General features: G+C 40.8%; 3 protein-coding genes and 2 long non-coding RNA genes across 13 annotated transcripts; 2 read left to right on the top strand and 3 right to left on the bottom strand.

Moving 5' to 3' along the window:
• Nucleotides 1–7936: 7936 nt before the first annotated feature.
• Nucleotides 7937–8364, bottom strand: LOC145421996 (uncharacterized). The gene is made up of 2 exons (XR_013903361.1): nt 8183–8364; nt 7937–8095 (listed from the first exon to the last, which is right to left on the bottom strand). It is a non-coding gene; the product is annotated as an uncharacterized LOC145421996 (long non-coding RNA).
• Nucleotides 8365–15619: 7255 nt separating this feature from the next.
• Nucleotides 15620–101154, bottom strand: mtcl1 (microtubule crosslinking factor 1). Of its 7 annotated transcripts, XR_013903058.1 has the most exons (17): nt 99783–101154; nt 94832–95056; nt 93967–94125; nt 55868–55927; nt 53844–55232; nt 48029–48169; nt 45368–45469; nt 44433–44657; nt 41322–41492; nt 37022–37189; nt 31416–31688; nt 28203–28544; nt 27614–27693; nt 25590–27165; nt 25361–25385; nt 22321–22378; nt 16831–16879 (listed from the first exon to the last, which is right to left on the bottom strand). XR_013903058.1 is itself a non-coding variant. In XM_026150591.2 (16 exons), the coding sequence occupies exons 1-15, from the start codon at nt 100614–100616 to the stop codon at nt 22340–22342; spliced, it is 5784 nt and encodes a 1927-aa protein (XP_026006376.2). In that variant the 5' UTR covers nt 100617–101154; the 3' UTR covers nt 15620–16879; nt 22321–22339. The 7 variants fall into 7 exon arrangements, 6 of the variants coding, with proteins under 6 accessions (XP_026006376.2, XP_026006373.2, XP_026006374.2 ...); XM_026150591.2 differs by lacking the exon at nt 25361–25385 and having other exon boundaries at nt 15620–16879; XM_026150592.2 differs by lacking the exon at nt 22321–22378 and having other exon boundaries at nt 16740–16879.
• LOC145421713 (uncharacterized) lies at nt 65032–71151 on the top strand. The gene is made up of 2 exons (XR_013903070.1): nt 65032–65718; nt 68816–71151. It is a non-coding gene; the product is annotated as an uncharacterized LOC145421713 (long non-coding RNA).
• Nucleotides 101155–104127: 2973 nt separating the features above from the next.
• Nucleotides 104128–112112, bottom strand: rab12 (RAB12, member RAS oncogene family). 3 transcript variants are annotated; one of them, XM_026150593.2, is made up of 8 exons: nt 111707–112112; nt 110576–110636; nt 107896–107956; nt 107722–107786; nt 107041–107179; nt 106546–106635; nt 105925–106029; nt 104128–104541 (listed from the first exon to the last, which is right to left on the bottom strand). In XM_026150593.2, exons 1-8 carry the CDS (start codon nt 111933–111935, stop codon nt 104434–104436), a joined length of 858 nt encoding a protein of 285 aa, XP_026006378.1. In that variant the 5' UTR covers nt 111936–112112; the 3' UTR covers nt 104128–104433. The 3 variants fall into 3 exon arrangements, with proteins under 3 accessions (XP_026006378.1, XP_080148426.1, XP_026006379.1); XM_080292300.1 differs by having other exon boundaries at nt 107740–107786; XM_026150594.2 differs by lacking the exons at nt 107722–107786; nt 107896–107956.
• A 3013-nt stretch (nt 112113–115125) lies between these two features.
• On the top strand, nt 115126–122080 carry napgb (N-ethylmaleimide-sensitive factor attachment protein, gamma b). Its single transcript, XM_026150595.2, has 12 exons — nt 115126–115304; nt 115479–115546; nt 115654–115738; nt 116635–116652; nt 116738–116768; nt 116874–116983; nt 118087–118153; nt 118239–118309; nt 118520–118598; nt 118919–118998; nt 119236–119365; nt 120987–122080. Exons 1-12 carry the CDS (start codon nt 115249–115251, stop codon nt 121128–121130), a joined length of 939 nt encoding a protein of 312 aa, XP_026006380.1. The 5' UTR covers nt 115126–115248; the 3' UTR covers nt 121131–122080.
• Nucleotides 122081–123487: the final 1407 nt, after the last annotated feature.

Raw genomic sequence — 123487 nt, 5'->3', positions numbered from 1 at the left:
TATGTATTCATGGGAGTATGTTGGTGTGTTAGCAATATGGCCTCACAGCAAGGAGGTCCTGGGAGTCTTTTTGAGTGGAGCTTTCATGTTCTCCCCGTGCCTGCGTGGGTTCTAGGTTGGCTGTGTGAATGGTTGCTTGTGTCGCCGTGTTAACCCTGTGATAGATTGGTGACCTCTCCAGTGTTTACTTCGCCCAAGGACAACTGAGATAGGCTCCAACAGCCCCACAACCCTGAATTGGATAAGTGGAACAAAATGGATGGTTTTATTTAATCAAATATCTCAATTCTATGTTTTTTTTCCTTAATTTTCCTGATTACTGTGTTTTTTTTTCTTATTCTCTGGTTTACATTTTAAAAGGCTTAGATTTTTTGTGTTCTTCCATCATTTAAAAAGCACAGACTTTTTTTTCATGTTAGTTAAATTATATTTTTGCCTGTGGCACAATCCAAATAAACTCCGTCCTTTTGTGGAGAAGAGCAGGAAAACAATAAAAACAAAGAGAAAACAAGTGGAGTACTTACAGTATAAAGTAGAATGCAACAGTTTTTGCTATGTTTTCAAGAGCTGGTTTATCAGTGAGTTTATCTTTTAAATATTTTAAAGTCTCCACCTCACAACAAGGAGTGTCTTTATGGGAATGTTTGACTGTTGTTCCGATGTCAGACACTGATGTTGGACGAGAAGGCCTTCCTCACAGTCCCACCTCTAATTCATCTCAAAGGCGCTATGTTGGGTTGAGGTCAGAACTCTGTGCAGGCCAGTCAAGTTCTTCCACACCGAACACCGTGTCTTTATGGACCTTCCAGTCAAGTTGGAACAGGAAGCAACCGTTCCCAAAGTGTTCCCATAAAGTTGGGAGCATTACCTGTTGCACAGGTGGCATCCTATCACTGTAACTGTAGTTGTTTCTCAAATGTTTGTAGAAGTGACACCACCACAATGATCAATTCAAAAAGATGAAGAATAAATTCAAATTGTTTTAGCAACATCTTTTTTTAATCTATTGCATTTGTGTGCAGCTTCTTTTTCAACATCACCTTGTGTTAAATAAAAAGAATAAATAGCAAATGTGTAGTTATTATGCATTTGTGTTTTCTTCATATATCCATTTATCCATCTTCTCCGGGTCGTAGGGGCAGCAGTCTAAGCAGAGACTCCCAGACCTCCCTCTCCACCAAGGCGTTCCCAGGCCAGATATAATCTCTGCAGCGTGTCCTGGGTCTGTCCAAGGGCCTCCTCCTGGTGGCACATGCCCGGGACACCTCATGCAGGAGTTGCCAGGAGGCATTCTTGTCAGGTTCCCGAACCACCTCCACTGCCTCCTTTCAATGTGGAGGAGCAACAGCTCTACTCTGAGCCCCTCCCGGATGGCCAAACTTCTCACCCTATCTCTTCGGAGGAAGCTCATTTCTGCCGCTTGTATCCGTGATCTTGTTCTTTCGGTCACTACCCACAGCTAGAGCGCTTAGATTGGGCGATCTTTTTCTCTTGGCCACACCAAGGTCAAGGCTGGTTCTCAGAGGCGATCTTGTGTTTAACTAAATGTGCTATATAAATAAATAAACTACACTACACTAAACTAAACTCGTGACCATAGGTGAGCATAGGGACATAGATCAACTGGTAAATTGAGAGCTTTGCTTTTATACTCAGCTCTCTCTTCACCACGACGCTCTGGTACAGCGTCTGCATCACTGCAGCCACAGCACCAATCCGACTGTCGATCTCCCTTCTCCCCTCACTCGTGAACAAGACCCGAGATACTTAAACTCTTCCACTTGGGGCAAGAACTCGTACCTGGCCCAGAGTGGGCACTCCACCCTTTTCTGTCTTCTGCCACTTGGCTAAGCCTAGAAATTCTGTCCATAAAAATTATGAACAGAAGTGGTGACAAAAGGCAGCCCTGGCGGAGCCCATCACCCACCAGGAACGAGTCCGACTTATTGCCAGCTATGCGGCCCAAGCGCTTGCAACGGTTGTATAAGGATCGAATGGCCCGTAGCATAGGCCAGACACCCCATACTCCCCCTTCTTAAAAATGGGAACCACCACCCCGGTCTGCCAATCCTGAGGTACCTCCCCTGATCTCCACGCAACATTTTCTTCATTTAATATCAGCATGAAAAGAATTGGAGCTCATATTAAACACGAAACATATTAATATGGTAAAATGCTAAACATCGCAAAGATGTTTTAACATCTAGAATATGCAGGATTGTTTATTCCTTTAAGGATTATGGTCCAAAAATCTGGCATCATTGTTTCATGTTCTTTTACTCAGACAGGGATTCAGCTATCCTCAAAGTGGGATTAGATGCCATGTGACCCAAAGATTTCATCACCATACATTTCAGTCCGTGTAGAGACAGAGACCTGCTGGGGGAGACACAAAGATGTGAACACCTTCAACGTGTCTTTTAGACCCCATTCCTACAAAACTGCTCAAAGAAGTCCTGCCATTAATTAATTCTTCGATCTTAAATATGATCAACCTACCTCTAATAATCGGCTATGTACCACAGGCCTTCAAGCTGGCTGTAGTTAAACCTTTACTCAAAAAGCCATCTCTAGACCCAGCAGTCTTAGCTAATTATAGGCCAATCTCCAACCTTCCTTTCATATCAAAAATCCTTGAAAGAGTAGTTGTCAAACAGCTAACAGATCATCTGCAGAGGAATGGTTTATTTGAAGAGTTTCAGTCAGGTTTCAGAGCTCATCACAGCACAGAAACAGCTTTAGTGAAGGTTACAAATGATCTTCTTATGGCCTCTGACAGTGGACTCATCTCTGTGCTTGTCCTGCTAGACCTCAGTGCAGCGTTCGATACTGTCGACCATAATATCCTATTAGAGCGATTAGAGCATGCTGTAGGTATTACAGGTACTGCACTGCAGTGGTTTGTATCATATCTATCTAATAGACTCCAATTTGTGCATGTAAATGGAGAGTCCTCTTCACACACTGAGGTTAATTATGGAGTTCCACAGGGTTCAGTGCTAGGACCAATTCTGTTTACATTATACATGCTTCCCTTAGGCAGCATCATTAGAAGACATAGCATACATTTTCACTGCTATGCAGATGACACCCAGCTCTATCTGTCCATGAAGCCAGATAACACACACCAATTAGTTAAACTGCAGGAATGTCTTAAAGACATAAAGACCTGGATGGCCGCTAACTTTCTGCTTCTTAATTCAGATAAAACTGAGGTTATTGTACTCGGCCCTGAAAATCTTAGAAATATGGTATCTAACCAGATTCTTACTCTGGATGGCATTACCTTGGCCTCCAGTAACACTGTGAGGAACCTTGGAGTCATTTTTGACCAGGACATGTCCTTCAAAGCACATATTAAACAAATATGTAAGACTGCTTTCTTCCATTTGCGCAACATCTCTAAAATTAGAATTATCCTGTCTCAGAGTGACGCTGAAAAACTAGTTCATGCATTTATTACTTCCAGGCTGGACTACTGTAATTCATTATTATCAGGATGTCCAAACAACTCGCTGAAAAGCCTTCAGCTAATCCAAAATGCTGCAGCAAGAGTACTGACAGGGACTAGAAAGAGAGAGCATATTTCTCCTGTTTTGGCTTCCCTTCATTGGCTTCCTGTTAAATCCAGAATTGAATTCAAAATCCTGCTCCTCACATACAAGGTCTTAAATAATCAGGCCCCATCTTATCTTAATGACCTTGTAGTACCATATCACCCTATTAGAGCACTTCGCTCTCGCACTGCAGGCCTATTGTTGTTCCTAGAGTATTTAAAAGTAGAATGGGAGGCAGAGCCTTCAGTTTTCAGGCCCCTCTTCTGTGGAACCAGCTTCCAGTTTGGATTCGGGAGACAGACACTATCTCTACTTTCAAGATTAGGCTTAAAACTTTCCTTTTTGCTAAAGCATATAGTTAGGGCTGGACCAGGTGATCCTGAATCCTCCCTTAGTTATGCTGCAATAGACGTAGGCTGCCGGGGGATTCCCATGATGCATTGAGTTTTTCCTTTCCAGTCACCTTTCTCACTCACTATGTATTAACAGACCTCTCTGCATTGAATCATATCTGTTATTAACCTCTGTCTCTCTTCCACAGCATGTCTTTTATCCTGTCTTCCTTCTCTCACCCCAACCGGTCACAGCAGATGGCCGCCCCTCCCTGAGCCTGGTTCTGCCGGAGGTTTCTTCCTGTTAAAAGGGAGTTTTTCCTTCCCACTGTCGCCAAAGTGCTTGCTCATAGGGGGTCATATGATTGTTGGGTTTTTCTCTGTATCTATGAAGCGCCTTGAGGCGACTTTTGTTGTGATTTGGCGCTATATAAATAAAATTGAATTGAATTGAATTGAATTGAACTGTGTGTGTATGTGTGTTTGTGCCAGTGCCATGAAGAAGACTGGGCACATCCAAAGCAAATTACACAGACAAAGGAAGAATCAAGGAGGCACCAAATGAATGGCCTCTTTTTGTTTTTGCTCCTCAAAAGACGGACAGATGGTCTAACTGAACTTGAAGGCTGTTGGACTTTTTTTTCTTCTCAGTTTGTGTTTGCGAGGAAACTTTGAGATAACCTGATTGGGATCAGCAGCAGTCTTGTGTGACACGCAGCAGATGCGATATCTGTACGCATGTGAAAAGAGCTGAATGGCATAGAAAAATCAGATAAACTGCTTAAAGTTACAGTACTGTGCAAAAATCCTAAGTCACCCCTCATTTCTTTACATTTTGCAAGGAAAATGGAAAACAGGTGCAGTGTTTTACTAAAACGCACAAACACAACAATACAGTATAAAAGTCAAAGTTTGTCAGCATTTACTGTAGCATGACCACCTTTATTCTTCAACACAGCCTGAAATCTCTTAGAAAAGCTCTCTTCTAATAAAGTTGTCTTCAGGAATAGCTCTCCAGGCTTCTTGAGGGACATTCACAGGTTTTATTTGGATGTTGGCTGCCTGTTGTTTGCCGAGATAATCCCACACTGCTTCAGTAATGTTTTGGATTCTTTCCATGACCTATATTATTCCATTGTGTGTTTTTTCCATCCAGGTATACTTTTACTGCATTGGCAGTGTGTATGGAATCACTGTCATGCTAAAAAGTTAAGCCTTTGCCAGTAGGACACTTTTCAGGTGGATCAAAATCTGAACGCTGTCTTCTGGGTTCGAAATTCCACAAATTTGATAAGATCCCCAAAACCACCAACTAAAAGTCAACCGCAAACCACAACGGAGCCTCCACTGTGTTTGACAGGTGGCTGTAGACACTGACTGTTTTACCTCTCTCCTGACCTCCACCGTACATATTATGATGACTTAAAACATTTTGCATACCTCCCCATCCTCAAGGCTTCTTTACAGCTGCCCTTCCACTGAGAGCATTTCCGATTAGGCTTCAGTGAACAATAGATGGATCAACAGTACATCAAGGTACAGGTGCATCTCTCAAGTTTTTCCTCAGTGATGATTTTCAGATACTGTTCATCTGCTAAAGATGTTTTTTTACACTTGTCCAGTTTCCTCAGATTTTTTGAGGACACACTGCACAACATACATAGATTGCTTGTAGGAGAAAAGTAGCCAACTTTGAAAGACCTACATAACGTCTTTGGATTTAGACAACCCGAAGCTGTTGAAATGTGCCAGTAAAAACATAATATATGTACTGTTTATTTGATGGGACACTAATTTCTCTGTACTTGTTTTTGAAAGCAAAGGAGTCGCCTGCCTCTTAGTATTAGAAGGAATACAGGATTAAGGCATTTTAGCATGTTTCTGATTAAAGGTTTAAAAGAACAACAAGAGAACGATTGATATTTTATGTTTTAGGAATAATACTTTGTAAACACTTTCACTTTTAGATTATGTTTACGTTTGTAAACATAATGCAGCTGTACTCTTTCACATTTCCTGTAGATGTTTTCTTTGGTGGACATTGTGTTTTTGATTCTGCGCCAGCCTGAGCGCCAGCCCTGCTGCTTCAGTTCAGGGTTCAAACGGTTGTCACACTCCTCCACACAAAGGGTCTGCCTGTTTACTCGTACAATGGTGTGTTTCTTGTGGCGCAAATACCCCCCAAAACTTGACACCCAGCCTCAGCCATGCTGCTTCCCCAGTATGGGCACTACGGGTCTGCGGCTGTAGACGGGAACCTCAGGATGAATAACGATGTAACTGAGGGAGGGAGGAGAAGGGGAGGGCCTTTAAGCAAAGCTCTCGCTCTCCATGAATTCTCCTTGGGGCCAAACCTCTCGCCTGCTCCGAGTGTGGGGCTTTTTGTACTGTTGGCATGACAACCTCTCAGCTAATGGCACAGCCAGGCCCATTGTGTCACTCATTGTCTGTTCGAGGCCTTTGCGCACAGCTGCAAGCTTGTGCAATTTAGGGTCCAATTTTTTGACAGATTGCATGCTGAACAACGCAGCGTGGAGCCCTCAGAAAGGTTAATGCTGTCAGCAGGACACATGGAAAATGAAGGTAGTTAAGTAAAAGTGAATAAAACATGTCTTTTTTAAAGATTGTACATGCTGTCTTAAGTTTCTAGAGAGCATTTCATTTTATTGTTAACAGGTTTAAAATGTGAACAAAGACAGGGAGTTGCTTAACACTGAAGATGAATATATTCTTTGTTTTTAGGGTAACATATTTAATTTAAAAAGTGGCAGATTGTAGTCTTTGGTGCATTAAATGTGGATGCATCACTAAGTTTCAATTTTCAGTTTTCAGCAATGCAACTGGTTTATTTTAAAACAATCCCAGTCATTTAAAGCCCCCCGAATGTAACAGATTCTTATGAAACAGTAGTACTAAGGAAGAAACAAAGTCCTCTAACCTGAAAACAGGAGATTAACACAGTAAAAAAAGTAGTTCCCAACCACCCCAGTAGGATGGCACAGGGAGGATGGCAGAATGCCCACAACAAATCTGAATATTTGATCATAAGTAAATTGTGCATGATTCCGGCACAGCTCTGTGATATAATAGCACCGTAACATATGGTGTAACAGTCACCGAACAGAAGAATACCCAAATCCAGGAGGTTGAGTAAAACCCACAATCCAAAGCTTCAATCTAGAAACAGACCAAAGTCATTAACATACTGTTTATGTTGCAGCAACTTGCCTGGAACATGTAAAAGACCTTCACCTACAGAGGCAAGACATGCACTAGTGCTAAGAGGTCACAAATGTGAGTAAGGAGGAGCAAGCCCATGAAGGATCAATAAAAACCTTTAAGGGTATTCTTAAACATAATGGAAGCCAATGTAAAAGGGCTAAAACCTAAGTGGTGTGATCCTGTTTTTTTTTAGTTCTGCTTTAAACCGTTGCATCTGTGCACTGTTCAATGATTTTCTGTTAATGCAAGTAAAAAGAGTGTTCTTTGCAATGGGGAACCAGCTGATGGAAGAATTTGTTTATCTATGAGCCGTGATCAAATGATAATAACTTAGGGTTCATCTAAACAAAGGTTAGATGATCTAATGGTCAGGAGTACCTGCATTTCATCAGCATAAAAATGAAAAGAAACACTCTGTCCCTGAATTACATGCCTGAACAGAGTGTACATTAAAAAAAATAAAAAGGGTCCCATAAATGACCCCTGTGGCACACCATACTCAACAGATGCAAACATAAAGAAATCTATCCAGTGAGATTGAAGAAATTCAGCTGATGGGATTGTAGAAATCACTTAGCACATAGCAAGACTACTGTGCATACACCTCCATCCTTCACGTCTTCAGCAACACATTTTTAAGGCTTTGTCTCACCTGCATTCAAAAAATTACTTTAGAAATTTGTTGGTCTAATAAAATGTTTACATCCGGCAGCACAGCGTCTCTGCTGTCTACAGTCTCTTAAACACTGGGGATTGTGACACTTATTGTCACGGTCTGGCTGGCAGACCGTGGGGATGTGGGGAAGGAGGACCCAGGCGCGGAGCTCAAAGTTCAAGCAGTGCGTTTATTTACAGAGGGTGATATCAAACAACAATAAATCCCCGTGTTTTTCCCCAGACTCCCGTGTCATGTCCTCCAAGTGCTCTCTGCTCCCGTGTCTGCACTCCCGGTGCTCGCTGCTCCTTAAGCCTTCCACGCTCCTCCTGCGGGAAACAATAGCGGCAGCAGTCAGGACACTGAACAATGGCAGGCATACACTACACGACCAAAACCTAAACTGGGTAACTAACGTGGAGTCCCAAGCAATGATCCCGCGTCGGTGGGAGCTCCAAGACTCTCTTAAGTAGCTCCCCCGACGAGGCCTGATCAGCAGCAGGTGTGTGGCTTCGGGTGTGGCCAGTCCCCTTGCAGGGCCACACCCTCCAGGCCTGACGCCGCCTATAAACAAGTGCTCAGCCACCCACACACACACATATACACAAGCACAGAGAAGGGGAAGCAACACCAAAATACACAACAATAGCACAGGTCCATGACTGCCCAGGGGTCCAGGGTCACCCAGTCCCAGGACCCTGACACTTATACCTGTGTTCTCTGGACTGGCACTGATCTGATCCTCTGCTGTTTTGGGATTTTTTTCCCTCCCTGCTATCAGCTGATGTTGTCTTGCTTTGCTCTGTTTATGACCAGTGGCCTTTGTATTCCTCAGACTTTGCTCTGCCTAATATATACACCATCTCACTGCTTTGGTCTACAATTTTACAAAGCTGTTTTCTATTTTGAAATTCTCCCTCCAGCCGTCATCTAGAAATCCACTACTCTCTCATGTATGACCAATCCATGCAAAAGGAAAAACCTTGACAAGTAGTTATACCTGTCAGTCAGACATATATTTAGTTAACCATCTGAAAAAATAAGGACTCAGCATTAAAGGGGCTCCTTGAGGAAGAAATAGAAAGTCACTGGAAACATGTCTCTCCTGCATCGTACTTTGTTGTTACTCAGACTGTTCATTTACTACACAAACGCTCAGCCATCCTCAGGAGCCTTCGCATAATCAGCACATCTGTCTATCTTCCAGTGGCATAAAATCAGTATCATTGCTTCAGCCCTGCACGTCGATCCCCAGCGCTCAGACTTCTATAAGCTGTCAGCTGAGTCCTCAGACATCAGCTGCAAGACTCCACAAAGGAGAGAGAGCACGAAGCTCGTCTCATCTGTTCAGTGAGATGCACGGAGATTTGAGAACTCAAGGGGGAAATGGCTCTAGACAATCTTTCAGAGACGGCCAGACAGCCGCCGCTGCATTATTCATCACAGCCCGAATGGAAAACGTGGATCTTTTTATCTTTTTCAATCACAGCCAAATGTCAGAGCAAACATTGAAAGGCAGTGTCATTTATAGAAGTGGTTTAATAAACATACACAGTTTTACTTAGCAGACTTCATAGAATAACCTGAACTAATATCACAGCTGCTGGCTGGAAAGAAAGAGAGAGAGGTTTCTTTACAGTATTTGTTTGCAATAAGAATCCGGCTGGAACAGTTACTTTTTTGGTGCTGTGCCATCTCAGTGATAAAATCACATTAGCAGATGTTTGTCACTGAAAATCCTAAAACACATCCAGTGACCTCTTTGATGACTGATTTATTTTTCTTATCAGTTAATTGGAACATTTTCGAGTGACTTTGTAAAGCAGAGTGTCATTTAAGAAAGCGAGGGCAAAGAGAGATACAAACAAAAGCATAAAATCCTGTTTTTACACTAACGTCTGCTAAATATTGCATTTCTGGAGCATAATATCTTAGGAGGTGGTGGCATTAAAATGCAAATCTTAGAAATTTAGCAAAGAATGCTTTATATTTAATTTCTTTGTTCAAGCGGTGATTGCTTTTTTGTTTTTTGTTTTTTCAGAGGAGAAAACTCCCCAAAATAAACAACATCTACAGCAAAATGACCATAGAACAATAAAAAAATGAGCAAATTTTCACACAATGTCTCACTTGCAGCTCACATTACTTACCCAGACAGCATTCGCAGAGGCTATAAATTAACACATGTAAACTGATCAACACATGTGGCAAATGCACCAGAGAATGAGGCATAAATGAGTTACAACACAAAACGAGTTTTCGGATGATGAAAAAGCCAATGAATGCCCATCGCAGCCTTTGTTTCCTGCAGTATGCTCTGTTGGTATCTGCACATTAAGTACATTAGCAGTTCCAAACACAGGATTTCTGGTAAATCTTTTCCTGGAAAACCCATCACACAGGATGCGATGAGTCTAATCAAGCGATCGTCCATCAGTCAAACTTTTTTTTTTTTTTTTTTTAGCTTTGTGCACCGTGCAGCTCAGTAAAACAAGAAAAGAGTTGTTTACATGTAGTAGAGGATGAGTCAGGATACACAAGGGACACAAACAGGCAGAATTCAAGCCAAACGTGAAATGCATAAATGATGAGACTGGAACAATCTGGCAGCGTAAAGATGGCTGAAGGTGAACATGTCGGTGTGAATGCTGGCACTGAGGTTATTTTACAGGGAAATAGAGGAGTTTGTAGCCATCTCATATACCTTAAAGAGTGAGGCAGGACATACCCTTCACAGGCCACCAGTCTTTCTGTGTTAGTGCATCACAGAGCTAAACTAGAGAGACAAACAACCCTGCACTCTCAATCTTAGAATCTCTATTATATATGAAATGAACAATCATGTTTTTAGTCTGTGGGGGGGAAAGTAACCAGAGAGAATCCTACCAGGCACAGGAAGTACATGTCAGGAGGTTTGATTCATGCCAACCACAACCTGACCTAGCAACACAGAAACAGAAATCCATAAAAAACACTTCACTACACTAAAAGCACTAAAAACACTAAAAACACAACACTGATCAGCTATTAGGTCAGCTAGCAGGCACGTGTTTGCCATTACAGCCTGATGTCAGTGGAGCAGACAAGGGAGAGGACAAGTTGGTTGTCTGATCCTGCCATAACTAGTATATGTTAATTCTGAAATCAAGCCCAGTATCTATAGTTCTGAACAGTTAATGTGGAATAAATAAAAGCCTGAATTTTTATTACTTTTACTATCTATTAATAAATAGACTATCGTGTATATACACACAATATCCACATGTTAAATCACACACAAAGACACACAGACAGGTTATTTCTATCTTTGATCTTTGGATACAAGGCACTTTGGTTCAGTCCCGCCACACATTTAATTCCTGCTCCCCTACATACTCAAAAGCACTTAAAATCAGACACTGCATGTGTTGATCTGCCTTTTAATACTGCTCCCAAGAAATAAATATTCTCCTGGTTTGAGTCCAGGTGTTTCATTTATTGAGTCTGTATTGAAAGGGAATGTTTTGAGGTGTTTTTCAGCCAGTGCACGTCACCTGGATGAAATGCACTATATGGCCCTAACCAAACAAATGCGCGACAGTAGGAAAGAAATCCTCTTTGTATATTTTACATTTCTCACCTGTATATTGGTCAGTGTTATGATCGTTCTGCTCATAGACATTAAACTAGGGCGGAAAGAAAAATGCCAAACAGACCATCTTGTCCCCTTCAGCTCATTTCAGCAGTAATGTGCATAATACTGGAAATCGTCCTGCCTACTTCAGAGAAATGCTGATCTCTCATCTGAAATTATCAGCCCTGATCTACACTGAGGATGATGAAAATCTCACCCTACTCTACACAAATCGTTTAAATGAAAGGAAAATAAGGTAATGGCAAAAAATCTAACTGAAATCATAAAAATGTATGAAAAACAATCAAACACAGACTTTCAGCTCACCACCACGATGGTAAAAAGCTAAAAACTTCCTCTTCAGCTTGTAATGGCTTGAATATTTAGTAAAATTACCATCCATTTATATCACATTGACCTTCAAGTGATATAAAATTCATCATATGTCAGTGTCTGCTTCAGGATATGTACTGTATTTGGGTGTTACTTGTATTTTGCAGAGGTCACACCCTTCTTGCCGTGGCCGGTGTTTAGCAGCGTGTCTGTGTGTTTCAGCAGGGACTTCAGGGCTGGAGTAAATTATTCAGCTGTGGTGGATTCCTCTCAGGTGGATGGAAGTAAAAGAAGAGCATCTTCTCCTTCCAGCCGCTGACCCACTCAGTGCCATCAGCAGCTCCCAGCGTGCAGCCGGGACGCTTTAATTATTCATTCTTATAACTCAGTGAAAGGTATACGGAGGCCTTCAGCTCTCTGCTTCTGCCTCTTCATCACTCTCTCTTTCCCCTCTCTGCCACCATCACACGCTGTCCCTCTGAGCCAATAAAAGCCCAGTGTTTTCCAGTTTAAAAAATAAATAAATAAAATTCAGTTTAGAGATTAAATTCTTGAACTTTGTTTGGAATTAAAACATTGAAAAGTAGTCAAATAAACAAGAGAAGAAATAGGACCTTTGTCTGTATTAGCTGCCAGTCAAGTACTTTAAAGAGCCTGTTGCACTGTACAGGGAACTATTAGGCACATTTCCAGCTCCATGTTTGTATTGTAGGACTCTAGGGTAGCTTTGCATGATTCTCAGTGCAGCCCCCCCAATGTTTAAAAGTAGCTGTTTTAAGTCCTCTCCCTTTAACACCACTTAAAGGGTCTTATTACTGATTGGCTCCCCCTCGTGAGCAGGTAAAAGGCTTGAATAGCAGGTGGGTGGGGCTTCTTGGTTCCAAGCCAGAGCTGTGTGCCTCAGCAGACCACATTAGGGTCCCTATGACATCATGCAGAGATGTTTTATCGCTGACAATAAACACGTTTCCTGATCACTTTTCATAAGATGATAGCAAACTAAAAAACAAACTACCAGGCTAATTAACAAAATTTTAGGAATAAGCCAGAGTGACATTTGAGAAGATTACTAGAGCCACAAAGACCCAAAGCTATTTTTACCCTGTTTGTTAAACATTCCTGAAATTATAAGACTTTTTTTTCTCATTTATATATTTTGTTAAATGGGGTTAGGTCCTGTGTCTTTAATGTATGGAAGCTTGTTTCTGTCACTGAAAATAACAAAAATAAAAACAATTTTCTGCCATCCATAGGTGAAAATTTCAGGTTATCTTAATGTTAAAGTTTTAGTTAGTAACAATTATTTTCAGGTACCCAACATGTAATTTTAATATAACTGTTACGGCCGAGACCGTTTTGGACGAGTGACAGGACTCAAACGCAGGACGCCGAACAGCTCTTAAGTAGATTTTAAGAATAATGTTTAATGTTTCCACAAATATTCATAAACAAAAAGGTGAGAGTAGACAAATACGGCGTTCCACCACTGAAACTAAGTAATGATCTGGTCCGGGTCAGAGAGTGCAGATGTTCAGATACGGATTAGGAGACATATGAATATGTTGCTGGTTCAGAATCCTCCTTCGTACTGCGTACTTGCCAAAGGAGGTCGGAGATGACGTAGAGGGGTGAGTAGTCCGGGTGTGAAATCCAAAAAACTCCTGGCGTGGAGGCAGAGAGGCAGGTAGGTAATTCGGGTAATAGCCTGTGGGACTGCCAGATGGTCCAGCATCCAAGTAGGAGCTCTTCGACAGGGGTTGACAGTTGGGTGTAGTGATGTTAGCAGAGAATCTGGCGAAGAGAGATTGAGTACGCTGGCCTTATGAGTCCCCGGCTAAATTACCCACAGGTGTAAGCGATCAGCAAAAACACTGAGGCCCCTCCCCGGGGTGGAGACGCCGGCTCGGAGGGAGACACACTGGCACACACCCGGACCATGACAATAATAACCAAACAATTTGACTTGATGGAGCGCAGACCCATCAAAACTGAGAAAACTGAGTATTCAGTTCAATTAACACAAACATTTTCTTCCTTCTCACTCTCATTTAGGTCATTTGCGCTTTGGTTCTGCTTGTTTAAACTGTAAATGGATGCCCCAGACAAATGTGGACCGGACCCGGAGGTCAGCATATTTGGATGTGGAGTATATAAATATAATGAGAAACCAGAGCTCCCCCTTACATCTACCAACATTTCACCAGTTTATGAATAGGTGATACTGGACACTTAATGAAAAAACGTACATTTATTATTTAGGGATGTTACATCGAGAGAATTTTGGGAGTATTATCCATCCCGTCTATGGAATGTGAGGGAAAAGCACAGGCCTGTGTTGAAAAGAAAACCTTAATTAGGACTGTTCACAACATAAATTCTGCTTGTGTTTTAATATAATTGTTATCCTGGCTTCCTGTTTACTTCCATAGCAGGATGTGGAGCAAAATAAATTACTTAAGAGCCCCTTTAGCAAAACTGAATTTACAGGTTAGGTGAGTTTAGTCAGGGTATTTCTAGTAACCATATGTGCTGCTCAATTCTTTTTAGAAATATATGTAAATATCAGTTCTTTGTGTTTATTCTTTATTTTTTAGTTGGACCTGGTTAATGTAGATATTTAGTTTCTCATTTGGTTATCCAGATACTCACCTGAGGCAGGTAGAGCATAAAAGGAAGTCAGCTGCTTTCAGAGGGGTCGGTGTGTTGGTGAACTCCTGCTTTAATAATACAGGCTATAGGTTGGTGAATTCAGCCTCATGCTTTGTTTAAACCTGAAGCTACTGCTGTCTGCTAACTCTAACTAACCTGATGAGTCAATTACATCCATAAGTTATAATGGTGTAGAAACACATATCTGTAAACTAGTGCTAAATACTAGTGGCCTCTGCTGGCACTCCTCTCCCTCAGAGTGTCTACACCCCTGACTTGAGTTTTTTGCCCATAAGGATGGGTTACACACACACAAGGAAACTATCTTAAGGCCTGAACTGCTCTTAGTCTTCTTCTTCTTCTCTCAGCTCCTTCCTTTTCGACTCACCAGAGTAAATCATCTGCCTCAATCTCACCCTATCCCTAGCATCCTCCTCTGCCACACCGACCCTCTCAATGCCCCCCTTCACTACTTCCATGAATCTTCTTTGTGGGCTTCTTTTCCTCCTGCCTGGAAGGTCCACCTTCATCATTGTTTGTCCAATATTACCGCAATCCCTGCTCTGCACATGTCTAAACCATCTTAGCCTTGCCTCTTTAACTTAGTCTCCAAACTAATCAACCTGAGCCGTCCTTCTGAAACACTCTTCTAATCCTGTCCTGCCGGAAACTCCCTTTTGCAGTCAGTCTGAAGTATTCATACAAGAAACTGGTACGCTGGTGTTGTTGTTGTTGTTGTTTTTCTTCTTCTTTTTTTCAAGTTCTTGAGGTCACCACTTGGGTCAGATATGGTGTGTAGCAGCTTGAATCCCCAGTGTGACTCCAGTGAGCTTGACCGTTACTGTTCTATCTAAATAAGGGCAAAATGTCCAAAAAATAATCTCTTTACAGTGACTGACTCTGCCAGGGGTAGGTAAAACAGCAGATTCGGTCCTGCAGACCTTTAAATAAACTAGTGGGGGTAGTAGTAATGGTCTCTGACTTGCACAATAACCTGGGAAACAAGAGTAAGATGGCACAACGTGATGCAAGAGGATTTGACTTCTGGGAGGACACAATCTTCTTATTCGCATTCTCTCTTGTGTGCGTCCCACCCCGACCCGCTGTAACCCTGTGGTCTGCACCGTAATCCACACGCACACGGTTCAGGATGGCGTGTTTGCCAAGAACGCAAACTTGGGTCTAACGAAACAGCGCACAATCCATCATGTGCTACAGCTAACGTATGTCATGGAGAGATACAAGAAAAGAGGCGGTCTTGGAAATACACATTCATATTTATTACCATTTAGTATTTACATAGGACTATAGCTCGTTAAGACTTTTTTTGACATAGACTTTTCATTTAAAACATTCATGTTTTCCACAATCCCTTTTTCTTGTCAAAAGAAAAGGTTTTTCCTATCCAATAGTAACAACTGTACAAAGCCAGCCTGATAAGTACAATAATTTACTTAAAAACATCTTATTTTCATCAATGCAAATCATGTGACAACAAAACAGTCCCCTCCCCCAAACAGCTGAGCTGAGCAATCACAAATGACTATAGCTCTTTATGTACATGCACTAAAGTGCTAGTATTCAAAAGGCATGCAAATATTTGACCCATATTTATACAACTGCCTTCCAAATATGCATAAGGTTATTATGTTTGTTGTCACCCATCTTCTACATGTCTACAGAGTCAAACATTCATCTCAACGTAAAAATAAAGACGGACACGAGCATCAGAAATGACATCATGTGTCTCCGCTTCAGACCCGGTGAAGCAGAAGTTGTTTTTTTGTTTGTTTGTTTCCTTGTTTTTGTTGTCTTTCCTCTCCTTGAAGGTAAACAGAAAAGTAAAGTGAAGCTTTAAAGGCTGGCAAAATAAAAATAAATAAAAAAAGGATTTAAAAAAAGTTTGCATGAATGTTTATGGGACAGCGATGAAGAAAAATAAAAATGTAAACACAGGAGGAGTTTTTACCTGAAAAATAGGTTCACACACACACACACACACACACACACACACACACACACACACACACACACACACACACACACACACACACACGTGGGTGATGGTTAACTCAAGTATACAGGCACCTCTTATGGAAACCTATTTTTCTGTATGTTGTCTTTAAATACAGTACATTCCAGGTTCTTAAAAAAAAAAAAAAAGGTTCTGGTTCCTTGATGGTCAGCTGGTGCTACTGGTTAGATCCCAACCCCTCTCTCAGGCTCCTCTAGAGGGAGTCCATATGTTTGGAGGGGGTTTTCTGAGGTACTGGGTCTGTTTAGGCAGAGGTGGAGGAGGAGGTAGAGGACGGCTTTACGGCGGCTCCTCACCCTCCAGGATGGTCTTCCGGTGTCCCGGCGGCGGGAAGGTGAACCTCCTCTTCGAGCCCTCGCTCCACTTTGGGGAGGAGGAGGGGGAGCGTGCGGCCCAGCGCGAGGGGGGTCGGCGGTTGGCCGGGCGCGCCGGTCTCAGGAAGCAGGAATCCAGAGGCGGAGCCACCGGAGAGCGAGGCAGGTCCTGCCAACGACAAGGAGCTGTCAGAGAGGAGCAACGGGGCGCCTGCAGCCATTTGCCACCGAGGAAAACAGGAAGTGAGGAGATTCATACAGAAAGATGAAGGGGAGCGAGTGAAAGAAAGCGAGCAAAGGTGCTGATGTAGAAGTGACGTGCACATGAAACAAAAATAAGGAGCAATGTAATGAAAGAATTTTAAATGAAAGCCATTTCATGAGGAACTTTTATGTTTTCACTTGTTTCTTACTTTATTCTTGTTGCAGTTTTCTTTCAGTGGATATAAGAACTTCAACCCCTAACATACTGCTCCTAATGCAGTTTTTAGTCTGACCTGTTCTGCCTGCCTTATCTGAAAGGATTTAACTTAAAACTCATTTTGTTTGCTTGAAGCTGGAGCAAAAACCAGCAGGTCAGCCTTTAAATAACTTAAATAAGTGACAGACGTTTAACCTTCTCACCTAACAGGAATGTGCAATCTGGTGAAAAAGGCAAACAAACCAAGAAAGAAAAAAAGGTTACATAGTTACTGCAGACATTTAGCTACGGAAGCAGACAAGAGTCAATTTGAGCAGCTGTTTCAACCTTCCCTCTGCCACTTAATAGGACTCAGTTACTCAGGGGACACAGCAGCTAATGACCCACACCTGCTACCACCATCACTGGTTGAGCGAGCAGTGCAAGCGCCTAACATCACTTCATTTGACACATTTTAAAGAAGCTTCTGTTCAGTGATTTGTTATATTTGGCTGGTACACTGGCAAAACACAAATGGTATGACAGATATAATTTAAGAATTCTCCGCAATCAAGCATCATAACGTTTGAGTCTCTTGGTGTTTTAAAAACCGACTGAGAAACTGACAGACACAGTACGGTAGAGACTCATTAAGGGGAAAGTAAGGCCACCTTACTGCCCAGTCTATTTCCAGTCTAATGAGGGCTTTACTTTCCAAACTGAACATTATATTATATTCAGTAAAACTTAAAACCAGCAAATCTAAACTTATCAGAGAAGCATTTACTGGGGTCTTAGAGTACAGGAAGTGAAGGTCTATTTTCCCATAGACTCCTATTCAATGTAACTACTTTTTGCAACTGGAGAAGCCACCCCCTGCTGGCCATTAGAGAGAATACAGGCTTAAGACTGACAGGCTTTATAATGCAGAAAACATATACAGAAACACTGAAAAAGCCAAATCCACGGTTCAAAGAAATGTCTCAGGTACACTAGAGTAAAAATCAGATGCCAACCTCCACGTGGAAAAAAACAAGAAAACAAAACCAACTGGTTACCTAGAGGTTGACAATTCTTGTAGGTGACCACTTTCAGTTACGAGGTAACTGCACACAGGTTGCCTGGTAGGAGGCAAGCTGTCTTCAAATAATACATTTGTCCAAATAATCCTACTTGGACTGACTATAGTCGCTCACAGACTTAGCAAAGGTTAGCAAATAATTGCTGTCTAATTTATAAATGTAGACAGATTGCCAACATATTGCAGTCACTCTAATTCTGTGACAGGTCTCATGAGGAACTCAGCTGGTTGCCAACTGGTTGTGTTCTGGTCAGAGCATTAAATCACTGGATTGTCCAACAGATGGCAAAAGATTTATCATTTTCCACATTAAAAAAAACAGAAACTTATAATCTTCTTTCATCTTGACATACAAAAACTGCTTTGAAAATGGCAGCTGACTGCGAGTGGTTGGATACCTGGTCCCAATCTTCAAAGCAACCATTTCAAAGGGAACAAGATCACACAAGTTCATTCCACAAAGCTGGCAATGTTACGGTGGCACTGCTCAGACCACTGTTTTCCTGAGTATGACTGTGGCATAATTAGACCACAATTAGAAGTTTATTAGATTTAATTCAGAATTTTAAACCCTGACTCTGAAGTCATCTCAGTGTTTAAAGAAGTCCTAAACTGCAGATGAATCACTTGCGTGCCACAAATCTGCTATCAGAGGTCACTGCAGGCATCAGGTGATAGAAGTCCATAAATACATGCAGTCCATTTGTGCAATTTTGCATTGATTGTAACGTCTAAATATTTAAACCTGTTAAGTGCTTAATTGGCAACAAAGCTTTATGCATCTGTCCCCTGGATGAAAACAGAAAGTGTAGAAAAAAAGGCCACAAAAAACTAAAACTATGAGTGAGTTTGTTTTCCCCCCTTCGAGTGAAGTCAGAGCATGAATCGAGTGAACGATCACACCACTGGCCTAAAATATTAATAGCTCATCTCCAGGCGTTAGATTTCACTTGAAGGATGGAGGACAAGAAGACCAAAAAGCAACAATCTAGTTCGGCTAAAAATACATGACAGTCAGGCTGCGGTGGTGTGAGAAGATGAACTGGAGGAAAAATAACCGGATGGATGGACACGTGGATGGAGGATGGACAGATGTGCTACACAATCTGCAGCAAGTCCTGCAGAAAAACAGGTCGCAGAGTTTGACAGGAGGCGTCTGCGCCAAACCATCAATAAATCATTAGTTTATGAATACAGCTGATGGGAATACAGACGATACTGCTTGTGCAAGATTTCCCATGTGACGCCAAAGCATCAGATCAAACAATCCCACAAGTCAGGCACCTGTATACAGGAAGTCAGTATACACGAGCGGATATTAAAAAACAGCAAAGTCAACACCTGTACATGGACCACAGCTTCTAAGTTTTTGACCTTAAAAAAAGATCCACCTTAAAACCCTCTAGTGCAAGAATAAACCTAAAATATCATCAGATTTTCACACAAGTTGATAAAAAAAGAGCCCAGATAAAACAATTAAATAAAAATCTTAAAGTCTGTCATTTATTTACTGAGGAAAACAGTCAAGTATTTAATATATGTGAGGGGGAAAATTATGTCAACCTTGAAAATAATCAGTAGTTAAAGCTCAGTGGAATACTACCGTAATCAGGTACTCACATCCTGTGTTATCTAAGGAATCTGGTTTTTACAACTCATTTGTGGACGAGAATCGTGGTACGAGCAAAAGATTCCTGAGGACTTTAGAAAAGTTTTTGCTGCTCAACATCTCTAAGGATTTTGAAGTTATTCAGACAGATTGTGTACAAATGGAGGAATGTGAGGAGCATCGTTTCCCTCCACAGGAGAGGCCGACCAACGGTATTACTCAAGGAGCAATACAGCAGTCTGGGAGCCCACAAAGGTTCGTATACATTTGTCACTGATGATATCAGCTGTTGGGACTTGTGTAAAAATATGATGATTATTTGTTATTCTTACTGAGAAATGGAGAAATGTCTTAACACCCCTCTAAATTTAACCAAATGCTGCATTTCCTCCCTTTGTGCCAGGCCTGCTGTAAAGGATCTGTATTTATATCCATGAAGGCATCTTGTTCACCGACATCACTCAGAGTGTTCTCCACTTTGTTGGATGTTGTGAAGGAGATTTTTCACCACGGAAAGAATTCTGTGATCATTAGTTTATTTGTCTTTTTAAGAATGTTGATTTGGAAACTTCTGAAGGTATTTTTCACCTCTTCTGTTCCTATACGAGTGGTGACAGGACTGTAGTGAGTCTGATGTACCCTCAAGTGGCGATATAAGTGGCGGTTGTCACAACGAACGCAGTGACTATAAGCCAGGCTTACCGATGGCCACTGTTCTTTCAAAAGCATTTGAGAAATATCAGAAGTTACGACCTGCTAACACTTCGTTCCAACACGACATCTGAAATGACCAATATGACATGGTGAGAATAGACACACTTCCCTGCAGTTTCTAACAGTGGATTTTTTCCTTAAGCATGCACAGTGTACCAGAATATTTAGTTCATTTCTACCAGAAATGACACAAAACCAAGACAGTGCAGAGGAAATGGCGAGTGTTAGCAGCCCGTCTTCATTGGTTAATCTTTGTTAGTCTGAGAGGAAATGGTAAGAAGACGTAAGAAAGCGCTGTGTGGACAAACACTTGAGAAAAAAAGTACAATATTACAAGAAAACATCACAGTCCGTCTAGCGGTGCACGTAAAAAGGAGGACCTGGTAGAAACACAGTGTTAGAATAATCCAGCAATGCCTTATGAAGCCCGAACAGACAACAATCGACCTGTGAATGTGTGAAATGTCCAAGAGTCGTCTTTTATGTCATGTTCACTGGCAAACACTTTGGCAGAAATATTAAAATCCACCAGTGATCAAGACCGAAGACTCTTTGGGTTACATGAATTTAAGGACCATACCAGTGTTTTTGCATGACTTCTTTTCCCCCCAATCAGTGGCAAATAGCAGATATTTTATGTTACCACAAAACTATTTAGCTTTTATATTTAAGTGTGACGAGCTACTCGCTGAAGCTTGAATTTTTCTTTAGATACATACTGCAGTAAAAATCCAGCACAGAGAGCAGAAACTGTGTAATAAATCTAATCTCATTTTTATGTCTGCAAAGGTTTTATGAAATGTGTTTACAGCAGGATTACTCAAAAGGTAATGAATAGATTTGCAAGCACTCATTTTTACACCTGTGTTGATCCAGGAAGTTTTTCTGGAAGGATTCTTTACTATTCTGAGGCAAAAATGGGCATGAAAATTACTCCAGGACTATTAGCTGTGCTTTTCAGACATGGGCTCAATTGGACATTACTGTGTAATCCAACCTCCCAACTAATGTCCGATTCAAATGCATCAGAAATGCATTTTCTCACATGCACCTCAACCGAATAGTGTCTAGAAAAGTTTAGGGCTGTAGTGTATGTCTGAAATTGTCTTTATAAACAAAACGGGAGGGCTAATAGTTTCAAACTGAGGAAGTTATGTGTACCAAAATGCACAAACTGCCCGAATGGCTACCAAAACATAAAAAGAAGACACACAGATTATACACACAGAAGGAGTGTGATTTCATTCTCTGCAAAAGATTATTCTTTAAGTGCTAAATATACAGGTAAGAACCTGTAAGGTCACTTGTATGAAGTTGCTGCTCTGGCTGCTTTTGCTGCAGTGGAACTCACTGATTTGTGCTGCTTAATAAACCCCATCTCTCACTTTATGCAAGTCACTTAAACGTGTTTTTTTTTTACAGTACAAAGAGACATTTTTATTAAAATTTTGATAAGCCAAGAACATATAGTATGGTGTTAGTTACAATAGTGGATGGGAATCATGGGTAATGTTCTGCAGCATGCAAAAACACCGGCATGGCCCTTTACAAAAAACTGATGATCCACCAAAAAATATGAGCATGCACTCATTAACTGGGAGAAACAGATGCATGGCCGTCGCACGACTTTTGACACCACTCCAATGGCTTCACACACTGTCACTGTGCTATCCTGTGAAGCATGCATTAATGAAGAGGGAGGAGGTGGGGGGGGGGCTGAGGTCTGCGGGGCGTGAGGTTCCTGTGGTTGGTGAACCCACCGCCAAAGGTCATAGAGGCAAAGTAGGAGGAGGAAGAGGAACTTACATCACGGAGACTAGCAGATTTAGAGTCCCCAAGGAGTTGTTAGTATGACAGTGTGGTTCTGGATCAGAGCACAGAGGACAGGGAGGAGGAGATAAAGCCCAGAGGGGAGGAAAGAGGGAGGGGAAGAGAAGGAAGAAAGATAGAGCGGGAAATGTTAATTGGTAAAAATCAAGCAAAGGGGAAGAGATCAAAGAAAAGTCAGGTATGTCGAAGGCAGAAGGCAGAAATAAGGCGGACCACCCAATAAACACACGCACACAGCTTCACTTAAAACCTGGAACTTCTGAAAGGGGAGGAGGGGGGCAGGCCTAGAGACTGGTTGGCAACCACCTGGCAACCACTGGTTGCTAGGGAGTGGTTGCCTGCTGTTGTTAGGTGAAGTCGGTTGCAAAGTGGTATACATCAAAAACCTCGTTTCTATCCGGTTGTTCAGTCTGACGTCACTAGCCGTGTCTGGGTCTAAACTCTGCTGCAGGTCCATATATCAAACGATCACTATGGCATTACTGAGAGTTGAAAAACTGTCTAAAGTCTTTCATCTTTAATAAAATGATCAGCGTTCTGCTCTACCAGGTGTAACAATTGAGTTTAACATCCAGGCATCCATGAAAACGGAATTTATGACATTTAACGGAGTTAGAAGTTAGCAGGGAGTTAGCTCGCTAGCTTCTATCTAAATACAATATAGCATGTCCTGACTGCGGGGTTTTGGAAACAAATTAAAACGTACAGCTCTGCTATCACTTCCAGCATAAATGAAGACAGAAAACTAAACAGCAGTGACGTTTGTAGGGTTACTGAAGTTGGGCTAGCTGGTATATAATGATGTGCTACGTGACCGCTAGCGACACAGCTATGTTAGCATAATATAAACAAGCTAACTTTTTTTCCACTCGATAAAAGTTACCGTGAGTGCTGTCAGTGGTCAGAAACAAATGTAATCACATGGCAGGATGCTGTAAAAGGACCAAACTTCAGCCAGGAGAACAACTGAGATAATCCATCCACAATACGAGGTTAGTCATTCATATACTGCTGCATGGGCTGGGCTGTAGTTACATCCTTAGGTTTTAAAAACTGAGCTTAAATAAATGATTAGCGGTAATAAAAGCCGAGGGAGGTCAACAGTGATCACTGACTGTTTTAGGAGCTTTTTGAGATCAAATAGAAGAAACGTAGAATACTTTAGACCCGGAAGTAGGATTCGTCGCGTCATCACTGAACAACCGGATTTCTTTAGTTGCTAAGAAAGTCCCCACTCACAAACTACTCACTAAGTGCTCATGAAGAGTGAACATCAAAGCAAGAGTGCAAAGTTAGAACTAGAAACTGAGACCATTTACTTTCAAAGTAAAGGTTGCACCTTTTTCAGCAGCGAGGCACAAGTTTTACTTTGAAGGTGAAAGGTCTCCACAACTTTTCAGGGTTCATTGAAACTTGATGGTTACCTAGCAAGTTGGTGTCTTTAGTGCACATTGTGGGTGAGTCATGGCAATCTGACAAGCAAAGGAATCACAAGGTTTTTGGTGCGGCACCCTCTTTGTGACCAGTTTAACCTACCTACTGCAAGCAGCAAATCTGGAAAGCACAAGAATGCACGGCAACATTTAGGCTGGGAGCACCTTGTTAGTTTGGCAATGTCACGGTTACGGTCCAGCTTCACCACTCGCAGCCCAGAGAGTCAGTTTTATTGCTAACTGTGACTAGAATAGATATTAAAAGCTTACATCTTTAAAAAAAACTCACAAAATATATTTATTCAAAATAAAGAAAGAGGAATAGAAAAGAAATGTGTGAAATTGAGCATTAAAGAGCAGCCTGGATTACTTCCAAACTGTCCTTAACAGTTAAAACTTTGGGTATAATTAATATGAGCATCTACCAGTACATGGCTGAAAATAAGGAAAAGCATAAAAGGTCCCTTTCAAACTCATAAGCTCCTCAGGTAATTGATCGAAATGGCCACATTTGTGCAACAGTCACCAGCAGCTCATTCATATCAGCTTATTTACTGCTACCTTTTATTAATTTCTGAATTATAAGACAAAGGCTGCATTAAGACGAGGTTTGCTCCATACTGCCTGCCACTTCAAGAAATAAAAAGTATTTTCTGTGAGTTTGTTCTTACAAAGCAAACAGAGACACCAAAACGAAATCCACATTCATACCTCTTCTAAAAAATTGACATAACGCGTGGTTACGCGCCATCGCAATCCATTACTTTCGTGCTATTATCATGCTGTAATCATTATCCACAGAGTCACAGTTTTGTTTCATGAATGATCGCACGCTCCAGTGCCATTCATAAAGTCACATATCAGACTGTAATCTTGCTCCTGCACATCAGTGAACAGCAGCAGGTGAACTCTTGATGTTATTAACCAGCATATGTGCGATTATATTGCTCCCTGTACATGTACACAATTTCAAATATACAACTGGTCTGGGGAACACAGATTTTTTTTACAGCTGTAATGCAGCATGACCTGCTTTTCATAGGTTTTAATCGGTTTATGGAGAGTCAAATATGAGGCGTGCCGGCAGATACTGTAATTATTTCATTCAGGACATATATTAATTAATTAAAAGTCTGTCACATTTTTTGCACGGGTCAGAGAAATGGGTGGTGAAAACAGCCTGAACTGATTTCATTGAGTGAAGTTAGCGCTTTCCCAGGTTTATTTTGGTACGCGGGGGCGGGGATCCAACTCCTTTAAAAACCGGAGCCACTTAAAATTCTGCTTGAACACTTGATTGGAAGGCGCTGCTAATGATTAATTAAGGAACTGTGTAATAGTGATCCCACTCAGATCGCAGTTGTTAGACCATTTATTTCACTTCTCCACTTATCAGAGACATAAATCAGACTTCAGTCGGGCCTCAGTGATGGTTTAAGCACAGAGGTAAAAGCCACACTACAAGGAAGCCACTGCAGCAGAGATGAAAGTACAGAAGAAGAAACCTTCAAGAGTTTCTACATGCAGCGATAAGAGAAAGTTCAGTGTGTTGCAGAGGAGGGTTAAATGTTTTATAACATTACCATTGCATCAGTCAGTGCTTTTGATCTGAGGAAAGAGCATGAACATTTTAGTGATTGTGCACATTTTAAAGGTGAATTCTTGATCATCGTTTGTCTGATTAAACACAGATGTCTTCAGACATTACACGGGAACTCCAAGGCGGTACCATAAGTATCACCGTGTCATAAAACATGGGCCCCACATCACATGAATGATGAAGCGATGAATCCAGTGCATCTGTGTATTTACCTCCATGCATCCTGACTGTCCTCTGTCTGACTCGGTCTGCCTGCTGTTGTCTCTGCCGTGGCTGCTCGGTCCTCCCGCCGGCAGCCTCCTCTCCTCCCTAAAGTTCTGCTCCTGCAGCTTCTTGTTGAGGATGCGGGCTGCGTTTTCAGCCAGCGTGTAGCCCGGCGGGGCCGATAGATCCTGCCGAATGCTCACCACCTCTGGGTTCTTGTCGCCCTGCGTCTCCACTATTAGCTGCACAGGGCTTGGTGAGCGCCCGCGAGCAGGCCGCAGGCATTCCTGCGCGTTCCTGGGGTCTGCAGACAGAGGCCCGTGAGCGGGGCTCGGCTCAGTGGTGGAGGGTGGCGTGGGGCGGGAGCGACTTGGGGACTTATTAAATTTCTGAATGGTGTCATAGACTACAGGGGTGTGGTCGATTATGTTGAAGAGGCTGGACAGCCCATCGTTGATGGTAGTGTGCACAGGGCTGTCGCGAGTGGTGGTGGAGCGGGCCCATGCCGACTCGTTGTTCCCTTTCTGGGGCGTTGTGGGCATGGGGGCGCGGCTGTTATTGGGTAGCTCGGTTTTACTGGACGTGGATGGTTTGCGCTGAAGTTTCGGTGAGCCGTACTTTGGGGAGCAGCAGGGTCGCTCGAACTTGCTCTGGACCACAGGAGAGTACTGAACTTTCCTTGTGTTGCGTGATGGGGACGAGATGGGCGTGTTGCCACCTTTCGGGGTGAGGCAGCGGTGGGGGCTGCTGGTCAGGTTCCTCAGCAGGTCTGTCTGCAGACCCACGCTGATGGTTTGGGTGGTCTGAGTCCCTCTTGTGGTGAATCCGTTGGTCTGGCAGGCGGTGTCCCGGACAACAGGCCCCGGTGGAGAGCGGATGGCGTTCCTCACAGAGATGGCCACCTCCTTCATGTCGTCACTCATGTTTCTGGAGAGCTGAAGATCCAGAGAGGATGCATAGCCCACTGTGGGGCAGATAGGAGACTGACTAGGAGAAGTCCGTAGTCCTCCACCCTCCAGAAGGCAAGGCCACCTTGCACTGCTGAACACTTCATCCGGCCCACTGGCACCCACCCCAGCCTCCACTCCTCCCCTTGCTTTGGTCCCCTTTGCATACAGGAAATCGGGATCCTGGGCAGTGGTGTGCTCAGCTGCCCCGGGTCTGGTGGGGCTGTGGAGGATGTGCACCCCGTAGTGCTCCACTCCCACCCCTGCTGCTGCTGCTCCATTGCCTCTCAGTGGGGACTTGTGGCAGTGCTCAGGGCTGCTCAGGGTGCTGGTGGTCAGGGTGGCGCTGGTGGTGAGGAACCAGGAAGCGGGTTGGAATGGACCAGGAACGGCCTCTCCTTCCCGGGCCTCTGTTGATTTGTCTGTCCACACTTCCCGCAACAGTCCCGGACCAGAGGTGGCTGACGGGAAGTCCCAGCCCTTATTGTTGAACTCCTCGATGTACTTGAGATCATCTGGAGACAGAGGCGGGGTGACGTCGTCTTGGCCCTGATCGCCATGACGCGTCTTGTCAGGGAGGAACGGTGAGCTGTCCATTAACCGCTGGAAGTCGCTCATGGAGCACACCGACTTGGCTCTGGACACACGCGCACACACACACACGCACACACACACACACAGAGATCATTAACTACAGCTAAAGTCAAATGTCTCAAACTGATCTTCATAACATCTCCTTTATTTTCCCACAAAAACCCCCCAAAAATCTGTGGCTGCTTTTTTTTTTTTTTTTTTTTTTTTTTTACAAAGGAACTCGGTCTGTGTTTTAAAACTTTGTGAATTATTTAACAGCGTAGTGAGCTGGATCTCATCGCTGCCATAAAAGAACAATCACCAGTCTCCCCGTCACTACAAGTCACACTTAACAGAATCAGCAGGGCCGATCAGTACGTACGAGCAAGAAAGTACTGCAGGAGGCCGGATAATCTGCAGCCAGTTAGTTATTGGTTAAAAATTTACAGCAGACTTTACAATACTCCAGCTTTTTGAACTCAGTTTAACATAATTCTGTCTCTGGTGGTTACCTGAGCAGACTCCCACCCTCCCTCATCTTGTCTTCTGAGTAAGCAGCAGCATCTTCTCTCTCCGAAATCTCATTTAGGGCCTGAAAGGCAACAGACACAACAGTTAAAACATGTTGAGGGAAGGGGGTGCATAACCCTATTTAATCTAAATATTGTGGAATTTTGGCTCACTTGTGCAACACAGTTTAGAGAAGTAAGTGCATCTTCTCCTGGAAACAGACACTGAATGATAAATTTGTGCTTCTTAGATTTTAATATACTTTTAAATATAACCTCTTAAAATCTAAACTGGTGTTTGTGAATAATGTTTCACACTTCATAGCTAAATGAACTAATAAATATAAAACAATGAAAGAAGAAATGAAACACACGTATTAATGAAGATTACGCTATCAACTAAAATGAAAACATAACATAACTTGTTTTTACCTTTATTTTAGATTCAAATTTACATTAAGATGAATTTTCATTAGTAACAGCTCAAAATCTAAGGAAGATGTTTTTTCACATAGTGTAGTTATCACACACATGCACAAATTTTCCTTTGTCTCTTCAAAGGTCATATTGAACTCATACAGATGTGCGTTACCTCCTTCATACAGGGAAACCTCTTCTCACTCTCCAGTCTGGAGGGTGGAGGGACCTCCGGTCCACTCATGGGGTCCAGAGACAGTGCGTCCAGGAACAGGTTGTCTGCTGAGCCTTTGAGCCCCATCGCAGCCCCCTGCTCCTCCAGAATGGCCTCGGAGTCAGAGTGGGAACGTGTGGGGGGCATCAGGACAGGTGTAGCTGTACAGGGGGAGCGGGGGGTGTGAGGCGACCGGGGAGCCTGGCAGGGACTGTCCTGAGGTGAAAACATGCCTCTGTAGGATGTGCTGCCATCTTTAACGTCAGAGCCCTCACCTCGCCGAGAGTTAAGTTCCCTCTGCATCTGCATGAAGTACGACACATGTGCTGGATAAGAGTCTGGGAGCTTATTACCTGTAAATGCAGCGAGCGCAGTCATCAAACATAATAAAACTGTAATTACTAAATGTGTCAGGACAATTTTAAACAAATATAAGCGGAATAAATATGCGAAAAAGGTTTGAGTTGTGTCTCTTTCCTGATGCTCCTTTTTCAGACGCACAGTGTTAAGCGTATATTCATGATGTGCTGATCTCATTAATTTTTATTTTCTTTTTTTATGCAAAAATTAAATTTTTACCACGTGACATATTTTATTTATGGGATAATAAAATCCAATTAAGAAGCTAAACTAAAAGAACAGCTTGATATTTTGGAAAACACTGGCATGTGCTGAGTGTTCAATGAAGAATGACACAGATCTCATGTGTGCATGCCAAGTTTAAACCAACTGAGGTGCCAAACAGTAACACAGACTGGCAGAACCACAGAGACCAGCCGGCCTAAGTTTGTACAAAGGTATAAAAAAAGCAATCTGACTTTTTACTCTATGTATGCTAAGCTAATCAGCTGCTAGTGAAAGTGGCACATTTGCCATAATGAATCTTGAGGTCGATGATTAAGAATTTTAAAAGCTCTACAGCTTTATATCAGATAATATACAAGTTTTTTTCTTTTCATGAGCAGCAAACAGATTTTTATTTGACATCAAGTTCCCTTAAAATTAATTTTGAAGAGTGATCTTTAGACACACCTCTCTGAGACATGAAACATTGCCACTGCGTGGTTTTAACCAAGCTCATCCATTCACCCTACTGGCTCCTTCACAGGTTTAGCACTATAAAGCATGCAAAACCTCTCATGTGGTCCTGCAGTCAAGGGAAGTGTGCAAAAAAGCTCCCATTTTAAAATGCACAACTTTAGTGCAGAAAGTTGTCCGATCACATGTTAGTGCACTCGGAGTGCTGGACCCGTGCCTGGATACAAGGGAGGGTTTCATCAGAAAGGCTACATCTGTACATGGATGCAGCTTGTCTGTCATTATTAGTTGATAGTACACAGCACTCAACTCTCTCATTAAATCTAGCTCAAAAAACAAAACAAAACAAAAAAAAATAAAAAACAGAAATAAGCCAACCTGGTGATGCTATGATGCCTAAATCGAGGCTCCAAAATGGGAATTCCCATTAAAGTGTATCTATCCTTTAATTTAGCTTCTTCTGCTCCTTTTAGGGGTCACCTCCCTCTCACCCTGTCCCTAGCATCCCTCTGTCACACCAACGCTCCTTACCGCCTTCACTGCCTCTGCTCCTTGCACATGTACATCTCCATCTGTTCTTCTCATTCACAACCATGTATTCTCTGATCACTCCTCTTCTTTCCAGAACATATCTCCACCTCTCTCTTTTTCTTTTTTTTTTATTATCCATTTCTGTTAAGCAGAGGAGGCTTTTACCACACACGCACTATATTCTTGTGCTCTGTTACTCCAATGTCACTCGCACAGTAATCCACCTGCAGCACTTGAGGTTAAGCACCTTGTTCCTGGCTTGAAGTTTAAGGAAGAACAGCCACATTACTCATTCACTTTCAGCCTGCCAGTCTGAGCAGTTCAGTGGATGACCTGTGCTTTATAGTTTCCTGCAACATTGCTGAATAATGCATTTCCACCTCCTGCTCTGCATCTCCATTCAGAGGTGCATCAGCAGTTTTTTCCCCCTCTCTGAGCTGGAAAGCGTAAACTATATTCAGAGAGGTGTATTCCTGTCCCCTGGTCTGAATGATAATACGCTCACACACACATCATATTAATCAGTGTGTAGTTCTACTTCCTGCCCTGAACATCAAAACGCAAAAAGTGCAATGCTACAGCTCGTCTAATTAAATCGCACAAAGGACATAAATTATTCAGTTATGCTCAATTATTGCATCTACTATAATCGCCCTGAGTCCTTTGTCTGGGTTTCTTTCTCTCATTCCTTTATTAAAACACTGATGCAGCAAAAGAAATGCATAAAAAAATCTATTAGCTATAATTTTGTTGATTGTCTCCCCTTAAAACTTTATTTCTAAAAAGTTTTAAATACCTTTAGTTTTTCCCTCTTTATCTCCGATGTCTCAGGTCTAAGACTCATGCAAAAGACATTCAGAGCTCACAGAGATTAAATAAAGATTATACGCTGCCATCTTTGCCTAGTCTCCCTCACAAAAGAGGGATATTAGGCAACTCAGATAAACTTTAAGAACTTCTGTCTAGCAGAAATGCCAGGACTCGGATGAATGCAATGATCATAATATAAAAATATGGCAAAATTATAAAAAAAAAAAATTGCTTCATGTTTTCTATGTCAAAGCACAGAAAGCAGTAACGTGACGACGTGCTACAAAAAAAATGATACAAGACCGTCTCTCAAATATGAAGATTTAAAGCTTTTCTCTGTTTTATATCAATGTATAAAAGGAATATTTTGTTTTTTTGCCTGTGAACAAGAGAAAACACGTCTATAAAATGGCATTAACTGTGAAAAATGTTTTGGCTATTTGTAAGAGTTAAGAATTGAAATGTCTGAGTCTTCTTTTAACTTACTTACTGGTCAATAAACTGAACTGCTGATCAGTTATCAGGAAAGTTCGATCCCAGAATGAAACCTGCAACTTCTACTGTTGTTTCTTGATAACGTTCAGCAGGAGGAGCTGCTGAAGTTGTCATGGAGCTGTAAATCTTCACATTTATTTTGGGAAATTGTAGTCCAGTTTAAAGTTAATTTCAAACCTTGTAAACAGATGATTCCAATGATTACATTACAGCAAAGACCTCAGATTGAGTCAAATCTTTCCTTCTTTGCCATTATTACCACTACTATTCTGTCTATTTTTACTCCCGCCCTTCTCTCACCCTCTCCATCTTCCGGTGGAGCTCCCGCATACTGCTGTCCCACTCCTGCCGCTCCCTGTCGAAGTGCTCCAGGAGATCGACCCTCTCCTGGTTCCACCTCTTCTCTCCGTGCTGCAGCTTCCAGCGCAGATCCAGCGACGTGTTGTGGCTCTCGGCAAGCAGACGACGATGCTCCTCGCGCTCCAGCTTCAGGGCCCACTCGGTGTCTGCAGCTGGCTCCCCTTCGCCTCCCTGCGCTTCACCTCGCACCTTACCTTGCTCCTCCTCCTCCAGCTGGTCGAAGATGAGACACAAATATTGAAAAGAGACGATAAATAAAAAACACAGAAAAAGAGAAAATACCAGAGAATAGTAAAAGTCTCTGCAGTGGCAGTTTGCTGTTAAATTTTTGATAGCATTTCTGTTTAATTTGGCTTTAACGTTATTAACATGAAGGCAAAACACTTATTACAAAACCATCCTACTGTTTTGTAATTTCTGTGAAAGACTGCTTTAATTTTAGAGCACAACATTTGTAAATAGAAAGTTTTCAGACAATTAAAAGATCTTCTTCCAAACTTTCTGTCAGTTCAGTAACATACAAACGTGAGTGCAGCCAAGCAGGTCACCAAACCACAAAATAATAAATCAATGTCAAAACAGAACAGAAAAACGAATGAAAAGGCGTTGGCTGAAACAAACGCTCACTCTCACACTACGAATGATCGACACGTGCGGACGAGCCAACAATTAAACGGCTCACTGGGACTGATCGGTGTCATTTTGCAATGCTGAAAATCACAGTGTTATGCCAGCAGCAGCATACGTGTTAGATGAAGATGTAAACAGACGCTGTAGTCTTTAATAAGTAAGAGAAAACTTTTACAATGCAAATTTTTGTTTGAATCCTAATCAACAAAGGAAGATTTTAGGCATGACGTTGGTTCAAAGAGCAGCTTGAAGAAATAAAAGAGTAGTCGATAAAAACCTTTGGGAAATTTAAGAGAATCAATATCACTTTCAGGCTTCTATTATACATACTTGTAGCCAGAAGACGGTTTGCTTAGCTTAGAATAAAACTGAAAAGATAGGGAATGTAGGTTGATCCTGAGAGCTCAGAGCTCAGTGCATTTCAAATTGAAGAAAAAAAAAAAACGAAACAAAAGCTAATTAAGAACTCTTTACCACATCTTCCTACAGGACAAAAATAAATAAAATTAAACAAAACAACTATATTATCATATTTTCAGTGCTTCCTAGAAACATTTTACTCTTGTATGTATCAAAAAAAACTGACGACAGTCTTCTCTAACTTTATATTCCTTGTGTTTTGTCCGTTTACTCGGGCTGTAGCAGCATTCAACAGCCTGTTATCAAAGTTCTGCTGAACTGAGGGTGAAAGTCACCAAACACAGAAGTTAAAAAAAAAAAGGACGAGGCAGAGAGAAAATTAAAAGTAGCACTGCGGCTCTGGGTCCTTCTCCAAAGCATTGCTGCTCACTCACCTAATCAACACAACAAAGCAGCACGGTTCTTGTGCCGGTCCAACTCTTCCCACTTTTCACGCTGAACTCTTTATCGTTACACAATTACTGTGCAGACATGCAGGTGAGAATGATCTTCTTTTATAACTTAAGGGCCAAATAAAAGGGTAAAATGGCACGATAAGCGATAAAAACCATCCACTTTATTGCCCAGGTGAGGCTGGAGCCTAACCCAGCTGTCACGGATCGAGAGGTGGGGGTATCCCCCGAACAGGTCACAGGTCTGAGGGGGGTCCAATCAATCAGTCACTCTCACCTTCACACTTAATTTCAATTTAGAATTGCTATCTAACCTAAAGTAGCCGGAGAAAACCCACATAGGAACAAGGTGGAACAAGCAAACACCACACCTGGATCTGAACCAAGGACCTTCTTGCTGCTAGGTGACTTTTTCCCAACTTAAAACCAGTTCAAATTAATTAAAATGAATTGAATCTCTGCTGTACACAGAGAAATGACAAGAGAGGATGACAAAGCGGTTATTCTGCAGCAGGCAGAGACAGTTCAAACCTGAATTTATATGTCTAACCACACAATAGCGGGGAGGGGGGGAGGAAGAAGAAGGGAATCAGGCATTCTGCAGATTCTTCAAAGCTGCAGAACAACGAGAGGGAAGCTTCTCTTTCTGCAGAGCGGAGCTTTGTAGTCTTCAGACATGCTTTCATTCCAAGACATAATGGTACAAAGTAGAGTCTGCAGCAGGAGAGTCGTGCACACGGACCTCCTCAAACACGAGCTTCCGTTCTCTCATTCACAAATATTTGCCTTGTAGGCTTTTTATCTGTTTTAAACCTGCCTAATTTGACACCGGAGGAGACGATGAGTACACTTAGAGCTGCTGAATGAATTCTATAAGTCAGACTCTGCGGTATTATTAATACAGGCAGCTCTGTAGGGGCGAGCAGGTGGCCAGACCAGAGCATGAAACAGGAGGCAGCGTAAGCAATAACATAATCACTGGTTATGTCCACAGGTGAGAGCAATTTCCAATTCGACTCTGGTCTACTGGGCTGTATAATAATCCTGAATGAGAAGTATATTTCTAAAGTCCTAATAAGTGAAGCAAGTAAAGAACTCTGCACAGTTATCAGAGCAAATAAGTACATTAGTTCCCACTGTGGCCTTCAGCGACCTCTCCTCTGTGGAAGGATTGAACCGTGTAAGAGATTTACAGATTAAAAGCACAAGAGTTAAAAAGATAATCTTCCTCCTTTGACTCGAGCCTCTTAATTGGTTCCCAAAGCTGCAGTTTCCTTTAAAAAAAAAAATCAGCTCAGGCTGATAAGAGACACTTCTCCACCCACCAAGGGTTTCAAATTTTTAGCTCTCAGCAAAGTGGTCAGAGAGGACATTCAGGACCCGGTTCGATTCTCAACGGGAAAGAAAGTTTTAGATTTCCCGCGCGGCGACAGCAAGGTACCCACAGAGACGCACGCAAAGAAAACACACTCAGCAAACGCTGCCAAACAAATGTGCTGCTTCTCAGAATAAAGTTGCTGTTTATTTCGCCTCATGTGAGATTTAAACGATTTAATTATGTTTGACCTTTAATAACAGTTTTTCTTAGAAACACGCTGTGAACACAATCCCGACACTTCAGTCAGAGAACTGCTTTTCAAAATGACAGATTTGTTGCAGCAGAGTTCCCCGCTTCCTTTGAATCTGTTACAACAAAATTTAGGAGTGATTGATGACTAATTATCTCCTCTGAGCCTACAGATGGGAGCTGGGAGGGAATCAAACAACAGGTATCTTAATTAGACCGCCAGACTGTGAGGGGAGTTTTGAAAAATGACATCAGAAGAGTAAGCCATCGATCTAGATACGTATACCTCAAACGTTTCCCTTTTTAAACCCTATAAAGTTTGAACCATGAAATAATACCCAAAAAATTATAATTTCTTGAAACTTGAGTTTTTACTGAATCTTCTGACAAATGAAAAAGAAAAAAAATATCAGTTTGCAAATATGAGTTTTAATTTAGATCTTTTTTTGCTACAGCCAGCAGTTTTGTGTAATTTATTGCTTAAAAATTTGTTGTGCAATTTGTTCAGGTTTTCCAAGGAAAAGAAAATGACACTGATGCTATAGGGGTCTCAAAACCTCACAAAAACACACGGATTAAAACGATACTCGTGGCTTTAGAGCAGGGGTCCCCAATCCCAGTCCACGAGGGCCGGTGTCCCTGCAGGTTTTAGATGTGTCCTTGTCCCACCACAGCTGATGTCAATGGATAAATAACCTTCTTAACATGTCTTGAAGTTCTCCAGAGGCCTGGTAATGAACTAATCATGTGATTCAGGTGTGTTGACCCAGGGTGAGATCTAAAACCTGCAGGGGCACCGGCCCCCGTGGACTGGGATTGGGGACCCCTGCTTTAGAGGGGTAGGTCCATTACTCGCTCTTTTAGCTTCTGCCCTCCACCAAGTCATAAAGAAAATATGTGGCTCACCAATCAGCTGGTTTTAAAAGTGCTTTTATAACAAACCTTTACATTTTTATAAAACACTAATTACCTCCTCTAAGGAAGTGACTGGTTTAGATCAGGGTTGCCAAACTCGTTTTACATCGTGGGCTACATACGGGCCACTTTGATGTGAAGTGGGTCATATCAGTGAAGCTACATGATAAACGTGTAAAGGTAACAGAAAATGTCCTTGTATTTTTGGGTAGTATGGATTCCACTATAAGATGGGGGTCTTTACTAATGCAAAAAGCTGTTAAAAAATATGAAAATACAGTTAAAAGTTCAAAATCTATGCACTCCATATGTTTTTTAAAGCTGTCCAATGGGCCAAATTTGGAGTTGTTGCTGGGCAGATTCTAGCCCTCGAGCTAAACCAGGAGTGTTAACCATCTATAATCCTCCTAACAGACAGATTTACAAAGACTTTTATCTAAGATTAACTTCTGGAAACAATCTAATTTAATTTTGGAAGAATTATTTATTACTTTATTAGCGAGGTGCAGATTTTATTTTCTATTAGGATGTCTCATTATTCAGCAAATATAAAATGATAAATGGACTGGTACTGACATGATGCTTTTCTACTCAATTAGTTTGTGAGAAAGCAGTCCAAGTGCTTTCTTACTACGAGCCTTATCCACCCATTCACACGCTAACACACACGATCCCTTCAATATCTCGGGCCAAGGTACTCCGACATGCAGACTGAGGAGGCTTGTGACATTAGCAGACCTGAGCCACATGCGTCTTTGCTATAATCCACACTAGATTTACACTTACAGATTCGCTAATCCACCACAATCTGGCATTAAAATTGTCAGACAGTCGGTTTCAGACAGCATACAGCACTGTGTAAACGGCTTCCTCATCATTTTATTTATTGCTCTGCCAGACAGCAGCCATGCTATCACACAGGGCTTTGCCAACAACAGTTTTCTTTTTTGAGCCATTTGATTAGCCAAAACTAATCAGATACGTCGATCCGTTACTAAAACTGGTCTTTTTAATAGTTAATAGTTGATGCAGGAAAGCATGCTTTAGCAAATAAAACTAGATGTGTTTGTTATATCAGCAGACTTCAGCATTTATGACACCAACACAAACATCAGGTTACACACAGCCATGTCATTTTTAGATGAGGATGGTATACTTTCAAAGTACAAAGCACTTCTATCTCATTAGGAATATGAATGAGTGCTTTAACAGCTGTTTTCAGTTCTGTAAGATGTGCACAGAGTCACACTGAACAATTAGGCTCAAAGCTGAATTAATTAGTTTGCGCAAAGACAGATTATATCCATTGTGCAGTGCCAAGAGTGTGATTCATCATTATTTCCTTGGATGCGGTTCTTTTTTTAAATTTAATCGGTGAGGAGAGATTATGAATGTTCGTTTGTTTGTCAGATGTGATATGGTTTAAGACACTATTTAGAGTTATTATTCATTCCAGCGCTTTACTTTCAAATCAGAAAACTGGCCAAAGAGGAGCAGTGAGCTCACAGGTAGAAAAAAGGGAAAACAAAACAGGTTTTCTCTGAGTGCAAAAAGGCAAAAAAAAAAAAAAAGCAGATTGTGTCCTGTCCCTTTAAAGGTGGGTGCTGAGACGCCATCTGTACCTGGGCGACATGGCACTTCATCTCTGCCCACTTGACCTCCCAGGCGGCTTTGTCATTGGCGTAGGATTGCTGCAGTTGGCATCGCCGCGCCTCCTCCTCCCGCAGCTCCTCTCGAAACTCCTCCAGCAGCGTCCGCAAGACCTGCAGCACTCGACGTGTCTCGCCGAACTGCACGAACAGGATGTAGACAAAACAATCATCAGAAACACACATTGGGCAAACTGTGAATGAACACACTCAGAATCCTTATCTTGAAAACTGTGATTCGTTCAACCCACGTCCTTTTTTCTCTGAATCACCTCGGGATGAACCTGCTTTGTGAGCGTTTTATAAAATCATTTTTACTTTTCTTCTTGTCTATTCTACTCTATTTTTTTCTATCCTTGTCCTTTTCTTGACCTCGTCGAGTAAAGAGCTGAAAGCTGGGTGAGAATAAAAAACTGTTTAAAATTCCTTCAGAACTTCTGAGCAATGCGCTAATTATGGCTGCAACAAAAACTTTCGTCATCCAGGATCTGGATTCGGATTCGTATGGCTCATGGCTACATGAGCAGCAGCATCCAGTCGAGCACAGGGAAACGAACAGCGGTGCTTGCCTGAGCTGTCTGCTCAGAGAGGTGTTTGCAGAGCTGTTTGCCTCTGGTGGTCCTGCTGTGGAGAGGCTTCAGGTCTTGGCAGGAGGCAGTGAATCACAAAAAGAGTCTGATCACCTCGAGGTGTCAATACAGCGCTGCCGGATCTGAGAACATAACATGAGCGCAATAGTTGCAAACTATTGTTTGCTTGAGTCTTCTATAGTTCATTTTTTTATTTATGTTTTTAGGGTAAATAATACCAAAACAAAGATAAGAGGAAAAAAGTATCCAAAGACTGAGGCACTCATTATAAAAGGAATATAAATAGCTGTGCTTTTACCTTTCTAGCATACTCTATATAACAGAAGTCAAACTCATTTTAATTAATGAGCCACAGGCAGCCCAATATGATTCTAAGTGGGCCATGTCAGAGAATTTCTTGCACAGTAAACTCATAATTTTCCCGTTGCTTTTAGTGTAAAACAATAAAAAATGTTCAAATTTAATGAAGAACCCATCTACGGAGTACATGATGAATGATCTGAGAAAAGAACCTGACATGTTTTTCCCATATTAGCCCCAGAACTGAATTTAAAATCTTGATCTCGACTCCATCATATTGTTAAGACTTACTAGTATCATATTTTCCCAATAGGGCTCTTCCCTCTCAGACTGCAGGCTTACTTGTGGTTTCTGGAGTTTCTAAAAGTAGAATGGGAGGAAGAGCCTTCAGCTATCAGGAACAAACTCCCAGTTTGGATTTAGGACACAGATATCCCTCTCTACTTTTAGGATGAGACATAAAAGTTTCCTTTCTGATAACACGTAAAGTTAGTCCTGGAACTGATTCTGAGTCTGATTTAATCAAGGCTGATCAGCTTTTAGTTATGCTGCTATTGGCTTAGCCTGCTGGTGGATTTCCTGTGATTCAGATTCATCGATCATTTATTTTCTATTCCCCTCTTTTAACTCCCTGTGTGTTCATATCCTTCACAGCTGTTACAGTTTTCATAGTAGTACATTTTCACCCGTACAAGATTAAAAACAAAGGGGCCATTTGACCATTTATATCACTTTCACCAGAAGAGCTCATATCTAGCAGACGTCACAGTCGCAAAAATCATTCAGCCTGGGTTTTGTTTTCTTATGACCTGCTCCTATGCTTCTTCAGACCAGCCACTCCCACCAGTCCTCAGTACATACACCTCCACCTTTGGTAGATTATCTTGATGCCTGACCTTTCAAGCATTCTGTTTTCTTAACCTTTCCTCATACTTTGGGTTCTGCCTCAGCCTGATCCTCCCTGTGCTCCCCGTCTGCCTGTTTTTGTAACCTTGAACCTGTACTATTGAAGTAAAACTCCCTTTCTGCCTTTACAGCCTGCCTCCTGTTGTGCTTGTAAGGCCACAGGATAAAAACAATCAAGGTTTCACAGGTCTCACATTTCTATAACTACAAGAGTGAGCAATCACCTTCACTCAGAAGTCGCTATAAAACACAACAAATTCTACAAGTGAGTTTAATATAAAGAATGAGGACCACAGGCCAAGTTTTAAAGAAATGAATCGGCTCCTATGAAGCATTTCTTTACTTTCCCTTAAATATGTAGGTTGTCACAGCACAATGAGCCACTTTACAACATCATCTACCATTGTGATTTAAAGCTAGTATTATGCTAGCAACAGCAGTGAATTTCTAGCATCAATCTCAGCATCAACAACCAGAAACAGCGATTAAACCTCGTATGAATGACTGAGGAAAGTGGAGTGAATGGAAGATCCTGCCCATGTTTAAGCAGCAACACAAAAACCACAATCTGGTTCAAACGTCGTTGCCAAAACCGGTGACGTCAGTATCTGAGTGCTGTGAAGTCAACGGTTAGACGTCAACATTCAGCTGCTGGAAAAACACCACGTTCACAGACTGCTTAGTCTAATTAAAGGAGGAGCTCTCCCTACCAGAAATGTGATGAAAGTTCACAACGACTGCAGAACTTATCTGCCGTATGTAGGCTATTCATATATGCTTAAGCACTTCAATCATATCAGCCAACTGCAGTACCCGAAGTAATGAAGGATTTCTTCATCACCAATCTGCCTACTTTCTTCTCCGGTTGTCACTGAGAACTGAGAATGACCCTTTCACATCTTAAAATAATCTTATGTCACTAATATCTCACTCTGGCTGCAGGACCTATGATCTGTGCTTGCTCTGCTGCACGTGTGCAAATGCTTACTATATCAAGTCTGCATTTCTGCCCTCACGTTAACCTACTATGCACGCTTGTTCATATACTGAAGCTACAATGTCAGATCATTGTACACACCATTTTTGAGATGCTGGGAAAAATCAAAACACGACAAAGTAGAGCACTTAGTGCTGCTTAATAATGCATTCGACCCAAAATGTCTAGCTGCTTTCTTTACTTTAAGGGGGGTCAGCTGAGGTACTGAAAGGAGATTTCATCACATGAAAGATCTAGAAACTCAAAAAAAGGAAGCTCCTTTTGTCTCCTGATGTTTGCATAAACAAGAAGCATAAAACTGGGTTTACCCAAAATAATTACCGTCTCTAACCAGTTATGTAGGTCAAAATTCCCATCTGCATACTGTGCCAAGCAGCTCCAATGAATATCTGCCAAACACTCATTTGCACACAATGAAAGAGTAAAAAAAAAAGGGTATAACTTTTGATGTGTTTTCTTTTTACAGTTACTGAAGTCTCCATTACATCTTACTGTATTCCACTCTGTTTTACTAAACACAGCTTTGAACCTTTTTGTTTGTGTTAGAGCTCACGGTCATTCTGAAAATATAAATTCATTCATCCAGAAAACTGTGCTGAAGAAAGAACAAAGAAACCGTGTTATCATAACTGCACTAAGGATGATGGAGCTTGAAACAAATAGTAGTAGAACTGCAGCCAAAGCCCTTTTTTCATTCAGTAATACCATCGTACAGTCATCGTGCCTCAAACTTGACATCCTATCCAAGTTTATTACATTTCTGACGCACGTTGTGCTCATATTATACTCATAAGGTTGCCAAATTCATGCTTTTGAACACAGTAAGTGAGAGTCATTATGTGAGGGAGCATTAACAAGCTTTTGCTCTTTAAAGTGCCCAGAAAGACTCCACCAGACGAATGACTCAATTTCAGATCTTTGCCCTAAACGTGCAACAGAAAAAGACGATCTTATCCACACGGATTAAAATGGCAATAAATTAAAACATTATTGGGGCTCAGTTTGGGAGAATTTGCAATGAGTGTCGGATTCAAGATGGGAAGAGGCTCTAACTGGATAGAGATCAGGGCACACTGTGGTCATGAAGGGATGGACATGATACTCAGGTCAACTCTGGCAGGTAAATGACGGTCAGTTGGTACTTTGGGGTCCAAAGTGTGCCAAAAGAAATTCCCCACACCCTTACAGCCCTACTTGCAACCTGATCTATTCATACAAGCCAGGATGGTTTCATCATGTTTACAGTAAATTCTGACTCCACCATCTGAATGTTGCAGCAGAAGTCGAGACTCGTCGATTTCTAAACCAGGTTGTCTTGACCATGCCTACATGACACGAAAGACCAAGTCGCTGCCATATGATTGGCTAATCAACTAATCGTGTTAATGAGCAGCTGAACAGGTGTCTCTAAAACGGTGTTTGCCTTTTTACATTTCATAAAGCGTGTGTGACAGTGGAGCTGCTGTAAGAGGCGCTGTACCTGTCTTTGATGCTGCAGGTGACGGTCAGGTGACGGCAGAGGGATGATGGGTGTGGTGTCGGGGACGTCCCCTGGAGTCTGTGGTAAACACAGTCTGTCGTCTCGGTCTGACTCCCCCTCCGCCTGCTCCATGATCACTCCCAACTCTGGGAAGCCCTCCAACTTCTCAAACTGGAACAGATGATAGAGCAACAAAAAGCCATGTTTTCATTCGTGCGCTTAGTTTGTGGATTTTTTTGTTGTGTACCAACACATTCTGTTTCAGGCTCACAATCGCTGAGCCTTTCCCAGCATGCAACAGACAGAAGCTAGTGACACACCCAAGTCTTTCACCAACACATCTGAGCTATCTAATACGAACAACAAGTCCTGCTCAAAATCCATACCCGTGAGTTTAAACCACACACGTATTCAGTCTGGGTTATTTTGGAGGAAATGAACTCACACTTAAGTTATGCAAAAATTATTATTATTTTTTCCCTTTTTTGACAGCTGGATAATCTGCTCCTTCACCCATTTAATTCCTTAATTTTCCACCTGAAAAACATCCTCGAAATTCAGTCAGTCAAAGCTCCACAACTCTAAGCCCTCAAATGAAAATCTCTGGGCTCCAAGGATAAGAGACACTTGGGAGAATTTTGAAACACAATAAGTCGCCGTCTCCTTATCACCAGGTGACAGTGAGGCAAAACTCCAACGAAAAAAGGAAAAAAGGCATTTTTAATAAATGGGAGCTTTGTAACGCCGCAGATACCGATGTTATTGAACTTGTTCCAAAAAGTCTCGGCTGTAACTCTAATAAATTTGATGCAACAGATAGAAAGCAAAACAAATGATCGAGCGTGGTGTAATGCTCGTCCTATATCGTTGCATGCATGTCAGCAAAGACGTACGTCTGACCGAGGTCAGCAGTGAAGGGAATCATGGAGAACATTTGCAGAAGGAACAGCGTGCACTTACAGATCTTTCCGTATTTGAGGCATTGGACTGTACACACTTAAAATGACAATGCCCCTGCACGATTAAGAGGCGGATAGAGTGCTTGCTGCTTTGTGCTTTAGACGTTACATATCACAGCCTTCTCAGTGTGACTTGTACAGAAGTGTAGTATGGCCTTCCCTGTCAGTTAGAGGAGCTCAGTGCTCTTTATGCTTTCTGTTCCAGGGAAACAGCCTAGAGGCAAAAATCATTCATTGAGGTCTATGGAGTGCATCAATCAGAAGATCCTCAAAAAACCCAAAAGAAACAAGCAAAAGAAATCCAAAATATTTCAAATGTTTCTCGACACTCTGACAGAAAAAACACAGCAGAAGCAACTGAAGCTGACTCATTTGATTTCTTCATGTGTTATACTTATACCATATTAATGCTTTTTAAATTATATTTAATGCTCTTTAATGCTATTTAAACCTTTTATGGTTCACACTACACCCTGCATTCACCAATCAGGGCAATCTGAGGTTCACCGTCTTGCTAGAGGACACTCATTCCTTGGCTTATCCAGCCTGCAGGTGGATGTTCTGATTGAAGGCTGACCCCATCCAGGATTTACAGTTGTGTAAAACTTGCTCAAAGTAAAGTAAACTTATTCACAACTACACCATCTTCTATTGGTGGTGTAAATTTGAGTGTATTTATTATTCTTACTAGGATGGCTTTTGTTTCAAGTGTCCTGACACAGGACAATGTGCAAATGAGATGTTCTCAATACAGAATTGTGAATAAATGAAGTTACTTGAATTTGAGTAGATTAATTATTCTCTCCACGTGATTGGAGAGTTTTCCTCTCCGATCATGTTTAGCGTCAATAAACTGAAGTTATTCTAACAACAAAGCCAGCGCAATCTCAAACACATGGTCTCAGCAGCCTTGAGCCTTTGCAGACTAAACACCAAAATAAGTTCAGCAGCTCTTTCTTTTTTCAACCTTTTTTTGTTTTTTAAAGGTGAGAAGCATCAATTTGCTTTACGGTTTCTGAATCTAAGGACTGTAAAGCTCTTTGAGGGTATTATGATGATTAAAGGATATAAAAAAATCAAGTTTAATTAAGATTTAAGGTCAAGGTAAGATAAGGACGATGTAAACACACAGAAAGAAACCTGCTGGTAACTCGCTGCTCCACCATCTGTACACAAATTAGGCTTCGATGAGTCAGGATAGAAAAAACGAGGGATTTAGAAACAGCAGCACAGAATTATGCAAAAACAGCTCATTCGAAGAAAGAAAATAAATTGTCCATCAGGAGAAAATTAAAGGAAAAGAAGTTATCGCTGCTGGCTGCGGTGCATAGAGTAATCCAGTGAGTGTATTCATCTAAGAAAAACAAAACTAAACACATGAATCTTATAAATTAGGAGTTTAATCAACCAGGGGCAGGAGAAGATAACAAGGAAAACATCGACTGCTGAATCAACAAGGTGAGCAACTAATGGAGTCGCTCAATCAGCCGGCCAACCAATTAACCATCGCAGGTGGGACGTACACACCAGTAAGAGGCACGGGGCTGGAAGTGAATCAGGATGAGTCACTTGTTTGTTGTCGTTTTCCTCGTGTTGTTCCTAATGATTGACTTAAACCACAACCCACCTTATCTGCAGCATTTTTAAGAGATTTGGGTTACTCCGACAGCATATCTGCACTGAACTACAGCTTCCTGGAACTTTATTTATTATTCAGTATATCCACGGTTACCTTTAATTCTCACTGGATGATGAGAGTAATGGAATGAATCCAAAATGCTGACTTCTGTGCACCAGATCATCTTCATGGATGATGCAAAAGGTAAAACCAACAACTGTTTCTGGATTCTGTGCAAAGTCCCCCACAAGAGAGTGAAGCGAAAAATACTGAAAAATTCATCAGACTCAGCTGGCTGCGGGGCAAAAGTTAAAAAAAAGAAGAAAAACTTTTTTTCCCTGCTTTAACTCTTTGATCCTTTCCCTTTCATTCCCTAATTATTATTTTTTTTAACAATTATTTCTTTGCTTCATCATCACTTGTGTCTGGTTTCTGGTGCAATGAAGAGTCAAAGCGCTCAAAAAATGAAGAGAATCATTTCATCGATAAAAGCTTAAGTAAAAAGTAAGTCCACAAAACCCCTGTCGGACTCACCTCTGGGTGCACCGCGTCGTCTCCAGAGTCTTCCTTGCGTCCGAGCCTCCAGTGCATAAGGATCCACCTGAGCTTCATGTAGATGATGATGATGTTGCGTCTATAGAGGCGGACCTCTTGTTGCAGCATGGCTCTCTCCTGAGCCCAGGGCACCTCGTGAGTCTGAAGGCCCTGCAGCTCCAGACCCTCACGCTGGGCCTCCAGACGTAAACGCTCATCATCCTGCTGCAAAAAAACCTCCATTCATATAGTGAAATAAACAAAACAGATCAAATACATACATACATATAAAATCTTTGTTTATTTGGATTCGACCTTCCACTAATATCTTTGTTTTTGTACTCCAGCATGCTAAAACGTATGTTTTATTTTATGGTTTTTATGTTCAATAGTTTTTGAGATCTGTGTGTGTGTGTGTTGGAAATTTTTCAAAAACTATATCTTAAAAAGTATCTGATATATAAAGCCAAAATTTCACACCAATCAGTACATATCATCAAACTCTGGACCATGAAGTTTATATGTAAATTGGTGACAGTTGAGCAGAAAATGGTCAGAAATTTGATGATTTGGAATCAAATTACCCAAGAGACAGTTGGGGATGAATCATAAAGTACCAAGAATACAAAACATAAGAAAAAAAGACAAAATTATGAACAAAAACAAATTTTGTTGCAAAGCTAAGTAGAATTAAACTCAAACTTGAATCAAATGAAGAGCAGTTTCATTGATAACGCATACTGAAGACTGTATCACATCAGTGTTGGTCTAAAACTATTCAATCAATCAATAAAAATACTGAAACTTTCTTTCCCATCAGATGGTGTCGTGCACTTAAAATTCTGCTCAGCCAGCAAAGATAGAAAACCCAGCAAAGAGTGATGCCGCTGCTCCTGCGCTCATTCTCTGAAGGCGTTCAGACTGAATAACCGTACCTGAGGCAGAGAAGCGACGGCCTCCCGTTCCTCCGTTGTCGCCCTCATCCTTCGCTCGTGATCCAGACGAAACTGGATGTCAGAAGCAGGCGTGTCCCGGAGCTGAACCCACAACAGCACAGCAAACAATTATTTAACCATATCCCTGGATAAATTTACACACATACAGATGTCTCACGATCGGTCTTGAAGCTATAATTGAAAGTCAAACAGGGATTTGTGGGCGAGATTATTCTACTTGATCATATTTATAATTTTCAATCCACTGCAAAATAAAAACTCGCCAAGGAAGATGAGGGGGAAAAAAAACCCTCAAATGAGATCCGAGTTTTGTGCAAGCAAAAACCCCATTAAAGCTTCTTCAGCAGCATCTCGAGAAATGATTAGGATTTAATGCTGCTCATTTCAGGCTGGACTGTTTCTTTATTTAGCAGCATCAAAGCTTTATGATCAAATTTCAAGCACTGGACTTTTTCATTTTTTTGTGAATTACCAAAGAGTTGCTTCACGTCTAATCGGGCAGGTGTAGAATGATTTCTATCTCCAAAATAAATCTTTCTAAACATGCGAAAATTGTTAATGCACTAATAAATGGAGAATTTGCAGTTGAACTGATTCTTTTGTGTAAAAGTTTTCTGAAAGCGCATCTTTAAATATGAAAATGAGTTAATATCCAATTAAATATTAACTAACTTGCAAAAATTACCAAGTGATAAAGTGCATTAAAATAATTAAAATGCTGGAAAAAAATGTGGTGCTAAAAAAATTAAAGCTAAAATATTACATGCCAACTGCAAAAGGAATTGGCAAAATTTGTTTAACTACAAGTGAGATAAAAATGCTCTTAGGGAAATGATATGTCCATGTTTATGGTTTTGAATGTGATGATTTGTCTTCGGTCTTCAGCTCTTTCATAAGACATCCGCATCTTTCCCTCTAAAAATACCCCAAACTGCAGACTGACAATTTGGAAATTCCAGCAATTTATAATGCGATTTCTCTTCTCTATCCTTTGCTGGGACTATACTGTACCCTCCAACAGCGAGTTGAGCTGTTCAGCGTGTACTGACCCTGGATCGCCTCCCTGTCAGCCCAATGTCAAATGCAAATCACACAGGCCAACAGTGCACTGCTAATCCTGCCATATCCAAGCTGCTTTCCCCATTCATTCACTGCACCTCGCAGATTATACTGCAGCAGAGAGCGCGGGGATAAAAAGAAATCCACACGAATGTGCTATAACTGTAACTGTAATAGTTGTGTGTCACATCGCTGTCGCTGCTGCCAGTGCTCTGCATTACATAACAACCGGCAATTTCTCTATGAGCACAAACATGAGGCAGCGATTATGAATCACGGTGTCCTGCGATTACACAGCCAGTTTATTAATCAGCCGAGTCACCGAACGAGCTACCAGATCTGAGATGATGTGTGCTGGTAGCGCTCAGGTCTTTGATCTTCTGTGTGTGTGAGGGGAGGGGTGTGGGTATTGTGGTTCCCCTGTGTCAGCTGCACTTTTACATACATTAAATATGCTGAATCACGAAAGTAATACTGGTAGTGATGAACCAGAGCCAGAGGGCATCGTTGCAGAGTGCACTGCCTGCAGATTCAGCTATAATACACTAAATACACACACAGGCCTAACAAGTCATCCTAATGTACTGCAGTTGTACACGGCTGCTGTTTAAAAGAGCAACAAACTGCCCGCCCACCCGCAGATGCATACAGGATCAGCAAATCTGCTGCAATGAATGAGCAAAATGTTTTCAAGCTCCTTTGAACTTTTATCGGTAATCAAACCTACTTCCAGGGGTGATACAAATTTTCAAAGAAAGACGAAAATGTGAAACCAAAGGAGAAATAAAATAAATTGAACATCAGTAGCCGTGGGAGTGGATTTTAGTGTGGAAGTAGAGCGAGTGGATGAAGTGACATCGTGTTCATCAAGAAGTGACCGTGGCTGGAGTGTCACTAGACATGCTGGACTTAGAGGCCTTCTGGACAGTTCAAATTTAACCCACTGTCATTTACAATCAGCCAAATTTGGAGTGTATTTGGATGTAATGTAAGATGCCTTTGTTAGGGATCAACATAACTTATGCTTTTTTTCTTTAATTTATAAGTAATCTGTGAAATCGAACGTTACATTTGACCTGTACCTGTACCTAAGTGTTCAACTTGAGTCAACTCCAAAAATCAACTCCAAACTGTAAACCCCTGACTATCACCAAACAATGTCACAGGTGTAACAGAACAGATATCATCAGCTGGCATGCACAGATCACTTCCATTTCAAAGGTAAGCTCCGCACTCATTGTATCTTAAATACCTGTGTCAGGTTAGCGCTAGAAAAATCTGGAGATAGAGAGCTGCAACTCTCAGGAGAGGAAATAAAATATGTAAATAGGATGTCTCAAAGCTTTGCACATATCAATATGTTGAGATCTAAATGTTTGAGTTAGTTTTGGAGTTGCTGTTTGGAGTTTACATTCATCCTGCAGAGCTGCACTTGACAGTTATTCACCCTGCGGAGCATTTGAATCAGTTGGGAATGGAGTAATATAAAAACAGTGTTCAGGTCAAAAAAAAAAAGAAAAAGAAAAACTGTCCAGATTTATGGTTCAGACTTAGCAGAAGGGAGATGGAGGAGGCACTGACCTCTACTTTTAAAGCCAGGGGCCTGTGGTACCTAGTGAGTCCAGTGGCTCCCCTGCTCTGGGCCTGGCCCCCACCCTGGCTCTGGGGCTCCACGCCTCGCTCCTGTCCTAGACGCCACTCCAGCTCATCCCTCTGACCGGACTGTGAGTGTCGTGGGGTGGGGAGAGGGAAGGAGAGGGAAGGGAGGGGAAAGGGGGTGGGGGGTAGTGTGGATGGTGGGTGTAAGGGATTAGGGAGATGGGTGACAGGTGCGGGATACGGGGTGCAGGTGGTGGTGGTGATGGTGGTATTGGAGAGGGAAAGATGTGTGAGGTGGGTTGTGGACAACAAAGACAGAAGACACCAAACAGTGTGAGGGGGACGAGAAAGCGGGCAGAGAAAAACAAAAACAGAAAATGGGTAAAGAAGATAAGCCGAGGGGGGGGGGTAATAATCAACTAACAGACTACACGATGTGGAGAAGAACAAACGGACTACAGTACGAAGAAGAGCGCAAAGAGGAAGACCAACTTAAAGATGACGGCGTATGAGAGAGATGAGAAGAGAACGAGAATGAGGATGAACAAAATCATGGGCTGAAACATCTGGCGGGAACACAAAGAGGAACAAAGAGAGGGAATCGGGGAGGAAAAGAATGCAAAACACTTGTTATGAAGCGCATGCAATGAGGGATACATGAGTCCAAACCAACAGCTGAGAGATACCGCGCCAAACTGCAGAGCTAGCACGCTAAAGGTTTTCAACACATGCCCGTGCACAGCCGTGTGTGTCGTAGAAGCAGTAAACTAAAGGGAAGTTGCATCTTGAGCCTGTATGATGCACATTGTTTTCAGACAGTACAGCATTGAAAATACACTGAAGTCATTGGAGGCTTCGGTCAAGCTTTTGAAGCAACATGCTAGTTGCCTCCTTTGTAGCAGTGCTCACACATTTCTTTGAGTGTAATATTGCTACTAGCAAGCAGTTAAGTCATCATACCAAAGAGGTAAGGTATTTATCAAAGAAAAAAAAAACAATGGTAAGTTTATATGCTACAACAGAGCGACTTTTATTGTTTCCACCTTGTGAGTCTGTGTCGTCTTTCGAAAATTTAGCGTTGCCAACGAAACTTTAGCAGGAAATCCCCCGAATGCAGCTTTGGGAATTTTGTCATGTGTGTTTGTCTGTTTGGGTTTTGTCAATGCAAAAATGCAGCAACATTGTAAATTGTTGTTCCCAAAAGTTTAATAAATAGGTAGCTGGGGTCAAAAGATAGATGGGATCCATCTTATGATTACTGAATAAGGGGCACCAGGGGGCCCATGGTCCTTTTCCCTCTTTACGCCTCTGTCACAGAGTCTCTCTCTTTTAATGCATTTTATTCTATATATCAAATAAGTTTAGAGAATATTTAACATTTAATATTTTAAATGGCTGCAGTGTGAAATATAATTGGTGTTACAGCTGTTGCGATCCTAATGCAGGATGTGCTCTAATTTCTTATAGTTTTTCTTTCTATATCTTGCAATGTTGACAATATTTTCCATGAGTGTTTGAGAATCATTCAGAAACTATCTTCTAAGTTAAGAACAACTTCTTCAGAGCCTCATAAATAAGTATATGAGGTTTTTGTCATTATTACAAGAATATATTCAAACTAAGCTGTTGTTTTTATTATAACATTTTAATATCATAAAACTCCCATAATCACAAAACCTGCATTTTTCATTTTAAGTGTTTTGCTCTCAATATAATTGAGGTTTCATTATCACAATGTTATTACAAAATTTCAGTACTGCCGAGCCATTTTTGGAATTTGGAAATCACGTTAATAAAAATATTTTCAAATAGATAAATTGTCATAATTATAACTGAGAGAAATCTGAGAATGAGAAAATACCGAGATGGTTAGTTTAAATGTAGGAAAAAAAATCAGTGTTTTTAAGGGTGAATTTATACATATGAATGTTTTAATTGAGAACACGTCTTAAATTGTATAATTCATTAAATATGCTTCTTATTGACACAACATACTTAGTCATAAAGAGACGTTTTAATGATAATTTTCAGGTAGAATTACAAAAAAATTACAAAATAATTACATGAAAATGCCTATTTTTACTCCTTTCTGAATGCACTTTTATAAAGAGCTTCATATTTAAATTTATTACACACACATTAACTACATTAATTACATTCTCAAGCTTAATCCACCTTCAGCAGCTCTCAGTGCTTGAAGGCTTTTTTCTTTTCTTTTTTTGGAACAAGTCAAGGTTGTTAGTTCAGCGGTTAGCTTTAACTAACCCACCCAGCTTCACCCAGACTAACAAGTGAATCCTACAGGCAGAGGAGCAAAGCAGAAACAAGTCCTTGGACAGAATGAGTATGGAGGCAGCTTCACTCTATTATCTCTACAAAGCACACTGGGTTCTTCAAGGGAGAGATGTTTAAAGAGCTGATTGTTTTATTCCATACGACAGTCTGGCTAATTAGAAATGACATCCAAGATGTCGGCCTGATCATGCAGCACAGGAATAATGAACCTGCTTTGGTAGAGTACACTGTATGTTGACATGTTGATTTACACTATAAAACAAGGACGCGATAAAACAAGGACAGAAAGCAGGATGCCAGCCAGCGAGGTTCTTCCACAGGCAACTCACACTGCCATGCAACAACGTTTCAGACTCTTTTTTTGGTCTAGCACAGGTTATTTTAGTGAGTGCACACATTTTTATGGTTCGTCTCCTTGACAACACCATGGAGTATCCAATCCCACGTGTGTCTGTGTATGCGTGATGATATGTTGTGCAAACATAACAGCTACACCATTTTTGTGTCATAATGAGTCACAGTAATGATAGTATCGTGCAGCGGAGCTATAAAGAGAAAAATACCAACTGAACTTCATGCGGCAATTTGTAGTGTCAAGAAAGTCGGGCCAAGTGGAAGAAGCTGCTAAACTCCTTTAGTACTTACTCCATTCACACCAAGCACCCTTTCAAGCACCCTCTTAAGCCAGCCACTCTCCTTTGGCCTTGGCTGACTGAAAGCAGGGCAGCTGCAGACAGTGAGTGCATGGAGAGGGAGGCAGGCAGGCAGGCAGGGCTTCTGGCTATGAGGATGTGCATGAAGATGCAGATGTGAAAGCAGCAGCAACAGCAGCAGCAGGAAGCAATGGTGGTGGCAGTGGGTCTGGGGAGGGGTGGCGGTGGTGCCAGTGTGGTCGAGCTGGGGTGAGTGTGGGGCCTGACGCTGTGTGTTACTAAAGCCCTGGAGGTTTATTAAGGCCCTCAATCTCAATCTTCCTTTAAAGCTTACGGTTCGGATCTTTTCCAGTTTATCTAACCCTTAGCTCAGTTTCCTTGTTGCTGGTTGACCAGTTGAGATGCTTCAAAGCATTTAACTGCCAAACGTCTGTCTGCAACACGCTCATTGTCTCTTAGGTAACTTTTGATATCTCGTGTTTAATCTAAAGAATCAGAGAGCCTGTTTACACTTTGTTTTAAAATCCATCTTGGGCATTTGTTTATCATGTGCCTCTCAGGTGTTTTATTACTGTCCAAGTCATAAACAGGTTGTCAAGGACGGAGGTCCAATTTAGGGAGCCAAGAGCTGCAGTGTAGTGGTTTACATATTTGCCTAACATTTGCGAAAACTCCCCTCACTCTACTTGTAACAAATCATTCCAGAGTGGTGGTTTATGGTTGTAATTACAATTCTTTTACAGTTTTATATTTTTTATTCATTACCTATGGCATTTATTTACATCAACTGTATTCAGGTACCAAGGATTAGAGTGCTATGACATATAAAACAGAACAGTTCAAATTCTCTTAATCTTGTTTTGAATTGGTGTAGTATGACACGAAGCTCATTATTTCCTATCTTGATGCACCAAGCAAAGGCTGTCATTGGCCTACACTTTGTGAATACTGGCACTAGAGGTTAAAGGTCCCTGTACACCAATCAGGTGCCCAATTTGTGTTGCAAGTCCTAGCATAGAAAATAAAATGCTAAACGAACTGTTCCAACTATTGAAATTAGCGGGGAACCTAATTTCTGCCTTGGAAAATGTTGAAGGACGCATTAGAATTAATACGCCAATAGATTTGTGGCCTAGCCAAAACACAAAAGCTATCATATCACAAAGCGTCTCATCTACATCTACACTGGTACTAACCACTGCCCACTTATGATCTGACCTTCCAAGACATATTTCAAAACTAAATGTAAACAGGCCGGAGGATTCAATGATACTGAAAATCAACAAGATAAATACCCAAAGATAGCAGATGAAGGCTTTTGCTTTCCCTACCTCCCGTTTACTACCATTTTAAACCTGCACTAACCCAAACCACACTACAAAAATATAACATCCATTACTCACTCTATGCAAAAAGCTTCAGGAATCAACGTTATCAAATTTAGTCTGTACTGGGTCTTCGTAAGACATTTTTTCAACCAGTTAAAAGTACTCAAATAGTACTTTAATGCAATTAGAGAGAGACACTGTTTCCCCAAATTGGACACTATAGTTCCCCTAGTTAGTATATAAACTATATATACACTGTGCATAGTTTACTAGGCAGACACGTGATGCACTGTATGAATGTTGACAGGGTTTAACAAAGTTCTGCACTTACTGGAAATGACAAGAGAGAACTCTGACCACAACTGTCGTCTAGCGTCATGTCTTGTGAATGTTTGCAACTTGTCGAGCTTCACATAAGAATTAATATTAAATTCTTCTATGGTGAAGGAAACAATTTGACACACAAATATTAAACAATGACTAGCTGGCACTGTCATCTCCTTTCTGAAACCCCACATGTCCTCGGTTTGTCTGATAAATATTTGAAGATTCTCTCTTTTTCCAAATATGCAACCGTGGCGACCAACGCGAGAGTTCCACACAAAGCTTTATGCCGGTCATGAGTACTAGCCACGTACTTTTAGAGCACTTCATGCAGTCTCACTTGTCAGTATGAACATACTTATGCACCCAAGATAGTGAATGTAAAAGTGTCTTCTCTACGACCCATCCTGTGTGGTACGCTGGTGGCAGCTCATTTAGCCTTGAGCCGAGAATATGAAGCAGCCACAGCGGCAGCAGAACTCCCCAAAGTTTTCATGCGCAGTTTCATAAGCAGATTTTTACACAGAACAGGAACTTTTCCTACATTTTACCCCTCATTTCTTATATTGGAGTTGAAAGATTATATTGGGCCTTCACTCTCATAACTCAACATACGAGCATTATATGAAGATAGACAATGAAAAAGTCCGAACCCATCCTTCACGCCGTTTTTCTTTAATGAGATTCCTTTTGACAGGCACGGCTGTGCAGTGTGTGTCCTGCTAAAGATGAGCCGCCAATTAGAGCTGCACCTTTAATTAGAGATGCTTTTTCTGCTGACTTGGACTCTCATTTAGTTTATTTTGGCCATAAATGTGTACTAATGAATGCACACTTAGGGACATTTAACTCAAACCTAAATGAATTCTCACATTTACAATATACCACTGGGTATACTCGTACCCATCTTAATTTTGCCTGCTAGTTAAAGTCATTTTTTGGACAATTTAATGTTTCCTACTGCTTTTCAAGTTAACGAAGCCTTGATATCTGCTTCTCATAAGCTTAAGATTGTCTGGAATAATCAGGAGATTTAATGCTAATTGATGTTCTTATTCACAATTTTTATAGAACACGAGACATTTTTCTTTTTGGACAAACAAAAGTGAAAAGAACATCTCTGTGTACCAAAACATGTCACCTTACAGTACAGAAAGGCATTGAAAAGGTCAGAAGAAGGCTATCCATTGAACTTACCTGGAAGTCGGTCACCAGGTCTCTGCCAAACGTGCCAATGGGAGAGTCACGAGACATGGAGGTGACGGTGGACAGGAAGCTGCTGGACTCTGTGAGGTTTGGCATGGGTGACAGATCATCTGTCCTTTCTCTCAGCCCCTCCCCTATGTGGTCCAGCTTCTCCATAAAGATGTGCAGCTCAGTGCGGAAAGCCTTCATGCGGGTGTTAATGGTGTCCAGGACTTGAGTGTCTGGTTTGGATCCAGAGGCTGCCCCGCCTTCGAGGCTCTCTCCTGTCGTCACCAGGAGCCTGCCCTCAAAGATCAGGCTGTCAGTGTCCGTGATCAAACGGTCCACTGTCTTCCCGAGCCTTTCTGCCTCTCGCTTCACATTAGCGAATGACTCCCGCTCTTCCCTTCTACGATTGGCCAGTTCAGTGGCACTGAGCTCGCTGCCATCTGATGGTTTGATGCTTCCAAACCCCGAGGTGGTCGCTGTTTTCTCAAACAGATCTTCAGAGTCACTCTCACCTCCAATAGGTCCTTCTCTCTTCGGTTGGAGGAGGAGAAGTCGCCCTGCTTCCTCATCCTCCGCAGCTTCTCGCCGGCCCGCATCACTCTCCGCATCGCTGTCTCGAGGGCTGCCGGTTCGCAGGCCCAAGTGTGCAGCCAGGTCACAGCGCTGGACATTAGACATGAGGACACGGTTCTCATATTGCAGCTTCATCACCTTTCCGCTCAGCTCATTGATCTGCATCCTGGCTGATTTAAGCTCCTCCATCAACATCCCACTACTGGAGCCATTACCCGTGCCCCCGTTCCCGGGTTTAAACAGTACCCCCTCACTGCCTTCTTCACCAACGGCCCCAGAGGTGCTGCTTGGACCAAATTTGAAGCGATTGAGTTCAGACGTAAGCTGCCTATTGTGGTCCTCAATCTCTGAGATGGAGCGGCGCAACAGCTCAGCCTCCTCCTCGACAAACTGGAGATGGCGACGAAGCTCACTGGCCGACTCCAGCGCATCGCCGCCATATGGAGACGAGGGCATGCTGGAGAAAGGCTCGCGCCCAAAGCAGTCTCTTTCATACTGACAGCGAATGTCTTCATTCTCCGCTCTTAAGCTGCGGTTCTCCACCTCCAGCTCCACAATCTTTCTGCCCAGAATGTTAGCCTCCTCCTCCACCAGCTTGAGACGCAATCGTAGCTCGGCTTCTCGAGTGGTGTGAGGGCCGCCGCCAGAGCACTCCGCCAGGGGAAGGGGACTGTCCACGTCCCCGTAAACTGATTTGTACTTTTGCAGCTCCTGCTCAAGTTCATCCTTTTCACGGCCGAGCTTGGCCATCTTTTTCCTCATGAGGCCGGACTCCTCTTTGGCAAACTGCAGCTGGCACCTGAGGTCCGCACTGTCCTCCTAATGCAATAAAAATGACAGTAAAGCTGCTGTCGTCTCATACTTTTGTTATTGTCTAAAAACATCCAATAAAAGTTCCAATCCAGTCCAAGAGCAATTTTTTCCTACTATAACAGAGCATTTTATTTTTATTCGTGTTGTATAGTATGTTATTCTATTTTATCTTATTCTATTCTATTGCGGTTTTCGTAACTTTTACTGCCTTCAAATGGACGTATGACTACAAAATGTACCAAAATGACTAAACACAGACTGAAAAAAAGGTTGGAAATCACTGCGATACATAATTTAGCCCAGAAGGCAACAGTACATTTATTGAACTGGATAAAAGCAGTAAGTGGGCTACAGTAAATGTTCTGCCGAAGGCTCAGCTTAAATGTTGCAGCCTGGTTGTTTTCCTGTTATCTTCACTTACGGTTTCTCATTTTAAACTTTTGACTTCACACTTATTTTTCTATTTTCTTTCCTCTTGTTGTGATTTCTTTGTTTCCACCTTCAGGATGTGTTTTTTTCTTTAATTTTATCAAAGCTGCTTTTCTCTTTAAATCTGCTAATCCACGCCTGTAAAGGGTGGAAAAAAGTGCCTTATTCTCTTTCTGCAGAGTGAGTAACACTGACATCTTTTTCTTATTTACCTGACTTGTGGATTTTTTGTCTTTAAATGTTTCCCTGCTACCTCGTCGCCTCAGTGCAGTCTGTAAAAGAGCAAAACAGAAGAAACGCCTCATCAGAAACAAACTTCTTCACTGCTGCACAAAAGGAAAGAAATTTTTAAAACATGCCAACATTAAAGCAGAGTGATAAAGACATAAGAAGGCTATTAGGGAGGATCTCTGCAGCTCTATTGATATTTCCATAAATCACGATGCCAGTGTTTATATAGACAATCATGATGATGGCGTTTGCTAATGTGTATGCCAACTCCCTAATGTGAAGAAGACTCTGGAAAAAAGAAGCGCATTAATCTATCTGCATGTGTTATATAACATTGGCATCATCAGGTCAAAGCTAGATCTAATAAGGAAGTGTTTACTTTAGATCACATTGCACATCATGACATAATTACTGTCAGAGACTGTCCTGGTAATAGCCTGCATCCAAGGCTAACATCTGGCTAGCATGTCACTCTTTCTGTGGTTGAATGGAGCGGCAGATTGAACAGACAATATATATGATTTATATGAATAAACTAAAATGCCCCTTGAGACGATTCTGCTTTTTATTCAACTCAGAAAACTTGAGAATTCAGATAAAGGCGGTTTAATGTCTGTCATGTATAATGCACCAGGGTGCTTTAGATCCCATTCATAGCTCAGTGTGACAGACGTCTTATCCCGGCTCAGATTCAGTGACACATGGTGCATCCACGACGCTCGGAGGGGAAAGCATCTGCCCGTCCAGTGGGGAAATCTGTCCTGTAGCTAATACAACAGTAGGCATCGCACGCAAAGCCTGGATAAAACAGGGCCTTCTACACGCCAGCTTAGTCTTACTGACTAATAAAATCATTCATTTTTTATCAAGTCACTTTCTTACATCAGCTACAGCTCTATCAGACTGGGGCAAGATAAATTATCACAGAGAGGGGGAAAGGGAGAGGAGGAGGAGAAGCGAGAGAGAGAAAGGGAGGAAGAAATCCCCATCTATAAATGCAGAGCCTTTTCCAGGAGCAGACTGCTGCCCCGGCAGGGTTATTTAAAGGTTTGATGATCAGTTGGGCTACGGATGGCTTCCTTTCTAGGAAGCATAACTTGATATTAATATTTCTGATGTCACAGTCATAATCACACATCTCTGTGTAGGTTCTTGTCATCCAGGTCATGGTAGTCTAAGGAGCTCGGAAAGAAAGCGATTTCTCGGATGAGAGGTGAAACGTCTTCATGGGTTTTTTTAAACCAACCCGAGCATCTTAAAGTCTCTCATCAAATAGATTATTACATATTTCGAATATGTTCCAGGACTATTGTGTCAGCGGAGGTGTACGTATGTGTATATTTGAGCCTGTATGTATACTTTTAACCGTGTGCGGATTAGAGAAAATCCAAAATAAATTCAAAAGTTGTGCACCCGTATCTTATTTTCAAGTCAAGTCATCTTTATTTAGCACATTTAAAAGACATCAAGTGTCTCGCAAAGTGCTGAAGTGCTAAACATCTTTAATTTTAAAGTAATTAAAGGTGTTTAAAAGACGATTAAAGCCCACGATAGTCATGCTCCAGATTTTTGACCTTTTGACCACAACTGTAAATGTGACATGTTGTCACAACAATTTTAATACTCCTTAGTCTTCAGAAAGGCACATATTGTATATATACATTATATAGTGCCAATTGTCTGATATAAACCACTGCAGGTCACTGATGAAAAATACTGCACTGGGGTCGAGCTAAGCAGCAGCACAGTCACTCACTGCAGTCGACTGCAACAAGAGTTTTTAAGCATATTGCTTCCTCTTATTCATTTTTTGGGAAAACTGTTTTTGCTTTACTCTGATTGCAAGCTTGAGTGAGATGGTCTGTTAGCTCCACTCATCCACTGCTGATCAAAATCCAACCTTTAGTGGTTTGAAGCACCAAAGCTTGCAAACCATTGCATTAACCTAAAATTAACCAATCGCATATTCATGTCGAATCACGTAGCAGAGATTGAAAGGTGCACGAGGGATGTTCACTGGTGGGATGAACATGTCATTTGAATTGAACGAAACTGATTTTTTTGTCCTGCCCACCAAAGATGTGCAATAGCTCAATGAGCAGAATCAGTGTTGGCTACTCCTCTTTCAGCACACACTCACTCACTCTCATTTCACTTGGCATACAGCAGATTCTTCCCTGCAGAAGCTCTGTTGCCATCCTAAACAGACCAGAAGGACAGTGTGAATCATTCATGGCCAGACGGATGGAAAGTGTGAGGGAGAACCTGTTTTGCCCAGAGCAAGAACGGACCTTGACTCAGTCGCTGGCTCGGCGACAGGAAGGGAGCGCCCGCTTAGAAACGGTGGCGCAAAAATGAGCATAACCAAACTGCAGGCGGCAACGGTTACAGAGAGACGTCTGTGTCTGCTGCTTTCCGTGACAAATTTGAATGAAAATACTGTTTTGATTTGAAACTTTATTTTATTTTATAAGGTTTGCATGCAGAGAAGTTCAAGCAGGGCACAGATGAGACACATTTCTCTGTTGCTGCTCAAAAGAGCTTTATAGTTTTGTTTCATTTCCTAACTGCTGTACGATTCCCTTTATCAACATGTTTCTTTATCTGCTCCCGTTGCTCTCTCCACAGTCTCAGTCCATTTTGACCTCCGAGCTGCTGTTCTCCAAAAAAAAAAAAACATTTTCTCTATAGGCTGAGTAACCTTGGCCTGCTGCCTTTACAAGATCTGATTGTTTGATCGAACTGTGGCACCAACTGTCTGGGTTTCCCTCGGAAAAAAGACAGATTTCTTAAATATGTCCCTAAATTTAATTTGTCAAACTGATTTTTTTAGACACTGGAAAAAGCTAAATGTCAAAATGACTGAAGATGACAGTTTGCCCTTGAAGGAAACTACACCTCTTCTGATCTTTCCCTACAACCAGACCTCAATGTTTCTCAGAAATCCATTTTCTTTAAATACAACAATTACTGACAGATTCATAGTTTACTTTATTTATTGATCAGCTGCATCAAAATTGTGCATCTGCACCCCCACAGCCCCTCGGGTCTCACTTCAGCTTTGTTTTCAGGGTCTCTCCAACACCAGCCGTGGTTTAATTCCCCACCCTGGTGACGGGGCTAATCTCTCTGGGGAGACAGCGGATTAGACAGCATCTTGTACAAAGCTCCTCAGACTGCCATTGTCAGGGATCCCCGTTTATTCTACACACAAGCCAATGTGAGAGTCAGAGAAACAACAACGTGATCAAGTAACTCAAAGACACTCATCTGCGATTCGCTTGCAAATATAACTGCACAAACAGACCTTATATTACATACATTAACAGTGAGTAGTCATTTAAACGTCAGATATCTGTATGGCATTGTTATTCTTCTAATCTAATGACGAAAACTGAAGTAACAGGGTTTGGTTTTTTTTGAGCTGTTAGTTTTTTGGCTTCAAGTGGGTCATAGAAGCGGGAAACTTCAGGGCTGAAAGAAGACAACACTGAAGTACAACTTTAGAGCATAAATAAACATTTTTCGTTAATTCTTTCCTTCATGAAAACTATAAAGGTTGATTTCCTTCTAATAAAATACCCATTTGAATTTTATTACAGCTTAAATTTTGAATTATTAAAGGCATGGCTGTTTTTACTGGCAACTAGGTTCCCACTAGGCAGGTAGCTGACCTCTTGGCTATAACTGTTGTTTTATTGTAGTTATCTGACACTGCGAGCCATGCTCATAGACACAGAAGTTTGGTGAATTAAATTGTAATATTTTATTTATATGTTGCTTCAAAGCCATCAGCAGGTATCAGTATCAATGCATTGCACCTGTATAGTTTATAGGAGCAGTTTGTTAACCAAGTGTCCTATAAATGAAGGCCATTTTCAATCCCATTTCTAACTTTAACTGATAACTTGGCACTCCACTCATGGTTCCATAAATCCGACGCTACAATTGACAAATTGATGTTGCTTCTTCTGAAATTACCAAATCCTCAAAATAACGCCAGTGCAGCTATTGATATGTTTTTGTAGTCACTTTAAAATTCGAGCGTGCAAAAACTTTGTGTTAAAAAATAAAAATAAAAATCGTGTTAAAACTCATATCACAGATCTGTACGTGGACAGGGCAATTTTATGGTGTGTGGAGACCTTTTGAACTGAGATTCAGGTGTGTTATGCAAATAATCACTAATAAAGCTTCAAGCTGCGGAGATCTGGCAAACACTTCTTTCTCCACACCTGCTGATTTCAAACTTTAATCACAACCCGTCACCAGACAATATCCCGACCACACTACAGCATCACGCTAACTCAAAGTTCCCTGCTGAAATTTTCCAGTTATTAAGGATCAATAACATGAAATGAACAACAATACTTCTCCAAGATAGTTAAACTCCTCCACCTGAGGCAGTAATCATTCCCCACCTGGTGTGGGATACGTGGACCGGCAAAGACCAAATATTTAGCTCCAATAATCACCACGTTATTCCATAATGGAAATAATTATCTGCACCTCTAAAAGACCTTTTACTGCTCCCTGATAGTGTGAATGACTGTTGCTCTACTTTTTAAAATTTGATTCAACCACTGAGATTAATTGTGCCTCCTGAAAGCTCTGCCACATTTTCACATCCTCTGTGTGATTGCTTTTCTTCCACTTCAACACACATTCGTCCTCCTGCACGCTCAAAAGCACAAACATGCACACAGGTTCCCCCATCATCATCATCATCATCCACGTGTGGTGCTCTGAACAGCCGGTTAGCTCGGGTTAGTGAGAGTCAGTCATGCAGTCACGCAGGAGCAGCATGCAGTCTGGCAGGCAGATCCAGCTGGTGTGAGAACTGGCTGCATTACTGGTGCTGCTGGTTTTTACTTGGACCTCTGCCAGCCTGCAGGATTAGCAGATTGTAGTTACACAGTCGTTACTCTGGTGGGACCGAGTGAAGCAGTCGCTGCAGGCCCTGACTGACTGACTGCCAGTCTGTATTTCACTGGCCTTCTCATGTACCTCCCTCCTGGACTCCCTAATCCCGTTTTACTCCCTTCTTGCTTCTTTCTTTCTTCCACATTTCCTTACTTTACTCCAGCTCCACATAAATCACCCCTGAATGACATCTGAAATGTATGTGGCAACTAAAGTTATATATGTGTGTGCTCATAGTGGGCCGTTCTATCTTTGAGAAGCACCTTGAGTTTAGATCATCAAAGTGAGGTCAATGTAGCCTCTCAATCTCTTTTAAAGGCTTCACTTGGGTAAGGATTATAAATGAGCACTAAGATGAGATTTAGGATTTGTTTTGGCAGTTTGAGGTCAGATAAAACTTTGATTTGATTTATTTGAAGATGACAGAGTTAGGATAAGGTTTAGCACAAGATATGAGGGGCAGGAATTTAGAGGTGACACTTTAAGGATGTCAGGGAGGAGTTTGGGCGACAGGTTCTTAAAAAGAGAAGACACAAAAAGCTGATTTTTGAAAAATAACATCTCCACTCTTATAAACCCTCAGTGAGTCGGTACACTGGACTGTACAATCCAGCAAGTCCCGAGACATTTCTTTAAATTTTAGTCGACAAATTCTAAAAATTCCCATCATCAGAATTTGCTCTGGAATGTTTTGATTGGTGAATAGAGTCGTCTTGGGATGCAGCCATCTTTATCTGTGGCTTTTTTGATAGCCCCAGCTGAGACAGCGCACTAGTCTGCTGGATTAAGTAACTAAGTAAGGTTCATTAATATAGTGTTTTTCGAGAACAAAGTACACACGGTGCTTTACAATGCCCATGTAGGTACAACCAAATTAAAACAGTATAAAAAAATAAATAAAACTATGATAAACAGTTATGTAGGGTTTGAGTGTTTCAGTTTGATATGTCAAATTGGTGGTTGGACGGGTTAGTATGTTCACATTTCACCAAATTCTTATTAGCCAGATGATGTCTGGCATTAACATTATAAGAATAGTGTTGAAGTTATTCCATAAATATCCTCCCAGGACTGACCCCTGGTTTTTTGCAGGTGGAGAAACAGGCTTCCACAACTTTGAACTTGCAAATTTAACAACAACCACTCGTTCTAACTGGTTTCACAATTAGCGAATGCTTACATAGAGCTGGCTCCAAACTAACATGTCAAATCATCGGTGTAATATGAATATTTTAGCTTGTTGTGTGGTACAGACCATCCAAGAAGTTGTATTTTCAGTTTTAATGAGTGAAATCCTGGTGTTTTACTTGTATCTCACATTTATTTGTGTCCTTGAATGTATAGTTAATGCCTACAGTTTACTAAACTTTCTTCAGCTGAGGGTCAAGAGGCTGAAAACCAATGAGTTGCATCACTGTGGCTAAGGCAATTCTTTTACACAGTCTATGCTCCTCTCTCATTAAAAATGAAAAATGGTATCACACTGGGAACTAACGATAACCCTCGAAAATAAAGAAACGATCAACTGCTACCGTCTGTGTTGTATCCCAGAAGTTGTGTGCGACAGTGTTTATGTTCAACAAGTGTTTATAGCATTTGTTTAGAATTAAAAATGCATCACAAGTTGGCGATATCTTATTTTTTTTTTTTTTTTTAGATGTGGGGCAAAATCCTGACAACTCAATTTCCCTGAGAAAATTTCATTTTTCATGTTGCTGCTGCAGTCTCACTACAGTCTTGGAACAAGTGTTGGAGCACAACAATATGGAGTATTCTGACACGCCTGTTTGCGTAATACACTCGGGCATTTTTGGAACAAGTGCAGACTGACATACACAGTGACATCACCCCAAACATCCCAATGTGGGAAGGGGGAAAAAAAACAGAAAAACATTTTGGGGGTGGAGGATGAGTAAAAATGGGAACACAGCGAGAGTATTTTCAGCAGCATCTGTACTCAACAGCTTGGCCTATTTATGATTTAGCTCAAAGACCGTAACACATTGCAGAGAGGGGCGTCTGGCTCTGGTAATGGGATTTAACAGGAAGTGTGGTGTGACCAGCGAAAGAGGGGGGCGGGATGGAGGGGCTGGCAGGGAAGGGGGTGGTAACGGAGCACAAACGCAGCTGCGACTGCCGCTGGATGCAGATAAACCCCTTCTCAGCCCTGACAGAGGCAGCTAAGACTCCGACACAACAGAATAAATATCGCTCACCCGGCGGGAGAGCTCAGAGAGATAAGTCGCTATGAAATGTTTAGAGGCAGATTATATTACGGAGATCTGGATGAATGAGCCCTCAATCTGGACTGTAATCCGTTTCAATAAATTAATTAATACAGCACACGCACACACACTTGTCTGAATATATTTAAGTGTCAGACGCCCTCTCTTTTTGTCACTTGATTTAATTTTTTTCACCCCATCCAAGGACATTATTCTGATGCACAAGTGTTTTCTGTTGCTGCTCCTGCTACTTCATGATGCACACAGCTGTTTTATTTTTAAACCGGTAATCAATCTGTGACTTGCAGCACCTGCATTAGTCTAAATATACAGCTTCTAGATATGCTCCATCAGCCAAATACGCACCATGCAACCCACTGAAATTCAATTTGCTGCTGAAAATGGTGCACCGCCACCCATTCCTCCTCAAGGCTACAGTGAAGTTGCTGCAAACAGGAGCAGCGGTGATATTTTGAGGAAAAAAAAAACAAACCTTTCACCAATCAAAGCTAAATGAATTAAAGCAATCTAGCAGAGTGGGCTTCCAATATGATGCACGTGTGTGCTCGTCTGCACACGCATGCGTTGTCGAGACATCCATACAGCGTGTTATTGTGTGGGTGCCTGTTTTTGTGCTTTTTGTCTGGGCATCCTGGTGCGTCTGTGGCTGCGACTGCGTTTGTGGCGGTTGCTGGTCTGTCCGTATAATCGGCAGTAAGACAGGCTTCATGCAGCACTCTGAGGTCGTTCCAATGTCAGGGCACCCCCAGCGGATGTGATCTTGTAAACAGCTTCAAGCATCTCCATCTCCCCTTTGTCTTAACATCAGTAGCTGTCCAGAGATTTTGATCCACCTCAGAGGTCTTTATAGCCTGAATGCAGGAGCAGAGCTTAGGAGAGGCAGGTGGAAGAAAATGCACACAACTGCCGTTATAAAGCTGGTAAAATTCCAAGTGGGCATGTTTTGGGCCAAAGGATGGCGCTGGTGTAAGTAAAACCATCAGCTAAGACTTTAAAACTGTACTCAGTGATGCTTTTTAAAGCAATGAAACAAATTTATTTGTGTGTTATTAAAGTAATTGCTTGTAGTGAACTAGATTGACTATACGAAACAGGTGTAGCAAGAGTGAACCTTGAGTTTCAGGGTGGTGTGCCAAGTTATAGGCTAACTTGGTTAGCCATTTTTGGGACTATTAAATGATGAACATTTCTCCAGAAGGTGCCAAAACTACAAACACAGTGCAGAGGTCCAGTTCAGTGACTCAGGTTAGCTGAGACCTGGCAATGCTCTGGTAAGCTGCAGTGACACCATCCACTTGTCTCTCAAAGCATTAAATCCGTAATCATGTATAATTTCAAATGCTTTAAATGGGTGAGTCATATAAAAATTCACCCCATGTACAATTGTCACAAAGGACGAAATTATCTGCAGAGAACAAGCTAGTTTTGAAATTTCTGCTCTAAATTTGGAGAAGTCTGTGGGCACTCACTCATTTTTCAAGCAAACTGCCATTCGGGGAGCTGCCAGTTAATGCCACCTTCTGTGTTGCCTTTATTGTTGCATCCTCAGAGGTTGCCACTTCACGGTGACAAATTCACTGAAAAGTATCATCAAACCCTGCGGTTCCCCATATGGAAAAGATATATATAAATCTTATAAAGTTTGTATCTGTCTTGTGTGAAACTTGTATGAAAAGCATATAAGAGTGAAAACAGATATAAGATCCCTTGAAAAATTATATAATGAAACTTGTATGTTTTGGATACTTACTAAAACAATATATGAAAGTAATGAGAAAGTGGCCACTTTCATGAGTAATCACATATAAGTTTTTACTATTTCTTTTCCATATGGGTCCCCTCAGCCCTGCAAAGCTTTTTAGCATTTTGGAGGCTTAACGTTCAGGTTTTGCATCTTACTGTTTGGTTTGTTCTTTACTCAGTACCATGTTTGGCCACAGACACAGGTGTTTTCAGTCAAAACGCTGATAAACTGTAACTTGCCTGTCAGAGTATTTTTGCTTTTAAAGGTTTTATTATTCATATAATAATCAGCTAAGAGTGTTTATATTTCTGTTCTGTACTCAACCAGCTGCATATTTTAATTGCTGGCTCCCTACTTTATAACGGAAACTGCTTGCCTTCACATTATCAGTCTTTGCCTTCACATTGTCACTGTTTGCCTTCACACTAGCAGGAAACCGCCACCCACGAGTAAGAAACAACCTTGTAGAGAACACGAAGTTTTTTGATAAACCACACCTGTTTTCTTGACAAGATAAGGATGATATTTCCTTTTTTGTATGCTTCATGATGTGTATAAATAAAGCCAGACTGCACCAAGGAGGTGTGTGAGTCTCTCCCTGAGTCTCTCACCCGTGCACGTTTAAAACTGCTCTAAGTGTCTGAGTGATATTTCATTGCATCTGAGTACTTTGATAATAAAATATCTTTAACATTTAATTGGTCCTTCGAGCCGGAGTGGACATTGATATTTTTTCAATGCTCCAATAGGAGACCTTCGTCAAGTCCTGACGTCGTGAGAAGCCCACGCTGTCGACTCCTCTCCAGGCAGAGGATAAAGTCCAGAGACGTGACGTTCGGGTTCTGGCCAGCGTTCTTATAAGAGGTCCACGACTTCAGGGGTTGATGAAGGAAACCAAAGCAACCACACAATAACTCAGGTGAATATTTAGCACTCACTCACATCTTGCGCAAAACGACTGAGGCAACCTGTGGTCTGTACATTAAATAGTTTCCCGTCAATGTATGACAGATTAATTAAGTAACATTCTCGTCTGAAAAAGGACTGGTAGAGGTTACAGCTCGCCTGAAAAAGGGCTCGGAGCAAGTTTAATGTCAAAATACGACAGGATAGTAACATTCTCGTCTGAAAAAGGACTCGTAGAGGTTACGAAGCAGCTCGCCTGAAAGAGGGCTTGGAGCAATGTAGAAAGACACAGTGTTGCCCAGAATAAAAAACTCATTACGCGTATAATCTGTTGTTTTACTGTTTTGTTGGTGGAGTAAGTTGATTTTACAGCACATTAAGGAGGCTGAACTACTCCACCGAATTGTTTACCGTTGGTTGCTCGAGTTCTGGTGGAACGGGAAAAGGTTGTGTTTCATCACATAAAATTGACACCGCTTTCAAGGCTAGCTTGAAAGTAGAAGGCCGTGTCAATAGCCTCTCCCATTCCTCGTGCCAGAGAAAGCACCACGGGTGTGTATGTGTGTGTGTAAACGTAAATATATCTATGAGCTAATAAAAATAATAAGAAAGAAAAATGGGTAATAAATCAACAAAACTCACTGCTGACGAGCAGTGGCTAGAGAAAAAAATGTCCAGGCGCCGGACAAACTGCAGTGACTGATAAAACCCTTATTAAGTGAAAACTAGAGATCAAAGTAGTTTAAAAAGGTTGGAAACAGACCTCAACGAATAGATATAAATATAAGAAGTACAAAAATAAAATAAATAAAGACAAAATTACATTAGAACTTATTTTTAATGTATTGAAACTAATAATAGGAAGGATAACAACCTGTAAACTTATATTAACAATGAAACATAGTTGGCAAGACGTTCATGCCCAGAATGTATAAAATAAATAAAAGGAAATAATTCACACGAAAACCTTTTAAATAAAATAGAGAGATGCATAAGGTACATTAAGGCTGTGTCATTGGTCAGCCAAGGAAAGTGTGTGAAAAGGTAAATGTCTCCAGCTTGGGAAAAGGTGAAGCTGCAGATCACCCGAAGCCCTTGATGGACACAAAATAAAATATAAAATATATAATAATAAATTGCTTGGTTAGACATGCAACAGAAAGAATGAAAGTGACCGAAGGTTGGATCTGAGATGAGGCAAACAGAAGACCAGTCTAAAAAGTAGGCACAAACCTGTTCAGAGAAGAAGCAAATTTGTACAGATTGGATGAATTCTAAGTTATCTGTTTGCTGAGTAAGATGATCCCAACTATTAAATTGGCTCAGTAGTAGTATAGTAATATACACTTTTATATACACTGATAAAATGTTGTAATATACTGTTGTTATTATATGGAAAGAAAAAGATGATAATAATAAGAAGTAACCTAGTCAGTATGATGTGAGATGGACAATTGTTATGAAGTAGTCTGCATCAAGCTTAAGGTTTGCTCAAACTCAGTATAATGACATAGGAGATGAAGAAAATAAAGGAAATATCTAAACTACTTAGGTGCATAGAGGCACTTGACATGCTTGAAAACCTGGATAAAATATTACTGAGATATAGAGCACATCTATAGTAACAACTAATAAGCCAAACCCTGTAGACAACAGCTAAAGTTACAGGATTGTGAAGCTGAATTAAATATGTGGACACCGCTAAGTTGATGAGCATGTTACACATTTTCTTTTATTTTTTTATTTATTTGTTTTTAGAGCAGAAACTGCATAAAAGCCAACACATGCAGCTGTCTGTGAGCTCAGTTTTCCCTCACATGTCTGCTCTGTTTCAGTAGCAGCATTTTTCTTTTTGGGTCCTGACTCATGTATGTTTTCGGTTTTGTTTGATTATTTTATTTTGTTGATTTGGAAACAAATTTGTGACAATACTTGTTTAAAATATGTAAGATGTGTGAGATGTGTGAATTCTTTGAAAAACTAGAAATTATCTAAAAATGCCTCAAGTGAGAATGTAATGTTCCATCTATAGAGAAAAAAAAAAAAAATCTTGCTGGAAGTGATCACCTTGCCAAAACAATTGGCACTGTGCACATGTGGAGCACATCAAAAAGACAATTATATTGTCACAAAAGGAAATAATTTTGCAGAACAAGCAGCAAAACAGGCTGCAAACAATCGGCAGAGCTACTAGAAACCAACTACTGCCTACAAATACCACTTGATGTACTAAAAACCGAACAACAAGCTGCAACAATCACTGAACAAAACAAGTGGCTGAAATGTGGAGTAAACTGAAAGATGACTTAATGGTCTGTGATGGAAAACCTATATTAACAGAGTCATTACACAGGACAGCGGTTGTAGTGACACATGAGGTAAACACCTGTGTCAACAGGAGGGAGATATAGTATAGATAAACAATGCAATACACACTATAAATTTTGAAACTTTAGCGAATAATTTGTAAGAACATGCCTATTCTGTCAAAAAACAAAAAACAAAAAAAAACAACACAACTCACAAGGAAACCCACATGGATTTTATTGAACTTAACGAATGCCAAGCATCAAGATATGCTCTAGTAATTATAGATGTATTCTCAAAATGGCCAGAAATCTATCCAGTAAAAAGAGCAGATGCAATATCAGTGGCAAAGTGTTTATGCAATCACTTCATCCCCACATATGGCATTCCCAGTCTGATAAGGTCAGACAATGGAACACATTTTGTTAATGACATCATCAGCAAAGTCTCTGAAGCTCTAGGATTTAGCATCAAACATCACTGTGCATATCACCCACAAAGCGCAGGATTAGTGGAAAGAACTAACGGCACAATAAAACAGAGATTAAGAAAATGCATGGAAGAAACAGGAAGACCATGGCCTGAATGTCTAGGCCTAGTAAAGATGTGGATGAGAATAACACAAGGTTCTCAGAAACTTACACCTTTTGAAATCATCCACGGGAGAGCGTTTCCATTGCCAATTACCAGTGAACCTATTAATAAATCAATAAGGGAAACTACCCTAGCAGAATGGATGACTAAACTGTTTGAAAATAAAGAGATTGTGTTAAACAACCAACTGCCGAGTGATTTCTCTCCAGTGTCTTGCAGGTTACAACCAGGTGATTGGATCCTGATCAAAGTACTCCAGAGAAAGAATTGGAGTTCACCAAGGTGGGAGGGCCCATACCAAGTCCTACTTACCACACCCACCGCCTGCAAAATAGCAGAAAGACCATCTTGGATCCACCACAGCCACTGTAAAAAAGTGAGTGACAATCCAGACGCTTAGACGCCGGCTCCCCTGGCTTCTAGGTGATCTATTGGTGAAGGGAAGGGCTGATCGGGTATATCCCGCCCTTTTTTTACTTCTCGCCAATAGTCTACTCACCAGAAGTCTAGGTGTGCCTGGTCATCATGAAGACACTTGTCCTCCTAGTGGCCAGCATTGCGCTCCTAGTGAGCCTACTAACACTCACCCAGATGAGAGGAAATAAACAACACCACCTGCAAAAAAGATGGACACATGATAATTCGCATCTACGTGACCTGAACCAAGACCATAACCACCCATGGATGAACAACGCGTGGTATAGATATGTGTATGATAGAACACGCACCGACAACAGCACGGAATGCTATGTATGTTCACATATGCCAACAACAGCCGTACACGCAACAATATATGGAAAGGCACCTGAACTTGACGAAGCGATGTGTGTGTTCAACAAAGCAACAACTGGAAATTGCACACGCAGAGATTTGATGGCAACAGGACTGACCCTAAAAGGTCAAAGCACAAAGAAAGAAGACCTAATTCCATGGTGTAGTGACACAGACGTCAAACGTGTCACGAAACCACTTTCACAACGACGTATCCTAATTGAACAGACAACCCCTTGTGCCTACAATCTGACGAACTGGAACTACACCTGCAACGAAAAACATTGGGTAAACGTCAAAGCCAACAACACAAAAAACAAATCATTCGCCATAGTTTTGCCGCCGGACATACAGCACCCAATGTGTTTCAACTTCTCCGATGGAAACAGGAAACTTGGACGAAACCGCAACTGCACACAGACACTTGACCTGACCCAATCCAAAGGAATACACACCTTCAAAAATTGAACTTTCTGGGTCCAGGGAGCCGCTTGGGCCTGCGGGCCTAAAACCTACTTCATGCTCCCACCGAACTCCACCGGTCTGTGTGCACCAGTACTAATTTCAGACCACACCTTCAAGATCACAGCAGAGACACACACGTCAAGAGCAAAACGTGAAGTTGCTGAAGTCACTGAAGTAATGCCACATGACTCAATCTATGGATCAGATGTGCCCAAGAACTTCAAACTATGGACTGATGGTCAGAAAGTCCTCCACTCCTTGTTCCCTTGGGTAGGAGTTGGGAAAAACATGCTGAGGATCGAGACACTTGACTATCGATTTGGACTGTTCCTAAATGCTTCAATGAAAATCAACAAAGCGCAAAATGAAGAACTCGACGCAATACGCATTGTAGTGATGCAACACAGAGTCGCACTAGACATGATTCTAGCTGAAAAAGGAGGTTTGTGTGTATTGTTTGACACTACATGTTGTACATACATCCCAGACAACATACACTCACAAAACATGACCGACGCTTTGAACACCTTGAGAAAGATTAAAGATGCTGAACAACAAGACTATGTCACAAGCACTGATGATTGGTTGACATGGTTACTAGGTGGTTCATGGAAGTCCCTTCTGATTAAAGGACTTGTTGGAATAGCATGTTTGCTTTTACTGTTATGTGTTTTCACAACATGTGTAGTACCCTGTCTGAAGAAAATGGTATCAAACATGGTGACAACTTCTATCAATGCTTATGTGATGATGTCTCAAATGGAAGAAATTTTGAAAGATGATCCATACAGTAATGTTTAGTTTAATTGAACACAGGACTGTTTTATGACGTTCAAACCGAAAATGTTTAGACAAGAGGTTATGAACTGACAAAAATAACAGTACTGTCATGTGAGAAATCTAAACAACAGGAGGGAATGTCAGAGTATTTTTGCTTTTAAAGGTTTTATTATTCATATAATAATCAGCTAAGAGTGTTTATATTTCTGTTCTGTACTCAACCAGCTGCATATTTTAATTGCTGGCTCCCTACTTTATAACGGAAACTGCTTGCCTTCACATTATCAGTCTTTGCCTTCACATTGTCACTGTTTGCCTTCACACTAGCAGGAAACCGCCACCCACGAGTAAGAAACAACCTTGTAGAGAACACGAAGTTTTTTGATAAACCACACCTGTTTTCTTGACAAGATAAGGATGATATTTCCTTTTTTGTATGCTTCATGATGTGTATAAATAAAGCCAGACTGCACCAAGGAGGTGTGTGAGTCTCTCCCTGAGTCTCTCACCCGTGCACGTTTAAAACTGCTCTAAGTGTCTGAGTGATATTTCATTGCATCTGAGTACTTTGATAATAAAATATCTTTAACATTGCCCATTATCAAACAAACCAGACAAAAAAAATAGGCAGCATTTCTGGTGAATGCACTCTCGCTTTTCACAGGTACAGTCAGATGTTTTCTTTGAGAGAGAGGTAAAAGGAGAACGAACAGCTTCTTCCTCTGACTTGTTGTTACCATCACGTCCCTCTTGTGTGATTTTTGTACAGAATTTTTATTTTTGTTGCAAACTTACGACATATATTCATTTCTATTTATTCTTTCTATAAGAAATATGATAGACTCATTGTATCCGAGTCTTAATGACCCCCCCCCCCCCCCCCCACACACACACACACACTATTATTTTATTTTGCAGCATTACCCAATCTTCTTCAGCTCAAAACACTTGAAACCAGCTCTGTGTGATTTCGGTCGTCTTTTTCTAATATTTTTCAGTGGCAAAGTGTTCAGAGTATTTCCAATCTTTGTCAGGATGTTGGTTTGTTTGCTTTACACAGTATGTAAAGTTATATATTTAGAGAAGTTAATAGATTCCAACACCCAACAAAAACACCAAATAGAGCACCTACAGAAGGAATTAAAAATATTTCTATTGTGGTTCATTTTACAAACTAGAAATCAATTTTTTAGTAACAGTAACCTGGGGGGGACACAGTGGTGTAGTGGTTAGCACTATGACAAGAAGGTCCTAGGTTCAAACCCCTGCAACTGTGAATGTGTTAGCCCTGGGATGGAGATGAAACCTCTGTAGGGTGTACCCTGCACCCTATGGCAGCTGGAATAGGCTCCTGCCCCCCTGCGACCCTGAATTAGACAAGTGGAAGAATTTGGATGGATAGACCATTAAAATGACTGGAATTCTCTGATGCATGTTCCAGCAAAAACACAGGACTTTCAATGTTGCAGACAAATTAAAATATATAAAAAAGAAAAGATCAGGCGATCTGCATGAAGCATCAACAGTGCTGCTATTCCTGGATGCCCACCAGAGATTTCCAGGTCCTACAGCAGCATGTAGACGGGAAAAGAAAGAACAGGCCAGGAATTCTCAAAGGAGTAACCACCGGTAGCTGTAGCAACCTATGCTGACTTGCAGAGTATATATATATATATATATATATATATATATATATATATATATATATATATATATATTTATTTATTAGGGGTGCAACGATATTCGTATCGATATTGAACCGTTCGATACAGTGCTTTCGGTTCGGTACGCATATGTATCGAACAATACAACATTTGTAATTTATTTTATCAATTTTCCTTCTGACGATGCTGTCTGTGTTGAGCGCTCAGTGAATCTGTGTTCGACTACTCCGCCTAGGCTGCACTGTCCTGCGCAGATCCACTGAGCGCTCAACACAGACAGCATAGTCAGAAGGAAGAGCGCAGGGCAAGCTAGCAAGACAGAAGTTAAGCTCTCCTTGCAACATAGACCTAGTCATGGACTAAAGTAAAACAGTATGTTGGATGTGCCATGCAATGCTCAATTACACGTGTGTGAACTAGTGTGTTAGCGCAGTTAGCTCGTTAACGTGTTGGCCGTCTAGCTCCATGCACGGAGCGATCGGCGGTAGCTCGTTAACAGAGATTTGCCGTGTTGTGGCGTTAAGGTCATTTCAACGAGATTAACCTGAAAGCACTAGTGGGAACACAACGAATATGACTGCACATTTACGCCGACATCATCCTAGTGCAAAGACAAGTGGAAGCAGATAAAAAAAAGCAAGCATGCTACTAACTTTAGCCGAGTCATTTAGACAGCTGTTAGCACATGATTCTCCTTATGCTGCTGAGAATATATCCCTGCCCGTCGGGCTATTGTAGGAAAAATATATGTCAATGCTTTTGCATTCTTTCAGAAATGTAGCTGGGTAATTATGTCATTGGCATCGGTGAGCCACTGTCAATATGTGACATATTGAAGTCGCGTTTGAATTTGCGCTTGTTTTTTTGCTTTCACTTTGCAATCGTGCGAACTATGTATAGAGAGCGACAGCACTGATCTGTGAGTGATGATAATTTGTGCACCAATTCCTCTGACATCGTCTTATTAATCGTTAGCTTACTATGCAAACATGACAAGTGAAATCTCCCCCAGCTTAAACATGTGAGAGGTTGATCGCGCAGAGAATCGCTGAGCTTATATATATATATATATATATAAATATATATATATATATATATCCTGCAAAATCCTGCAAGGCAGCAGGAATACAATATGCCTACCTGAGTGTGTGTGTGAGTAAATGTTTGTGGATGAGTGTCTGCAGGAGGTCGCGCGTGAGCAGCGAAGGGTCACTCCCATATTGCTCTCCACTAAGCCGTCCCTGACCTCTGTCTGAGACCCAACATGCAATAAAGAGAAGCACAAAAGAGCTTTTATGGGGCATGTCACTACCGCTCTCGCTCACGCTTTACAAATCTCCCTGAACAACCCGACGGCCTGGCATGCTGCTCGTGGAAAACACGATGCCACTCTGCCAGCTGGCACGATCCAAAGACACAAGTTCGACACAACCTACGGGGGCATTAAGAAATTCGGCAGAAGTTTAGCAGAAACACTCCTGCTAATCTCTTTTACAGAACAGAGGAGTGTTGTCATTTCATGCTGCTTCAAAATAAATCAACAGAAAACTGCAATTAACTGCTAATAATTACCAAATTATGTCAATCACTGCGCGAGTGCTGAAACTATTTAGCAAAACAAAATAACTGTGCAAGAGAGGGTTTTCCTCAAGCAGATCAGATTTCGCAATGTAAGACATGCATTAGTCATTATGTGTGTGCATTTGTGTTGCACGTGTCATACATTAACATGCACGCTGGCTCTCGAATGGCTGAGGTGCAGTGCTGACACTGCAGATCCCACGGTAAGAGGAAACAAGAGAGAGGAGAGGCTTCACTTCAGTGAGTGCTCCCATTAGCATCAGAAGCTTCTCTCAAACGTATAATTACAATCAGCTTCACCTCAAGGTGCCATCATGAAACACAGACAGGCCACATTCATTTGAGTACTTTATTAAGCTTCAGAGACCAAGCATGAAAACTTATAGGGCGCAGAAGAGTACTGTGTTGCACAATGCTGATTTATAAGCAGTATAGTAGGGGAAAAGATATTTAATATAGCAAAGACAGGCAGCAATGATCCCCTGTTATCTTTGTCATGAGGATATAAGAGCAGGTAAAGAAAGATAAGAGTGAGAAAAGGAAGGTAGTCTCCTTATTGTCAACCTCGAGGAGTCTGCAGCATGTACACATAACTGATGAGACTGATAATGAAACCAGAAGCGGGACAAGTAGCTGCTTCTGTAGACACTGATGTTTAATTTCAGTGTAAATTCAGCTTCAAAATGGTCAAGTTACCAAAGAGATCACGTTGTCTACCAACTGTTTAGTATTTTACTCTAAGGATTAAAAAAACCTGCTGTGTCATGAGCTTTGGAAGTTTGAGGTAATAACATAAAGATGTCCAACGTCAGACATGACACATTCTTTAAAATGGGAAATGTTGAAGGATTACAAATTCAACAAACATCTCAGTAACAATTAGAAATGCGATGAAAAGTTTGAGACACTCTGGTTTATCTTGTGGCCAAGTGATGGGATCCAGATCTCCAGGTCAGGAACTAGCGGATCTACATGAGGCGGTTGACATTGAGATTATTGAATATTTACATTATTTTTTACTTTTTCCTCAAAGTGGGCGAATTTTCCTCATTTTCACCTCCACATGTTCTATTCCTTGACTTTACTAAAGTAGCTTTGCATGTTTCACAGTTCAAAATATCACCTGATTATCTAATTTTGAGCCTTAGCATCATCAGCTGTCTGACACTAGACACAGTAGCTCCTCTGTCTTTAAGACCACCAGCTTTAAGAGAGCTTTCTCCTAACTGGCTGCCCCTTGGTAGGGTCAAACAGCAGGTCAGCGGAGCCTCTATGATCTCATATTCAGAGCTCTGTGTCTAAGATGGCCTCTGATTTACACGTTCAAGAGTATGAAGAAAAAAGAAACAGCGCCTGAAACAGTCTGAAGCTCGATCTTCACACACTAATGGCACATAACTGAACTCACTGTCTGAAGCTTTGACCATTTGTAATAAGAGCATCCATCATCATAATACTAAGCAGATAATAAGGAAATGTAGAATTCAAGTCCTCAAAGCATCAAACAAAAATGCTTCCACTAACTCACGGTAAAGATGTCTCAGCTGGCTCACAGTCAAAGGACACACCGCCTGGTTGCCCTGTGAACAGTAGCTAGTAAAGCAAGAAAATCTTCTCACAGTAATTAATGACCCGTGGCTGGCTGTGCTATCCATCACTGGTTGCCACGGTAACGGATAGCTCTAGACAGCCAAATCGAAAAATCTGACCTGGAAATAGAAGAAGTGAGACAAGGAGCGGGAGCTTCTGAACACAGACGGATGTTATAATTACACTAACAGCACCTGCTCTCAATGTTCTGATCAGGTGTTTTTCAACCGATAATGTGCGCTTTTAAAAAGAAGCGCAGTTTTGTGTTATTGTTTTATCTCCGTGAGCACTTTTCCATCCACCTTATTAAGCACATCTTCAGTTTAGTCTCTAAACAGATCAGTGGCTGAGTGGAACATTAAAAGGAAACTCTACGCGATGAAGCTTTTTTTTAAGGTTGGTGGTAAAGTAAGAAGTTCTAATGTATGCTGAAGAGACTCCGTGTGGAGGCTGAAGTTCAAATATCCATCCATCCGTTCGCTTCCGCTTATCGTTATCTGGTAGCTGTGGATACAGGGTTGCTTTTGTAAAGAAATACTTTTGAAAAAACACAGTGGCTTCTGTTGCTGCCACATTGTAACTCGATTTAATGCAGTAACCTGAAGAGTCCATCAAAGCGACCAGTCACACGTCAAAAGTGAGTCGATTCGCGCGAGCAGAATTTATGTCCGAGCGTAGAGAGTTGTGAAACAGCAGCGGCATGTGAAAAGAAGACGCTCTGGCGTGTGGGATGGCGTATTTGTGCACGCTGCTGCCGAGTTCTGGGCGTGGATGTTGCATTTATGTGCGAGGAATTTAATTCCACCCATGAAATGAAACTATTTGCTCAGGTTATGTTTTTGCTCGCGCGTACATATTGACATAAATACCATCCCATAGAGTGAGCATGTGCATTAACTTTTATTTAGTTTTTTGTTGTTTATTATAACTATTATAAACTTCTCTACTTTTGAAATGAAGTAAACAAGTAATAAAAAAGGGTCCACAGGTGAAGCCGCACTGCCATCAGACTTAAACATCTGGGGTGGATAAGAGTCTATCCACAAAAAACTAGTCTGTGCATGAATGACTGACACATTAATAGGTACATTTAGTGAATGAAATGTTCTGGTTTATCTGTTAATTTTACTGTGATATAAAACATGAGTTTGAGAAACACACAAATTAAGTAGTAGGACATCAACAATGAATATCATCACTGGCACAAAAGAAAATCAACATAAAAGAAAAAAAATAATATTATACACACAAAACAAAAACCCCATAGACATCTCCTCCAGCAATGAGCTATCCAAATCTAAAATATTGTTTTAAACATTGCTATTCGAACAGTATTTCTCACAACCAGAGGGGCTCAGTGTAAAAACTTCAAGCGATATTGCTCCCATTCTGTCACTTTTGGCTCTATTTGTAAAGCTCTTGGTGCCATGATTTGTAGTTCTTTGTTATATCTCATGGAAAAATGTTCATAGTTAGTGTGGTATAAGAAGGTACGTTAGTTAGGTAAATATGAATATTTTCATACATTTTAAAACCAACATATTTGCAAAGGACATCTTAAATAAGCCAAGTTTTGTTTTACTTATTTATTTTGCCACGAGCGCTCTAAAGAATCTGAGTTTATTTTTTGGTAAATACATTTTTTTGACAGAGTGCATCACGCTGTCCCACAAAATTTGTATCTGTGAGTTGCCTTAAAATTTCATCAAACACTGCGACTCTAAAAGAGCGAGCTGACAGACTGGATCCAACTAATGATAAACTCTGAGCGACTGCGGGCCTGATTTAGCCCCCTCGCTGCTATGGAAGGATGACAAGTGCAGAACTGGCAACCTCCCCCTGTGGCTCGGTGAGAGAGCTGGTGGTGGAGTCGAACGGGGAGACTGCACCCGACCGCTAAAGGCGAGAGGAGGGAAGTGGTGATTGATATTTCTGCTATGAAAGGCACACAGTCTGGCAAAGTGAACCAGCTTCAGAGAACAAGTGAATTTTGTTCTGAACACATTTCCAGCCTGGAGAGGAGTGCCAAGTCCAAACAACTCGTTATTTTCTTTCTTGTAAAGTCTGCTGCAAAGGTAGGGCTTCTTATAGTTTGCCTGACTATGTCAACACTGCATTTTGAGTAAGGTACAAATGATCTGAACTAAAACTACATAGCTGTAGCTGCATTTGTTTGCTGTAAGACTCAGCTACCAAGCCTAATACCTGATTTTATAATTTAGAAATTATTTAATGTCCTTGTTTGTGCTGACACTATGATGGTACAACTGACATGTTACATGACAGGATTAGGCGGGTGGAGAAACATTAATGACTCACTATGAACTTCCTAATATGATCAACTTAACCTGCTCTGCTGCAGCTCTGAGTCTAATGCGTTATATATGCAGATGTGATGTGAACTATTATGCTGCCATGGCTGATGTCCAGTCCCCATAAAGTCATAAAAATGCATTTTGGCAAATGGTGCTAAAGAGCATCATGAGCTTAATTTCAAACCAATGCTACCCATATGGAAAAGATATATATAAATCTTATAAAGTTTGTATCTGTCTTGTGTGAAACTTGTATGAAAAGCATATAAGAGTGAAAACAGATATAAGATCCCTTGAAAAATTATATAATGAAACTTGTATGTTTTGGATACTTACTAAAACAATATATGAAAGTAATGAGAAAGTGGCCACTTTCATGAGTAATCACATATAAGTTTTTACTATTTCTTTTCCGTATGGGTAGCTATCCTTGACCTAACTTAACAGTAACTGTAGATACCACAGGCTGCCCTGCACTGAATTAGTATCTTTTAAAGTGTCTATTTACAAAAATGATTAGCATTCAATGAAATGTCAGCATGAATTAACCAGATAACAAAATAAACACTCTTGAAAATTCTCTATAACCTTACAGTAACATTTAAAATGCACCTAATCGCCTCCTAGCTCTAACTGCATAACTCATCACTCGTCTTTATTCGTCATTATTCTGAACTTTCAGCTAAACAAAACAAAACAAAAAACTAAACTAAACTAAACTGTGCAGTGTGGGCATCCATCTATTTTCTTCTGCCCTGTGACTCTAAGGCTGGGCACCCCATGATGGATCGCCAATCTGTTTCAATTCAATCTATTTATACAGCGCCAAATCACAACAACAGTCACCTCAAGGCGCTTTATATTGTAAGGTAGATCCTGCAATAATACATACAGGATCATATGACCCCTTATGAGCAAGCACATTGGTAAGGCAAGGCAAGTTTATTTGTATAGCACAATTCAACAACAAGGTGATTCAAAGTGCTTTACAGAGACATTAGAAACAAAAACCAATACAAAGCATGATTTAAAATTGATTAAAACAAGCAAACAAACTAATTAACAAACAAACAAAACAGTATATAAAATCAACACAGATAAAATCAGTAGTTAAAATGTTAGTTTTGAAATTTAAGCTTAAAAGTGTGGATTTGGTGCTTTATTCAAATGCAGCTGAGAACAGGTGAGTCTTCAACCTGGATTTAAATAAACTGAGTGTTTCAGCTGATCTGAGGCTTTCTGGGAGTTTGTTCCAGATATAAGGAGCATAAAAGCTGAATGCAGCTTCTCCGTGTCTGGTTCTGACTCTGAGAACTGATAAAAGACCGGATCCAGATGACCTGAGGGATCTGGAAGGTTCATACTGGGTCAGGAGGTCACTGATGTATTTTGGTCCTAAACCATTCAGAGCTTTATAGGCCAGCATCAGAACTTTAAAGTCTATCCTCTGACGGACAGGCAGCCAGTGTAAGGACCTCAGAGCTGGACTGATGTGGTCCACTTTTTTGGTCTTAGTGAGGACTCGAGCAGCAGAGTTCTGAATGAGCTGTAGTTGTCTGACTGATTTTTTAGGTAGACCTGTAAAGATGCTGTTACAGTAATCAAGCCTACTAAAGATGAATGCATGGACTAGTTTTTCCAGGTCCTGTTGAGACATCAGATCTTTTATCCTTGAAATATTCTTGAGGTGATAGTAAGCTGATTTTGTTATTGTCTTAATGTGTTTTTCTAAGTTTAGGTCTGCATCCATCACTACACCCAAATTTCTCGCCTGGTTTGTGGTTTTTAGGTGTATAGATTGAAGTTCTCTGGTGACCTGTAATCGTTTTTCTTTGGCGCCAAAGACTATTACCTCAGTTTTGTTTTTGTTTAGCTGGAGAAAATTGTGGCACAACCAGTCATTAGTTTCCTCAATGCATTTACCAAGAGCCTGTACAGGGCCTCGGTCTCCTGGTGACATTGTGATATATATTTGTGTGTCATCTGCATAGCTGTGATAGTTTATTTTGACAGTGAGAAGGAAAAACTCCCTTTTAACAGGAAGAAACCTCCGGCAGAACCAGGCTCAGGGAGGGGCAGGGCCATCTGCCACGACCACGTGTGAGAGAAGGACGGCAGGATAAAAGACATGCTGTGGCTTTTGGCTAATGCACAGAGACAGATATTTACACTCACATTCACACCAACAGCTACTTTAGAACCACCACTTAAACCATCCCCATACATCTCTTTGGACTGTGAGAGGAAACCATAGAGAAGCCCGTACAGACACGGGGAGAACATGCAAAGAAGGCCCCAGTCCAGATTCGAACCCACAACTTTCTTGCTGTGAGGTCTTACTGCCGAAGTCTACAAAAGCTTGAGGACAAAAGCAGCAATCCCACAAATATTAGATGACTGTTTGTTTGAGATCACCTGTGAATCAAAGAAAAATGAATGGACACCCTTGTACCCCTTTATAACAAAGCCCGCGGTGAAGTCATGAGACTGTACAGGGCAGCTCCCAGGTGGGAATGTGTGTAACTTAAAATGAGCTGCAGGACAGTGCTTTAAAAAGCCTGCAGACACAGCAAAACTCTTCCCTAGAGACAAGTGAAAAATACACAATACACCTGAAAGGCATTGGCGCTGCATACTACTGCTCTGTCTGGAGGTCATCCAGTGCACATCCAGCCTAAAAAGCCTGAACTCCCAAACATCCCAGAGTCTAAGTGAAGCTACTGTATGGATACATATATAAAATAATAATTTAAAGCGTCACTAGGAGTCAACCCACTAACAGCTATTAGTGACACTGTGGCTCAGACAGGCCAGGAGGAGGGAAGAGCTGCCATGTCAGCTGCCTCCAAACTCTTCAGCAGGTCCAGCGAGTATTCTGGGAAAGCAGACTGGCTGCGTGCCAGTGCTGTGCAGTGTGCAGTACAAAGAAAGCGAGCCATGTGGAGAAGGCAAGGGAGGCGAATGTCGCTCTGCACTCATCAAGATATACAGAGAAGACGGATAAGATCAGCGAGTTACACTCAACCGGAGGCGACCCCGCCCTCGGGCAAATTAATGCTGACAAATCAGAAATGGAAAGAGATACTACATTTCCCATGCTGTTCCTGCCAGAACAAATTTCTCCAGCACAGACATGCAGAACACAAAGATCCTCTCTTATTTTTTTGTGCAACCCATCTTGAACCAGTTGGTGCAGCTGAGATTAAGAATTCATCTTTGAAGGGAGGATAAGGGATAAAGCTGGTGATATTTTACCTTCATATGTATTTGGCAGATGCTTTTGTCCAAAGCAGCGCACAGATGAATCTCTGTTATTATCAACAAATATGATGAAAAGACCAAAAACTCAAACAAATGTAGCCCGTTGCAGTATTTCTCATAGCTGACCCACTTCAGCACCATTCATTACATTGATTCCAAACCTTTGCTTCAATTTGGCATGTAAATCTCCTTTACTTGAGTCAAAAGTGATTATACGCGTGACCTAGACGGAGGCCGCTCAAAATTACATTCCCACTCCCACGCAAGCCGAACAGAGAGGGGGATTCCTTTGATCGAATATATAAAAAGAAGAAAAAGTAGGAAGTCTTCACTTGTCTGAATATCATTAGTGGGTGTTTTATGTTGATAAATTAACAAACTGGGTCATTGTTGTCTTTCTTAATGGAAAACAGAGAAAAACAGAAAGTTGTACTGACATAAAAAAATACATCAAAACTCTTGAAAAGTAAAGAACTACTCTGGAGATCACTCACAACTTCCCAACTCTAGCATCTCAGAACTGAAGTCATCCACGACCTGCTCACTTGTGCAGTTTACTCATGTGTACATGCATACAGCATACATTTAGTGGGAACAGAATCTCTGAGTCATCTCTTTCCACTACATGGTCCACCAATGTAGTGAAATGGTGCCAGATGGTCTAGTCTGAGTATTTTAGAAACTGCTGATCTACTGTGATTTTCCACACAACCAGCTCTAAGGTTTGTAGAGAATGGTCCAAAAAAAAAAAGAGAAATATCCAACGAGCGGCAGCTCTCTGACTAAAAATGCCTTGTTGACATCAGAGGTCTGAAGAGAATGGTTGGATTGCTTCAATGTGACAGGAAGACAGTAACTCAAATAAACACTCATTACAGCCAAGGTATGCAGAAGAACATCTTCAGACTGGCTGCCACTCCTGTCAACCAGAAACAGGAAACTGAAGCTACAATTCATACAGGCTCATCAAAGACTGGAAACACATTGCCTGGTCTGATGAGTCACAATTTCTTCTCCAACATTCAGATGGTAGGGTCAGAACTGAACAACAAGAGAGCATAAAACCAACCACTCAGGCTGGGGATATAGTGGGGTGAGGGACATTTTCTTGGCACATTTTTTGCCCAATTCTGCACCAACTGTGTGAGGCTATTGTGTCAACATGAACCAAAATCTCTGAGGGAGATGAGGATTACGTTTACTTCATCGTGAGAGGTAGCTCTAACACACTTGGACACAACTTCAAGGTTGACTTATGTAGATACCTACTAATAACTACTAACTCATTGAATATAATGTACAGCTACAACTCGTGTACTGGTTTTGTTTATGGCCATCCTCCTTAGTGAGGTCACAGTTTGAGGAAACATCATAGAAACAAGGAACTGGTTTTTCCTCTTTGTTAAAAGTCCAAACATTCAGGCTTGCTTTGTTTTTCCACAATGCCACCAGTGTCTTGCTGATCATCACACCAGTTCATGCTGCATTCCTAATGGGTTGGTTACAATGGTGGAAGTAGGTCACAGTAATCTCCATAAACAGATATCTGCCTATGAATATGTAGAACCTGCAGGCAAAGGTTTTCTGGTGTCATTATGCAGTCAGCTTGAGTTCTGCTGACCAAACACATTTAAGCAACCTTTGATTGTGTGCAGGTAAACACTCTGTGTAAAGAGCAAGGAGAGACTGGGGGAGTATTTGCTGAAATGCAATCTTGAAAACATTGACTATTTAGCATAGAAAAAAAGTTGTGCCCAAAACTGAGTATTTGGAAACAACTATCACTGAATACAACAGGAAGTCATTGCTCAGACACGCATCAGCTCTATCAGGAGCCCTGAAAAATTGCTCCTTGTCTTCAGAGACTTTGCCAGCAGACTAGTCAATGGGTTTCCAAACTTAGGCTATAGCAGCAATGATATTGTGTGATGGACATTTAAACTTTGTTCCAGTTACAGCTGTCCTGTAAAATCAACCAACCAAGCCAAGCCAATTCATCAGCCAATATTAGAGTATTGGAGACATATTGGTATTGGGATATATGTCTAACTTTAAGTCTCAAAAACCAGTAAAAACAAAAAATCTTTTAAATTGGCATTTTAAAAGATCAGTCGATATATAATTTCCTGTTACTAAAAATCCCTTTCTTTGAGATTTGGTGCAATCAAAAGATCAGATACTTCCCTCAAATCTTACTCCAATGCAACAGTGCAAAAAGAAATAAGCCCATTTAGACTTTGGTGCATCTGATTGTTTCTGTAAACAGACTTCTCAAGATAGCTTCCAGGCCCAATTAAGCCCTTATCAGCGGCTTATTATCCTTTAGCCCATGATTATCATGTAGTTAGGAACGGCAGCCTCTTCTCACATCATCTGCAATTCATAATTAGCAGGAACCAAGTTATTTTTCAAGACTGACTCCTCGTTCTGTTACCATCAAGCATGTGTCTATGGTAACAAAGCAAGGATAAATAAAAACCTTACAACCCCATGATCATAAACTTGTGTCTGTTTATCTGGAGCTTTCCCTCAGGCATCAGCCATGTCTCCTCTGCTCACTAATAGGAACCATACACACAGCATACAACAGAGCACTATTATAATCTATGGAAGGAGCCTGAATGAGCGCACAGTTGGAGGGGGGTGTAGGTTAGGGGGGGATGAGGGTCAAAACGATGCGTACGAGTGTCCAGCTGGCTGATAATGAGGTCGGCCTCACCCCCGCGCCACTTTCCCACCACCCAGCACTTCACTGTGCCCTAGTGTGCATCAAAGGTTCACAAAAGGTTGGTAATAAGAAGGAGGGGCTTTCGCCTCTGCACACATGGGAGCTTCGTGGCCAGAAAATGTTAGGAGGGGAACCAATAAAGGAGCAAAGTGAGAGGTGAAATACTGAACTATTATGAAATCCCAGCAGACTACCAAGCTGCCACAGGACATTGTACAAGATAACGAAGTCTGAGCTCAGGTGGCGGCCAAGGAGTGCAGTAATCTACAGAGTTGTTACCCGGACTTGTTATTAGCCCAGATGATGGCTTAAGTCGGGGGGTAGTGTTTGTTTGTGTCATGTCACAGCTCCTGAAGTGGAGCTTTTAACTGATTCTTCTGGGATGACCGCCTTCCTCCCTCAGCTGGGCTGGAGCTTTGCCTTTTCTCAGTTTCCTTAGAGGGGGTCTAAGGCATTGATACGCTTATTTAATTAAAGGTTAACCAGTGTTTGATTTCTAAACACTGTAGTTTACACTCATAACCTGTAACATTTTGCAACTCCAGGGCTGTATTTTAAAACCAACCACGTGAGCCAGCTAATTCATCAGCCAATATTAGGTTATTGGAGATATATTGGTAATTGGGGTATATGTCTAACTTTAAGTCTCACAAAACTAATGTTATCCATGTTATCTAAGCATCAACACAGTACAAACTCCCTAAAATTGGTATTTTAAAGTTCACTTAAAATTAAAAGCCTAGCGGTCAGTATATCCGTTCCTATCACTATAAACATCTATGTCTGAATCACACTTAATTAAGCATAAAAAGAATGGCTCTATCTCAGATGGTTGTTCACAGGCAATGTGCATTATCATGTGAACTGCTGATAGCTTAAAGAGCAGTTTGAAGCTTCAAAAAAAAAAAAAAAAAAACAACTTCATCTAGTACTGAATATCACAGCATGACATGGAAACGACAGGCTTGCAGTAGCTCTCTAGAAACTACAATACCTCGACCTTCGTTATGTGTTGGTATAGTCAAACGGTGATGATGTTCTTCTCCAGGTCATCATTAGTGCAGCGAAATTCAAGGCCAGCAAAGGAGGGCGAGGAAGCTACACTAAAACCCCCTAGGTACTTAACAAAGAGGGGATTGAAAGCAAATAGAAGAGGTAATTAAAGGAGGGATAAGTCACCAAGATTTCACAGCTTTCTGATTTAGTCTCCCTCAGTCTTAACAAGCTATGCAGCAGGTCTCTGTCCATATCACCGAAGTCATTATTTGCTTATGACTGTTTGCGTGCAACATATAACCTCGGAGAGGAAGCAGTGACAGCCTCTGTTTTCTTTCCCAGTCTCATAGTTTCTTCTGTAACAAGCACTGTGGATTAAAGCACAAACAGATCTATAGGCTCCCACAGTTCTCAGACACATGCAGCCCCATCTACTTCAAGTGAGAGACCACACAGTCCCCCCCAGACTAATACATTGCCTGAAATAGATCACTTTAAATATGATAGAGAACTCACTTGGATACTGCAAGCTTGACCAGGCACAGCTCTTTATTTTCTCAGGAAGGTTATACACTCCTGGACTGTAAAAACATAAACAGCTTTGTGATTCTATTGGAGTCCATCTTGATGAAAAATGTGTACATCAAAATGTGCATCGAACTCTTTTTGGAAAGAAACAAGCTATTCTATTTATGAAAGTAGCCGTATATTTTCTGTGCATATGCAATATCCTGAGTTGCATTTTTAATATTCATAGTGCCATATTTTTTTTTAAAAACACTAAGCCTTTCATGTAGAATAATTAAGATTTTGCAGGGAGTGATGAGCACACAGAATAATCAGGAACCTTAAATGATCATGTTAGTTATAAAACTCCTAGCTTTACTGTTCTGGTCACTTTCAGTGCTCTCAGCTGTGGCAGGCAGCTGTTTTCTGTGAAAAACACTATGAAAGACTCACTGTATAAAGTACATATTGAAGCATTTATCAACTAGATATTTCAGCCAGGTATTTCCCCAAGGAGTTTACAGAGACCTGGACAAGTTAAAAGATGTGTTATTATTGAACTTATATTCATCCAGTGCCAGAAATAGGACTCCTAATGAGTGATAATGCTTCTCTGGCTTTACTGGAAATGTTAAAAGCCAACACATTCTTCGAAATGTTACATGTTATATAACAACAAGGAAAATAAGGAAAACATTTTTTTGGATATGATTGCATCTCTATGTGCCTTTGTACTCATTCTGGAAACAGATTCTAGTTAAAGGCCAGAACAGAGCTTAATGTCTTGCACAAGAGTCGTGCTAAATAATATACTCGTCTTTCCCCTGACAGTAGACGTGTTCTTCTGCAGCAGGAGGGCTGCACAATCCTCCCATAAGTCACTTTAGTCTCTTGTAGTTTACATTTATGTTGATGCAGCCTTGTCTCGCCCTGTTGCTGCTGTCGGTGAGGACATGGTGACAGCGCTCTGTGACTCAGGCGATCTCTGACCGCTGCCTCATCAAATGAACTTTTTTAGACTACAGCGAAGCTCACTGACACCACAAAGTCCCTGTAGCCTGATCTATAAACATGGCTACAAGCAGCTTTTGACAGTAGGACTGCAGGTGTGCACGGAACATGTAACTGGGCTTATTTTTGGAGTAAAAGAAATGGAAACTGGCCAGCACAGAGTTGCTGTAAGCATCCTGATAAGATGTAACACTGGGCCACCATAGATCATCTCCTTGTAATGCCTTATGGCAAGAGTTCCTGCTTCATCAGGATCACTCTATATGCCTTTTTCTGCTCTCAAGCTCAAACATCTGGAAACTTTTAGACCTAGTAAGAATATTAGCTCTTCTCCATATAACTTTAAGCTGCATTAGCTCATTGTTTTGGTCACTACGCACCAGAAGAAATTGACCCGTTTGCTCTTCCAGACAACAGAGCTGTTAGAAAACGGCAGATGGGTGTCGAGGGATAATTTTTTATTTATACATGAAATAGGTTTGTGATACACTACAGTTGTATTTATTGTTTTATTCAGGCTGTGGGTGGGAGAATTGTTTGCAGAATCAAAACAAAGTTAAAACGTTCTCACATGATCCTTACAGGATTACAAGAGTCAAACTTAGTACGAAAATGTCTGAATTTAGTTACCAGTGACCCACTTTGCATTACACGTAGTCAATATATATTATTTGTTATTGTGAAAATATGGATTACTGGAGCCTTAACAGGATTATCGCCTTATCTTTTTTTTTTTTTTGAGCAAAAATCTTTATAGTCTGGAAGCATCCAAAACAATTCAGCAGGATAATGTAAATCAGAACTGACATCGTCTCTCTTCATACCCTCAGGCGAGGCCAGAACAGTTTTTTCTGACTATATTTCACTCAAGGCGATGGCCCCCAACATACTAGTGGGAGCTCTATTTTCCTGATGGCTTGTCTGTTCCTTGTGTTTGGAGGAGAGGTGAGCAACACAATGAATCAGCCTGAGTTACAGCCTGCCAAGCTGCTGTCAAACACCCTAAATATAACTGCTAATACCATTTGTTACAGTGAAGAAGAGAAGCATCCATGATACCAACCTTGGATTTCTCCTGCTTTCAGATCTGGGTTAAGCTGAACAAAATACTGTGAGACAATGAGGTGATGTTTTCAGGACACCAGCTTTATTTGCATTTTCAGATGTTTTGTTATATTTAAACTGTATTAAACCACTGCACCTGTATCTCAGCCACGTTTCTGTTGCACCACTGCTCTGTCTTGGACTTGTTGTTTTCATTTCTTTTTTCCCCCTTGTATAGTTAATTTACTTAATCATCTCGCAGCACATTAAATATTCATTCTCCAAAAACACCCAACTGGGCCAGGGTTAACCTACCAGCTCAAAGCACAGATGCAAGATTAGCTTTGCCTTTATAGAGATTTTTCCCCATTTTCAACTATAAACATCAAATGATGGCACCCAAAAAAGGTGGAAACATCTGAATTTTCAACCAGCCATGGCTAGTTGCCAGGTAGCTTCCATAAATACAGATTTAATTTTATAGACATTACGAAAAACTCAGGATACATTTAGTTTAATTTCATCATCAAATATCAACTGTTTTAGATAAAGTATTTTACCAGCTTTGATGCCTGTAAGAGCACTTTAAATGCAAATCAGATGTGAACTACATGCCAAGGCTCACGATTTCTGAAGACTGCACTTAGGATGGCGACAAATATGTTTTTGAATTTCTTTCAAATGCCCCTTCATGTGTCTGAAGACATTTAAAGACACACTTTCATGCTGGAACGGCGAATGCTTCGGGGTGTTTTCTGATTATAAAACGACGGCTTGGATACGACTGCAAATTGAAACATTTGAGCAACACGACGGCGTGCATGAAAAATAAATAAATAAATAAATAGAAAAGGAGAAATTCCATCTTGCAAGGGTTTTAACTTCAAAGGCCAAATGCCTCAGAGTTGTAACACATGACTCCAGGGTTTCATGCACTTGTCGATTTTCCATTACTTGCTTTGGGTCTCCGATAGCTTGCCTATAGGGTAACAATATTGTCTCCTCTAAAATGATTTACTACTCCACAGTTTAGGCATTCATGATACACATTACTGTTGTAAAATAAAAAGCTATGTGTCAAGCACAGCCTTGATTTCAGACGTGCGTTTATGGTGTTATTCTAATGCCGTTCTCATTAAATCGGAGCTGAAGATGTGGTTTCCACCTGAAAACAGCAGAAATGTGCAAGTAATGGCGTCCTCCTCTCAATCACGTCTACGAAGAATTTCTGCACATTGAGCAAACTGCACAGTGGCTGCGCGATGATAAGCTTTATATGGATGTGTGTCACTGCAGCAAATTTTGAGTCCCTACGCTGCTCCTCTCCTCACGCCTGTTCTCCTTCCTATTGGTGGAGTCAGACACAAGATACTAACTAGGTCAATGAGATTCCTTTACACTCCTCCAACAGGGGAACCACAGCAGAGGAGAGGAGAGGGGGAAGATGTGAAAGAGAGAGGTGTGGAGAAGCAAGGAGAACAGAAGGATCAGGAGATGCTTCTTCAAAGCCAACGCTTTTTCCGCCAAGGAAGGGGGGGAACGATGCAGCAGCTCTGACATGAAACAAATGTCTGTGGTGACTCTCGCTCAGATACGGTTGAAGTGACTTATTAAGAATGCAGGCATTTCCCTCTGAAATCTTTGTAGTGGGGAAAACACAGCAACAAAACAACTGAAAGGTTGGAACTTCTCTCGTAGACACCTTCAGTCTTTATTTTTGGTTCTGCATAAGTGAACCCAGTTATTGTGGCTCTTTCATAGTTAAAAACCAGCAGAGTTGTGTTGCATTTAGTTAGTAGTTAAACTGATAATGCACATCAAATCAGTTCATCATTTGCAAATTTTTGATTCGTCTCCACTGCAAACTGCACATGAAACAAGGCAATAAAAGGAAAAAGACACCATCGCTTTGCAAAGATTAAACAAACCCCCCAAAAACACACAAAACAGAAGCTTGCTAATGAGCACAGGTGACGACTCTATGCATCCACAAGCACTTGAAGCAAATCAGCCTTTGGAATACAACCCTTATCGAACAGATTGCATCGTGTAAACAATTTCACTCGAATACATTCTGCCTGCACATGCTCTTCATTTTAATGTATATTTCAGGTGACATACCCTTTTCCACTTCCCAAAAATGGCAGCTTTCAATCTCAAATGATCCTCAGCAGATGTTTTTCTTTATTTATTTAATAATCAATTAGACTGAAAAAAAAAAACCCATTATGCACTACATACTGTACATTAATGCCACTGTTTTGCACATGTCTCAACCAACTCTGTATATTTTTTATATATTTTATTTTATTGTTTAATCTATTTAATTTGTAAAATATGTATACACACACACACATATATAGAAAAACATATTAGTATACACATCCAGTAATGCATATACTATTATATATTGTACATATATTTATTAGTCTCAGATTTAGCCATTCTTATATTTTGCTTGTTTTACGTTATTGTATTTTTGCACAACTCTGTTGCTTGTGAAGCTCGCACACAGGAATTTCACTCACATGTACTGTACCAGTGTACCTGCACATGTGATGTGACAATAAAAAGTGATTTGATTTGAAAAGAAAGTGGCCAGTGTGAAATTAATTTGGGCTGTCTGACAGACCAGAAAGGCTTTCTTGAAACATCACATCAGGGTCTGGGATCAAGTGATTAGAGATTCTTAGTTCCAGATATATTCTCTTTTTTAGGGCTTCGCTATGACTCGATTAAATCAAAATGAATATAGTAGGACCCACTAATAGTGCCTTTATTTGGTCACCTTCCTTTTTAGATATGTCCTCCACTCAAATTCATTAAGAAGATGAATAATCCACAGATACTGCTGTGAACGGCTTTTATTAGAACTCCTTCAGCAGAACAAACGCTACAAAATCACACTTAAATGCTCTCTGCCTACTCCAAAAGAAGCCTCATCTTACCAGCATAACCCTCAATGAGACTTTATTGATCACTGCTTTCATGACATCTGATGTCAAGTTAATGCTTCAATATGAAAATATCTGACGTGCAACATACCTGGGAGTCACTGAGGGGGAAACCACCGCACAAAGGATTATCCTTTGGCCTAATGAAAGATGAGTTTATCACAGCGAAGCAGGAACTGCAGATAAATCACCTGATGCTCGTGTTCTGCGTGTTGGCATTTCATTAGTTCCAGTTCATTACACACATCAGTGGGCCTTTCTTCAAATGTCAGAATGAAAAATCTCCCAACTGATCACAGTTTGCCTTCGTGCTGACCAGCAACGAGACCATAATTTAAAGTGAAGAAGATCCCGTCAGGCAGCTCTGCTAAACTGTTTGATATCAGGGCGCACACGTGGCCTATGGCCGTCTGCTTACAGCCATCCCATACCTCTCTGTCTTTTTCTCCCTCGCTCTCCCCTCCCATCTGAGCGTACGGAAAAACGCCAGGCTGTTTTATAACAGCCCTTCTTGTTGGATTAATCCATGCTGGGGTGCCAATCTCTGGGCCAGCGTCACATTGTGCAGCCTCCAATAGCCAAGAACAGGCGCAGGGACATGAGGACTCGGGTTTTAAAGGGCAGAGATGCACAAACTGTTGGAGATTAGCCGACCTTTAGCAATGCAGTGAAAAAATTCAAACTGATTTTTTTTTCATAATACTTTTTCAAAACAAATTGAGGATTAATGTGTATAAATATAACATATGCCCAACATCAGAATAACTATTAGCAAATACGACAACATTTACTGATGGCTGGATTTTAAGCTGTTAAATGTACACACACAGAATGAGGAAGAAAACAGTTGATTTTGTTTTTTACACACAGAATATTATATCAATGTTTGTGTTTCACTAGAGGTTTTTAGGGAAACGTGTCAAACATGAGGTTTGTAGCACGGCTCTTTAGATCGCCTTGTATAAAAGCCAAATTCAGGTACAGAGACAAAGATGTTTACTCTCAGATTACACAATACATCTCAGTATCTTTTACGCAAGCACAAAAACTTTAATTACAGTAGATCAATTAATATAAAATGCGATTTGATTTTGTAGGTCCCACAAAAAAATGGTAGTTGTTAGTCTCGACTGGTTGGTTTGTTTGTACTATTGTGTAACTTTGGTGTTTTAGGATCAGTGCAGCAACTCCTGCTTTCATAAATACTTGTATGGTTACTAAAAGATGCTTAATGTAACAGATCAATGTATTGATAGAAACGGTAAAGGGACCGGTACTTATATAACATTCACACAGACTCACACACCAATGGACACATCAGAGGCAACTTGCGGTTCACTATCTTTACCAAGGATACTTAAATACACAGGCTGGAGGAGGCAGGGATCCAACCAATGCTCTTTGGATTAGCCATCTCTGCTCTTATTTAAAGTAAATTTTATGTGTATAAAATTTTTAATCTAATTCTTTATTTCTGAAGAGTTCTTTTGAATAGATGGTTATAATGAACTTGAGCTGAACTGGGGTTTTTTTGATCGACAGTATGATTTTATTTGAGAAGCCCACGTTAAGGTGCTTTGTTCATGCAGTGGTGCTCGTCTGCATTTAAAGTGTATGTTAGCATTCAACACTAGTGATAAAGGAGCTGAAAAGATATCCTAAGAAAAGTAATGGGGCTGACTCATACAAACTAGAACAAAACTCAAAGCAGTGCTGGATTATGTGCTTCCCTTTTCTTCTGTAAATTGCGTCACGGTACACCTGAGTCATGGTTTACGAGGTGTAATTAAATTTGAAAAGGAAATGAAGTACTCCTCAATCCAGTTGAGCTGCATTCTTATCAGTAAGTGTGTTGCTCCTTTCCTGTCTATGACTGATGTTATCTCTGTGACTGAGCAGCTCTGAGAGCAAAGGGCAGTTTCTTAGATTCAGTTGCTGAAGCTGATCGCCAAATAAATTGCGTGTAAACACTCTAATAATCTCCTGAAATGGTTATCCTGAATTTTAAAGCAATCAAAAGACTTTATGCGAGCCCACGGAAAAAGAAATGTGGACCAACTCTGAACACATTTGGGGGTGCTGTATTATAAAAGAGCCAGAGACGGTTTATGTTTTTCTGGGACAAAGCTCGGAGGAAAACACAAAAAAATCATTTGGAGCAGCCGCTGTCTCAGCCTTTCTACTTACTACTCCCTCCACTCCTCCTCTTTGAACAAGACAGTCTGTGTCATCTTATGCTCATAAATGTATGCATCGTCCCACCACCACCGAGCTGCATAAAACTGCACCGAGCCACAGTTACAGAGCACGCCCCGCATTACAGATATCTGAAAAATGTCAAAAGAACAATGTGCAGCTTCCTCACACTGCACTCTCGCTCTTTCCCAATAACTTTCTTTTAAAAGGTTATCAGGATTACAGCAACAAGAGTTGCGTTGACTGCATTAGCACATCCATAGTAGACATGAATTCTGCCTCTCAGTCAGTTCCTGATAAGCTGTCTTTGAAAACAGCGATGTTGCGAGCACTGACAGTTAAGGTCAGAAACATCTTTAGAATATAGATTCTGAACCAGTGGTAGACCTTTCTGAAGGGTACGCAGAAGCATGCAAAGTCTCACGGAGACAATGTGGCATGAGCTTAAAATCAAAGCATCTTCAGCAGCGCACATAACGACAGGAAACGAGTAACAGTGTCATCCTGCTGCCAAAAGAAAGCCACATCTCCAGACTGACCGGTCTGGTATTAGCCTAGTTTTTACTTTGTTGGCAGATGGCATGTTACCTCCCGTTGTCAGAATCGATTAGTCTAAGCAACTGAAGCTGAGCAGCACTGAGAATAGCTTCTGCTCATCTCGTTACCTGTGAGACGGCCTTACTTCACAGATGCAGTAAACAGTGATATTGAAGTATAACAAAAGCCTAAATTATACTGATACAGCAGCAAAAATACAAAATTAAAATATTTAAAGAACATGGGTAAATTGGGAGTGTGGGTACACTGCAGTTAAAGTGGGAGTGTACTTCCTAGCACCTAAAGAAGCATGACTTTCCATGATTCAGATTCACCACTAAACTAGAAAAATAGAGCTCAGACATTACTTGGAATTTCCTCTCTGACTTCGTAGCTATCACATACCTTCAGTTTAGTTAGTCTGAAGCTCATAACATCTAGAACAAAATGTTATGTACTGCTTCTTGGGATGTAGCCATTCATTATGTGCCAAACCGTGTAGTGGGAAATGCCATCGAGGTCAAAATGTCTAAACTAAGAGAAGCACGAGAAGCAAGACATCTGGTTTTGACGAGCTCTTTCATTGTTTATTGTTATGAATGTTGGCTAAAAGAAGTTGCTGAACCTCTTTCCTAACGCACATTTATGGGGAACAACTTGTTCACACACCTGAGCTGTGAGTGGGAGGGGTTTTTTGGCCTTATTTTTGAATAATACAGTGAAAGTAACGTGTTCACACATCCTGATGCGAGTGTTTGAGAAAAGATGCTGCACTTAAAGGCAAAATTTGACTGCAGTGACCCTCCTGCTGATCAGGTCAGTGATCACCATTCATCTGAAACATGGTCACATTAACCAAAATTCCTCCTTGTTTATATGTGGAAATCCATATTTACAGGCTGTTCATTTACAGCAAAGCCACAAACTAAACTCTCAACTACTGCATTGTTATTCTCTGACCTCTTTGGTCCTCTCCAGCTCGTTGGCCAGTGCCTGTTTGGCGATCTCCACCTCGATGATCTTTTGTCTGAGCAGCTCGTTCTCGTCCTCAGCTCTGCTGCGTTTGTCCTCCACGATCTCCAGCTCGTTGTGCAAACGTACCGATACATCTTTGGCCACCTAAGGTCACACGGTCCCAAAAGGTTCAAACATAATGCACGTGTTAATATGTTGATTAAGGTACTCCTCTACTGACTTACATCCTAACACATCCACACACGTTTTATTATATAATTTGCTGCCCTATAGGAAAAACTTTCTTTATCATTACTACTATTAAACTGACAGATTAGTTGATAATGACAATGATTATTAGTTTCTCTCTTAAATCAATCTTGTGACACTATCAGTCATTGAACTATTTCAGTTTCCACTTGGACTTCTTGGACTTAAATCTCACCCTCTAGGGAGGTGCAGGTCCACTGTGAAAATAATGAAGGGAAGCTAAGCTAAGGTATATGGGGTTTTTTGGTAAAGCAAACACTGACCTTTAAGTAAAATTAAATGTTGTGCTTTTTTATTGCTATTGATTGATTAAAAATATAGAGCTTGAGGATTGAACTTTTTTTCAGTTTCCCAAATTTTAAAATGCCAGAAAAAGAAAGACTGGCTTAGAGTCATAATGTTGCCACACTGAAAAGATGCTGTGAATAAACTTACAGCTCAGATTATTAATTATCCTAAAGATAAAAATCCTTCTTCATAACTTTGGCGTTATGTGTGAACACATGCAATACTTTGGCATGACAAAATGTCAGTGTAAAAGTGTTGAGTGATGACAGGTGTTACTGCGGTCACTGACAAATACACAGACAAGCTCGCAGACCTTCAGATCCTGCTCCAGACTACGCAGCAGCTCTCCGTCCACGTGTCCGGTCTGAGCAACCCGTAGGCTCTTCTGCTCTGCCTTTCGCAGGCGGTATTGCAGGATTCGGCAGTTTTTATTAGAGCGGTCCAGTTCCCTCCGCAGCTCCTGTACCTGGTAAACCTCCTCCTCCAGATAGCTGTCGCGCACCTCCTCCATCTCAGCCCGCAGCTCGTCCACTTCATCCTGAGAAAGACGGAAAACAGAGGCCGACTATGTTAATAATGCACATTAATGATACTGATATGATTTGAGTGTTCATTTAGAGTAGAAAAGCAGAAAAACGCTATATGAATACCGATCCATTCACCATTTACCAGATGCTTGCTTTTACTGAATTAAAATGCCAAAAAGCACCAAAAATCACTTTGAAAGAAAAAAAATAGCCTTGCTGTTTCTTTCCAGAAATTATAATCTGGTTACTTAAGAGAAAAAAACAAAAACAAAAATGCCTCTCATGGTTTGTTATGGGACTGGCATGGTGGTTTGGTGGCTAGCACCAACACCTCACAGCAAGAAGGTCCTGAGTTAGGATCCAGCTCAGGCCAGCTGGGGCTTCTTGTGTGGAGCATGCATGTTCTCCCTGGGTACTCCCACTTCCTCCCACAATCCAAAGACATGCATGGTGATTCTAAATTGGCCATGCATGTGAATGTTTGTTTGTCTCTATGCGTACAGGCTGGTGATGTATCCAGGGTGTAGCCCGTCTCACACCCTGTGACAGCTGGAACAGGCTCCAGCACAACTGCAATGCTGAATTGGAAAGTTAGACGTACTCCTGAGTTTCTAAAAAAAAAAAAAAAAATTCTGACAGACAAAATAATCTGTTTCAGATGTTCTACAGTTATATCGATGTTTTTATTGGTGAAAACGTTTTTGCAGATAATTCCAATTCCTCAAAAATCCTCTTACACTGATTCCAAATTGTATCCATTATTTTCTTAATCACTTATCCTATTCAGGGTCGGAGTGGAGCTATCCCACCTGTGATGGGGCTCCTGGACAGATTGTCATTGTATTGCAAGACTAACACATCAAGACAGACAACGATTTGCACTCATATTCACAAATACGACCACTTTAGAATAACTAATTAGCTGAACCTAGCATGCATGTCTTTGGGAAGAAGCTGGAGAGAGCCCACACAGGCAGAGTGAGAACATACAAAGTCCTCACCTAAAAGATGTGTATGGACCCAGGATTTCCATGATGCAAGGAACACAATAACTTCCAGTTTAGCATGCATGTGAGCAGCCTGCTGTAAAGACCCAGCTTGACTCTGCATGACTGTCTGATCAGCTGTGATGCTGCTCTGCTACATGTGCTGCAGACAGTGCCAAGAAAACCAGTTAGAGCGACTCCAGCAGACAAACAATATGATCAAACCCTTTCGAAACCAACCTAAAACTCTTTTCCTGCATCATTTTGTTAAACCAGTACCAGACAACATGCACGCCAATAGGAGTACATCTGCGATACAGCAATAAATACATAAATCTGGCACAAGTTATGACGCTGAAATGTAAAACTACAGATCTAAGCTCCTCTACATTATATAACACACATTAAACCTGCAATATGCTGACAGTATTGTATTATCCAGAGGAGGGACTAGAGTTTAAGATTTATCCTACACAGTGGCAAACAGAAGACTATGGGGGATTATTTTTTTAATCGTCTCAAAATATTGTGTTTTTGTTGACTATAAATTAACCACCAACATGTAAGAAAATTGCAAAATATTCAGCCTCAGATGAGCAAGAAAATACTATTAAATTTCAAAGCATATTATTAAAATCTAGCTTAAAGTAAGTCATTTTTCTCTCAGACGGCATCTCAGAACAAAATAAGAGATTTCATCTTCTTGGACTTAAAAAAAAAAAAAAAAGAAGAAAGTTCAGACAAGACAGCTGAAATATCCAATTAGAAAATAGTCACAGAAAATAGTTTGGTTTATTTTTCTGTTGACCAGAGTCTCGGAGTAATAAAAACGTAAGTGGAACACTTGACAAAACCATCAATGAAAACGGAAATTGTTGGTTCTTCTCATTACTCTAAAAAAGATGACGTTTTACAGCTACACGTATTTTAGTCCTAAACTATCAATTTTAAATGGTGTGTGATACAAAAATATAAGAAAGGCGATACAGTCTGCAGTAATATACGGTGGTAGATTACACTAATACTTTTATATGATTACATGAGTTCCAGTAATGCAGGTACTATTAGGGCTGATGATGTAACATTACTAGTTGGTTCTAAGCATCTTATCTTCGGATTGGATGCACTCATATTCTCCAGCTCCTATCAACGTAACATCGCAGTCTGGAAAAAGGGAGATTTATCTGCAGTACCGAGGCACTACTGAGGTTTGTTTGGTGACCACTGAGTTTGCCTCCCATCTCGACGAATCAGTTTGTTCTGTAGATTTCCCCCGAGACGTTTCATCCTAGGACTTAAGCGCCACTAGATGAAAAGACAATTGGACGGAGAAAAAAGAGAGGGAGGGGATGAGTATGTCAATTAATGAAAACTAAATCTATCCTCATTTGGATTGGAAAAGCACACAGTCCATTGTTATACGAGGAGGGCCCCGGAGGAAGCAGCTAATGACCTCGTACGGGGTCGAGCCAATCGATGGCCAGGTTAAAAGAGTCAGAGGCAAGGCAACATCCTGGGAGCATGTGTATAATCGCTGATGTTTATGAAGGGTGTGCATGCTGGGTCACCGGCACTACTTCTTCCTCTCTTGGAAGGGTGGATATTTTGAATTACCAGCTGCTTTAAGAAAGCTGGAGATGTTTGTTTGAACTTGTATTCACGATCAGTGAAGACCTGGAACAGATGATTTTACGTATCAGTTTACCTGACAGTTATTTTATTTGTAATTGATTTATTGTTCAATCCAGAAAGCTGGAGACATATTTAAACATTGACTACCATCATTTTTAGCATGCTTTGTCAAATCAGTAATCCAGAACACTAATGTTATCGATTTACATAAAAGTTAACATGAAGCGAAATAGATGGAAAATTTTATGATCATTAATGAATATATAATTTCATTCTATAAGTTTTAAAAAGCCAGTGGAACTAAAACAATAAGACAACCAATTGATTGACAGACCAAACAAACAGCAACAACACTGATTTTTCATGATCTTAAAGTTGAAATTTTAGTACATTTTTAAAGTAAAATAACTATATTTTTATACTATATAAAAAGGTACATTTTATATGCTTATAAACATTTGAAATACTTATGGATGGGGCTGAAAGTAATTTTGATAGACTAATAACAGACCAAACAAGTAATCTTTCCAGAAGTGTCAGTCAGATAATTAAATAATAATAATAAGATAATCTGTAAAAGGTTCCAGCTATTCTTCTTCTCAAACAGATATATTTTATAATTAACTTTGAATTTATTTTTATTTTTTTTAAAAAGCTCATAAAAAGGTTTTAAAAAACATTTTTTTTAATCTTGTCAACTTTCCAAAATCAAATAATATTGAACGGGGTAGAAAAACAGCAAACCGCCACATTTATGCTTGAAAAACAACAATCAGATCGCTCGCTGATTAATTTGCTCTTAATTAACAATTAATCACTGCAGCTCTAATTAAAAAAACAAAACTCTTTTGTCTTTTGGTAGTAATGTAATGTTGTCATGTATATAAATACCGTATAAACAGACAGATTTTTTATCAAATATCGCTCCCCTATATCTCCCCTGTCTCCCTTCACCCCAATCAAAACTGCCAAACCATCAGAAATAATAAATTCCCAATAAAAATAAATATGTTGAACATTTTTTCCATGAGGATAAGATGCAGCAGAGATGAGGGCTCCCATACATTTTTGGGCCATGGGGGCTGGGGCGTGGTAAAGGACCTCAGAGACCCAGCTGGCAGGCTGACAGCCAAGCAGGAGGGTGTTTGAACCCTGCACACATGGGACATCTGACTGTTATCAAGTCCTGTGGGATAAAGCCATTACAGCGGGAGCCAGTAAAGCTGATTAACTCTCTTGTGTCTCCACCGAGCCAGAGAGAGACGCAGACATGCGTGATCAACTTTGAAATAATACTCTCATCAGTAACATGCAAATAAACATTGAATAAAAATAAAAAAAAGGCTGCAAGAGTGTATGCCGCATTAACTGTTTGCCTCCCCCTCCCCAAATTATGTGGATAACCTACTTAAGGGGGGGGGGGGGGGGGGGGGATTCTGCGTATAATCAGGTCCACTGAAGCTGCAAACAAAGCATTATATACGTACACCCTCTTAAAAACAGAGGTTTCTGAGATCTAACTCTTGGTTAGATCCGCAGACACATGCATTCGTTTGTCATCCACTTATGTTCTGAACACAACTCCAAAAAGTTAAGAAATAGCAGAAATAAGATCTGCACCGCATCTGATTACAGTGTGTTCGCATCATTACGCGCACACACAGATGTACTTATGTATGCCCCAAATGCAACAGAGTGGAAAATGGATGTTGAGACTTTCTGTCAAAACAGACTTTGGTGATTTGACAGCAACAATATGAAACACCTAAATTTTAAAGGGCATACTAGGATAAAAACCACTATCAATGTAATCCTATTGATAAAGGTCAAACCAGCAGGGAATCCCGGGAAGGTTAAAAAAATACGAGTGATGACATGATGAATGGAGAGCGGGGATTTCGTGGGGATGACAGCTGTGCATCATGGGGAAATGTCTTAGGATTGTAATTATGCTTCCAATTAGTGAGCAGGTGGAAGTTCAAGGACACTTAAAAAGAACCCATAGATGTCCTGTGACGGGACCGATTTTGATTGGATAGCTGCTCTGGATGGAATGTGGAAAAATGCACACACAAAAACAGTGATTTTTCTGTAACTTGTTGAAATCAGGCTGTCATACCTTGAGGTAGTCGTTTTCCGATCTCAAGTCCTCAATTTCCCGTTGCAGGTCCTCCTCGGTTGCTTGCTTGGTGCTTGGCAGTTTGGATTGTGCACTTGCGGAGGGTTTCTCCTGCTTGTGTTTCTCTCCGTGCGAGCCCGGAGCGAGCTGAGCCTGAGACTTGCTTCCCTTGGCGGCGGAAGCCTCGGTTGTGCGCGGCGGGGCAGCAGCTGTGGATGCGGTAGCTTCTGCTCCCAGCTGATCCCGGTCACTGGAGCCGGTACCAGACTCGGCGTCGCTACTAGCGGCTGGTGCCAGCCTCTGCTCATCCGATAGCGGCTCGGACGGGCAGTCTGACAGGTCTGAACTGCTGTCGGTCTGGCTGACTCGGCCGAGAGGCGCTCCGGTCGGTACCCGGATCGGGGATCCATGGCTGAGAGGGCCCGGAGAACCGGAGGCTAGTTTTCCCTTCTTGCCTTTGGCGAAGATCGGACTGCTGGTGCAGTCCGGCTTGATGCTGGCGGGTTTGGGCTCAGCTGCGGCATGCTGTGGCACCTTGGTGGGTTTTTTCGCGACGGCAGACTTGGTGTTACTTTTTGCCGTGGCTGCTTTCTCCTTGGCTCCGGCCGGGGTGCGTCTGGAGCTGCGGTTCAGGTGGGCTAAGGGCACTGTGGCAGACTGCTGCTGCTTGCTTAGTTTGGGGGATTTCGGTACGATGGCAGGTGGTTTGGCACCGCGGGTGTGCACGTCTTTGAGGAAAGGTCTGGCCGGTGAAGGCGCTCGGTTCAGTCGCTTCTTCTCCAACTGGTGGTTCTGCGGTTTGGTGTCGCTGCCAGAGCCATTGGAGCTCTCCATTATACACCGACACCGGCAGCAGAAGGCTGATGACGGAAACGATCAATCCACAGCGCCGCGGAAAATCTCTGACATGTGAAAGCAGAATAACAGCCAGGTTTCTCTACCTTCTTCTTCTCCGTCGTCGGGTTGGAGATGCGCATCCTGCGCTGCGCTGGGTGCTTGTATGATTACTCCATCCTGAGCGTGTTCACCAGGGTGTCATTGTAGTCCCCTTTGGAGGAAACGCTGCAATAAACAGGGATTACTGGGACGGATGGGATGACAGACAGGTTGCATCTGCAGACAGGCTTGTAAGACTCAAGTTGGAAAGAAAGGATTAAGTCGGAGTCACACACGCCTCTTCTCTTCTTACACACTCCGGGTTTCCACTCCTCTTTTCCACCGGGCTCGGTATGTTAGACCCCAGTGTCTCTCACCCCTTCTCACTCCTTCCAATCTGACATCAAAAATCTGCAATCGCTGCGGCGAGGCACGACGCCCGTGATTTTCTCCTGGGCGCATGCGCCGCTGCTGCTGCTTCACAAGCACCCAAGCACACCCCTTGTTTTCTCCGGGACCAGGCGGGACCAGGTCTGACACGCTCTGGTGCGCATGTCCTAATGGCACGCACACTATTGGCTATTGAACACCTTCACGCGAGGAGCAAAGATGACCAATAAGTCTCCACGTTTATAATCCTTAGTATTAAGTAAAACATCACTTTTTATAGCATCTTGGACGACATTTGGAAGTTCCCAGACCCAAAATTTAACAGAACAGAGACAGTCAAATAAATCAAGACCATAATCTGGTAATAAATATAGACATCTTTAATTGTATTTCATTAGTTCAAGAATGCCACAAGTTATAAATACCATAAATCTGCTTTAAACATGCCAAAACCTCTCAAAAACAGGTTTAATACAAAGTACAGTCTTCCATCTTAAAAGATACATATTTCAAACAAAAGCACTTTTTTAATGTATATTTTAAACACTGAGTAGTAAAGTAAGGCTTGGGCTATTAAAACAGAGACCACAGGGTTAGTGCGAAATGCAAAAAGTCAAAGGAAGAGGGACAAATCAAATGTTTCCTTCCAAAAAACTCAAGAAATCCTCAGCTAACATTTCAAAACACAACCTTTAAAACCCCAAATTTTCTGATAATTTGTATTCAAAGGTTGTTTTGCTGGCTGATGGTCTTATTGCGAGATGTGCTTGGATGACGGAGACGGTGTCATTAGCAAAGGCATCGCATTTTCAACATCTCCGTTTTGGGATGAACGTTTTCATTTGTTAGAATACATAATGTGCCATTTTATTACCACAAAAGCTCGACTTTAACATAAAAATTCAATCTAAAAACAACAACAAAGCAAGAAAATATTAACTAAAGTCATTCCTTTTGAATCGGTTCATTTGAGCAGTTTTCCTCACCCTCAGACTCGAGCTTTTACTGCAACATCTAACGAAACACAAACACAGCGCTACACTTGAAGTCATATAAGGAAACAAAGACGGAAGAATTAAAGTGGACCTATTATGCTTCTCCACATCTCAACCAGTCACATTGTGGTGATGCTTGCTCAGAAATTGAACTGACTCAAAATTTTAAATCAGTGTATGTGCAATGAGTCAAGTTTAGGCTTCAGACTGCTCTGAATATTCACTTTCAGACCGTTTAAAAAAACAAACAAAAAAAACACGGTTTTATTGCTGAGATTTGAATGTGACCGGATCAATGAAGTGCAATATCTTGTTTTTGAGATATTACACAGAAACTTCACCCATCTGCCATTCAAGTGTTGTGAATGTGATGGGCAACCAATCAGAATATTTTTGGATTAAAGCAGGGGTGTCAAACATGAAGCCTGAGGCCCAGAATTGGCCAGGCAAAGACTTCCATCCAGCCCAATGGACGGCTTTGGAACATCTTAAGGTTCCTATAAAGGTTTGTATGATTTGAATGAATAAAATATGTTTATTCTGTAATTTTACATATTTATTTATTTATGCTGACAGATTTCATTCACTTACTGCAAAATGTCTTCATCGTGTAGAAACTCTGTGATGTACTGTTGACACTTGTTTTTCTTAGATTAAATGGGATTAAAGGTGTAGTTAAACATCTTCACACTGATTGAGAGGGGAGTTTTGCTGGTCAGGCACACTTCAAGCCAATTTGGGCAGTATGTGGCCCACCATGTAAAATTAGTTTGACATCCCGGGCTCAAAGTGAGGGGTATGGGAGCTTAAACGACTTGTTTCAGACGATGGATTAACCGAGGGTCTTCACTGAAGCCCAGTATAAGTGAATCATGCAAAGCTACTCTAGTAGAATCCAAGAATACAAACATGAAAGCATAATAGGTCCCCTTTAAAGGATTTAATCATACACAGGAAGGCTTAGATTATATGCACTGCCTAGTATTTCTGAAAATGTGAACGTAACAGATAATCCACACACTGGTCCGTAACAAACTGCCAAATAAAAATCAAAAGAAAAAAAATGCAAATGACCATTTTAAGCATTTTTTTAAAGAACTCAAAGCCAATCGAGCCACTAGCACAACAGATAGGAACCGACCAAAGATTCCTGAGTCATTGAAATACTAATCAAACCTTCCTGCATTTTTCCCTCCAAAAGGGAAACACATGTTTTTGTCTCTAACCTGTATCTGAATTCAAAGGAAAAGACAAAGCACAAATATTAGTAACAAAAACACAACAAAGGCTGACCCACATATGCCAGTGTACTATCTGCTCTGATATACCCGCCACAAACACAGGGAGAATTCCCTTGTACAAAGACAAATCCCTCAAAGACTACACTACCCATCTCTCCTTGCAGCCCGATCGGGTGTGGAAGCGTTCTGAGCGGCAGTGCCGAGGCCAGATCCATCTTTATTAGTGCTAAGCTACAAGTCGTGTACTTTCCTTTTCTGCATGTCAGCTTAACTAGCGAAGATGGATTGTAGTGCAAAACATTACAATTTATACACATTTGAAACAAGCAGCCATTTTAATACTATTAAGGCAAAGCAATATAAACTGATATGATATCACCACCACACAACCCCTGCTGCTGGCCACAACCACCTGCACCATGTCGTCATTACAGAAACACACTATATTTACACCGTGTGCTTTTGTTTACCTTGAGCCCCTTTGAAATCATACATATTAACGAGCACACAAAAGTACACTAAAACTATGTACCTGCAGCCTCAAGAGTTTAAACTAAGCAGGGAAGCCGTGAGATGTTGTCATCCCTTTTCTGTGAGCTAGTAAATGCAGAGATAACAGACCCAACTCAGACAATGTTAAACTTGGCGTGATGATAAAGGACTACCGGAAGCAAACAAGTTGTAAGGCCCTCAGTAATCGCCCTCCTCAAAAACAAAGCAAAAAAAAAAAAAAAGTGCAACTGCTACCAGAGGACTCTCTACCTGGAAGGCACCTGCGGGGCACAACTAGCCTAACCGTCTGAGCAATGAGGTAGTCTGGGTCAAGTGTTGACAAAAAGGTGGAAGGAAGTGGGTGATTCAGGCCTAAGTGTTAGTGTGAAGCAGGTCATAGTGTACAGTTACAAAACAGGAGAATAATCAAAGGAAGATAACACTGCTTGTTTAAAGAGTCCATGCATTTCAGCAGTCACTGATTCCAAAGTGCTGCTGTGTGCTGCCCCCCAGTGGCCAGATTGGTACTCTGCATGTGTGAGCTGTGTGTGTGTGTGTGTGTGTGTGTGTGTGTGTGTGTGTGTGTGTGTGTGTGTGTGTGTGTGTGTGTGTGCGCGCGCGCGCGCGCATAGGTAGGGTGGGGGACCACTCCGACTCTCAGCAACAGCGCATGCGAGGAGGGGGCAACTCCGGTGGCACTTCCGGTTCAGGCTGCAGAGACAGGACACTGTTGGAAAGCTCCTTGTTGGGAACTTCCAGAGGCATCTGTTGGATCACAGACAAAGTGACATCAGCAGCCGCCAAACAGAGTGTGACAAGCAACACCATCGACAGATAGATTAAAACAAACAAACAAAAGACTAAAGTAATAAAACAATATGATGGAAAAGAATCAGATTCCTTTAACAATTTTCCTGTGAGTGTATTAGGCAAGTTTTTAAATAGCTCTTCCATCATCTAAGTAAGCGAAACAAGGCAAAAAGCAAACACATGACAAGACAAATGTCAATTCAAATTTAATAGGCCACTAAATGAATGGTGCGTTTACACAAGTCATTCCCACACATGTCCTGCAGCACCGAGCTTTAATGGACACTGAACAGCTGCAAACACAGACAAGTGATCACTCATGTTACAGTTCTCTGAAGTAGAGGTAATATGCAAATGCATATTTGGTGCTTTGTAGCATCTCTGCAGCAGAGTATATGTAGTGTGTTACAAAAAAAACAAAACAAAAAAAACTGGCAGACATGCAGATGTGTGCAGAGCCTGGATCTGATTTTGTAATTTGGACCCGAGTGGACTCCCACATATGTACATAAGTGGAAAATATCACACCCGCATAAAAATGAGAACACATATATCAAGCGCAGTCAGTCTTCAACGTTCCCGTATCCCAATACAAAGTCTACATGATGCCCAGTTGAATCAATAATGAGAACAGCACAGATAATAAACCGGTGGTTTGGAGTGGACGTCACATGTAATGACTCCAGGCAGCATCCTCTCCTGAACCTCAAAGAATATTTCCAGCAGAGAGATCGCATTTGAAGCAAATCATCTCCTGCTGTCTGCTACAATTGAAAAAGGGCACCTTTGCAAACATTAAGACATGAAGGCATGATTTTATGGACACTATCTGGAGTTCATGTGTGAAAACAGTCGGTTTGGTTCAGATCAAACAAATTTCGGACGTGTTCCATGCACTTTGGTTCCAAGCACACTCCAGTGTAGCCTTTTTGGTGTATTAATGCACAACTGACAAATCAGATATAATATTAGTATGAATGGAAGAGCTGAAAAACAATAAAATCAGTGTGATGATGTCCACTGTCAAGATAGTGAGTTAATCACTTCACCATCAAAATATATGTATCATTTTTACACTACTTGACTCAGCTGATAAATTACTTCTATATGATAGAAAAGAAATAAGTATTTATTGCTATCAGTCACTAGAATCTGAGCCCCTCTACATGAGTTTGGTTGCGCTATACGATGACATCACCAAAAATGTATAGTAAATGTTTTATGTGTTGATCTACATGACTTCATGTTTACCCGTCTACTTTCATTCATAAAAACTCAAAGTGAACCAAAATGAACCAAACATTGTGTAAAATGTATTTCAGGCGCACTTAACCTCACCTTGCTAAGAATGTCGTCCACAAGCTTCAGGAAGATTTCATCCACATTAAAATTATCCTTCGCACTAGCTTCGCAGAAGCGCATTCCACTTATTCGAGAGGCAAACTATAAAACAAGTGAAACAAAACGAGCTCGGGGTTAGAGTCGGCATGGAAACCCAAACTCAATCCTCAGGAGCACAAATTAAATTGAAGAAAGCTCCAAACACTCTTCAAGTGCACAGTTGATTCACTGGCATATTATTAACTCAGTTTTTAGTATGAAGTACATACCTGTCAAACTATTTGCATTACAGATTTTTTTGTTTGGGTTTTTTGCTGTCAAATAATCTACTGTTTGACCTGTTTTATCTAATCTTAGATGTTTAGATTATTCAGATTTGTAAAATACTGGTGGCTGCCAGTACAACCCCTCAGCGTCCTGGTAGTTCCACCAATGGTATCAATTTCAAAATCTTATGTCATCTTTTTCTCAAGTTATTGGACTCACAAATTTGTGTGTCCAGCCTGCCTGCCCGGCTGGACAATGGCAGCAACCCCATTAACCTTTTGCGGCTGACAGGTAAAACCTGAAGGTGCGGTGCAGTAATAAGACGGTGAAGGACTTTGCTGTTGAACCCACCCTCTCTCCTTGTTGCCTGGAGATGATGCGATCAGTCTCACAGTCCAGCTTGTTCCCGACCAGCAGAAGCTCTGCTTCCTCTGAGGCGTACTGATGGAAAACAGACCACAGCAGACACAAGTCAGGAAATCACCGGCCTACCGTCTCACAAAAGTCAAATCAGATTACTGCAGTTAAATCTTCATCATATCATATCACAGACAGGAAAATCTACAGTAAAAAGACACATATTCCCACACATGGATTTTCAAATACTTATAGTATTATTCAGCACAAATCATTTGAACTGAGGGGCAACACCAAGGTCTAGTTTTTGATCAGTCCCAGTTGGAATTGGTCCCCTTTATAGAAAAAGGCAGAACTGTAGGATAAATATCATGGAATAAATAGATAAACTAAATTCATGTTTCATTTTATAAGAGAAAAGGGAGGAGTTGTAATAAAAAGAAACAAAAACATAATACACACTCTCTGACATGCTGGACTTTAGTTTACCTTGTCAATCATTTTCATCCACTTGGGAAGGTCCTCAAAGGTCTCCTGTTTTGTGATATCATACACAAGCACAATTCCCTTGGCTCCTCTGTAGTATGCTGATGTGATGCTGTTGAACCTCTCCTGGCCTGCGGTGTCCCTGAAAGAGATCACACATTATAAAAACTCAATCATGTGAGAACAGATTAACCCATAGTTTTTTGATTGTGTTTTCCATTAATTAAATTTGATTAATAGGTAACTGGTTTTTAAAGACAATACATAAAAGTGTATGAACATGTAATTTCTGTGGTAATTTAGCAGAAATGTTACATCATAAATTAGTGTAAGAATTTGTCATTTATTGAGATAGTAGACATGCTATTGGTTTTAAAACACTGAATCACTGTCTAAAGCTTCACATCGTCATCTATTAAAACTAAACAGAAAAACACACCACTGAAGAGTTTTGTTCCAAAATGTCACTTTTAGACTTTGAAAGAAGACGAGATAAAGTCGATATTAGCAATATAACTGTAGCAATATTAGCTATTACGGGTTATTAAATACGCATGCACTTTATAATGTTGCATTTTCGGAAGGTAACTCTTCAGTTTCATATTTAATTTGAAATATGACCACACTCGGCTGATCATCCGAGTCTGGACTGGCAGCATGACAAGCAGTTTGAGCCACACTCACAGTGCAGTGTTACTGTACCTCCAGCCAGATAGTCTCTCCCTTTCCCCCTGTGAGTCACAGTCAGGCTTATGAGCAGAAGAGCAGACAGAGACAGCAGCACAATGGCAGGGTTAGGTAAGGTTGGGCGCGGCAGTGTTGGAGCTTGATGTGAGCAGTGCAACATGAGAAACATACACACAGTGATACTCCTCGTCTGACAGGTGGAGGACAGGCAGAGGTGTGAAGGGAGGATGTGCTGCGGTGATGGTGGATGGGAGCAAGACAGATATGTATGGAAATAAGAGATAGCGCTCCCACATTTTAACCAAGCATCGTCACACACTTGCATGTAATAAGTCTGTAGCTGAAGCAGCTCTTCAGTTGTTGGACACCAAATGTTTTCAAAATGAAATCAGAGCCTAACTGAGATCACAAGACGGCAACAGGATAACAGTATCAAATAACATCTTGTCACTAATTGACTGAGATATGAGACAATATGAGACTGATTTAAGATTTCACTGCATACATCTGTGATTTCTGCAAAGAGCACATTACATTTAGCTATTTAGTGCGAGTATTAAGCTGCAACAGCACAGTATGTAATGTTTGTAAAGTCACTGTATGGTTAACGCTAATTACTCAATGACACTAAACACAGTCTAATATGTACCATTAACTGACTGATAATGCTATTACTAATTATTTTATTAACAAACAGGGATGTAACAAACCTCCAAATCTATAGTTTTGGTTCATGCTTCAGTTTTCCTTTAGAGCAGATAAACAACAAAAAGCTGGAATAACCACCAACCTCAGAACTCCACCACGAAGCAGGATTTGGTGCTTAAGTGACTTCAGGCTTAACCCTGGGTTTCCAGTTTTACATCGCCATGGTAACTAATACACGTACGCACACGTAACCTGCGCCATAGTAGATCACGTCCAAGACAAAAGGTCAGCATAAGACCTAGCGACCAAGCAATTGTCTGGAAAAGCCCTTGCACCTCAGTGTGCAGATACTAAGAGGATCTACAGTTTTTATTCAGAACACACAGATCCTTACAGACACTTTTAGTCCTCGCTCGTTTGCTTGCTTCCATTTACCTTTCTTATAAGCCTGAAGCCTAATATTAACTTTACATGCAATTTGCATTTTCCCCTAATATGACTTGGTCTGTTTGTTTTTTTTAAATACATTGGAATATAGTATTACTCTCATTCTCTGGGTTGGCCATGTGAAGCCAAATTTGTTTTTTCCTTGTGAATACAGTCAGTTTGACTGGAAAACCCAGAGCTGACTTGTCAAGTTGATAACAACCCTGGTGGATTGCCTGTGTTAGGGTACGATACAATTTTGCAGGCATTTGCATTACGTGAGGAAAATAAAGTCTTCTGCTACAGTAAGCCCAACTATTAGAAAAACCTAATGAAGTGTAGTCTGCATTACATTTCTTATATTTATTAGTACCAGGATCTGTGGATATAACTATTTCAATCTGGGCATGCCACCAAGGACCTTCATCAGAAAATATTTTGAACACATTAGGTCATGCTGTCCTTACTAACCACAAAGAGCTGCTGGTGGACTGGCCAAGGTGAGACTTCACTGACGTCACTCTCAACCACTGATAATAAAGTACACTCATTGCAACCCACTGATGGGGTCTGGATAGAATCACTACTATGCTAAGAATAGCATTTTCTCTGTTTTGGTTTTACCATTTTAACCACACAACTATTATAATATTTTAATTAGGAGGAGGTCGGGGTACTAAGGTTCTAAGCATTTTTTCACCCCCCATGTGTTTATAGGCCACTAGTGCATGTCATTAACTATTGTGCATGCTCTTTCTTTGCTTTCCTTTTTTTTGCCTTCTTTTACCCTTTACCCCTAGATTGGTGATAGTAGATGACTCTGAGCTCCTGTTAAAAGGGAGGTTTTTCCCTCCCACCATCAACAAGTGCTTGGTTAATAGGGGATCATTTAAAAGATAGTCTCACTACCTTACTATATAACATTGAAACAACTGTGGTTCTTAGTTGGTGCTACATAAATAAAACTGAAATAACTTGAGAAAAGAAGATTGTCGGTACTGGAAAATACTTTATTTGTTTCTGTTGATGGATTTCCAACCTGTCCAACCGGTGTACCCCGCCTCTCACCCTATGATAGCTGGTATAGGCTCTAACCCTCTAAACAGGATAAGTTAAAACAGGGATGCATGGCTGGTTGTTTTGTGGGGGAGTGCAGGAACAGATCATGCAGGAGCTTTGACAAATGACACCCACTCAGTGTAACTTCACAAGACAATTTCCTGCTTTATTCTCACATGGTCTCTCAGTTCTCCTAGGTCAGATCTGACAGATTCAGACACGAATCCACCGAGTCTTGACTACATAATTTCACAGCTCATAGGTACAACCTTTAGGAAAGTAGAACCATTTATGTTTTTAGACAGCCGAGGTAGGTCAAATGCATTCACACAAATCTAGTAGTAACAGCTTAGTTGTTAGGCGAAAAGAGCACACCAGCACCTGCAGATACTCAAGATATCAGTAAAGAAATAGTGACGAGATATTCCTAGTAACAACAGCAGTACCTGATATAAACAAGCAATCTGAAACCTCAGACAACATGGTGAGCAATGATGATGTGGTTTGCATGATGATGTTTACTAGTGAGATTCCCACAGGAGACACTGGGAATCTGTACAAAAACATGTTGACATGGAGAAACATGCAAGAAACACAGCTGGAATACACCCAGTAAGCCAAACAGCAGCTTTTGTTAGTGAAGCCTGCATGCTGATAGGACGGACAGAGAGACAGAGGACATGCAACAGGCAGGAAAGTAAAGGAACTCCTCACTTACCATATCTGTAGTCTAATCTTCTTCCCTCTCAGCTCAACCGTCTTGATTTTGAAGTCAACTCCTATGAGGGAACCAAAACATGTGAACAAAGGCACAAGTTCAAGACTTTGCCCATAAGTTCTAGTGTTAGTAGATTTAATAGATGTGGAGCACTCACTGAGCCATCCACAAAACAATACAAGCCACATTGCATCACCCAGCTCGTCTGAGGCAACTTTTTCAGACAGGCTGGGGGACTGTAAAACTATTCCCTCTGTGGTACCTAATCAAAGAAGCATGTTATTAGTGACACATCTCACACAACTTATGAGCTGTGTCAGGGAGTGACAGGGCACAAAATGGAGCTCTGCTTTAGCAGCTGCTTCTTTTAGACTATTTTGGGACTGGACACTATGGCTGGCTGCCGGACTGGTCATAGGACTGTTTACCCAGCTGTATGTATAAACAGATCTCATGTGCATTTTTAATCTGCAAACATGACTGGCAATTTGTCACATGGCAATCTCGTGTTTAGTAAGTAAACATACCAGGGGTCAAATAATCAAATAATTAAAGAATGTGTTTTTATGTAGAAATATGCAACATCTTAGTTCTCTGTGTAGAGATATATCAGTAAAATCAAGGTGGTATTGGATAAGACTACTTCCTGGTTAACATAACCAAAACAGGGTTACTAGAAGTAAACAGTAATTCAGACCCATAATACCTATAATATAATATTCTGCAAATATTATCAGAACAGTAATAAAGTACAATTATTCATTTGTATTTAATTAATAAAAACGCTGTCCTTTAGCAGAAGTCTAAAATCTCTACATGCAAACGTTAAAAAAGCTTAAGGAAGCCTAGTTCATGTGATTGAAGTCAAAGGAAATGCTATTGTTACTTCAGTCACCATAGTCAACTGGCTAAGATACTGTTATCAACATACCTAGCGAGCTACAGCTAGCATTGGAAATAAAGTTTAGTCGCTATGCAAGTGAACTTGGAGGATTTATGGTCACTGGGCGCACCCCACAGTAGTTTACGCATTTCTCCTCGAGTATTTAGCCAGAGCCCTTCTACATGTTGTAGCTGATTAAATGAAAAGTAGTCGAAAAAACTAAATCTTTTAATGCCTTCTGTCCTCACCTACGGTTGACTTGCAAGCTTCGCAGAAAGTGTCGTCGGTAAATCTTTCCATGAGACTTGTTTTACCAACACCACGAGAGCCAATAATGATAATCTGAAGTTTGAAATCAGCGGGTCTGGGAGGCATCTTCCTGCGGCGTGACTGAGCCCCCAGAGCGGGGGACGAGTTCGCGGAGCCCCCGCCGCCACCGCCGGCGGCCCTCCGTGGAATATCATACCTCGGATCCATCAGTAATCCCACATTTGTGACTATAAGACGAACAGACAAATAACCCTAACCGGTTACAGAAACAACACAAGCCGATATCTCCAACTTTCTTTTGTCTCTGATGAAGTTTGCGAAAGTTTGTCAGTCGCCGACAGTTGTTGTTGTTCAGCCATTAGAGACCGGGGCCATCGTGATGTCATTTCCGCTTCCGGTGGCTATGATTTCTATTTTTATAAATTTTATAAAATTATAACCAGAGACCGCTTAATCACTTGTAATCAGACTGTATTACTTTTACATGTTATTTTGATTTATTAAACGTTTTCATTAAAAAGGCACCAAATATTAGGCCTGCATGTAGAGAGACATCCTCTTATAATTGATAATGTCAATTATAAGAGGATGTCAGTTATATCAATTATAAGATTTCAGTGCATAATCTGGTCCTTATTAGGTCTTACAATTGGGTAAATACAGCCTCAGAAGAATTACAAAACATGACATATTATACCATGTAATTATTTATTTAACAAAAATTAAGTCAAAATGTAGAGGTTACATGGTAAAAATAAGTACACCCTCCCTTCTCCCAAAAGAATTAAGAGGGTAAGTAGAGGTCAGATCCTGATAATTGAATGCCCTTGATTATTTAATCACCAGCAACTTTGAGGATTTCTATAAAAGCAGACGTTTTGGCAGTTTGCTAGTCTGGAGCATTCGGGTGTGTGTTAACACAATGCCAAGAAGGAAATACATCAACACTGATCTTACAGAAACAATTGTTGCTTCCCATCAGTCTTGAAAAGGTTCTAAGTCCATATGAATTTCACTGAATTCCATCATTCTACACCGAGAAAGATTATTAACAAGTGGAAAACATTGATATCAGCTGTCAGTTTGTATCCAGAGTGGATGTCTAAGCAAATTAAGCAAATTAAGCACAGGCTCAGGGACTCTCAGGGAAAAAAACAAGAACTACAAATTCCACAGACCTCAGTAAGCATGTTAAATGTTAAAAGTTCATGACAGTACAATTAGAAACAGAGTGAACCAGTATGGCTTGTTTGGAAAGTTTGCCAGGAAAAAGCATCTTTTCTCTAAAAGGAAGACAGCACGGCATTGGTTTGGAAAACTGCCTCAGAATAAACCACCAGACGTCTTGTGGCATGTCTGGCAGAACCAAACACAGCATATCAGCACAAACACCTCACACCAAATGTTAGCACGGCTGCAGATTGGGCTTGTTTCATAACCACAGGATCTGGACTCCTTGCAGTCATTGAGTTGCTCATGAACTCTGTATACCAAAGTTTTCTGAAGTCAATTGTGAAGCCATCTGTCTGACTGAAATTGGTCATACAACTGGAGAGTGAGCCCAACATATAACACAATGGCTGACAAAAGAAAATAATAAAGGTGTTGCAATGTCACAGTCAAAGTCTGGAATTCAATCTGATCACAGTTTTCCAATGAGACCTTAAGAGAGCTGTGAATAAAATGATGTTCCCCCGCAAACCTTTATTATTGCTTCAAACTATCCCTATAAAAGGTGCTACTGAATCATGGGGTGCATTCAGTTTTTCACACACAGTTTCTACATTTACTTAAATAATGGCACAATGTAATACATCATGTTTTGTTGTTCAATTCAATCAGAATCAGAATCAGAATCAGAATGGGTTTTATTGCCAAATGTTGAACAGGTTTACAACATTAGGAAATTGCTGTGGTGCTTCAGTGCAAACATGCTGTCATAAATTGCGCTTAAATAGACATGAAAAAATAAAAGTAAGAATAAGAATTAAAAGTGCTACGTAGAAAGATATATGCATGAGATATACATGAGATATATACATGAGAATAAGAATTAAAAGTGCTACGTAGAAAGATATATACATGAGTGCAGGTGGTGATCAGTGCCAAAACATGGAATCAAGCTGTATTAATTTAAATTTAAGACCTACAAATGACTAATTGCTTTTTTGCAATATCCTGAGATGTAAAACCTTAGAAAAGGGGGCGGATATACTTTCTTTTCACCATGAAAAAAAACCGTTTTCTTTTTGTATCACAACTGAGATTCTTGATCCCTTTTAAAGCCCCTTTAGGTAAATTTGTGATATGTACAAGTTTTATTTGACCTGAGGTTGCAGTCCAACAAACAGGACTGTGAATATCCAATGTAAGTGTGGAGAATCAATGCAAGATGTTCTGTTTTCTCAGAGTGATATAAAACTCTCAGGAATTCTGTTCAAGTATATTTCATTTAATGTTTGGCAAGGAAAAAAATGTAAAGACCACAAGGGAAAGTGCAGTTTGACAAAGAGAACAAAGGAGCACTGTCCTATAAAGTTTGACGTAGTTCTCATAAGCATGGCAGACTGACTATCTGGTGCTTTGCCAATGGTATTAACATGTATGGGTTCCATACATTCACTCCGCACACATCTGGAAAATGTTAAAGAGGCCCACTATGTCAAGTTGCTATAGCCTCCTGCGCCTTCACTTGTCCTCAGCTACGAAAAAATAACAAAAAAAAAAGTACAGAACCAGTATGTGATTGGAAATTTCTGAATGAAAACAAGAGACTTAAATAAATACACTGCGAACTGAAGATAATCAATGGGCCAATGCCCTGACTTAACAGTGCCTATTCGCTCCCTGATGGAAAGTTAAAGAATTATCTGTGGATGGTTCTTTTGTTGTGCCTGCAACCTTACCAAACACTGGTAGTGTCATGGTGTTCTGTTAGACCTGTTAGTCATGGAGGGTTAAGTTAAGGCCCTTTTAATCCTGCATTAATTTAGCACTCTATTTTTCTTTATATTTACAAAACATATTATCAGCAAACATTAGACTGAAGCTTTGTGAAACTCCTGGAATTTGAAACCACACTGTAGGCTCCCACGTCACCAGACTTTCTTGTAATTGCTTCCAAATTCATAATCCAGACTTTGAGCAAAGGCTATTGTTGTTTTAATACTTATAAATGACTTGGTTTTAAAGCGAGGGCGTGGAAATTACATTTAAAAATCCACTGTGGTGGTGAACAGAGGGGATATTGCCCCCCAAAAATGTGCTATTGTGGATCTGATTGTATAGTTTTTCATTAAAAAAAAACAAAAAGCAAATTTTCTAGCTGCATTACAGTACTAGAGCCAGATTTTCGCATTCCCTGTTGTTGCTGTTTTTTGGTCCAATGCGGCATCCGTAACCTGCGACAGTGACGTTGCGGCCGAGGAGGAGTTCCTGGTAATCCAAACATCGACGAAGCGACATCCATAGTCGTTTATCAATAACATATTCCTCATAACCGAGTTGATCGATCAACATAATGGCTGCTCAGAAGATAAACGAAGCGCACGAGCACATAGCCAAAGCGGAGAAATGGTGAGCCAGGACAAAAACGATTATTTCCTGCTCTGTAGTTTTACTACTCACGTTAGCTAGCTGTAAGGCCACTGTGTATTTTCTGTTGAAAGGTTATGCGACATAAAGTGACTTTATGGTTATTTATCCATCGAATTATAATTGTATTATTTGTTCCTCGTGGTGTGTTTACAGCTTAAAAACGAGTCTGACAAAGTGGAAGCCTGACTTTGACAGTGCTGCATCAGAATACGCCAAAGCAGGTAAAACACGAAACGACACTATTGCTTAAAACTGGAGTGTTTTTTCTTATCATTATATTACAAATATATAATTTCACAGTGAGCTAACCTCTGTGCTTTGTTTCTAGCTGTGTGCTTCAAGAATGCCAAGCAGTATGAACAAGCAAAGGATGCTTATCTGAAGGAAGCTGAGTACCACACAGAAAACAAAACGTATCCTTTCCTGATCAAAGGAAAGGCACAAGTCTGCATATATTCTGTGCAATCGCTAGCCACTTTGTTAGCGGCTCAGACAACAGAAACACAAAGCGTGCAGGCAGTGTAGGGTGTAACCGTTTTTAACCCTGCACCCTGGGTCCTGTTTTAGCTGGGTTCAGGGTGCCTGCTTATCGCAGATTTAACAGCGTACCATAGTTATTCTCACTAGGGGTGTAACAACTCTAAAACCAAGACCAGCAAAACTCTGGCAAAAATATACACAATATATTATAATTCTGTCATTCCATACTGTGAGACCCACGTGGAGATATTGCGTAGAAATATTGAAATGTCATCAGTTTATAATGAAATAATTAAGTGACAAGATTTGTGGCAAACTGATTATTTTCCCATATGTATTTTGTTATTCAACCTCTCAAGGAAAACTAAGATTTGAGCTAAAACCCTGCCATCAAACCCTGGTAAAACAAATCTGGCTTCGAAGAATTGTTACACCCCTGATTCTGATGGGTTTTCATTTCATGAGCACTTTATACGTTGGCATGGATTCATTTTGCCTTGTGTCAAAAATCGAAGGAGGTCTTAATCCAACAGAGCACCTCTGGGACAAAGTTTGAACAGTAGAATTGCATTTGTAAGGTGCTGCCCAGAAATTTGTAACAACTGTAATCCTGCTGTGTCTTCAAGGACCCAAACCTCTGAGGAAGATTTCTAGCAACTTGTTGATTTTTGCTAAGAAGAGTTAAAGTCACTTTAGACTGTGGGAAGTTTGTATCAGGGGTTTAACATTTTATTAATGGAGAATGTAATCTGATTTATTTTAAGCCATATATTTGTTAGCATGACACAGTTTCACTCTTGTTTGGCTATTTCCTTAACTTGTCCTTCAGGCTTTTTCATGCTGCAAAGTAAGTATAATGCTTAATAACCTGTAATATTGAAGCAGCTGCAAACTTGGAAACACCTGTTTGATTCAAACTCTTATTTCCTCAGGGCTATTGAACAGGCTGGTATGATGATGAAGGTGAGTGTAACCACTCTAAAACCACACAGTGAAGTCATAATAAAACAGATGGAGATAATGATTCAGTAGCACAATTGTAACTCTGCTGTGTTTGCACTGCATCAGGAACAAAAGAAAATGCCAGAGGCCATCCAGTACATAGAGAAAGCCTGCATGATGTACATGGAGAACGGGACACCGGACACTGCTGCCATGGCTCTGGACCGGGCTGGAAAGTAAAAATAATACCTTAATTTACTCTGCTGATCAGTGCTGACCAGTTAAGCATATTTTTTTCATTGGAATGGCGATATGAATGTATTTGATAAACACCTTTCAGAAGTCTGCCTGATAACTGATTAATGAGAAAGTTCATCTTAATTTATATGCACCATACATTCACTGCCAAAGTACAAGTGTTTTAGCTATTGGATGAATAGGTTTGTTGGGTTCTTTAGTAATTAAAAAGATGCAATGAGAATATAATTAAGAACAGGATAATTGTAGCATTATATTTATGCCCACAGCTAACTAAAAGCTAAATTTTGACTGTGATAAAGTGCTGCAGAAATTTAAGGAAACTCTTAATTCTAATTCTGTAGTGCAGCCGTCCCCAGACTTAAGACAGAGCCTTACCATTTTAAAATATGAACGTTTTCTATGGATCTCCCAAACCTTTAAACACACTATCACATCACACAAGGCTAACACAAGAATTTAAAGGGTTTTTTGTGTGTGTTTTAAATTATTAATTTGAGCTTCTGCATTAGCAGCTTTATTTCTGGCACCATCTTCATGTTAGTTTTTTCTACTATTGATTTTTCAGGATCAAAATAGATCATAAAATTAATCATCTAATTTTGAAATTTCACAACATTGATTTATTCATTCTATATCTTTTTAAAAATGATTTCTAAATATCTAATGGCAGTTTTAAAGTAAATAATATAAAACCGATTTCTTGTAAATCACTTCATGGCCCACCTGCAGCTCCTTTGCAGCCCACCTGGGAGCTACGACCCACATTTTGGGAATCACTGGTATAGCTAATATGCAGAATTTTAATTTTTTTATTCGATCCATTTTGTCACCTCACCTCACATACTGAAGATCATTTTAACTATTAACATTATAAGCTGCCAGCTGCTGGTTATGGCACAAGTCTGATCGCTTTATTGTGATGAGAATTAATGCTTGCATTGTTACTGCCATTATGCATATTTACGTGCTGTTTATTATACTTACGTTAACTTTTTATTCTCAAAACTGACTTTCAATTCTAACAAAAAATACTCCGACTGAAAAAGAGTGTTTCCTAAAACACATTTTTCCTCCTCAGACTGATAGAGCCTATAAACCTGGAGAAAGCTGTGGACTTGTATCAGAAGGCAGCAGGTGTATTTGAGGTATGGATATCAACAAAGATTTAATAATTTAGCTTTTTTGGGGGGGGTTCAGTCAGCTGTTTTATCCTTTTTTTGTGTTTTGTAGAATGAGGATCGCCTACGTCAGGCAGTAGAACTGCTGGGAAAAGCCTCCAGACTTCTGGTCAGGTTAAAAAGGTAAAGGGAAATAATGGTGGATGGGATGTTAACACTCATCTTTGGTTTTACACATATATATTACCAAGGATCAGATATGGTAACCTTGAAGGCTGGGCTTGGTAAATGAATTTCCTTTGATTTCTCTTCTTGCCTGTTTGATATATTTCATGTCAGTGATGTGTTTGTAAACCTGCTCCTCATCAGCCTTTTTCTGGCCTTTCTAACCAGGCTGGACGAAGCGGCAGTCGCCCTGCAGAAAGAAAAGAATATGTACAAAGAGATCGAGAACTTCCCGATGTGCTTCAAGGTGGCTCAGCTGTTTGTTTTTATATCATGTACATCTTTTTTGCACAGTTTATCAGCAGTGCAACAATCAGGTTTCCATTGTAGGCAATGTTGTGGTGTTTCTCTTAATCTGGTTTATCTTCTCTGCCTTTAAGTCAATCACGTTTTTAAGACAACTTTCTTTTCATTGTCTGCTCCTCATAAAGCAGTGGTTTGAAGAGCAGGCGGGTGGGACAGCCATGCTCATAGCCAGCACTGTGCACCTGAAACGATCATATAAGAGATTTCCTTTTTTAATTTTTTCATATCATTTAAATCATGTTTTTTTTTTTTCTTCCTTAGAAAACAACTGCTCAAGTACTGGTTCATCTTCACAGAGGCGACTACGTAGCAGCTGATAAATGTGTCAGAGAAAGTTACAGGTAAGCCAATTCACCTACACTTCATTGCCATCTGTATTATGAAGTTAGAAGAGACTAAAGTCTCCTCGAGCCAGCCTGGCAGGAAAATATTCCGCATCCTCATCAAAACATCAAAGACCAGAGAAAGAACCGGCTCGCTTCTTACTTTGTTTGACCCTTGATGTCACATTCATGGTGTAACGCTGCTGCCACTTACTTTAAAGATGGTTACATGATGTACTGCTTGATCTCCTCCAGCCTGCCTGGCTATAGTGGAAGCGAAGATTGTGTTGCCATGGAGACGTTACTTCAGGGCTATGATGAGCAGGATGAGGACCAGGTCTATCGCGTGTGTAACTCACCTCTGCTGAAGTACATGGACAATGATGTGAGTACTAAGGTTTCATTGTTGTGGTTTGTGATTATGGTAGACTTCTGGCCCCGTTGTGATAATGCAGCGACGTCTGACGTGTTAGCTAAGTTTCATTCGTCCGTCCGTCCGCCTGTCTGTCTATATATTTTATTTAATTTTTTTTATTTTTTTATTTTTTTTGCTGAATGCCAAAATAACGTCAAGATAATCCAAACAATAAAAATGAATTTTAGCCATTGTATTCATGATTGCAGGTTTTTCTCTGTTACCTTAGATATATAATTAATAGCCTTTACAGAGTAAGGTGGAAAATAATGAATGTCCTCAGCTATCACTGTTCCACACAGTGTTTTAACCATCTGTAAAGCAATCCGAGGCTTAATACCTGTCTTAAGGCTGAAAATTTCCCCCACACCACACATGAGTTGGTGCCCTGGTTCCAGATGAGTTGGAGAAAGTTTCTTTGAGAACATCAAGATGGTGTCCAGTTTTTCTTATTTCAATTGAACATGTTTTTTTGAAAAGATGACACAAAATGTCAAATTTTGACCTATGTGCTACTGTGACGGGTGCTTCAAATAATTCCTTCTACCAGATCCAGGGCTATTACTACTGTGTCTCATCTACTCTGTAGATACAGGGTTACCCCCAAATCTTTCTGAAAACCTATGCCATGACTGGAAGTGCACCTCCCTTGAAATGTACTGTAACTACACACTGGATCAACGCAGACTGCAGCAGCTGTGATTGAACCACTCAGTTTGAATGATTCAAGCTACTTCAGCTGCCATTGTTTGAATCAGCAAGAAGAGAGAAACCCCGCCACCAGGTGGTGTTTTGGTGGTGAAATTGCAGAATAGGGGAGCCAAGCAGCACACAAGTATAAATGCTCTCACCTCCTTGGAGGAGTTGATTATATTAATGCTTCATTTAACACACTTAATACTTTATCAGCTTTAATTAACAACTTCAAACCAACTTCTAGCTCACTGCTGTTACCTTTAGTCCAATACTTTTGGTTGCTCCTTCATACTCCAACAGCTACTCAGTGTTTCAAGATATATTTCCACTCATTCTGTAAGGCAGACATTTTAGCTGTCTTTGTAGTATGTTAGGCTTTAGTTTAGTTGTTTAAAGTATTCGGTTATTCACCTTTTTTGATTGTTAGCTATCTGTTTGAAATGTAGTCTGTTTCTACATTCTAACCATCCATCTCTTACTTTTAATGAACCTTTCTACTCAAATCTGAACAGGTCTGAAATATTTCTAATTAAACTTCTGTATTTTAGAAGATTAAAGATGCAGCAGGAACAGCTGTCATGGTCCAGGTGGGATTGACATTATTATCTGTCTTAGGTGATGTTAAAATCACCTAAGATGAAAGATGAAAATAAATCCTGTGTGGACTTAGATGTTATATACTGACAACTTCATTAGGACTGTGTTGATTTGTTGTGGATGGATTAGATTAACAGCTGTCATTAGATTTTGATTTAAACGATGCCATATTTCAACACTGCCAAAGGAGGAAATGTGTTTATGGGTTTTGTTATTCGTTTTAAAATAGTTGATTAAAGCATAAATATTGAGGGGCTTTAAATCTGACGGCTAATGACACTCCCCCTCCCCCTCACAGTATGCCAAACTGGCTATTTCCCTGAGGGTACCTGGAGGAGGAGGAGGAAAGAAGAAGAAGGCTGCTGCTGCTCCACAGGGTGGTGCTAGTGGGGCACCAGCTCCAGAGGAAGAGGAGGATGACTATGAAGGCGGGCTGTGTTAGCCTTCAGCCTCCAGAGCACCGACTCTACCATCTGCTGCCACCAGTACACCCTCTCTGTATGAGTTAAACAACCTCTGAGCTCTGATATCCTGATGGGTGGCTTTCTGATCTTAAATGTGCAAAAAAAAAAAGAATAAGAAAAAAATAAATTTTAAAACCCCAAACAGTTCAGTAGGTGTTGGCGTCAACCTGAGTTTGAACAGCCTTTTATTTTGTGTAATCTCTCGAGGTGGATCCTCAGCCTGTTGTATGTACATGTTCTATTATTTCTCGTCTCTTGTGAAGCTGTAAATTTTGCTGTTATTGTTTGCGGGTAGAGTGTAAAATTACTATAGGTATATTCAAATCACACAAAGACTTGATCAGTGTATAGGTGTTTATTTGTACAGAGTTAATTTATTCAGTATTCATGACTATAGCCTGAAAATGTTACTGGAGCAATATGCAATCAGATTGTTATAATGCATGTTTGCAATAACGGAACGATTAAATAAAATAAAATCTATGATAAATCTGTCGATATTAAAGCTTAAGAATGGGTCACGCTGTCATCTTCAGCATCAGCTCTCTCTACTTTTTTGTGAGTATTTTAAAAATAAGACATAATGCAGCTTGTAGCCAGCTGTAGACTGTTTTCCTGTCTACCTCCAGCTCTGTGTTACCTTATAATAAAATAGTCATGGCTGTGTCTTTATTTCTTAATTTCCTCTAAAATTAAAGATAGTATACTAATAAAAAGGGGACCATTCAGTGAAGATTTCAGGGCTGTAAATGTGAAAAGCCCACAATAAGTACAATATCACCTAAATGCCAATAATATAAAACAATATCACTACTAAAGGGATTGTTTACATTTTTAAATTTGTGTTGTTGCTGACTTATTGTATATTCCTCAAAGTCATATCTTCAAACTTTGCACATGCATCAATAAACATTTCTGTTGTGTGGCATTTTATGGTCTCTGTACATTTTCTTAAATGAGTTAGCAAACAGATTTTCCATATCAGCGAGTCTAACAGCGGCTGCAGATGTCTGCACCAAAATGGCTCACAGACATGTAATGACTGTGTAGCTTCCTAAGACCTATTTATCTTTGATGAGGCTAATGCTTTCTCTCTGTTAAGCGATATTTAATGTATACCCATTCATGCTCTTTTTGTGATGCCTCTCATACTGAATGACTCCAGTGCATCTGTGCATTAGGTGGATCAAAGCTGGACTTGAGTGGAAAACAAATTAGCAGACAAAAATAAGAAGTTGTTTCATGTGTGGGTTATTAGAACAGAGTCTTGTGCATCGGACTTGAAAAATATTCTTAATTAAATTGAACTTTCATCACGATATGACTTAGTTTTGAGCTGATATACAGATTCCCAATTTAATAATTAAATACCGCTGACAAATCTTTTTTTCTAGGGCTTAGTCCTTTTTAGTTTCTAGGTCTTTATATTTTCAATCGCATTCACCCTCCTTCCCCCAAATTATGGATTCTACAGGTGTTAAAACATGATGAAGCAAAACTTCAAATTTAAAAAGATAAGAGACTCAAGGAATCTTCCCACAAATGCAAACCTAATATTTCCACACTCAAACCACTTACGCATGACACATTTTCTATTAGCTAGATTTTGTTTTTCTCCTCATCAAACTTCTGTTTTTCTCTGCACAGCACCACATGCATAGAATGTGCATACAAGCATAAACAATCAATATGCAACTGAAATATGAACTTTCAGCTTTAATTCAAGAGGTTCAACAAAAGAATCGCGTTAACTTTTCAGGAACTGTTCCCCATGGTTTCAGTATAAAATATTTTTTGCATTCTTGATATCAGATTTCATCTGTGTTTAGTTCTTGTTTTCATTCCACAATATGCCAACTGCTTTCAATGAGTGACAAGTCTGAGGGGTTTAGCATCCAGACTCTTACTATGGAGCTCTACTGTTGTCCTAATGTAGAACGTGCAGAATGTAGTTTGGCATTGTCTTGTTTAGTGAGAAACGTTTTCCTGAAAGGCAGTATATGTTACTCCATAACCTGTTTATATCATTAACAGATGTTCTAATTACTCATAGTGTACACTAATGTACCCCAAATCATGAATGCCGTTTCCCTAGCAACTGTCTGCTGATAACAAGCTGGATGGCTCCTCTCCCCCTGTGCCTGCTGTATGCCGTGTGTGGTCAGACGACGTCATTGCAACATTCATGACCCTGAGAAGTAAGCAGTGTTTCTCAATCTTGTTTATATATAGGTTTCTTCACAGAGCTGTAGCTAGCATTCTTGGATTCAGCAACAAGTTGTGTTTACTGAGAGTGGATGTCGGAAGAACTTAAATGCACTCCAGATTGAGGTCA

The sequence above is a fragment of the Astatotilapia calliptera genome, chromosome 18, assembly GCF_964374335.1.
Source record: "Astatotilapia calliptera chromosome 18, fAstCal68.1, whole genome shotgun sequence".
In the NCBI taxonomy this organism is placed as follows: Eukaryota; Metazoa; Chordata; class Actinopteri; order Cichliformes; family Cichlidae; genus Astatotilapia; species Astatotilapia calliptera.
This window is presented reverse-complemented; position numbering and strand designations above follow the sequence as displayed.

Coding starts and splice junctions, on each gene's coding strand:
- rab12 (XM_026150593.2), bottom strand. CDS start 111,935: ATGGATCCGAGGTATGATATTCCACGGAGGGCCGCCGGCGGTGGCGGC. Junction 107,787..107,895: donor GACGAGGAGTATCACTGTGT/GTATGTTTCTCA, acceptor TCTGCTCATAAG/CCTGACTGTGACTCACAGGG. Junction 104,542..105,924: donor TGGACGACATTCTTAGCAAG/GTGAGGTTAAGT, acceptor GTGATCCAACAG/ATGCCTCTGGAAGTTCCCAA.
- mtcl1 (XM_026150588.2), bottom strand. CDS start 100,616: ATGGAGAGCTCCAATGGCTCTGGCAGCGACACCAAACCGCAGAACCAC. Junction 95,057..99,782: donor CGGAAAACGACTACCTCAAG/GTATGACAGCCT, acceptor CGTCTTTCTCAG/GATGAAGTGGACGAGCTGCG. Junction 45,470..48,028: donor CCCTGGCTTTAAAAGTAGAG/GTCAGTGCCTCC, acceptor TTGTGGGTTCAG/CTCCGGGACACGCCTGCTTC.
- napgb (XM_026150595.2), top strand. CDS start 115,249: ATGGCTGCTCAGAAGATAAACGAAGCGCACGAGCACATAGCCAAAGCG. Junction 116,984..118,086: donor GCTCTGGACCGGGCTGGAAA/GTAAAAATAATA, acceptor TTTCCTCCTCAG/ACTGATAGAGCCTATAAACC. Junction 118,310..118,519: donor CTTCTGGTCAGGTTAAAAAG/GTAAAGGGAAAT, acceptor CTTTCTAACCAG/GCTGGACGAAGCGGCAGTCG.